The sequence below is a fragment of the Tachysurus fulvidraco genome, chromosome 2 (genome assembly GCF_022655615.1).
Source record: "Tachysurus fulvidraco isolate hzauxx_2018 chromosome 2, HZAU_PFXX_2.0, whole genome shotgun sequence".
NCBI lineage: Eukaryota > Metazoa > Chordata > Actinopteri > Siluriformes > Bagridae > Tachysurus > Tachysurus fulvidraco.
Genome location: NC_062519.1, coordinates 34,365,958 through 34,474,697, shown reverse-complemented (window position 1 = coordinate 34,474,697; position 108,740 = coordinate 34,365,958). Strand labels below are relative to the sequence as shown.

At 37.8% G+C, this 108,740-nt stretch overlaps 4 protein-coding genes and 1 long non-coding RNA gene across 7 annotated transcripts; 2 read left to right on the top strand and 3 right to left on the bottom strand.

The window, feature by feature from the left end:
* Positions 1-33,836: 33,836 nt before the first annotated feature.
* On the bottom strand, positions 33,837-45,171 carry mthfs (5,10-methenyltetrahydrofolate synthetase (5-formyltetrahydrofolate cyclo-ligase)). The gene is made up of 3 exons (XM_027162181.2): positions 44,695-45,171; positions 42,405-42,669; positions 33,837-34,947 (listed from the first exon to the last, which is right to left on the bottom strand). The coding sequence occupies exons 1-3, from the start codon at positions 44,803-44,805 to the stop codon at positions 34,724-34,726; spliced, it is 600 nt and encodes a 199-aa protein (XP_027017982.2). The 5' UTR covers positions 44,806-45,171; the 3' UTR covers positions 33,837-34,723.
* A 548-nt stretch (positions 45,172-45,719) lies between these two features.
* On the top strand, positions 45,720-54,731 carry zfand6 (zinc finger, AN1-type domain 6). 3 transcript variants are annotated; one of them, XM_027162191.2, is made up of 5 exons: positions 45,720-45,964; positions 50,058-50,215; positions 51,549-51,689; positions 52,596-52,700; positions 53,384-54,731. In XM_027162191.2, the coding sequence occupies exons 2-5, from the start codon at positions 50,065-50,067 to the stop codon at positions 53,530-53,532; spliced, it is 546 nt and encodes a 181-aa protein (XP_027017992.1). In that variant the 5' UTR covers positions 45,720-45,964; positions 50,058-50,064; the 3' UTR covers positions 53,533-54,731. The 3 variants fall into 3 exon arrangements, with proteins under 3 accessions (XP_027017992.1, XP_027018011.1, XP_027018001.1); XM_027162210.2 differs by lacking the exon at positions 45,720-45,964 and adding an exon at positions 46,006-46,438; XM_027162200.2 differs by lacking the exon at positions 45,720-45,964 and adding an exon at positions 49,790-49,933.
* A 271-nt stretch (positions 54,732-55,002) lies between these two features.
* Positions 55,003-77,293, top strand: fah (fumarylacetoacetate hydrolase (fumarylacetoacetase)). The gene is made up of 14 exons (XM_047804304.1): positions 55,003-55,349; positions 55,441-55,551; positions 56,433-56,554; positions 57,754-57,803; positions 58,690-58,780; positions 65,639-65,736; positions 66,928-66,980; positions 67,162-67,261; positions 68,531-68,661; positions 69,405-69,480; positions 69,584-69,630; positions 74,851-74,952; positions 75,490-75,607; positions 75,855-77,293. Exons 1-14 carry the CDS (start codon positions 55,185-55,187, stop codon positions 75,929-75,931), a joined length of 1,341 nt encoding a protein of 446 aa, XP_047660260.1. The 5' UTR covers positions 55,003-55,184; the 3' UTR covers positions 75,932-77,293.
* Positions 77,294-78,319: 1,026 nt separating this feature from the next.
* Positions 78,320-89,648, bottom strand: LOC125139651. The gene is made up of 2 exons (XR_007138710.1): positions 89,617-89,648; positions 78,320-78,399 (listed from the first exon to the last, which is right to left on the bottom strand). It is a non-coding gene; the product is annotated as an uncharacterized LOC125139651 (long non-coding RNA).
* On the bottom strand, positions 79,180-103,266 carry LOC113653297 (cortexin domain-containing 1). The gene is made up of 3 exons (XM_027162812.2): positions 103,102-103,266; positions 87,208-87,459; positions 79,180-84,783 (listed from the first exon to the last, which is right to left on the bottom strand). The coding sequence occupies exon 2, from the start codon at positions 87,397-87,399 to the stop codon at positions 87,220-87,222; it is 180 nt and encodes a 59-aa protein (XP_027018613.1). The 5' UTR covers positions 87,400-87,459; positions 103,102-103,266; the 3' UTR covers positions 79,180-84,783; positions 87,208-87,219.
* Between the last annotated feature and the right edge of the window lie 5,474 nt (positions 103,267-108,740).

Below are 108,740 nucleotides of genomic sequence, written 5' to 3'. Positions count from 1 at the left end.
ATACTGGCTTCCTATTAGAGGTGAATTCTAAAGCCTTGAGACAATTATTCCTGGCATAGTGTCCGAATTTGACATGACCCTGAGTAACATTACACAGACAACAAAGATTAATAATAATAATAAATGAATACATGATAAAAAAGAATAAATGATTGTAATCTAGATATGATTAAATAAATACATGTTGAAGCAGATTTTATTTGTCACATATACATTACAGCACAGTGAAATTCTTCCTTCATATATCCCAATGTTGGAGGCTGGGGTCAGAGTACCAGGTCTGGTAGTGAGGGCTGGGGGCCTTGCTCAAGGGCCCAACAGTGGCAGCTTTGTAGCACTGGAGCTTGAACATCCATCCACAACCTTAACCACCTGAACCACCACTGCCACCTGAGAAATACAGTGTATATTCTTCTGCATAGCACTTTTTTTCTGAGAGATTACTCAATGTATATAGGCATATATAGGATTACTCGATGTATGGTATATGCTGCTGTGAAAAGGTTCAACTCAAACAATCAGTAAGTGTGGACAGGATTGGTCAGAATTCCTTCTGAAATGGGATTAAAAACAAACAATCAAACAAAATCAGATGCACACATCCAGATCCAGACTGGATATAGTCCTCTATTTGGCACTAATGTGATCCACTGTACATTTATTATCTGGGTTGCCCTAAGCCAAACCAGCAAGTCTGTGTGTAAACTGAAAGCATTTTGAGGCAGATACAGTATTTTAGAGGTTTTTTTTTGTGGTACAGTACATTACTTGTCACCCTCCAGGTAAACTATTAGCTCAAGTGCAAACAAGAAGCAAACATTAGACTCCAGGACTGCTGAGTACATTTAAAATAAGAGGAAAATTGTAAACATTTTCATTTCTAGCTGAAGTATTTCATACGGCTCAAGGAAATTCTGCATGCAAAATTGTGGAACCGATGGTGATATTAGTAGCCAAAGAAATATCAAAACCCAGAGTGTACACCATTGTTTACAAAGTCCCATTAATAACTACATCTATTCTTGAGTCTAAACTGCCTTATCTGCTTTCCAATTCTATTTTGACACTTTGGATTTGAGATTATTGCCACTGTAATTTATCTGGATAAATTTACTGCCGTCCTAGATCAGCCCCCTGAGCTTTAATAGCAAAGCAAAGCCCTGGTTCAGATGCCGAAATGGCTGCATTCATTTACAGTGAAATTATATCTTATTTGCAGCTGTGCTCCATATTGGGACTGGTGTCCAAATGGATTAAAGCACTCAGCTACCGAACATTAAGGAGTTATTTTTATAAGGGAATGTTTGCTACCTGACAGAGGATGAGCACAACAAGATGTCATCTCAACGTCAAGAAATTGTTTGTCACCCTCTGGATTAATAACATCCTTGAAGTGTGATTTATATGGGTATTGCTTATAAGGCACATTTATTCTCATTTACATGTGACACTTTTATGACGTTTGGATCATTTTTTGCAGAACATTTTGAAATAACTTTTGAGTTAAGTACATGTACAGCATTTAGACGTTGAATTTTACAGTCTAAGTGCTTGTGATCAAAAGAGCTTTTAAAATGGCCATTAACCTTCACTAATATCCAAATTAGCACAAATGTACTGACAATAAATCAAGTGGGCAAGACAGTGATTTCAAAGCAAAGAGGTTAGAGCAAATTCCTAATGAGCCGTTTATACAGCTTTACCAAACTCATTCCTAAAATCTTGGCTCATGCTTCATTAAAAGTGTTCAATAAATAATGTGTTCAGTACAACTCTGAAATAACCCTAATTGCCTTGCAGTCTGTCTCAGAATGATGTTGTAAGACTGATTTCAATTTGTTGCTTGGTTCAGAGCAGATTTTTAGTGGATGCCAGCAGATCATTTAGCACCCAGATACGGTGGGTAAAAAACAAACAGAAGCCCATGCTGGATAAAGAAGATCAACTTGGGAAAGGAAATGCAATGAACAGAAAATCTACTATCTAACAGAAAAGACGATTGAAAAGTCAAGTGAGAGTCATGGTCTTTTTTTTATTAAACTGGGCAGACTTGATAATGCAAGGTCTGGAAATGATACTGATGCTAAAACCTTGAGTATAATTTGATATCCAATTAATATTCCTTTTCTTTGCTAATCTTAAAAATATTTTTAAGACAAATTATTTCAAAATACAGGAAAAATACATAGTAAAAACAAACTCAAGAACCTGACTCACAGAAATTTGAGGCACCATATATGGTATACCTAATATATACATGGTCAGGTAACATGGAGGGGAGCTCCATGCAGACTCTACACTGATGTCCCACAGGGCTCAGTACTTGGTCCTCTCCTTTTCTCCCTGTATACTCACTCTCTTGCTAAAGTTATTTGCTCACATGGGTTCTCTTACCACTGCTATGCTGATTATACTCAACTTATCTTCTCTTTCGCAACCTCAGATACCACAGCTTCTGTTCAGGTTTCAGCATGTCTGGAAGACATCATTGTGGATGACGGCTCATCGTTGAAGCTCAATTCTAGCAAAACTGTACTGCTGATCATCCCAGGTGATTCATCCCTAGGTCACGATCTTGAAAAATCCCTGCATAATGGTCTGATTCAGCCAAGATTCAGGTTTTTTGTCCACACAGACTGCTCGGGTACTTGTTCCGTCTCTTGTCATCTCAAGACTGGATTACTGCAACTCACTGCTGGCAGGTCTACCTATGAACGCAATTCGTCATCTGCAAATGATCCAAAATGCAGCTGCATGACTTGTTTTCAACTCATACCACACCACTGCGTGCTCCCCCCTCTGGATTCTGGTAACTGCAGGCATCAGATTCAATACAATGATTCTTGCATGCAAAGCAAAAAATGGACCAGCTCCCTCTTAACTCAAAGCCTTCATCACTACAGCACTGCACCTTGCACCCTCAGAGCTACCAGCACTGCTCGAATGGTCCCACCATCACTCAGGGTAAGAGGTAAGTATACAACAAGACTCTTTTCTGTTCTGGCACCGAGGTGGTGGAATGAACTTCCCCTAGGGGTCCAGACAGCTGAGTCACTGGCTATCTTCAAACGATGGTTGAAGACCTACATCTTTATGAAATACTTGAACAAGCATTTTCTCCCCTGTTTGTTGTGTGTGTGTATTTAAAAAAAAAAACTTTGAACAATGATTTAGGTCCATGGTATCTTAAGTCTGTAACCTAGTGAACCAGAGTTAATGTATTAAATGATAGAGACTTAAAAGCACTTTTGTACATCGCTCTGGATAAGGGTGTCTGTCAAATGCTGTAAATGTAAATGTAAATGCAATTAAGAAAAAGACGTTTCTGTGGAAAGAAACACCTAGTTGATGAGAGAGGTCGGAAAGGCTACAGTAACTCACATAATCACTCTGTGCAGCATCTCACAATGCAAAAAGCCTTGAACTTTTCAAAATATTTAAACAGAATTTGTTTTTTTATATGTTTCGCTGGTATTAAGCAACATACTGTACTGAAACTGGGTATAAGATCAGAGTCATCTTTAGTTCAAGGATGTGGTGTGTCAATTAATTCTGAATTGCTAAATGATTTTTGTGATGTTCTATAGTCAGTAACTAGGTCACATTAAATTTTATTATGTAATTTATAAAACAATATATGAACACCATCATTGACTTTCCCAAGTGGTCTGTAGTGGAGAACCAAATGAACTGAGTAATTTCTAGCTAATTATCTGGCATGCTATTTAGTTATTTTACTTACTTACTTACTTATGATCAGATAAAATAGCTGCAAAGCTATTTTTAATTATTAGAAATGATTAAAAGTCTCAAATACTTTTTCAAAATAAGAAATTCTAGTTCCATCATCATTTGTATACTATGATTAAATGTGTGATTAGTTTATCTCATTTCAATTTCTCCTTTGAATGCATTTTGATTGAGTAAATGGTTGACATCCTTTACACCCTTTGTGTTATGGAAGCACCAGTGAAGGAGGCTGAAAATAAAATGACATTCAGCCAAATGGAAATCAAATCTAGGCAGTGTTTCTAGGCACTCCTGACACCTGACACCACTGCACAAATGTACAGTTTGGGATAGAAAGAGAAAAAATCAGGCACAGGCTCTACTACATACCAACCATTTTCCATATCGCTTATCCTACGCAGGGTCTCAGGGAACCTGGAGTGTGGGGACTCAGGGCACAACACAGAGTACATACTGGATGGGGTGGTAACCTATAACATTGCACAATTACGCACACCCATTAACACACAATTGACAGTTTAGAGATGCCATTCATCCTACAAAGCATGTCTTTGGATTGGGGGAGGAAACCAGAGTACCGAAGCACGGGGAAAAAAATAAAGGTGTACAGGCATCAGGAACAAATCCCCCAAAGAACAGAGATACGGGGTAAATAACCACTAAGCTACAATACCTAAAGTTTATAAAAAATCAAACCAATCCACTTTCAGACATTTGTTAACAGCAAATAATCTGATGTGGATGCTTGATAGATAAGAGAACTTAATCTGCTGTGTAGATTTATAAACAATGTTTTGTTCATTTCACATAAAATACGTATCAGATTGCAATACCTTTTGGGTACATTCTGCACTGCAATTACCCTCTGTTGTTGACTCAATCCTCCAGACTTCACTTGAGCTGATAAACGATTGGAGGTATTGGAGGTATTCAAGAGGAATATTGGAACAGGGCCTAAATCAGAATAAAGTAGGGCAGAGTTAATTAAATGATGGATTAGAAGTCCCAAGGCTTTCTTGAATCTGTTTGAGCGTCTGCTGTTTCATATGCTCTTAACTCTTGGTGAGACTTCTCTGAGAAATCTGGCAAAAGAAAAGACTGGAGACACGACTGGATCTTTAGATCTTCCTTTGTTTTGCATTCACAGAAGATCAATACAGCATCAGTAGTTAGTCATCAGTCTGCTTATGCACAGTATGCTGTTTGGAGAGAAAAAATAGAGTAGATCAGGAGGAGTGATGTGAGCATTCTGCTGAGTGTGGATGTCCTTGATTTACTGTAGATCTCCCACACACATATTTCTTGTCCAGAGCAGATACAGTGGAATACACACAGACATAAGCCAAAAAAATCTTAAAAGAGTTGTTTAAAAAAAGCAAAAACTATAATGACCGAAAAGTGCTGAATAATTACTACCTTTTCACAGAATACAATTTAATACAGAACATTCTTAATCACGGCCTGTCAGAATCTAATACTGAACCTGAAAATGTTCTTGTTATTGTATTTAAGTTTGACTCACAAACTCTGTTTCATATATCTGTGAAATGTGGTGTTTCCTTTAATACAATATACTTGCTGCAAATTACATCTTCTACAGCAACTTAAAAGTCTTTCATATGAAAATTCGTTCATATTCGAACTGCGAAAAGAGAAAGTCTAACTACGGCCTCAATTATCCAGATTTATTTCAGATTTTTTTTGTCTCTGTGACAAGTATACAGCTCCCTCATGTACAATACTGTGCTCATAAGAGGCTGATATAAATATTATCTTTTCTTTCAAGCACTGATCAAATTGTGTGGGGAAGAGAAATCTAAAAATCCAGCAGCTGTGTGCTTAAAGCTGTGTGCTTAAAGGAGTGAATGATGATGATGATGAAGATGATGATGAAAATGATGATGATAGTGATGATGATCGTCATTATAACCTATATAGTCCTGAATAATGGGTTTAAACATAAAGACAGATGTGGTAGTGTAGTTTATAGTAATGAATCCCATTTATCAACATGAGCTAGAGAATAACATTTTAAATGTGTTAATCCTCAATGAGCTTTTGTGTGTTTTGTGTGTGCTTCTGTTTCACGTGTGCCAACAATTCAACAAGACATCTCCTAGAGCACCTGCTTTTGGAGAAAGTGGGTCAAAAATCATGACAGATGAAAGAGAGGAAAGGGAAACTTGGACTCGACTGCCTGTAAAGGATTCAAATATACGATCACATCAAAGCTCCTGCTCTTTTTCCCTCTAGCAGTGAGAAGAGCTTACATATCATCAACAGAGCCGAGTTGTGTAGTAAAACCCAGAATCTTTCAACTCTATGGAACATGATGAGTGTACTTTGATTAAAAAAAAAGTTTTAACTGGTAATGCAGCTGTATTTCTTCAAATGTCGCTTGTTTCTTATTTTGTCTTTAACCATTTTAAGGCTTTGATGCTTATAGAAAATTGAGCAGGTTTTCTGCAATCTGAAGACAGTCTTTTGGAAATTACATTTCTTGGTACCCAATTCAGCCATGGGGGCACGGTGGCTTAGTGGTTAGCACGTTTGCCTCACACCTCCAGGGTTGGGGGTTCGATTCCCGACTCTGCCTTGTGTTTGTGGAGTTTGCATGTTCTCCCCGTTCCTCGGGGGTTTCCTCTGGGTACTCTGGTTTCCTCCCCTGGTCCAAAGACATGCATGGTAGGTTGATTGGCATCTCTGGAAAATTGTCTGTAGTGCGTGATTGCGTGAGTGAATGAGAGTGTGTGGGGTCCAGGGTGTATCCTGCCTCGATGCCCAATGACGCCTAAGCACAGGCTCCCCGTGACCTGAGAAGTTCGGATAAGCAGTAGAAAATGAATGAATAATTCAGCCACATAAAAATGTGTGCTGATTGCTGATGTGTATATATATATATATATTTGATTATTAAAATATAGAGCTCATAATATATAACTCTTAAGCAGTCGTTTTATGGCCATGGGTATAATGAGTATATATGGGGTATATATTCAATTCTGTTTTATTTGTATAGCACTTTTAACAATGGACATTGTCTCAAAGCAGCTTTACTGAAGATAAGAAACAGAGTAAAAAAATATTTAACAATATTGATATTATACAAAATTTCAAGATTAATAGTAGACTAATTTAAATGTGTTTGTATTCATCCCCAATGAGCAAGCCTGAGGTGACTGGGGTGACTGTGGTGAGGAAAAACTAAGATGGAAAAAGAAGAAACCTTGAGAGGAACCAGACTCATCTTATCCTCCTTTGGGTGACACTGGAGCATTCTGCTCCAATATATAGTTGTTGTCCTAATAGGCATCTTCTCTAAGACTGTTCAAAATCTTTATGAACATGAATTCAATTGGAGCTGGAACATCTCTAGATGCCCCACACACTGAAATGCTTTACCGGCTTTAGTAGATTTTTATATTCTGGAAACTACCAGATGTCCTGAGTTTTGTGAGCTCAGAGAGCGTCACTGTATATATGATATGGAAAAATTCGATATAAAAGAATACACAAATGAAATCAGACAAAGGTGTGCTGACCTTCCTATATTAGGCAACGGCTATAAAAGTTTGCTACACATCTAAATTACCCATATCTACTGTTAGGGTAATGATTAAGAAGTTTAAATTATCCAGAGTGGTAATGAATCTGCCTGGGAGTGGATTTATATGTGTGATAACATACATGGTGAGCTAATTAAAGAGGCAAAAAATGATTCATGAAACATGTTTTGAGAAATTCTTTAAAGGATGATAAAATTTGGGATCACAAAGTATCTAAATCGATAATTAGACATCGTCTCTTTGGCGACTCTGAGGACAAATCACTCAGTGGGTTTGGTGTAAAATAAAAAATCGTTCTGAAAAAAAAAACATAGTTCTCACTGTTAAGCATGATGGAAGATCTGTGAGAAGATGGAAGATGATGTGAGGCTATTTTCACTCCAGGACATAAAGAGCTCCATGAAGTATCAGAAGGTTTCAAATTCAAATCTGTCTGTTCTTTCTGAAGTATTATGAAATAAAAGATTTGTAAGTAAAAATTTTTTTTACAAAATGGTTATACTACCTGAGTGAAGCTTTTGACATGCCATTCCAGTCAATTTACCAAGTCCTTACTCAAAACCTACTCGCTCAAACCCACAGAGAGTCTGGAGAGATTCTATATTAAAATTAAGGAGCGTTCTCATATTCCTTGCTCCAATCTATTAATAATATAGAAGATGAAGTGTAGTGTAGTGTAGTGTAGTGTAGTTTAGTCTAGTGTAAAGATAATTGGGATACCATCTTTTGTGGTCTAGTAAGAGCTGAGTCTTATATCATATCATGACATGAACAGAACATCAAAATTTTCTTTGCCTTATCTTAAGCAAAATCTATTAGTATTATCATGTCTTATGATAGGTGTGTTATTTTAGTTTGTCACCAAGAGCACAGATGGCAAAGCAAGCAGTAAATGACAAATACACTTTCTTTTCACAGCATCTCACTACATCTTTCACAAAAAGACATGTGGATGTGACAGGGTTTCAATTAGATTTGACAAAGGGTCAAACTCTCATGGAGCAAATATATTTTAATGTATAATGCCAGGTTCTATTTTTTATACCCAGGCATGGAAAACATGGCAGATAAACAGAGCCATCTGTAACAGGGAAAAAGTGCTGTTTAAACATATTTACTTGCATATGACTATGACTATGAAAATAAACTCCAGTACAGTACTTTATTGGCACATTTTATTTTTTTAGTTTTATATTTTAAATACCCTGCTGATTGACATGTTTCATACAAAGCTTATAACAAAACATTGAAGGTCATTTCATTTGAAAATGACAAGCCTCCACTTTTCTGTTCTTATTTTATTTTTTCACTTTTTTCACTCTTCACTGTTTTTTTTTTTTTTGACACTTGGCGTAACAGCACTCCTCTTTTCCAGTCAGCTAACCATGGCAGTGTTCGGGAGTTTGGACTGCCTTTTGATGAGCCCAGGGATATGGGATATGCTAAATCAGGAGTGTCAGACTGCAGTCCAGGAACGCAGCAGTGCAGAGTTTGGCATTGTACCTCATTTAATACAACTTATTCAGCTCGTCTGCTAATTACCAAGGCCAACGTGGGCTGAATTTGATGTACACCAAGAGGGTAAAAAAAAACACAAAACACCTCAGAGCTAATAATCAAGCACTGAATTTTGCTAACAGTGCACAGCTGAGCATACTATGACCTTCACTTTTGGTTTGATGTAATGATCTGTATGTAATATTCAGCTGAACTTCAAGACAACAGCAAAGGAACTGGGGAAGAAGGCATCAGGTACCAAAGTATTTACATCCAGCTCTAAGTGTGTCCTTCATTATAATGGCCTAAGAGACCATGCAAGGAAGAAGCCCCAATTCCAAGTCCAGCAGGTTTGCCAGCTCTTTGCAGGAGTGTTAACCTCACAATACTCCAGCAGTGCCCGACTGATCCAATATCTCTCAGGGTACAAGGAATACATGTGTCAAGACTCTTCTCTGTAATGGCAACTAGGTGGTGGAATCAATTTTTTTCTTGATGTCTGAACATCCGAGTCATTGGCTGTCTTCATACACGTCTCTCAGAACTGAAACACTTTGTTTTAACAGTGGAAAATGTGACTAGTCAACTACTGTTTTTCTTTTTTTAAATTTACTGGTCAGCTAAATAAAAAGGTGTCCATGTAAATAGAAATTCTCTTTGCATTGTTAATTTTATTTTCTTAAAGACACAACTAAAACCATAATGTGACAAAACATTTACTCTATTTAATTGTCGATGTTCTGTGCACGTCACTAGGCAGAGTAATTGAACATGACACTAGAAGGTGCTAATGATGTAGTAGCGGCTGTGATAATATAGTGAGACCGGAGATGGCTCATTAGACCTAGCTTGTCTAGTCTGGTATAGAAAAGAGCACAGATAAGCCGAAGAGGCGGCATTTTGTATCTTGCCCTCCTTTTTTGCTTGTAGTGCACCGAATCAGACTCAATAAACTAATAAAGTTGCAGCTGATAAGATATATCAGCTGCCGCAGTGGCTGTTTGATATTTTAATCAAATGAACTAGAAGGCCAACTGTTGTGGTGCTAATCAGATGACAGCTCACATTTTAGCATGTTACTAGTGCTTTTTTGTACACTGATCTTGCTTGGTTATTTGTAATACACACAGGCCTCTCAAGTTTTGAAGACAGGCAAGCGTGTAGCGTGTGGACTCCTTTATCATTTGTAATGTTGGCTCCCATTTAAAACAGTTCGGCTCAAGCCCAGCCATTTTTAGGGTCATGATTGAGGACAATGTCCCATCCAGAGACAAACTGTTTCGTGCTGAAGTTTTGTTCAAACCGACCATTGAAAATACTCTCTCTAATGAATGTTTTTTTCATTGGTTGCTGCATTAAATTTTTACCCAGATAGTGCTATTTTCTGATTGGCTATTGTGTAGCCTCTTTTTTTTGATTGGCTGATAAGTGTCAGGCTCGACTACGAACTCCAGGGGAGACACGCTTGATTGTGCGGTGCGGAATGATACATTTTGGGGGCTGCAGCATATTAAATATGATGATAAATAGTGAAAAAGTTTTTCTGCGTGAGAAATACGATGTGTGGCGGGAGAGCGTGACAAAAGACCCAAATGCGTGACTGTCACTCTCAATGCGTGACACTTGACAGCCCTGTGCACAGCACAGACCTCAGCAACAGTTTGCTCAAATTATACAGAATAATTTTTGAAACAGGAGACAAATGGAGTGAGATTAGTGAAAGAGATTCATCCACGCTAATCATACGTTCACATATGGATCCTTGCACACAGAGTATGGTATTATACAGGAGGTTTTTTTATTAAATTAAGCTGCTCTTTAAGAAAAAGGCATGAAGGAGATACAAGGAATATCATATCACATATGGCCATAGATGAGTTTGAATAAATAGCCTTCCAGAGAGTTAAAGGAAAAAGATGCCCTAAATTATTCAGTGTGGTGGCCTAGATAGAAATTTTGTCTCCCTCTCAGAGGGTTAGGGAAATATTCCTGTGCAAAGTGTGAATCTGATGTGCTAATGAGATTTTGGGCTAGATCTCTACTACGCCATCTTTGATTAATATTATAGTTAGATTAGTATTAGAATGAGGTTATGGAATAAGCTGTAAATGTAATAGTGTAAAATACCAACATGTCAACATTCAAGTATGAAAACTGACATCTTGGTTTTAACATGGCTTTTTTTCCACATGGACTTTAAGGGAAAATAAACGGAATTATGGGAGATGGAGATGGATGCACCACTTCTTATCCATCACACTGACCTGCACACTGAACTGTTCATCATAGTGGGAGTAGATGGATTAAACAGAGTGCTCTCTTTCCCCTTCATCTGTACCTTTCACTGTTTCCTTAATCTGTCTTTTCATCTGTCTTGTTCCTCCACCTCCATTTTCTATGCCTCTTGCACATCCATTTTTTTTCTCTTGTCTCCATAAAATTTATAAGACCAGACAAATCTTTTGTGATCCCCATTGTTTATTGAGAGCACTCAAGTCTCAAGTATCAAGTCACTGGTTCATGGCCCCCGTTTACCTGATAAATTGGTATAGGCAACATTGATTCACACTGATCAACCATAACATTAAAGGCACCTGCCTAATATTGTGTATGTCCTCCTTGTGCTAACAGAATGGTTCTGACTTGTGGTATGAACTCCCCAAGACCTCTGAAGGTGTGCTGTGGTATTTAGCACCAAAATGTTAGCTGCAAATCCTTTAAGTCCTGTAAATTGTGAGGTGGAGCCTCCATGGATTGAACTTGTCTATCACAACCCACACATACTTTATTAAATGGAAATTGAGATTTGGAGGCCAAGTCAACACCAAAGACACGTTGTCATGTTCCTCAAACCATTTCTGAACAATTTTTGGGCAAATTATTCTGTTGAAAGCTATCATTGTCATTAAGAAATACTCGCATGGATAGGTGTATAATATTATGCACTATGTAAATTTTGTATGAATGAACCATTATTTCATTGTCAATGTGGTATACTTACTTTATTTAGAAATTAGGGAGGTAAAGACAGTTACAGACAAATACTCAAGTATTATTTCAATCTGCCATGATACATACAGTATACTGTACATACAAAGACACATACATCCTAATTGGGGTGGAATTGGTCCAATTTTGCACCAATATATCATGCTTTAACATGGGTAGGCCGGTAAATGCAATTGAACTGTAACATAACTGTAGCATCATCAACATACCTAGCAATAATATTAGTGTTTAAAGTGCACCACTATTCCTATATTAAAGATAAAGTGTTTCTTTGACCGTCCTAGATTCTTAACACACTTGTTGCATCATCATTCGGGACATCATCAGTTTAGTAAATATAAAACATGGCAATTAGTGCTGTTAAAGGAAAATAACTCACACTTGGTATTCTGCATTATCACCACAAATTTTATTATTTTCCTCTAACAGCACATCCCGTAATGTTTTATTCACCTTATACTACTGCAATTTGTCAACACATTGCTGACAAATGGTAGATAAAATTTCTAAAAGTACGTTCCTGTTACACATTATATTATAGCATCAGTTATAATACCTCTTTTCTGCAGGCTCTCCCAAGGCAGGAAATTCACTAAGCATTACAGAGTGCTGACACTGGAAATTCCTTTCATAAATGTTAAATTAAAGACTTCTTTCAGAAAGTTTCACACTATCAATGAATATTTTTTTTAAAGTTTTGTTAAAGCTCCATATTTTTTTTTTTTTCCTATATTACATTAAATATGTGTTTCTGTACTCAGTCACTCTGCCTCACACACATACTCAATAATAGTATGCGAAATGTGGAGGCCTGAGTTCAAGAGAAGGTATTATTATGCTCTTTCTCTGCTTTCTAAGTAACATAATTTCAATTTTCTCTGATTGCCCCAAAAAACTGGAATCAGAGTACTGTGAGGCTTCTGAGATTCAGTGTGTTCATGCTGGGTTCAGCTCAAGTATAGACTTGGTACTGCAATTGATATCTCTTTCCCAGCCCTTACAGAATTAATGGATTGTACATTCAGGGATTCTGCCAGGTCACAATAGACAAAACACAACTCTGCCTAAGTCAATCTATTATGTTGCGTAACAATAAATTTACATGTCTGCATTTTCAAAGACGACAATATATTCAATTCAAAGACTCAACCATGGAATTGAACACAAAAACTGACTACTGTATGTGTTCTAAATAAATATATACACAAATACAAATACTGTGTGTGCTACTCGATAGTTTGTGCACATTTTGTCCAAATTTTCACTTGAATTATATAAAATGAACACAATCAAGTCAAGTCAAGAAGCCTTTTTTCTGATTCATTTGTAAAGCTTCAAATTTATATAGCTTTCTCAGACCACATACTGTATATAGGGAAGCACGGCTTTGCTGGGTCTTTAGAAAAGTTTAATTAATTTTAAATATATGAACTTTTTTCAAATCATGCAGTTATTTGGATGAAATGGAGTAAAATTTATCCCAGTATGACTTGCAGCAGCACTGTGTTCCAACTTCACAGATACTTATGAGTGTCCAACGAACATTTTACTGGATTATCTGAAAAGTACTAATACTAACATACTAACTATAATATTAGCCTAAATTGGGAAAGACCAATTTGCTTTGAAACTTAGCACTCTTAGTTACTGTAAGTTTGGCAGAAAGTTTCATATGGTACTGTATCTAGTTCAATTTTTGTAATTTGTAAATAAAGGTTATTTTACACCTTTGCACTTGTGTTCTTGTGGTTTAGTCATTTCACCTTAAAAATCATGCCTGGATTATATTACTGCTAAAAATTTAAGTACAACGTTTTATGGTGCATTAAAGATTTATGAAAATTGTTTATATTCCTGAAAATCTCAATTCTGTGGGTGCAATGCAAGCCTGTCAGCTGTATGTGTTTTAGTCAGGTTTCAATTCCTCTGAAAAATGATGCTGCTATCTCTTCCGAGTCTCACCCGAGGAAATTGATTGACAGAGCTACTTTGTGGACAGGGGGAAAAAAAAATGGGACTGCAGAGGTGTTTTATTTTTGGCCAAGTTGGGATTTGAGGATAAGAAAAACATAGCAGTTTAAACCTTTAAAAAAAGATCAAGCAGAATTTGAATTTGGAGTCACATTATGACACATACGGGAGTAAATTTACAAAAAGAAACAAATCGTTATTTTAAAATAAATTGTTTGCATTCAAATGGTACAAATACTTGCTTGAATTGCCATTTTTACCAGTTCACCATTGAATGTTAAAAAAATGTTGGAAAATGTTGCTGTGCTATTCAGTTAGCCAAAGAATTTTCAGACTGTCCCTCTAAAAAGGCTTTCTGATCATTCATCTGCTTGCTAAATTTGAAATTTTGAAATACATATAAAAAGACCTCCCTTTGACATTCACCCTCCCTTTGACATTTACAAATCAAAAAAGGGAAAACTTTTAGCGGAAATGTGACAAATGTAAAAATTACATATGTATGTAACATGAGTATGCACACCCTTAAACTAATATATTTTAAGCAACTTTTACATCACTCACTCTTTTTTGGGTAAGAGTCAATCAACATGGCATATTTTGACGTCTTGCCAATATTTCTTACTTTTTTTTTTTTTGCAAAAACCTTCTATATCCATCAAATTGTAAGGGCATGCATCCACTTTTGGATCCAAGTTTTCTAATTAAAAAAAAAAACTGTAACTTTCATGTTTTTGGCCTTACTATCAATTTAGGCTCAGATGCAGACGAAAGAAGAAGAAACCCTAAAAACTAATTTTCCCTTTTTGTAATTCTTTACAGCATATTTACAAGTTGGCCTTGATGTCAGTATTTAGAGAGCTGAGGTGGCTGAGATCCCTGTGGTACTTTACCCAGGGAGATAAATAGTATGTTTAGCAGCTTCAACCAAGGGTTTGGATTTTATACAAACAATAAAAGACAAAAAAGCATGCTGTTATAGGAAAATAATATGTGATAGAATGGTGTGATACAGTGTCATGTGAACCATTTTTACCGACTATTTTCTTAAAATGTGTGCCAGAGTGGTTTTCATTTAAATGACACTTTGTAGTTTTTTTTTTTTACTATTTTACCTACATTTAATGTTGTGGAACATCCACATGGCAAGTAATCACTGTTATCACTTACATTTAAGCAGCTATAAAAAGCTGTGGCCTAACCAGCCTGCCTTTGCCGCTTATTGTGTTACAAAGAAACCTGAATGTGCAATTTCCTGAGCACCTTGTGGTGGAGAAAAAATTAACTGTTATCGCAAAGCACTAAAACCTGAGTTTCCTTTGACAAACATTGACAATAGCAATGGTTAGATTTTTATTTTGTTAAATGCTGTTTTATTGATCTATTTATAAATAGACATTGATTATGTGGACAATTTCACCTTACAAGTCTTGGTGAAATAATAATTATGCTAGAAAAGATGAGGTATTTGAATTAGCACATTAGTATAAAAATATCATTTGATTTGCAGCCCGATGTACTGTGAAAACCGTGCTGTTAAAACCATATAGATAATTAATCAACACCTTCAGATTAGGGTATTCAACAGAGCTGTGGCATAAGGAGTAAATAATACATGTCATATGAAGTATTGGGATCTAATCAAAACAATGATCGTTTATCTCTGTCTTTCTTTTTGAGATGAGTGTTTCCTTGCTGGTTTATGATGTGTCAACATTTACAACATATTAAAACGCTGCTGTCAACAGACGTCGTTTGCCTGTTGGGTACTACTTTATCACTGCTGCTGCACAACAGTGAACTTGATGAACTGAGTTGTGCTGCAGTGAGCTCATGTCCCAAAACTATGTAATGAATAAAGCATACTGTATATACAGGCAAGAGGGCATGAAAAACGTGCCCTGCATTCCAAACATAGGGCAGCTAACCAGATAGACAGTATTTGTACTGATATTTGTTCTGATAAAGTTTATCTGCTCCACAAGACAAAATGCCATTTTTAGGTTCCATATTTTCACCAAATTTATGAGAAGTATTGAAAATGTCATTCTCACCGTAAGCAATTTCACAGTTCTATTTTTAATGTCTTTATTGCAGTAAAAAGCTGTTGCAAAGGATAGGTGACTTTCCATTTAGTGACCTGACAGTGAGCTTTATGTTTTTTAAACCTTCACAATATAAAAGATATACATACAGTATGGTAATAATGTAATTATTGATATGCTCTTTATTTTAATGAACCCACATTCTCAATAAAAATGGAATCATTAGTCTAATGCTAGTGGCTGGTCTCTAATGATAATGAACATTTTGATACCATTATGAGACGCTTTCTTTGCAGCAATGATAATTAAACCATCTGTTGTAACAGCTTCATGTGTCAAAGCAGCACAAGAGGTATTAGACCGTCCAGATCACACCACATCAAAAATCCATTTGATGCAAAGGCTATAGTTCTTATCTTCTTATCACTAGTTAAAATCTGGACAGTTACATTCATAAAATATACACACTGATTAGTCATAAGAATAAAACCACCTGCCTAATATTGTGTATGCCCATCTTGTGCTGACAAAACAGCTATGACCCATCAATGCATGGACTGAACATGACTTCTGAATGTGTGCTGGGTATCTGGCACTAAATTTCCTGTAAGTTGTGAGGTGCGGGCTTTATAAGTCTGACGTCTTGTCCAGCACGTATACTCCATCTGACAGATCTGGGGATTTTGCAGATTAGTCAACACTTTAAACTCTTGTCATGTTCCTCAAACCATTCCTGAACAATTGGAATGGTGTTGCTATAAAGGGGGATACTTGGTCTGCAAACAATGCTTACGTAGGTAGTTTGTGTAAAAAATGACATCTACATGAATGCCAGGACACAAGGTTTCCCAAAAGAACATTGCTCATAGCATCACAGTGTCACCATGCTTGCCATGTTCCCATAGTGCCTGTGGTGCTATCACGTCTCCAGTTAAGCAACGAAAACACAAACCTGTGTGCTCAAAAATGTAAAAATTTCTAAATAAAATTTCTTCCCTTGCTATATGGTCCAGTTCTAATACTCACATGCTCGTTGAGACATCCAGCCTATAGATTATACTGATTACATCCACTATTTAGTGTCCAGTCTCTTTGAGATTACAGCTGAGCATCCCTTTTCCCTTCAACCAAACATATATTTGATTTTAACTAGTTAATATCAAATGTTATTTTATTCAGTTGTTATATGCTACATATTATATAGTAAAACAAGCACATTTACACCACAGAAGGTTGCAAAGCACAGGCAAGTTACAGGTAAAACAATCTGGCTGATATTTAAGTTATGCTTTTATATCTGTTGCTTGGTACTTATAACAATAAAATTCTAAAGTTTATACGTAACTTATAACACTTCTGTAATGCTGAGTAACTGCAAGTAATGAAGACTTGAGAAGCATTTTATTATCAAGCACTATGTCACGATAAAGCACTGAATTAACACATACAGTAAAATAACATTGAAGCAAAACCTATATTATAAAACAATATAAACTGTGTATAGTGATCAGACAATGACTCTTTTTACTGTAACATTTACAAAAATGATATAAGAGGTGAAGGCATGTGGACTCTATTTGTTATATGCTGGTATTTATTTTTCAGCTTATGATGTGGTTAAAATTCGTTCTTATGCTCAGCTTAACCAGCTACCTGACTTTATAGCAAACCCTAACAAATTTATTTTAAAATTATATGTACTGTATAATTTACTGGCAGCAGTAAAATGATCCATTTGTACAGTACAGTAAATTTCATTAAAGTTTTATACACCATATAAAGTAAGTGCTGTAATGTATTTTATAGTTAATTACTGTACTTTATTATATCACTGTATGTTTCCAGTAATTTACTGTAAAAAATCCAGATGTTTTTATTTTTTTCAGCAATTTACTGCCAATTAATGTAAACATTTGGTACAGAATAAAACAAACTATAATCTACATTTGCTCAATGGGATGAAACTGTTATCAATATGGACTTACAATTTAGGCAGGATACAAAATAACATTTGATGGTTATGTGTCTTAGACAATCTGTAGTTATATGGCTTACCTGCTGAGCTACTGCTTCCCTCATCTAGCTTGAATTGATTTATTCTTCTCTAATGTTGAATTAAATATGTATTAAAGCATGAATTTCAGTGCTTAACTGAAAGTGAAGTTTTTACAGTCTTATAAACTTACATCTTAATATAGTGACTCAAATAAGTGGCACAAAAGGATTCAGTTTGCAAATGCTGTCACAAAGAGGAACTTTTAGTCTCATTTCACCTAAAACGGTAGATTTCCCAATATGCTTTGCAATTATTTTATTTTTTTTGGTACTTTACTGTAAACTAATGCTCTGTTTGTCTGGTCATTTATATACCAATCATATAAAAGTAATAGTAATACAAATAAAGTATATAAAAAATAATAATAAAACAGTATATTTTAAAATTAATAGTGTAAATCTACAAACTATATATAGTTATTTAAATAGTTCAGTGGTTTAGATATTAAAAATATAGCAAATCCAATCCAATTCCCATCCAGTTTTGCAGAATAATATCAATGTAATACAGATACACAGTACTTGCTCATTTATACTTTTTTAAAAAATCTTTTTTACTTTTTTTTATCTAAATATATGACAAAATGTTATCACACTGTGCTGTGCTCTTTTATTAGCCAAATAAAACCCACAGCTTGTTAGAGAAAGAAGAGACACAGATCAGTGCTATCAAAGGCAAACAATGTTCTTTGCCTGGAATATGAAGGAAGAGAAATGGATGTTGTAAGGAAATTGGTCATCACACTGCACATTCCACCAGTAAACGTCAGTGATATTTTTAGATGAAGCTATCAGGAGGGGTCTTCCCAGTTCAGCAAGCACCAAACAGACCACAAAAACGAGAGGAGGACAGAGCGAGGAAGAGGCGGAATGATAAAACAATTCATTTCTTTGCACCTGCATTTAATAGCGCTGTAAACTAGAAATGTCTAGAAAGTTCTAATATTAATAATCATATTTGTCCTTGGAAGGTCTGACTTGCAAGTATCACATGCAATGGTCAATTTAATAATGGGTCTATAATGGCCCTTAAAGTAGATGAAAATGATTGAATACATGATGACTATTTTGACATACCTGTTTCATGTTCATCATGCTAGAAAAGAGAAATAAAAATAAATATTTGAGTCAAGTTTTCTAAACTCTACCTGTCAATCTATAGTTGTTGACTGATAGTGAGCCGGAATGAAGTTATACTCACCCCGGCAATGGCTTTCGGCCCTGTGCACTCACATTGCTTCTACGCTCACAAATGAGCCTCACTGCCAAGTCTAATTTGAAATTCTCCACCGAAGGGCAAGACGTACGCGTTTAATTAAATTCGTCAGGCACTGGAGCAGTAGAGTGCCCCACTGAGCATTTGTCTATTTCATGCAGTGTCGAAATGGGATAAGTACAGCTGAAGGGTGAGGATTTGATTTTTCACAAGGACTTTGTGAAGAGAGAGACAATCTTGAGTGATGACTTATCACTCAGAGAGAGCATTAGATAATCAGCCCTCCCTTGAGTGTTGCAGGATACCTGCTCCAAGAGGGATGACTTGCAAAAAGTAAATATGAGTCAAATGTATTTAGGCTACATATGATAGCTGTTTATTATTATTATTATTATTATTATTATTATTATTATTACATTTCTGACTTGTGAAAGAATTGTCACTAAAGATTGTCACAAGTTGTCTTGATCAGAATTACAGATTACAGATAATATTTTAATTCGCTGCAATTCAACAACTCAAGCCCATAAGACCCAAAGCCCATACTTACAGTACTACTGTGTTTTCTGTAGTTTTTCACTTGTGAACATCCATCCATCCATCCATCCATCCATCCATCCATTTTCAATACTGTTTATTCTACACAGGGAGACTGGAGCCTATCCCAGGGGATTCAAGGAACAAGGTTGGGGACACCCTGGATGGCAAAATCACACAAAAAACACACACGCACGCACAATTATAATATTATGTACACAGATATTTCACATTATGTTGTTTCTAAATGTTTTAGCTAAGTAAAACTCTTAAGTTTGTAAATGCAAGTTGGAAGGAATTGAAAGGTGACCAAATTGATGAAACGTGTGAAAAAAGTGAGTTTAAAATTTGCTTGATGTATTACCTGGCTTGTGATTTTTGTAAAGCTTAAACTGATGAAACTGAATATATCTTCCCCTTTCATATTTTACATTACATCGTTTTTATATATGTTTATTGTAGATGTTGGTTGTTAAACGTGCACCATCTATTCCAGTCTAACAAGCTGCTCATGCTCATGTTACTTATCTAATTGCTTTAGCCAAAGTAAAATAAATGATTACATTCAGGGGCAGGCACTCATGGGATGCAGTGTCTAGACACGTTTAGTCTGAGACGACCAGATGCAATACAACACACAGTGACAAACAAACAATCTTGAATCAGTGAGTCAGTCAAGTCATCTCCACCCACCCATCACACACACACACACACACACACACACACACACACACACACACACACACACACACACACACACACACACACACACACACACACACATCACACACATCTTACTATCTTTTGTGAGGACCGTCCTACATTAATCCAGTTACTTATTGCTACACTATATTTAAATCTAGCAATTACCTTAACTTTATCTTTATCAAAAAGTCCCAAGAAAGTTAAGACTGCCAGATATTCTTATCTTTCTTCAGGGGACATGGGTGCACACATGAACACACACACACACACACACACACACACACACACACACACACACACACACACACACACACACACACACACACACACACACACACACACACACACACACACACAGACATCCACCATTTTCTAACAACTCTATCATCATCTTTCCACACCCCTGTCCTTCACAGCCCATGGAACAGACATTCAGCACAGCCTGATGAGACCTCAGTCAAAACAACACAGAAACCCTTGCGTGAGAGGCTCTAAAAGTATGTAATACACCTTTTGGTTTCCTGACCAGTTTTATGTAGTGTGGGTTTGTGAAGATTCCCAGAATGACAAAAGTCGAAGACTGGATTCATTCAGAAACATACTTTACTGGGCGGGAACACATAAATAGGCTTTCAGGGCTGAGATTTAAACATTTTCATTTTTAGCACCCTCGGAAGAAAGCGATATGCACCCCATCTGCATGTATGTGCACACAGACACCCATAATTGTATAGTTTCACTGAGATATTCTGAGTAGACTACATATTTTAGATTAGATTAGATTAGATTAGATTAGATTAGATTAGATTAGATTAGATTAGATTAGATTCAACTTTGTTGTCATTACACATGTACAAGTAAAGGCAACAAAATGCAGAATGAACAGGATAATATACAGAGGAATATGCTATGGATATACAAGATATACAAGTTGGGTGCTATATATACAGGTGATATTGACAAAATATACAGAGGTAGGTGGTCACCGGAAGGCAGAGTTCAGTAAGGTGACAGCTCTATGGAAAAAGCTGTTCCTTAGTCTACTGTTTTTTGTCCAGAGGCTTCTGAAGCACCTACCGGAGGGAAGGAGGACAAACATCAATGCGCATTGTGGGGGGAGACTTTAAGAATGCTATGTCCTCAATGGCTGGAAGTAAACTTCCAGTAATGTGCTGAGCGGTTTTCACCACCCGTTGCAGTGCCTTGCAGTTTGTGGCTGTGCAGTTCTCATACCAGACTGTTACACAGTTGGGTCAGGATGCTCCCAATCATACAGCAATAAAAGTTTGGTGGACCTGGGATTGAACTCACAACCTTCCGATTGGTAGCCCAACACCTTAACCACTAGGCTACCACATGCCACAAGCCTATAGCAGTGCTTTGTCTTTTTTGATGCCCCTCCTCAGGTTTGCTCTGCTGTAGCATGTCCCCTTTTATTTTTCAAATTAGTAGACCTGTGTTTTGGATTATTCTTTAGATTACTGTTTTGGCCTTGAAGTGTTGGATAAAGATTTGTGTTTCAGCCCTTGCATGCACTGACATTAATTCTGATTGCATTTTGGAATTGTTAATAAACCTCAGGCACCTGGATCTGGAAAACTCTTCCAAGAACTGACCGTTATATTTATACACCTTAACTCTAGGCAAATATGAGGTAATGTCTTAAAATGCTTAAAGCTTAGAGCTATGGGAACAAAATAACAGGTTACATTTACTGCATCTGAAAGACCCTTATCTAGTGCAATAGATATTTACCTCATTAATCCAAGTGTGCAGTTGCTCAGTGGCCCAGAACTGAAAGCTTGGGGGTTCAGGGATTTGAACTCATAGCCTTCTGAGCAGTAGGTTAACACCCTAACCACTGGGCTGCCACTTTCCCCGGGTCCTAATCATGAACCAGTCCTGTAGAACTAAACCCATGGATGTAAGGGTGCAGCTTTTTCCGTCTTATCTCACATTATCAGTTTGTAAATGTTAATAGTAACATTGCTATTCATCCAGTGTTCTGCTCCACATCCTTCGGCAACGGCACACTCATTTCATCGTGCAGATTTAATAGTACCAAAAATAGTGATAATAGCAAGAAACAATGCAGTATATTTTAGGTTCATTGATTGCAACTTCCAGCAAAATGAGATTGGAAAAGAGATTGAATATGATGTAGTGGGGAATTTTTATATTCTGACTATATAAATTCACTGACTTTCAGGAAAAACTAAAAACTGTGCAGTGAAGTCTTTCACCTAGGAATATAAACACATTATGCTTGAATAATTAAATGCATATACACAACTGATTTTAAAAATTACATGACTTCTATGTGATGCATTGGAAACATTCTTCTTCTTCTTCTCCTTCTTCTTCTTCTTCTTCTTCTTCTTCTTCTTATTATTATTATTATTATTGTTGTTATTATTGATATTAATAGTACTATTACTATTAATATTAATATTGATATTAAAATTAACCACTGGCCTTTTTGAATTGAATTAATGATTTAATGATTTAATGATTTAACGATTTAACGATTTATTTATTTATTTATTTATTTATTTATTTATTTTTGCAATCTGCACCGCTGAAGGAAAGAATAAAAAGGTGTGTGTGTGTGTGTGTGTGTGTGTGTGTGTGTGTGTGTGTGTGTGTGTGTGTGTGTGTGTGTGTGTGTGTGTGTGTGTGTGTGTGTGTAGTTCAGTAATTACAAGGACTGAATATGCGGTTATGAAAAACTGAAGTGTTTTTCTTCAGTTATGTTATGAAAAACTTCCTTCTCTCAAGGAAGAAAATTACATAAAAAAAAGCATTTTTTGTGCTCATTTTGTGCAATGTACTCATTCAGGCAAAGACAACAAGCATGAGAAACAGAAAGGAGGAGGGTTTGGGGAGGAAAGGATTGGTGTGTAGGTGCTAATGAGACATGCTGTTCGGAAATGACATGCACCCCAGGTGTGTACTTCTACACCCAGGAAAACAGTGATCTGACCTTGTCTGAATCTCGAAAGATTGAAAGTGAAAAACAAACCCTGATGCGAATTCAAAGATGGTTCTTATGTGTAGTGTGTTCAAGTGAAGTATATAACTACTTCCTGTTAGGTGAAAATGCATGTAGAAAAGCAGAGGATTATTAATAACGGCAAATTTTCCTTTTTTTTTTTTTTACAAATATGATGCCATGTTGGTATTGATATTCGGTACAACAAGGCTGTGGTGTTATAAAGTGTTATCTGAATATACTGTGATTATAACATGATTAGTCATTAATAAAATATTTTTTTGATTTGAAAATAAATTTCTGTCATAGTTTTAGTTTGTGATTAAGCTTTTTTTTTTTTTTTTGCTGTTGTTTTCATTTCTAGCACATATTTGAAGTGATAGCTCAGTGTGTAAGGCATTGAGCTGAATTCCCTGCATTATCAAGCCACCACTGCTAAGCCCTGGACGCTCAATTGTTCAGATCTGTAAATGAGATAAATGTAAGTCGTGCTGGATAATGGCATCTGGCAACTGCTGTAAATGTAATTTGCTGGGAATGTAGTAGCCTAGTGGTTAAAGTGTTTCACTACCAATTGTAAGGTTGCAAGCTCAAATTCTAGGTTCACCAAGTTCACCACTTCTGGGAAGCTGAACAAGGCCCTTAACTCACAATTGCTCAGTTGTATAAAAGGTAAGTCGTTCTGGGTAAGGGTATCTGCCAAATGCTGTAAATGTAAATTTTCCAAACCATTTTTATTCGTAATTCTGGCAGTGGCTGTGTCAAAAATGAACAGGACAGGCTATACTGCTTTATGAGCAGATAAAAGATAAGATAAAATGTAGTTAATTTTTGTGAAATGAGTTTTGGATTCTGTACATTGCTTAATAATGAATAAAGGACAAGCTGAAAAGAAGCATGACAGCACTGTATTTGACTTTCAACAGTCTGGAGGTGTACAGGATCAACTTCCCTGCTCTCGGAGGCAGAGAGAGAGAGAAAAAGAGGGAGAGAAGCAGATGCATAATGATCTCAGGAATCCTTCTATAACCAGGCATGATTGACATTGTACTGTGAAAATGTTTTCTCCCCAATTTTATGTCACATTCTTTAAAAGCCCAATCCTAACATGGCACATGCTTTTAAAATCGACTTCAGTACAAGTCTAATCTTTGTCTCAGTTGTTGTTGTTTTTTTTGAATGGAATCCACAATTGTACCCACTGCTCTACACCTGCCCCAGGGGTTTAGTTGTTAGATTAACTGAAGAGTGCATCGTTTCTCTCACTCTGCCCCTCTGAGACACACGGTACTCTTGCTGTCTCACACACTAAACACACTGAGTTTGCACTCCTCCCTTCTTTTCTCCTCGTACTTGTTGTGATTTACATTCCAATCCCAAGGGAACTGCCTGCATCTGTCATAGGCCTTCTACACTTGCGCTCTCTCTCACATCTTTCTGACAGTAAAGATTTATCGTCTGACGTATATATACTGACGTGTGTATGTGTGTGTGTGTTATCTCTTCCCTTCAAGCAATATAACTAAAAATATGAACCTGTATATTACAAAGACTGGCTATATTTTCTGAGCTGGATCACTAATAAAGAGCAGCTAATGGCTAGGAATAATACACTCTATTAGTCCATTGGAAAAGTATTTTGTGAAAGACAGTGAGCAATTTGTTCTTTAATTTTAATGCTGCATGAACAATTACTGTAATGACTAAAGTGTGTATATATTAACATTTAGGACACAAAGGCAATACCTTGACATTTGACTTTACATTTGCTCTATCAGTGCATTTACATTATATTGCAACAAATTTAGCTAGTAATCAATATCTCCCCTATTCAATTAATTTCAGTTCTATTCGATTTATCTGTATAGCACTTTTAACAATTGACATTGTCTCAAAAAAAATCCATGACTCGGCTTTTCTCTGAGTTTCTGTGCTTTCCTCACATGCTCTATGGTGTAGATGTCCTGAAAGCTCTCTGCTGAGCTTTGTGGTTGAGGGTGGTGCTGTTTCCATACCAGGTGGTGATGCAACCAGTCAGGGGCATGTGTAGAATAATCTGAAGATGAGGGTGAGGAAGAAGTATCATTAGTGATTTGTCTTGAGTACTGCGTCTGTGTGAGTGGACCACGTGGTCCATAGATATATGAACACTGAGGAACTTGAAGATGCTCCACTGGCGTCCTGTCGATGGTTATAGAGGTGTCCTGTCTCCTAAAGTCCACTACAAGTTCTTTGTTTTTAAATGTAGTTTTAGCCTTTATAAACAGACTTGTACAAACATCTTGAGAGATTTTTTTTGTTGTTCAAAGTTTTACTTTGGCTCTTAATGCTTTGAAACCAATTCTAAACAAGAGCTAAACAAATTCTTGCTAGACCAGTTGTTTCTTATCCGCAAAAGGCCGGTGTGGGTGCAGGTTTTCCTTCCAATCAAGCAGAAGCCACACATTTAATCAGTTGACCGTGGCTTTCAAAATACTATGAGATGTGGCATCTGCATGGATGAAATGAAAACATGAAAACTGGTTTAGATTAGACATCCCTGTCTTAGACTATGCTTCAAACTGTGCATTTAGAAAGGTTGTGCATTTACAAATTTTGAGGAAAAAATTAGCAACATGACATGTTTCACTGAAGTGGCAACCCATGCATGAAAAGGAAGCAAGAAAACCAAAGATTAAAAAAAAAAAAAACTCTTCACAGCTACTTTGTAAATGTTCGCTCTGCAATCTCAGCATTTCATCAATTCTTTTTCCATCTCTGGTATTTCAAGTCAGCTTTGACAATACACCATCTGCAGGCTGCATTATGTGTCTCTTTATGTGGGTCTGTACTGGTGTAGGATCTGGACCACCATTTTACTCTGCTGGCAGCAAGGAATCTGCTGCATGCCAGTGTGAAGCCCATGAAAGCCCCATACTAAGTGCCACAAAACCCACGCTGGGCTTCTCTCATCACCTGGCACTGGACTCTTACCTTCTGGGCATCCATAATGGCACAGCACAATGCTTTCTTTTTATGTGGCTTTCTCTTGTTAGCTTCATGCCTGCAATGTTTCAAAACCTGACTAAGTAATCATCTGTAATCCTTAAATTGACTACACAAGAGCCCAGTCTGGTCTAAAAGGATATGGATAGCTGTAATGCTAATTGAAATTGAGACGTCAGATAAGTAGATTAATGTCTGCTTAGCAAAAAAAGAGCTAAGAGCATGGGCATAGGTAAGGGGTGGCCATCACAAGACTGGTATGAAGTATAGTAGTTTTATTGTAGTAGTAATTATGTTTAATAATATTATACCAAGCAAAAACTGAACAACTTGGAAAACTGCAAGTTGGAGTAGAAACAGGACACACACCACAAACATCTACAGACATTTTGAAAGTTTTTTTTTTCACTGTTGTCCTGTCCTGTTCAGAATTGTCAACATGTCATGGTTATGACAGAATAGATCCTGAACTACATCACCCATCAGCCCCAGCATGTCAGATGTCATGCCACATGTCCCTAATGATCAGTCAAATCCGTTGTGTTACCCCTGATCAGCATCCCTATATAAACCTATACTGCATTTAAGTGTGTGTTTGTCAAGCTGTCATCACTGTCGGCACGTTATATTCGACATGTATACAACACTCGCATATAGCCTTTTTTTATTTTAGCTTGAGGTAATTTTTTTTAATACAATTTTGGTTGTTTGTTTCTTTTGCACTTTATAAAATAAATCATCTGCACTTGCAACAGCCTCTACTCACCACTTGGGTCACAAGTGTAATGTCATGCAGTAACAAGCAAGTTTAGCTAGCTAACGAAAAAGTAAATTCTTTCCTGACCACAACAAACAATAACACTGGATATCTTCAGTTCATAACTAGCTATTGTTAGCAAATGAATTTGTAATGCTAGCATGCTTCATAAAATGTAGCCCAATGTTATGTTGGCTATGAATTTCATTTTGAAGCTTGCTAGACAAACATATGTCGGTTTCATATCCAATGGTAATCCTGTTTAAGCCATATACAGATAGGTGCAGCTACTTTGTCAATTTCTATAGAAGTGGATTAGCATTTTAGTATTTTGCCCTGCCTTGGACAGTCAGCCCAGAAAAGTCATCAGGTCTAGCCTGGCCATGCTATTGTCCACTGGCCCTCAGCTGTCGCATGAAACATCCAGCCTATCTAAGACCACCCCTTAACTCCAAAGTAATAAATAGCTCCTCTAGCACTCAATTAAAAATCTTAAATAGTAGCACTACTTTATAATCCTCTACTTAATTTGTAAGTCATTTCGGATAAAAGAGACCTTTCGAAGTCTACGATTTCAATCCTCAACCTGGTGCCATACAGTGTCATTAACAAAGACATGGTTGATGTGTTTCAAAATTTACTGCAAGGTGATGTCTTTTGGCCTGAGGTAGATGGATGGTAGAGAACAATGCTATTTGAAAGCTAGGGAGGTGCTTTATTTTACTTCTCATAGTCAGTAGAATAAGGAAGCTTGTTTACAAGTGACAAAACAAATGGCTGTGTCGAGCAAGAGGCCATTGCCCGCGTGGTCCTCAATGCCATTCCAGAGTACTGCCCTGAATCCTTCATTACTCACCTTTACAAGCACGATTCACTTTAAACTCCAGTTATTACACTATTACTCATGGCTCGATCCAGTCACACCATCGCTTTGTGTCTGTCTTTACTGTGATGAAACTGGATTTAGTCCTGCATTGGGATAAAAAGGGGAAGAATTTGTAATAAAAAAAGCAATTAATGGACCACACTTTCACAACAGGGCTGCTTTTTTTCTCAAGCAGATGCAACATCATGTTCTTTTTCATGTAGAGCTGCTAGTACATAGAGTAAACATGGCCATATTTTGTTCATTGGTCCTGTAGACAAGATTATCAGAAGACATTCTTGCAAGAGTCAAAATCTGCTGTGCTATAAAGTGCTCCAAACTTCTCACTTCTCTCTTTGATAAACCAAACTTAGATGTGTTGCTCTATTATATAGAAAGCCTCAGTTTTTGTTTTACATTTATATCTGACTCTCTGTGCATGTTCATTATTGACGCCATTTTTGACATTCAGAAATGTCAGATTAGTTTCCTCCACTGTTGAAAATCTAAGGAGAGCACTTGAGAGCTGCCTTCTACGCAAATGCAAATGCTGAATGGCACTTGCCATCTGGAGAGTCACTCCTCAGGAGTTCACTTTGGCAGGAAGTGAGAATAACACCTAGGTTACTCAAACAACTGGTGCAGCCAATAGTCTAGTCAATAATTAACTCCTTCAATAATTAATTAAGTAGGAGTAAAAACTGAAAATCCAGCACGAAAGCCTCAGAGTCAAACTCTAATGGGTAATCAGAATTGAAATTATTACTAGAAAGCATGTTGTGTGGACATCTGGGAGGAAAAATACCAGCCTAATTCTCAATAAAGGCTTGGGGAAGTGATAAATAAGAGGGTTATTATAGGAGAGAACCCGCCTTATTGCTGCTCAGGCAAAGCCTGCGTCATCTGACTCCACCTGTCACATCCTGCATGCGGTAGTGCATCTCCTTATTAATGCCTTATAATGAGCGCCCGTGCTGGGAGTTGGCACCCCGAGCAGTTTTTCCCTAATTAATCATTTCTAGGTTCCTACTGGTTCTGATGTAGCAAGAAACAGCTGAAATGATCAACGGAGGGCCGAGTGGAGGAAACCTTCTGCTGTGCTGTCTCAACATTGAGTGGGAGGCAACTTAATTTAAATCCTAATGGCTTTCTTACTCTGTTTTAAATAACTGAGGCCTAAAAATAGTCTGCATTTTAACAAGTATGATGCAAAAATGAAGTTTCTCTAATAGTATTATCATTTCTTTGTGGTTTTTGGAGTGTAAAGGACTATTTAGATGGATTTCTGGAGAAGCATGAGGGCATCTATAATAATTATGATTTATTAACAGGGGATATGCAACATATGTTTAAATCATAGAGATGGTCACAATACCAAACATTCCAAGTGTAATATGTACAATTTGTATTTTTTTTTTTAACAGAAGCTCATTGTTTTATAGTTTTATTATAACCACTTGTTATAAGGCTTGGGCATTAAAAACTTTATTTATTAAATACTTAAACCAGCCTAATTTAACAGTTTGTGATGCTACTAAATGCTTGGCCAATAAATGCATGAATGGGAAGGTAAACATGCATTATTGTATATATTCATACAGCTCCTGTTTTGTGTTCGGTATTATTAAAAAAATATTAGACAAAGGACGGCACTGTATGCAGAGTTTGTATGGAACTAAAATTACAGTGAAACAATAGAAATAATTTAGTCACTCTACTTTTTTTTTTTATTCAATTCAATTCAATTCAATTCAATTTTATTTGTATAGCGCTTTTTACAATAGACATTGTCTCAAAGCAGCTTTACATAAACACAGAGCAGAAGGTAAACATAATTAATGATAAAGGAATTATTCATTCATTCATTCATTCATTTTCTACCGCTTTATCCGAACTACCTCGGGTCACGGGGAGCCTGTGCCTATCTCAGGCGTCATCGGGCATCAAGGCAGGATACACCCTGGATGGAGTGCCAACCCATCGCAGGGCACACACACTCTCATTCACTCACGCAATCACACACTACGGACAATTTTTCCAGAGATGCCAATCAACCTACCATGCATGTCTTTGGACCGAGGGAGGAAACCGGAGTACCCGGAGGAAACCCCCGAGGCACGGGGAGAACATGCAAACTCCGCACACACAAGGCGGAGGCGGGAATCGAACCCCGACCCTGGAGGTGTGAGGCGAACGTGCTACCCACTAAGCCACCGTGCCCCCCATAAAGGAATTAACGAATAATAAAAGAAATAAGAATTAACAGAATAAAAATTCTAGATTATTATTAGATGTATACAGTTCACAGTGTGTATGTATTTATTCCCCTATGAGCAAGTCTGAGATGACTCAGGCAGCTGCATATAATTATTATTTATAATGTTGCCCACAACATTATAAATGTTGTGGGCAAAAATGCTTTGCTGTTAATGTTTTCAAAAATGTGGACAATTTTCAATACAATTTATATACTACCAATAGGTACGCATATGTAATTACTTTCTTTTGTCACATACATTATAGCAAAGTGAAATTCTGTTCATCAGTTATACCAGCCATGATACAGCACCTCTGTTGCAGAGATGGTTAGGGGTCAAGAGCCCAACAGCTGCAGCTTAGCAGTACTGAGGCTTGAACCCCAACCTTCTGAGCAACAGCCAAGAGCCTTAATTACTTCAGAGACCGTTGTTTCTATTCTAACTATACTCATGTTCGACATACGAATGGGCTGAATGTGCGCCGTGATGATGATACATGACACCCTTTAGCACAAAATTGCACAAAACCTGCTGTTATTTGGAAAAAAAATTGCAAGTGCCTCCAGATATTGGTTTGACTTTGTGTTCATTTCTGTGATCAGAATATCATGAAATCACCAACCACATGTAAATGTAATCCAATCCATCCAGTGCTTAAAGTATGGCCAAAAAAAAAAAAAAAAAAAAAAAAAAGAATATATATATATATATATATATATATATATATATATAAATATATATATATATATATATATATATATAAAATGAACTGCAGGCATACATTATATGTATGCTGCACTGTAAAGATACCAAGTCTAACTCATTATATGTCCATTTTTGTTGTACAGTTTTTTTTGTGAGCTTTACTGCAGAAATTCATTTTATAATCAGGATTATTTTTCTCATGACCAAGCTACAATAGTGTTAATTCCTGCCAGAAGAAATACTGTAAGATTATTTTAGTGCCAACTTATGGTAGAGCGAGTTCACCACATGGGTCACATGCAGATTACTGTAATTGTTGGACTAGCAACAATACACTAAAATGAATACACTGAATACACTAAACTACTATTTTATAATTACAATTAGGCAGAAATTCTGATAATATTTTTTCTTACACTGTATAAGAATAATCATGAAAATATAATGGTATTATATTTAATTGCTATGTGACTTTTTATATCTTCTCACTTTTACTGATGGTACCTCAGCCGCTGGGATTTAAAAATAAAAAATCAGACGCTCAAAAGAAAAACAGTCAATGCTCAAAAAATGCAGATGATGCGAACTTGTTACAAAGTGCAATCACAATAAAGCAGCATCTTTTTCTTTTTTTTCCATCAAGCGTCGCAGTCAGGAACAAGTGAAAGCAGAGAAAAATGCAATGAAGCAATTTTTCCTCACTCCCCTTAGAAATAAAAAATTAAACACAATGTTTGCTAAATAAATAAATAAATAAATAAATAAATAAATAAATAAATAAATAAAAACATTATTTCTTATCTATTTTTATATATTTTATATATTTCTTTTAGTCATTAATCCTGTTTTCTCTGTACAGTCTGATTTTAATTGCTCGTCTGGCACCACCGGAAACAATCTGCATGGCTCAGGGTGAAATTATGAGCAGAACCAACCCACTCCATGCATTGTATGCTTCTGCATGGAAGCATGTATGGTGTTTAAATTACTCTTCTCGTCCTTTAATTCCTTTATATGACTACAATTAGCTCCAGAATGATTTGTATGCTTGATGAAGATGGGTGAAAAGGTTATGCAGAAAATGTCTGTAGCTAATAAAGGAAAAAAAAAAAGAATGTTTATTCATACATTCATTCATTCATCTTCAGTAACTACTTTGTCCTCTCTAACCTTTTATGTAAATGCAATTACAGTAAAGTGACATTATAATTATTGGCACCCCTAAATTTATTACTTAATGTAACCTTATTGTAGTATTATCTTATAAGGGTTAACGAGAGCAAGGAATCGGGAAAATATTCACAATACAGAAACCTCTCCATATTCATAGTCCCAAGTTGTCTGCAGCTCAGCCCATAGGTTCCCCGTGTAAGGTTATGTCAGAAAAGCTTGTAACTTTCCTTAAAAAGGGTGAGGCAAATAAAAATATAAAGTGTGACATAAATTAGAGAAACATTTGACTATGTTAAATCTGTAGATGCAAAAAAGAAATTTGACCATGCAACCCGATTTTAGGTTGTGTTAGTATTAACTAGCTTAAGATTGTGATTAGACTTCTTCCATGTCTTTCAGTGTTTGTTGGTGTGGACAGGGTGACAAAATATACATTTGGAAAACTGATGACCCTAAATAATAATAATAATAATAATAATAATAATAATAATAATAATAATCTCTAAACCTGAATGTTGGAGAAATACTTGCCCTCTAAGCATCTTCTTACTGTGTATTTAGACAAAATCCATTTGTCCTTTTCCTCTTTCAGGCATGCATGAAGATCCGACGAAGAGCCGATACATACGGTATATCAAGGAGCAGGCACTTTGTTAAAACGACACCAGCCAGTGTTTTTTACAGAACCTAGATATACTTGGAACAATAATAGTCTGAAATGCAGCCACACAAATGAGATTCAATGCAGAAATATAAATCAGCCCTAAGCAGGGAGGGAGTGATGTAGTGGTGGAGGCTTAGTGATATTTGGGACAAAGCCATTGGCTTGTTTTTTTACAGCAGATCTGGTGACACTGCACTAATCATACCCACAGCTCTTGTGCTGTTTTGTCAAGGCTGTCATTTGTTTGGCAAGTCACAGCCTGTCTGTCACTAGAACACACAGTCTGATTAAATAGACATAAAAATGCAGTAATGTTTCTGGCGTTGGTGTTGTTCTCTGAAAGTAGTCCATTTAAACAAAGAATTAGCTGATAATCCAAACACGACTGTTTACTTCAAGACAAATCTTCCCTTTAACTGTTATGTGTTATGCAAAAAAATGACTAATTTCACATTATACCAGTGATAAAATGATAAAACTCTTAAATTACTTTGTGTGATCTACTCACTTTCATATATGGATTAACAGAGTAAGATTTCCACTGGACTATAGTACGGTTTAATCGGTGTAAATGTGAATCAAATTAATGTTAACATATTTTGTACATTCCTCCACTAGCTCGTGCGCGCACACACACACACGTTTGTCTTACTAACCTTGTGAGGACCTTCTATACACATAATTATCAAAGAAGCTAAACTTAAGTCCAAACTTAAATCTAATCATAACCGGAATAACCAAAAGGAAACCTGTGGCCTCTATGTTTTAAACATTTTTGTATTAAAAAAAATTAGGTTTTTTTCCTATTCATTTGTTTAATTTTTTTTCTATTTGTTTATTTTATAAACATAAAAAATAAATACAAAATGGGATCTAATTTTGTTAATGAATGACTAAAAGGTTAAGATAAAAGGCTCATCAGAGTATCAAGGAGACCTTAAAAGATAATTAATTACCTGATAAAACACAAGCACAAATCATTTAATCAACAGAAACAGCATTTACAGCATTTGGCAGATGCCCTTATCCAGAACGACAGCTTCCATGAACAGTTAAAGATGACCAAAGAACTCAACAACGTCATAATCAATTTACAGAAGTGTTTATTTCACTTTGACGCGTCTAGCTTACAAGGATAATCACAGTATTTGACATTAGCACAGCCTTTAAACCATCACTTTCACCACTTTGTAGTGGTTAGTTATAAGATGATGTCCTGAAAGACTTTTATTCACCACATTCTTGTCCTGATCTCCTGTCTGATGCACTCAAGCTTCTTATTGTGAATGCAAAACATGGATGTAATTATACTTTGGCTAAATATGAGGACATGTGCACATTTTTTTTTTGTCTAAGGTAGGACATTGAATCTATAGACGAGTCACCAGAATTCTGATATGGGAACAGAATTTAAAGCAAAAAACTGACGCACGGGGAGTAAAGCGTCTCCACAAACGCAATGCATGTCCGTCATCACGGTCAAATGCACAGATCTTTACATTAATGGCGTTTTTAACTTTAAATAATTACTGTTGTTTAAAAATGTTGCAGTGCATGTTTCACTACTTCTCTCCTGTCCCTCTGCTATCTATCAATCCCAGGGAATCAGGCATTTCTTCACTCCTCAAAGCTAAACTAGTCCATTTGTAATACATTTAAACAAATTGAAACAGCACTAAATCGAAACGTGCTGAATTACCATCAGCTTTAAATGTAGCTTTTATCCGCAATTTTCTTGAATCTATTAAGATTTAGATTGAGAGGAAGATTTTTCCGCTTCAGAACATATAACGTGTTCCGTCAGTTAATTATTCCGACTTAACCGAGAGCAGTTTTATTAGATTCCATTTGACTGAAGTCATGGAAAGAGCTCTAATTTCTTAACCCACTTATCTTTGTAGCTCTCTGTGAATCATACTCAGTAAACTCTTTTGACAGAGTTTTTTTTTTGCTGTTGTCGACATGGCTCCCTCTCAAGCGCTCTCGAACAGAATTTCATCAATAAGCATGTCGCTGTCGTCCACAGGAACCTGTTCACACAGCTGCTCATTAAAGGCCAGTGCGATGGTGTAGGGTTTGCCTTTAGGATGCTTCATACAGCGCTGAAGGTACGAGTCATAGAAGCCTTTTCCTCGTCCCAAACGATTGCCATTTTTATCAAAGCCCAGTCCGGGCATCAGGATCAGGTCTAAGCCACCTATATATGAGGATTAGAGAGAAAAGAAAAAGCTTTAACATTCATCTTTTGTAGAAATGAGATATGTAGATTTTATAGATGTAGATGTTTTTATACTATTGCGAAGTAAATGGCTTCTAGTTAGTAAAACAAAAATACTACCATGACTGCCAAAAAACATTTGTGGCTCTGTGTTTAAAATGCACAGAAAGACATGACTTTGGAGAAGAAAGAGTTTTGCGATTTTGAAAACTCTCTGCTGTTTGTAAAACATATTGTGTCTTGCCAATATTCTTATCGGCTCTCAGGAATGACAACTTGACCAGTGATAAACAAATGTCAGGAAACTTTAGTGAGGTAATAATGTAAACACTCCATGTCAAAATTCCAGCATGAAATATGAATAAACACAATAACTTACACATGATACAAAGAACTCTCATAAAATTGTGTCAGAGATCATGATTTTGGGATAAACCTAGTGCCAAAAAGTAAATTATAAAGTATTAAAGTTTTTATTCTTCTTGAATTTTTTTATTTTAGTTTAAACGCCACTTTCAAATTCACTTTTTGCTTTCGGTTGGATTTAGTAACATTTCAGACGGATTCCCTCGCTCGCATCCAAGGTGTTGTCTTCTGTTCAAACTCTGCCAATGTTTACACATAATGAGCACGATATTAAAAGTATACGTGTTAACTGGTTGAAAGTCATAAGAAGTTGTTGAGATACTATGGGCTTTATTACATTTGGGGCTCTATAAGAACCTGAACATAATAGAATTATTACACTTTAAGACTTATATCCTGCCAGTGATGAAAGTTATTGCATTTTGGCCTTTTGTGACCACACCATAATGTAATAAAGTGATTGTAATGCAATATGTTCTGAACCTCTGCCTGCACAGGAGCATGTTATAACACATTTGGGGAGCTAAACAAAACCTGTTATAATCTGCTCACAATGGATGAAGTCATTATAAGTCTAACTGCATTTTAAGTAAGACATCCATCCATCCATTTTCTTAACTGGGTCTTAATCTTCCAGGGAAGTTGTTTCAAAGCAGGAGACACCATGTACAGGGTACCAACTAATCACAATCAGTGTTAACAGACAGTATTCAAAGAGGAGTTAATTATTACTATAAAAGGACTAAAACGTACAAAATACTCCTTACTGAGGTCATCTAAAATCATGGAGGTGCCTAATAGATTGTTTTGATGCTGCCTTGCAAATATTTAAATGGACTGCTTTACAACCAGCTCTTACAATTCAAGAACTTATCATTGTCTCTCCTTTTTAATTTGTGTAAAAGGATAATGTATGATATTGGGTTTTTTTTAGGTGTAAACCAGATACCAACATTGTATGCAAAAAGTTCAAATTAAGATACGTAAATGGGTGGTATTTGTGTATCATAATACACAAGTGTCTGTTATGCTTGGGGAGCTTACGGCAATGACTGACTGTACAATTTGTACAGATGTTTCACAGGCTTTCACAGATGTTCTCATCCACAGGGCACAAGGGTTCACTGAATGGTACGACGAGGATGAAATGGATCTAAAAATCATATGCTACACACGGTCACAGTCGCCAGGTCTCAACACCTAAGAAGATGAAAGATTCTGGACCAACACGTTAAGACAAGTTCTTTCAAGCACCATCGTCTACAAACTTGGAAGAAAGGTGTTCATGTTCCAGTGTAGATCCAGGGTTTGATTTCTTTAAATCTATGACAAGGTGTTAAATGTAGGGGTGTTTGTGTTGTCAAAAAGGAGACACGTCAGAAACGTAGCATGAAGTCTGGTGTCTTCTAAAGCTTCTTATCCTGGAATCGTTTATATACTGTACGTGTCCTTCACAGAGAAGACAATATCACCATTAAATTCACTGGATAAATCGATAAGGGTAAAAATATCACACCATGGTGATGTGGTATACAGTAAGGTTTCTGTTTAAGCAGTGTATTCTAAAATGATATTCCGAATGTTGTGCGATCATAAATGATAAAAGGCCAGATGACTTGATATTGAAGACAATTTAATATCTGTGTTTCCTGAAATGCATATATGCTGTGTGTACGTATGAGAACGTCTGATTGAAGGCATTCATTTGCTCACATCTTCCATACCCTGACAATGAAAAATGTGCGTCAACATAATTCGCTATGCAGTCAGACTAATTCATCGGTCTCCATCAAACAGTGGGATGACATACGAGTCAAGATTTCAAAGCAACACAACCTCATTAAATTTTGATAAACACAAGATCGCCATAAAAGGTGGTGATAATGATCAGCAGATGCCCTCACTGGCCCCTCGGTGTATTAATACACTCCACTGTGACATCCATTTTTAATGTATAAAACGGTGGTGGCAGAACCGTTATGTATACGATTTTGCCTCAAACCAAATCAGAGGACTATAGCAACTACCTTCCTAGACACATTCTGAACAAAAACATTACTTATAAGGCAAGTTGTGAAATGTTTTGAGTTCATTATGTGCTATAGGGGAAATGAGAGAAAGCAGAACAAGTGATAGTCACATTTACAGCATTTAGTAGATGCCCTTGTTCAAAGTCACTTACATTTATCTAAATTATACCGCTGACTAGTTGAGGGTTAAGGGCCTTGCTCAAGGGCCCGGCAGTGACGTCTTGGCCGTACTGGGATTTGAACTCACAACTTTGTGTTTAGTAATCTAACATCTTCACCCTGAGCAAGTAATTCTTCCCTTCTTCCTGCAATAAGCAAATAGGGTGTAATTCATTTACAACGAAACCCAATGAAATCACTAGTATTTGCCATTATGATCATAATTTAAAGCAACAGTACAGTCCGCTCACTAATTAGCTTAAAGTCATGCAATGTTCCTTATATAAACCAAATCTAATCCTACTCTATCAAGAGTCTTTGCTAGTACTGCTCATGTCTAGTGTAGTCTCCTGAGGGCATGTAGCATTAGCTAAGGTCACTTTGTAGGCAGTTTTATAGAAAAAATGTTTATTGACATATTACAAAATTGATCATTCAAGTAGCTATATGAAGATATTTATGAAAAACATTTATACGAACATATATTTATTTTCTTTATACTTAAGCCATATATATACATATTTTTTTTTATAATTTCTGCAAAACTGTTCCTTTAACCAACTCTATGCATTTACAACATTCAGTCCTATCTTTAGTCCTCAGTCCTATCTTTCTTAATCATAGCAAAAGCATCTACCCAGGGCTATTTTCTCGAACAAAATATCGGCGCAGATTTTATTTAAGTCTGTCTCAATCAAAAATTTAATCCGTCCTCCTTGAACATCATCTTGTCTTTCTGTGGAGGCGGTTCTCCTGCTTTCTATTGTAAGGTGATGAAGAACAGAAGGCAGCCAGGAACCACTTTGTGGAGCTCACGGCAGGTTGCTGAACCAGGATGTGTGTAAAATCGCAGACACAGTAGGACAGGTGAACACTTTCACTGCTAACTGTATCTCTACGTTAAGGCCTTTGCTGCACTGCACAGTATGAGAAAGGAATCACTGGTGTCGTGTAGCACTAGTCGCCATGGGTACTAAATCTGAAATCTGATGCATCTTGGATATACTGAAACATTTTCTAATACTGGTAAAAACTAAAAAATTGAATGTTAAAGTTTTACATCCTGGGGATAAAGCAGATATCAGATTCATCCATTCCTAGTTAACTGCATTTTTTTAAAACAGCTAACAAGCCGTGTGTGTGTGTGTGTGTGTGTGTGAGAGAGAGAGAGATCAAATGTACAAAAGAGGTTATGTTATAATAACCAATTATCACAGTTTCAGTATTAATTGCACACTTAACACACAGTTCAAGATTCTTTGCATGTTGTTGTAAATTTAAGAAAAGACAAAAGCAAAAAGACTTGTCGAATTATTGTTCATTTTCAGACAGACGTGGAGAACAACCTTTCCATAAAATGTTATTTTACTAAATCCCCTATACATGAATGCTACTAGAGCAGCAAACAGTGACCTGGGGTGAGTATGTGATTGATGAAAATGTAGAAAAATATCATACCTCAAAAAAAAGCTAAGCAATAAATTGCACCACGAAATATACACCATACATTCAAAAGGTTTGCTGAACATCACTGCCACATGTGGCTCTTCACCAATCTGAGTGTGTACAATTGTGTAGAATGTGTTTGTGTCCACAACCTTTTGCCATACAGTGTAACTGGGCCTAATGGTAACATTTTGTGGTAAGTGATAAAAATGTGTATATAAAATTTTAGTGGACTGCAGGTGCTCATTTGTACTTCTTTTCATTTGTTTATTGATAGTAACTACATTATCCTGGTAGGGGCTGGGGACGATCCATAGTCCATCCTAGAAACACTGAACTGTAATGGGGCAGGTGTGTGTGTATGTTTTTGGGTGGTGGGAGGACATGTGAAACTCATATACTCAACCAGGACCTGTGGACCTGTGAAGCTGTCCCGTAACGCCACCCCAGGTCGTGTCATCTTTGACTGGACTGACAGCCATAGAATATGTGTGATATTTTGAAACCGTTTTATGCAGGCACTTGTATGAACGCATGTTTAGAAAATGCTAAAGTTGTGTTGAAATACATCCACATGCAGAGCAGATGTTGGTATGTGATGAGTCATATCAGCACCCTGCTGGAAGTCCTGTCTGTTTTAATACAGAACAGAGTCTTCTCATTGGGTTACAGCTCTGAAGAGGTAATTACAGTTCTTTACTTTCAGAGTGTTTGGTGTTTGTGTGGGGAACAGCTTTCCTCGCTTACGGCTTGCTTACATGGCTAATCACACGTGTCCATTTAGTGAAATGACAAATTGAGCTTGTCCTGTTTCTTTGAATCGGCTCTATGAAGAAAGTCTTCGGGTCACTATTAAATCAAAATGGAGTCCATTTTGATCCGGATATTGAAATTGAGAAGGTGGGATTGCTGCATCAGTACATCCCTAGGATACACACTTCGTGTTTGGGATTCGATCCGGACACAGAAAGAATTAAGTAAATACACCTTCACTCTCTTACACACGATTAGGCAAAGACCTGCATTCACACACTCATACAAACACACATAACCTGTACTATACTTTTATTTCACTAGTCTTGTCAAAGTCTGGCTTTTATCAGTGGGAATACTTAAAGGCAAACTGTTTCATGGCATTGAAGCAGATAAACAAGTCAAGCTCAGTGTGAATGTCACACTCGGTGTGTTCGATGTGAACGCCATAGATGTAGTGTCTTACAAATTCCTTCATGGTTACACTTGCTTTCCTTACATCCTTTGGAGTCTGGTAGAGTAAAACTAGCTCATAAGTCAAGTTTTGGTTCATTTAATCTTGTGTCTGTTTCTCGTTGTCCTTGACTGTCCTCTGCAACAACAGTTCTTCTCTAAAGTAGTATATTCGAGTTTAAGTCTGAGCCATCGTTATCGATGAAGGCCACCCATCCCTCAATGAAATGTTTTATTAAACTATTTGGCAAAACAGCAGTAAGGCACGGATAACAGATAATGGTATATGGCTACCACAAGGATAAAGATTTCAGCGGTTTGAAAGAAGAGGTGGAAATACCTAAAAATGACACCATACAACAAGGCCAAACAAACTCAGAATTCCAACTTGTAATGTTTTTTTGGGACTGATAAGGGAAAAAAACTTTTCTGTACAAGAAGACTTTTCTGTACAAAAGCTACAAAATTGTCGGGGGGGGGGGGGGGGTCCAGAAGGGGACGTCAACATCCTTTTGGGTAGCACAGTTAATAAAGTAGTGGTCAGCAAGAAAGGAAATCTAGCTGGACTCCTTTAAGTGTGGATATAAAAGGACGGTTTAACACGGTGGGTGACCCGCTGGTGAAGATCAGGTGGGACCTTGAATCTCTGGGTGGTCAATGAGATGGTAGAACTATTTTCTACATTGGATCATATGTCTGTAACTTATAGATTATGGAGCAGAATCAGGGTGTAAACATCAGGGATACTATATATGGATATGTTGGAGGTAGATAGTGAGATCTGAAAGAGAGAGTCATAGCGGTAGATCATAGTGCAGGGGGAAGAGATCCAGTACTGCAAATCTGGCTATATGGAGGTTTGGATAATTATGGAAAGGGTTGTAATGAATGCAACAGTAAGAGATGTGTGAAGGATGGGGAAGGTATGTGTGGAAAAATGGAAATGTTCCACTGAGTCTCTTACATCGTTATGCGCACACGTACTTTTATCACGTCTCAACCTGCAGGGAAAATTTTTAAAAAATGCAAAACACAAATAGTACACCTATCAGGTGGAACATCGCTTTGTTTTTAAGAAGGGCGCATTAAACATCTGTTGAATCGCGTTGTTGAGCAAGACAGTGCTTTTGTGATCCGTCACAGAAAGGGAGAGAAAACGTGAATGCGACCCTTCGAAATGGGGACATCTGTGGTTCTTCAGAAAGAGAGCAAGCGTACATCTGAAATCCTTCAAAATAAGAAGGGCGGCAGGCACCGAGAGACTGGAGGAGCTGGAATTAATGAGCGAGACTGAAGGGGCTCCAAGCACTTCGAGAACAGGAAGACCTGTAGTACCAATACAGAGGGGCACGGAGAAGGACGGGGCTGCAAGCACCAAAAGACAAAAGGGGCAGCAAGAACAGAGAGGAAGGGCAAAGAGATGGTGAGGGCTTTGGGCACCAAGAGACAAAGCAGCTACTAACACCAAGAGAACAGATAATAAAGAAATGAGAAATGTGAGAGTTTGGGGAGGAAAAGGACAGGTTTCCAGCACCAAGAAAGTGAGAAATGAAAGAAAGGATGGCTTCAAGCACATAGAAACTGGAGGGTGCTGTGACCATTTAACGGAGGGCAGTGAAATCATTGCGAATCCTGTTGTAGCATTTTGCTTATGCAAAATTAAACAAATCACAATAAACTGCATGCTTATTATTATTTATTATTATTATTTCTCTTCCTTGCACCATTTTCTAGTCTTACATAATAGGTCTGCACCACACCACTATCTGGTATTAGCTTGAATAGAAAGTAACACGACAGCGCCATCTGGTGGTCTAAGCTATTACATAATATACTGGGAAAAGTAGTTCACATATTCAATTTTGGAAGGGGAACAAAAACAACACTTTTTCAGCTTCCATTAAATTAAAGTTTGAGATTTCACATGGTTTCAGTAGAACTGAAATAGGCATATAGGTCACAGATGTCTAGCTCCACTCACAAATGTCGTTCTACATCTACATGCATTTTAATTTGCCTAGTATCGTAATGGATCTCATTTTATAGTCGAATGAATTAAAAAACACATAACATTTTCCTTTCAGTTTTAACAAAAGACAAATTAATAGAAGTATCATATTATTTCTTATTTACATCCCGAGTTATTCACAATAAACAAACAAATTTAAAAAAAATGAATGAATGAATGAATTCCTCACACCCTATTTTATACACTTTATGTGAAAGTACCTGTTGCGAGAGCTTCCTCTCTCGCCGTGTCACTGTCAGCGGGCTGCCGGATGTTCCAGCTGGTGATGGGTAGTGAGTTCAAGTCCTCCATGCTGTTCAGCCGCAGCATGTCCATGTGGTTGCTGTTGCTCTGGTACCTGGGGATAAAACAGACCTTGCCGCTGCTGAAAACGTGCCGAAGGATGTCCTCGGTGCAAACTTCATCCTGCATGCTCAGAAACACAGCAACACGATGGCTGCTTGTATAATTGGGATGTTTGAACAGCTGCAAAAACACAAAAAAATGCTGGCTTAATGGATTTTTAAAAAAATACAATGCAATGCTAAATTGCCATTTATTCTTTATACAGTTAGTTCCTTATTTTCTGGATCTGTAACCGTCCGTCCTAGATTAGGAACTGTGACCTCTTCACCTTTTGGTCCTAGAAAAGGACATGAGGCTTTTGCACCTGTCAGTCCAAATGAAGGAGGTACACGTCTCTTAAGCATGAGCCAATCCTAGTGAAGGAGTCATGGCACTTCTACTTCTTCCTACACAGCAAAAAGCTGACGGTGCAGCAAAAAGTATTTGGCAAATCTATAAGGATAATGACCTGAAAAACTAAAGACAAATGCTAGTCTGTATTTGTTTACTAAAGGGGCCAATTTCTCAAGTAAGGACCCTTGGATTTGCCCAGACAACTAATGCCAGTGCAGTTAAGTGCAGCATTATCCTACTATAATATTGGCAAAAACACAGAAAAAAAGAATACATAAAAAATTTTTAAAGTATAGCACATTAAATATTTGTATATAGCAGCTTGCTCACTATGTATATAGCAGCTTGCTCACTATGATAGTGATACTTATGATAACTTGTTTTCTTATATGAGAAGAATGAATAGAGCAGGAGTGAGTTTTAAAATCAGGGTTTTGCTATGTTTTATGTTAGTCACACACACAGCAAAATAATTACTTTTTTTTATTTTATATTATTCTTATTTGTGGCATTATTTACAGAAGACTACAATTATGAAATTGTTGCAAATTTCTTGGTGAAGCCATCAAAATCAACTATACAACAAACTTAACATCTTGCTTAACAAAGCAGCAATCTTGCTGTGATGTGTGTGTGTGTGTAGATACATTATATATATATATATATAAATAAAATAAATACACATACACACACACACACACACACGTATGCTTTTTTTCTGTGAGACGTGGTTCAGAAATGCTTTCTCTGCACATCAGCCTGGTCTCTAACTGAGTTTAAAAGGTTTTAGCCCATTCTGAAGATCTGTCAACTGATTTAATCAGAATGGTAGAGAATATGAACTAAAGGAAGGATTGAATCACTAATGGAGGATCCCTAAGGATGTAAACTGTAAGCTTACATGCAATGTTAAAACTTAGAGAAAAATGTCAGTGAGGCTGAAGTGGAAGTCTTGAGTTGACATAAAAATGCATTAAAACTTTAGCCATTATAAATTGATGCTTCATTTGTGTGGCTTCAAATAGCACTCACATTGTTCTGCACCCATTGACACCCTATTCATATTTCTTAATGCATGTCTCATTCATTTATCTTTTTATATACCGGGTTGTTTTTGAGGGGAAAAAAAAAACATTTTCAGTACAAACACATAACTCAGTCAATGTATTAAGAAGTGATGGTGTTGACAAATCGTAACTAATTCAGTTTCATGTGTGGAAGAAACTGAAGAACCCAAAAGAAACCCACATAGTAAAACATGCAAAACTCCACAGAGACAACAGCCTGAGCTCAGGATCAACAAAGCAAGAAAGAGTTGTTTTGAAAGATTGTGCAAACATTTGAAACAATGCATTTCACAGCTTTTTTATTTATTTATTTAAAGGGATCACTGGCCTATAATTATAAATATCTATACGTGGATATAGCATGTGGGCTATTTAAAGTATAGTCACATGTGTGTAAGTAATGTGTATAAGGGGTGTGTGTATGTGTGTATGTATGTATATGTGTATGTATGTGTGTGTATGAGAGAGAGAGTATGTATGTATGTATGTGTGTCAGAGAGAGAGAGAGAGAGATAGAGAGAAAGAGAGAGAGAGTGTGTGTATGTGTATGAGAGAGTATGTACGTATGTATGTATGTGTGTCTGAGAGTGAGAGAGAGAGAGAGTGAGTGAGTGAGTGAGTGAGTGAGTGTGTGTGTGTGTGTGTGTGTGTGTGTGTGTGTGATTCTACATACACTTTGCCGTTGTTTACAGACTTTGCGGCAGTGTAAACTCTGAATTCTAAACTATACCACAGTTGCATTTACCTTTTGGGAAACAATCTGTGACTGACGCCGTTTGTCCTCGTCACTCAGAGCAGCCAGTCGCTTCTTTATCTCCCTCCTGAGCGCCTGTTTAGCTGCTCGCAGGGCTGCCATAGTGCTGACGTGTCTCACGTACACAAATAAAACATAGCTGTTTATGCAGAACCTTTTATCATTAACTGATGTTCACTTTCTCGTGCCAACACGTCAGCGACTACACACATGCGCAGTCGTACGTCAAATAGTACGCGAGGAAGCTAACTTATATGGACTGCATTTCCCAGCATGCACAGCTGAACGTAAGCACTTCCGGTGTTTCCGGAAATTGTTCAAATAAAACACATTTAAAGCTAATAAAAAAGCTTTTTTTTTTTAAAACTAAATCTAACATTCGTCCAGAATCGTTTAGTTATGCGCATTTAAAAAAACAATTTTAGTGTCCAAAAATACATTTACGAAAGGATGTTACATGAATTTTCGTATCGGTTAAAAGAATCTTAACTGAAGGAACTAGAGCGCTGAAACTGTTTGTATTTAAATGCCGGGAGTGGGCGTGTCCTACTGACAGCGAATAAACCAGTTAGGAACCAGTGGGCGTGGTTTAGCAAAAAATAAAAAATAAACATCTGTTGTTTTTAATAATAATAAAAATGGCCGAATTGTTAGGAGTTTAGAACGCTTGAACATGGATATTATCCATTTTGCCGTTTGTTGCTTTAAAATAAAAAATTAAATGAGGTTACAAACAAAATAAAAGTGGGAATTAAATGAATAGTACATGATATTATTGCAGAAACGTCACATTAGTCATGGAAATTCGAGTAAATAAATAATCATGCCAATACTGTTAATACTGTTTTTTGTCTCGTATAGTCCAAGCTAAAGGTATAGCGTTATTTATATCTGTAATTTTGAGAGTCACAAACAGCTAGAACTAAATTCCTTGTGCGCGTCAACAGACTCGATTCTGATAAAGACGTCATTGTCGTAAAGCGTGTTATTACATCACGACAGTGAAAGGAAGGAGTGACGTCACGTTGGGGGATGGAGAGTGACGAAAATAACAAACAGGCTGTTTCTGGGTGTGGGGGTTGATAACAGAAGGGCGAGCTTCGACTCTTACTACATTTATTTATCTATTTATTTATTTATTTAATTAACTAACTCGTGTCCTGTTATTTTCTGGCGTCAAGTTATTATTTCGTGCCTGTTGACGCTGGAAAAGAAAGTTGTCCTGTAATTTCTAGCAACAGAGCTGTGAAGTCGGGGGACGGTAAGTTTTTTCCCCTATAGAGTTAACAGCAAACTAGCCAGTTTTGCTAAGCTAACCAAGTTATATCTCGGGAAAGAAACAACCAAAAAATCTTTTTGTCTCGGTTTAAAGTCCTCCAAGTGGTAATAATTTGACGGTAATATCCACTAGCCATGAGCTAACTACGGCAGGAAAACAACTAGTTAGTTAACTAACAGTTAGCTTGCTAGCTTGTCGTTTTCATGTACATGGTGGTGTTTTTTTACTTCTTTTTCTGACAACCTAATAACTCATTTATGTTTTTCTAACTATGCAGGGTTAGGTTTGTGAGCAAAGAATCGAGCAAATTAGCTAAATGGGAAAACATTGTGTAGTATATTCTGCTTTAAAACTTCTCCAGTACATTTTAGACTATTCGCATTTAACCTTGATTGATCCGGAATATGTCCAAATTTGGACATGAATGTCTACAGGATTTCAGACATAATGACTCAGGTATGACACTATGATCTGTACTTCCCATGTATTATTATTATTACTATTGTGTATTTTTAGTTGCAGAAGAGAAAGGCAGTATTGTAGGACCTTGACTCATTGAGACCTTTTGGCATTTTGTAATTCTTATCAATCTTATTGACCAAGCGAAAGGTGTTTGGTGATTCAATCACAATATTGTTGTTGTCACAATATGGTGCCATTCTATGCTCTATCAGGAACTGAAATGAGTTGTTACACTCTTATTTGTTGAAGAATTTGTGTAGGAAACACTTCTTAAACCTTGTACTTTTGAGAGGCATAAACAGCTGGTACCAAAGTCTTTGTGTGTGTCAACATACTTGGCCAATAATTCTGATACAAACACCAAATATTTAAAGAAGAGTTTGCACTAAAAATAATGAGTATAGTTGCCCTAGATGTTAGACCAATAGGTTGGCTGTCGGTCATATTGTATAGGCTGTTATTTAAAATGGAGACAATTTGCTGACAAAAACTGTACAAACCTCCCTGTAGGAAGGAAGGAATCCAGTCAAATGTAGGGGCATGAGACCACAGGATTGTTCAACACTGACAGACTATTAGAACATGCAGAGGACATACAAATATTCAGGATTTTTAGGATCAGATGTTAGATGTGCAAGTGTAAAAACTGTAACTACTATTACACGACAGCTGCCTGAAAAGAATTTACGTAATAGTAATAGGTCATTAATCTAGCCTACCAACAACCTATCTTTCGATCTATCTAATAGCTCATTCATGTGACCATCTAACCATCCAGTTGGTCATCCCACCTGACCGTTTGTCCATCCACCTAGCCAGCTGACCATCTGGCCCACCATCCAACCAGCTCACTGTCCACCCATCCCTCCATTTCATCATTCTTACTTCTGTCTATCTATCCATCTTTCCAAGCACCCATCTATGCATATCACCTTGCCATTCATTCATCCTTACAATCCCTGTATCCATATCTTACAGTTCATATAACTGCCCATCCATCTGACTATATAACCATCCATCATTCACCACTCAGACTTTCCAGCCATCCACATAGTCAAACATCCATTCATTTCTTGCATCAGAACACCCACTGAACCATCCATCCACTCATCTAACATGCCATCCATCTGACTACACAAACATCTGTGCGTTAATACATCAGACAATCCAAAGCAACATTCTAACGATTACTAGTAGATTTCTGTAGCCTTTGTTTTGTTTTCCTAGCACTCACACTGTAGTGTGTGAACATACAGTTCTCGTGCACACAGTCATCCATTACTGAGTTGGTGGACCAAGAGCTTGTTGTGTTGGTCTGTAATCCTTCTTTAACTCCATTCACAGCCAGTGTCCATCTGTGTGTGCGCACCAAGACATTGGTCTTCCCTAAGCCGGTCACAGGACTGCCATGTGAGAGTTTATAAATTACCTAGGTTACCTCCATACAGGAATAGGGTATGACATGGCATAGGGCCACACTAGTGATTGTAGGAAGGATGGGCTTTGTAGCTTGCTGTTTTTCTAACAGGGTTTTTTATTATTATTTTTTTTTTTTTTAAATATAAATATTTTTTGTGTTATTGGCCAATAGGCATGCAGTTCCATTAGTGTGGCTGGTTGTAACATTGTAGTTTAGCTTCAACATTGACCAAGCTGCACTAATATTGTTTGTGTAAAAATTACTTTTTAAATTTTATAGGCTGACTACATACTAGACATTTTTCAAGGCTTCACTGATTTTAAAATCATAGGAGACCACAGATATGAGGACAGTTTTAAAAAAAATTTAACATTATTATCCTCCGAACACATACAATTGATGATTCTCCCAGACCTGGAGACTACACACCTGTCGTTTGTAGAAATGATTTCACATTGGTGACTCCACGCCTTTTTTTTGTCAGTCCTTTTGTGGTATGGTGGTATGTCTTGCACAATATTTTAAAAAGACACTCATTTTGGTTCCATATTTCAACAAAAATGTCTACTTTTTCATTGCTGCATTGGCTCAGGTTGTTTTTTTATGCACAGCCATGTTTGTGAGCTGTAAAAGTAGGCAACATCTGGTTGGTGATGCTTCCTGTGCTGCTTTCTCTCATTGGCCATTGTGGGAATTTCGTCTGAGCGTTTTTGATATTTACGATTCCTGATTGGAGAGACTCAGTCTTGAACAGGAGCAGTAAATAATTGTATTGATACCCCATACTTTAGGATTATTTGGACAGATAACATATTATTTGGCCATGCTCCCACAATCACTGGAGGGAGCGAATCGGGACCAAAATTAGGCATAACAGTGTCTAGTGTGTAGCCCAGCTCTCACATTCTACAGATTCTATAAATTAAGTCTAGTTCTAATGGTTACGCAATACTTTTGATAAAATGCAGGAAACAACACTCCTTTCTGATTCAAACTATATTTGTTTGAGTTTAGAAGTTTTTTGCTGATGTGTGAACCTGTTTATTCCAGCAATACAGCAGTACATCCTCACTGTGTCAATACATTACTATATAACCAGAGTGTTGTCTGTATATAAAGTGGAAAATGTGCCTTTGTGCTGTAGCCATAACATTTTACAAGCAGTCCTGTCTGTGTTTGTAGCTTACATTACATTAGCACACAACCAGACAGTGAATATGACCTCTAAACACATGCCTTTGTGCTTTGGGGTACATGGGCCAACTGAAAAATAAGTTTTACAGGAATTACAATTATAAATGTTGGGCAAAATCAGCAGTTTTGCCTTTTCAGATTTCTGGTCTTACTTCAAAAACACTTCCAGCAATCATGAGATTGTTGATTATTGTGAACTCATTGGTAATTCCTCATGACTACAACTGCCATGTTTCTCTGAAGGAATGGTTTAGATGGCTTTTTACTGAAATGGCTTTTTACTGCAGTCCAAATGTACCTTAAGGCATGCTAATTAAAATAAAATAATAAATACATATAAATGTATTTATACTTTTATTTTAATTTATTAAGGTTATGTTTCAACAAAAAAATTGCAGAAGAACATTCAGTGTTTGCGAAAGTAAACTGTGAACTGTTGGGATCTGTTCCCCCCATTATGCAATAACGATGTGCAATAATCATTTATTTGTTACCACCTCCACCCTAGTACATCTCTGCATCTCATTCTATTCCATTCTATTCCATATTCCATTCTGTTCTATTCCATTCTATCACCTATAGCATGACTGTACATACAATTTATTTATTTTTAAAAAAAAAATTTGTCTATTTGTATTTAAATGTTTGTTTTTATATATATATATATATAAACATGTACATACAAAATAAAAAAATAAATAAATTGTATGTGTATACTATAATCATATGACACTAAAACAAATTCCTTGTACGTGCAAGCCTACTTGGCAATAAAGCAGATTCTGATTCTGATTCTGTTCTATATAAGATTGTGTTGGAAGTCAGTTCATAGTAACTTAACAAAAAATACAACTTGAGTGCTTCTTTATTAAAAAGCAAGTAACAGTATCTGATGTTTATTATTTATTGCAATTATTTATTACCTATTTTACAACAACTTTATTAAACTAACTGGACTATTGGTCTGTCTGTCTTTCTTTTTTTTTCTTTTCTTTTCAGGAGCGGTATGGCTCAGGAGACAAAACAGACACAGGTTCCCCGGCTGTGCTCCACTGGCTGTGGTTTCTATGGAGACCCACGCACCAATGGCATGTGCTCCATCTGCTACAAAGACTTCCTGCAGATGACAAACACCAGCGGCAGGGTCAATGAGACAGGTGTGTGTGTGTGTGTGTGTGTGTGTGTGTGTGTGTGTGTGTGTGTGTGTGTGTGTGTGTGTGTGTGTGTGTGTACATACACACACAGTCATGGGGATAAGAAAGTGCACCCTCCTTTAATTCTATGCTTTTATTTTTCAGAACCTAATTATCACTATTGTGTTTCTTAATAACTTGAAAAACAACCACAACTATTTCAATATAATTGCTTCCCCAAATCGTAAATCATCATATAGAAACCAGTTGGTGAAAATAAGTGCATCTTTTTTTAGTACAACCCTTTGCCTAATATTGTGTAGATCTCCCCTGTGCTCTGAGGCATGGACTCCACAATACATCTATGTATGCTGTGGCATCTGACAGATCCTGGCACATCCCACATATACTTGATTGGATTGAGGTCTGGGGAATTTGGAGGCCTAGGCAATACCCTGATCTCTTTTTGACTTTTTGACTCTCTATCTGCATTAATCACTCTTAGGAGCCCATGGTTTTGAGCATTAACTGTCTGACCTTGGACTCAATTTGCTGGGATGCTTCTGCCCTGCAAGACTGGCAGCTGTCTTGAAGCCTCTCCATTTGTAAACAGTCCTTGTTGTCGATTGGTGAATTTTAAATTGTTAGAAGGGTTAGAAGGAGCTGGCCTTCTAACCCTTCCCAGATTGATAAACAAAAACAGTTGCTTCTCTTAGGTCATGACTGATGTCCTTTCTTTTTGTCTTGATTGACATACACGAGTACTCCATAAAACCAAACTGTCAAAAGTTCGGCTTTTATGTAAACTTCTCGCTAAGTGAGTAATCTAAACACATTTCAGTAGTATCCATTTAAATTAAATTCAAATTTATTTGTATAGCACTTTTTACAATTGACATCACCTAGAAGCAGCTTTACAGAAACAGAAACATAGAACAAAAGGTAAAAAGAAAGGATAATATAAAGACTAATCTATAATTTATATTAATATAATACAAAATTCAAGATATGTATATACACACCTGCCTGCTAATTACACACCTAATGATGGAAATAGAAAGGTTGTACTTATTCCCCCATACTTGTTTTTTGAAAGTTTGTTTACTTATTTGGAGAAAAATGACTACATATTGAAATCTGCTGTTTTGTTTTTTGTTTTTTGTTTTTTGTTACCTGAGATTTTTTGTTTGTTTATAGTTAAGCTCTTCTTTCTTATCATTCATTCATTTATTTATTTATTTATTTATTTATTTATTTATTTATTTTGTGCTTTAGTGGTTGGCAGTGCTATTGGTGGTTTCACAAGTAAAATTAGCTAATGTTAACATCATTTTTTGTTTGTTTTTTCTTTTCCTAGTGTCAGTGCCTGAAGTGTCGTCCAGCCTGAGCAGTTTAGAGGAATCTCTGTCTGCATCATCCACCTCCGTTACTCCCGCAGGAGTCACAGAAGAGGTTGAAACTTTAGAAAAAGCAGAGACAAAAACTCAAGAAGTAACAGGTACACCCCCTTTTTATCCCTTCACTTATTTTGTACTAAGGAGAATGGAACAGTGTTTGCAGCAGTTTGGCGCGCGCGCACACACACACACACACACACACACACACACAGAAGGCAAGAGACTGATGAAATCAATAATAAAAATGCCCCACTGTTTCCTGTACCCGTTGTCACTCACAGTCTTCTGTCTGTTTGTTTGCCTTTGTTTGGGGTGAGGGCAGTCCAACAACATGCACAAAGTCCACTGACAAGCCTCAGAATCTCTCTTTTAACGTTCTGCTAAAATTTCCTAGAATTATTGGACCTAAAAGCACTCAACGCAAAGCACAGTAAATATATCAGTCAAATGTTAGAAGGTGATTTTGACTAAATAGTTCTGATGAAATCCGTTGTCACACTCGGACACCACTGTTTCTGTCAATCTTAGACTCTTATTCAAGATTTAAAACCATGCCAGGTAAATGCGTTTCTCACTGCTATCTAGAGCTTTGTGGTAAATTGAGTGTCGACTGCACATTAGGACAAATCAGTATTAGAAATAGGCTTATCTCAGCTTTATGTCTCATTTTACCATGACTCACGACCTCCCAGAATTAAGACTGAGTTTTTAAGAATAGATGTTAACACTGAATAGATTTACAATTATGAGTGATGTGATATTACATTAACATTTTGCTCTATATTAATGTCCCTGTTGTTCAGATAGCGCAACCGTCTTCATAAACTATCGTTTAAAAAAGAACAATGTGTGCTAAAGTCAATACTGGCACGTCTCCATTTAAGGTCTGCCCTTATTCTCAGTCTGTTTAATGAAGATCCATGCATTTTGTACAAGTTATGCTATATCCCTCAAGATAAGTGTACGTAGACAAAAAATGTTTCTAACTCTTTTATTCTGGTCCTCAGCCTCGGGATCAGACGCATCCACTTCATCAGCCACCACAGAGCCGGGCAAATCCAAACCCAAAAAGAACCGCTGCTTCATCTGCCGCAAGAAATTGGGCCTGACGGGTAAGTGACATTTACTGTAGCAGCTTGTTAAAGCAAACAAAATTCTCTGTGTTTCTCTATCCATATAGGAAATTCATATTGTGTACATCTCTCAGTTCTCTCTGGGAAATAATTGATTCATGGAGGCTAGAGGATGAAGTGAAGCCATTTAGCATACTGCCATGATGGCTTTTATTTACAGTTTTTATTCATCATTAGCTAGCAACATTATGACAAATTCATAGTAGCCATAAAACACAAAAATAAATCAAAAACTGTAGAGGCATAATAAGGATTTAATTATTTCTATCTAACCAAATAATTCTTTGGTATCTACCTCCTTTCGCAGAGAAAAAAAATAAACATATTATTTGGCCATATAGTATCTGAAATGTAACTTATCAACATATAATTTTTTATTTATAAAACTGTTGTATCAAAGCAATATCACACTCGTTATGATGATACACTGGATATCACTACCTGTGGCCTCATGCCTATGGGTGAATCACAGCCATGAAAGTATTTTTATAACCGCACTCTTATTGTATGGCATTAATGGTTCCAGATTTCATGTTAGACGTGAATGGTGACTCACATGGCTGCAAGAGAGCTGTTTTTGGGTCCTTGAGCAAAGTTCTAGCTGGATTCAGACTCAGAAATCTTTATTAATCAGAGCATTCCTTTGTCTATGTGTATTGCAGGTTTTGACTGCCGCTGTGGAAATGTGTTCTGTAGTGTTCACCGATACACTGATGTCCATAACTGCGCCTTCGACTATAAAGCTGATGGTGCTGAGAAAATTAGGAAAGAAAACCCGGTCATCGTTTGTGAAAAAGTCACAAAGATCTGAAACAGCTCATGGACAACCCTTTCGTGTCATTTTTTTCCCCCTCTTACCATTACACGCCACATTGCACAGTGGAACTCTGAACAATACCAGCACAGACCCCTGAATCGTACATACTACACAGTACTTTTTTCTTTTTTTAAACAAATATGTTTTCATTATTGTTTGTGTGATAAAGTTACAGAAATCTAGATTTATACGATTGTATTATATTTTAATTTCAATGACTAACAGGGCTATGGTGAGACTACTTGAGGGGCGGGTCTTTTCTCAAGTCTATAAACAAAGATTGCATGTTAAACAAGCAAGGATATTTTTCTTTAGATAAAGAATATAAACACGAGTGGCAGATCTAGTTTGACATCAATGGCTTAAAAGCATGCGAGGAACATTTTATCAGCTGGTTTGCCCTCTAAATTTTGTTAAAACAATTAAGAATTTATAATCAATAATATAGAACGTGGCATGAGTGTGTAAGCATGTGTACATGTATACTGAGTTGCCTTTACAGATATAGAGTTAGAGGCTGTATCACATCTGTCAGTTGTGACAGTTACTCAGTTCCTCGATGACAAGGAACGCCTCAGGACCACATCTGTTCAGATGCCATTTTGGGTAGTGGATCATTCTCAGCACAGTACTCACACTGGCACACTGGCACAGCATGTTACAGTCATACTGGTATGACTGTTTTAGATCAGCCCCATTGTTGGGGTTTTGAACACTGTTTACACTGATTTTGTCAGTCCTTCATTTAGAGACTGAAGCTAATCTTGTTTTCAGTTCAGCAGGAGTATTGAACAATGCTGCTGCACCTGATACACTCGCATATATAAACACACTGATCTGATCAGCAGTGGTCCTGCAGTGGTTTGTTTCCTTTGATAGACAAGACTCAGGGGGCCTGTACAAACTGCTTACTAACAGATCGGGTACAATCTGACTTGTATGGTAGATAAGATAGTAACTCATTGTGCATGAGAGTGTGTGATTTTGGTATTCTGATGCTGGAGGTGTTAATTAATCTGCATTTACTTAATTGCTGACTGATTGTTTTTCCTTAAAGACTAACTAATTCATTTATTATTAAAATTGATTGTATTGTGACCACTGATTATGACAATGATGATGCTTGTGTGTTATTTTATTTTCACTTTCTTCCTCTGATCTGAATAAAGCAATAAAAAATATATAATCTTGAATTATTTGTGCTGAGTCATTTGCAATGGTTTGAAATAGAGGCTGAATCCCAAACGGCTCAGGTTTGTGTACATGGTTCACTACATAGGGTGCACAAGGCATTATGTCACACTTCATGGAGCGCCCTTGTGTATGCAGTCTGGAGTCATTTGGTTTCATCCAATCAATGAGCGCAATTGGAGTAGGGAGGATGCGCGAGGGAGGCTGTGATTGGCCTTTCACTCTCAGTACGCTCTGGGTTGCCAGATTGCTGGACACTACAGCTTCCTACGTATTTTTGCTCAACACCTTCTGGATATTAAAATATCCTTGGGCTGGTGTGTGTATATTTGATTATTCTATATTTCTTTCACGGTTTAATTTGCATCGTATATGCGTTTTCAATTGTGGCTAGTCTGAAAAATTGTAAAAATCAAACCTGGCAACCTTTGCGTTTGAGGAGGCGGAATGTTCATATGGCATCTGGTAACATCTGGATATATTTATTAACGTTGCTGCTTACTTCGAAAAGTCCTCACGAGCTGAACTGTAGATCCAGTATGTCTTTCATTAAAGTAGATGAAAACTCTGACTTTTCTTTCCACAACCTCCCTTACGGAGTTTTCTCAACCCTGGACAATGTAAGTAATCAATAAATATTTATATTCTTAAGTTCTGCATTTCTGCATCTGCTCCGTGTTGTTTAACTGATGCTGGATGTTGGATGTTGAGGCTCGGCGGAGAGTCGGAGTTGCTATTGGAGATCAGATCCTGGACTTGAGCGTCATTAAACATCTCTTCACTGGACCAGAACTCTCTCAGCACCAGCATGTTTTTGATCAGGTGGGATTTATTTTACTGTTTTGACCGCGCATGTTGGATGTAATGTCAAAGTGTACTAAAGCTGTTCTTTATGTGTGTGTGTCAAAGTGTACTAAATCTGTCCTTTATGTGTGTGTGTCAAAGTGTACTAAAGCTGTTCTTTATGTGTGTGTGTCAAAGTGTACTAAATCTGTTCTTTATGTGTGTGTGTCAAAGTGTACTAAATCTGTTCTTTATGTGTGTGTGTCAAAGTGTACTAAAGCTGTTCTTTATGTGTGTGTGTGTCAAAGTGTACTAAAGCTGTTCTTTATGTGTGTGTGTCAAAGTGTACTAAAGCTGTTCTTTATGTGTGTGTGTCAAAGTGTACTAAATCTGTCCTTTATGTGTGTGTGTCAAAGTGTACTAAAGCTGTTCTTTATGTGTGTGTGTCAAAGTGTACTAAATCTGTTCTTTATGTGTGTGTGTCAAAGTGTACTAAATCTGTTCTTTATGTGTGTGTGTCAAAGTGTACTAAAGCTGTTCTTTATGTGTGTGTGTGTCAAAGTGTACTAAAGCTGTTCTTTATGTGTGTGTGTCAAAGTGTACTAAAGCTGTTCTTTATGTGTGTGTGTCAAAGTGTACTAAAGCTGTTCTTTATGTGTGTGTGTCAAAGTGTACTAAAGCTGTTCTTTATGTGTGTGTGTCAAAGTGTACTAAAGCTGTTCTTTATGTGTGTGTGTGTCAAAGTGTACTAAAGCTGTTCTTTATGTGTGTGTGTCAAAGTGTACTAAAGCTGTTCTTTATGTGTGTGTGTCAAAGTGTACTAAAGCTGTTCTTTATGTGTGTGTGTGTGCGTGCGTGTGTATGTATGTATTTGTGTGTGTGTGTGTGTGTGTGTGTGTGTGTGTGTGTGTGTGTGTTAGCCTTCTCTTAATGCGTTCATGGCCCTGGGTTCGGGTGCATGGAGAGAGACTCGCGCGCTCTTACAGACACTGCTGCGCGCGGACGTGCCGACACTGAAAGACAATCACGACCTCAGGGGCAGGTAAAAAACACACACACTCACAAATACACACTTTTGCATTAATTCAATTCAATTCAAATTTGTTTGTATAGCGCTTCTTACAATTGACGTTGTCTCAAAGCAGCTTTATAGAACATAAACATAGAAGAAAAGGTTAATATAAAGAATAATAAGAATAATAGAGTACAAAATTCAAGATTAATATTAGATAGGTGACTGCGGCAACTGTGGCAAGTAAAAACCACATGAATGGTAAAGGAAGAAACCTTGAGAGGAACCAGACTCAAAGGGGAAACCCATCCTCATTTGGGTGACACTGGAGGGTGTGATTATAAACATACAGTCTGGCTTAATATCTTATGAGGACCGTCCATGTGCATGTTCCATACCTGAGGGACAATTGTTAACTGGAGAAACTGGGTGAATCCAACAAGTAACTACAGTGAATAATAATTCAGAAAAGATATATTTAAAAATCTATATTTAATAGATAGATAGATAGATAGATAGATAGATAGATAGATAGATAGATAGATAGATAGATAGACACACCAGCCATTTTCTATGTGTGCATACATAAGTCAGAGTAGTCAAGATGTTCATGCTTAAAGTTCTTTATTTTGGCTAGAATTGTGCAAAAAAAAACATTTTAATGAATGCAAATAATGAGATTTGATGTTAATAAAAAAGTGATGCATCCCTGGTGTAGTTACATTTGGGGCCATAATTATAATTGTAATATTAGGAAAAATCTATAGGATATTTAGGGGGGGCACGGTGGCTTAGTGGGTAGCACGTTCGCCTCACACCTCCAGGGTCGGGGTTCGATTCCCGCCTCCGCCTTGTGTGTGCGGAGTTTGCATGTTCTCCCCCTGCCTCGGGGGTTTCCTCCGGGTACTCCGGTTTCCTCCCTCGGTCCAAAGACATGCATGGTAGGTTGATTGGCATCTCTGGAAAATTGTCTGTAGTGTGTGATTGCGTGAGTGAATGAGAGTGTGTGTGCCCTGCGATGGGTTGGCACTCCATCCAGGGTGTATCCTGCCTCGATGCCCGATGACGCCTGAGATAGGCACAGGCTCCCCGTGACCCGAGGTAGTTCGGATAAAGCGGTAGAAAATGAATGAATGAATATAGGATATTTAGTGTTATTTAGGTGATCTATTAACATGTTTTTGTGTACATGACCACAGAACCTTTAATTCTTTGCTTCTTCTTTCCAGAGCTTTTGTTGATCAGAGCACGGCAATGATGCATCTTCCTGCTGAGATTGGTGAGTGCTAAGCAAAATCTCTGTGTCTCTGAGACAGCTAGACTGCATAACACTGTCTCTCCTGCCTTCGTTTAATCACCTTTTGATCCTTTCAGCAAAGTTGTCAATGATGTTTGTACTTTTATTCCCATAACTGGGACAACAATCTCTTCACCGCGGGTCACGTGTGCCTTACTGTCTTCACTCCCACTGGTAGTCACTGCGCCAAGACGCTTGACTGGCTCTATATGCTACATATACTGTAACATTGCATGATAGCAGAAAATAAGTCACTTTAATTTATGTGGTTGGATCAAAGGGGAACTCAGTCTGATTTGTAGCCTTGACACTACCATAAAATACAGTCCTGCCTAACCTGAATTGGCCAGATGGCAAAAAAAAAGGAAATTCAGAACTGGTGATAAAACAACAGCAAATCCCACCTAATTTATTGTTATTTATTTTTTATTTTTTGCAGTTGGTGTTAAATTTGCCAAAGCGTGATTAAAATGAGATGATGGGAGCTTTAGCACAAAATTCTGACACCATCAGATACAATAACAAGACTTTGTTATTCTGTTGTAATTAGGTGAAATTTTAAATACAAGGCTGGTGTCTATGTGATGTGTGAATGTACAACCATATCACAGCCATCAGTTCACCACACGGGGGCACTATACCCAGACCTCATTTTCAGTATGTGTCCTTTCCTTATGTGACTTCCTTCTTACATAAGACAAATTGGGTTGATTTCATGTCAACTTTTAACATTTGGCTGTGCAAGTGTAAGTCACTCTGAATAAGGGTGTCTGTTAAATACCAGAAAAGTCAACCATGTCACATTTTTTGTTTAAACTTGAGTAGTTCAGTCAACATTCCTTTTTTTCCATCTTTTTTTATTTCTCAGGTGATTACACTGACTTCTACTCATCCAGAGACCATGCCACTAATGTTGGGATCATGTTCCGGGGCAAAGAGAACGCACTGATGCCAAACTGGTGTGTAACATGCTGATAACATTTACGTCATTTAGCAGACACCCTTATCCAGAGTGACTTACAACTGAGCAACTGAAGGTTAAGGACCTTGCTCAGGGGCCCAGCAGTGGTAGCTTGGTGGACCTGGGGTTTGAACCCATGACCTTCTGATCAGTAGCCCAACCTTAACCACTGAGCTACCACATACCACATGACCACCATAGATAGATAAATAGACAAGCAAACACAGACACATCAACTTTATTGATCCCATGAGGAAACTTTTTATGTTTTTATGTTACAGCAGGTGAACTCTTCACACTAAAAGCAAATACAGACCTCCAAAAACATGTTGGATATTAAATGAATATATGGAAGTATTCAAAAATAGTAAATAAAAACTCAACTTTCCCTTTAAAAACGACAGCAAATGAGGAAAAATTCAGTGGATAAAAAAATATGTCAGTGAGGTGTACAACATGGATCAACTTTTTTCTCATTACTTTTATTATGAAACGAAAAGATTTGGCTGAACTGAGCATTACATTTGTTTACGTTGTCTTTTTGAGTAATGTATTTATACATGCATACTTACAAAACTAATATATTGTAAAATGTAGCAGTAACCTGATGGCCCTGTTATGTCCCGTAGTTCTGTCTACACCTGCTTAACATCCAGGACTACGTTGGCAATGTTAATCAAGCATGGCTACTAAGCAAACAAGAAAGACTTCTAAGAAACAACTCATTAACTTAGATGCAAACAAATTTGTACCCACTGAAAATTTTCAGCACGGATGTTGGAGTTTAAAGCATTTCTGGCACAGCAACCCTGACCAAATAAAAGCCAGATAAGTTACTTAGATGTTTGATCTTCATACTGTATGATGTGCTTCCCTTTCAGCAATGTCACTGATTAATTCCAGATCTAGCACATTGATGCATTCAGTACTGTATCGCCAATCCATTTCATCTCTCCGGAGACATGCTGCTCCTTCTTAATAAGCACTTTAATGTTGACCTGCACTCACACTGTCAGACATGAATAACTTCAAAAAGCAATGTCTGATCATTTAAACCCTCTTAATTATCTGATGATATGTAATGCATCCTATTGGATATACTGTACATATGGCTGATCAGCCACAGCAATGAAACCACTGATGAGTGAATGAGTGAATGACATTGATTATCTCATTAAATTACAATACATTATGCAGATGCTCTTATCCAGAGTGATTAACATTTATCTCATACAGCTGAGCATTAAGGGCCTTGCTCAGGGGCCCAGGAATGGCAGCTTGGTGGCCCTGGGGTGACCCTCCTGATAAGTACTCAATAACTTTAACCACTACCACATCCCTCCCCAGTAAATCAAATGTAATGTAAATGTAATGTATCTCATTGGCAATATATATAAATTTTAGGCAGCAAGCAAATAGACAGTTCTCAAAGTTGAAGCGCTGGAAGCAGGAAAAATTGGCAAGTGTACGGATCGGAGAGGCATGAACCAAACTGAGGTCATAGCGCCTCTAGAACAGCAGGTGGGTTGTTTCTGGTATGCAGTGGTTAGTACCTAGGTCCAAGAAAAGTGGCCACACTTCACTTACAGGTCTTAAAGAGTCTTCTGCTAATCCATTGCCACCATATACTACAGCACACCTTCAGATATCTTGTGGTCTAGGAAAAAAAATCACCAGGTCTTCTTCCAGTTTTAAACTGTTTTATGTAGCAAATCCCAAATTGCTGGGAAAAAAAGGAATCGGATTAATGACAATTTGCAATGTCCTACCTCATCCAACCTCTAGATGGGACCAGAGACATTTCAGGCTTTTATCTGCTTTAACGTCATTCACACACAGTCCCAGATATAGGAAAGTAACAGTTAATTAACAAACAAACAAACAAAAAAATGAATCACATATTTTATAAATATTTATATCTGAAAAGAATAGCTAAGTTCTATCATTTTGTTACAGATGCCAACACCGCAAGGTGTCAACGGGTTTATCATTACTCTGATTTAAACTTGTTATTTTAAGATGTTGTTTTGATGAAAAATCTGTAAGATAGCAAATTATTAGTTATTCATAATATCTTGTTTTATCTTTATTTTAGATATGTCCTCATTATTTCACAATGTTATTTTGTTTCTTCATAAGAAAAAAAAGAAATTTTGATTTAAGTCAAAATTTTAAGTAAGTTAAAATCTTATTTGATTTATTATCTCAGTGTTTGGGTAGAGAATCTTATTATGCTGACTTAACATCTGAGCTTTAGATAGCTGTTGCTGTTGTTGGTTTTGCAGAATTTATGTTACCATAATGAATTCAGATATTATGCTGATGCTCACACTCATAAGTTGCTCAGAGGTCCTGGTGATACAATTGCACTCTATTATATATCATATACACTATATAGTGTACAGTTACAAAAGGAAACTGATTTATAATCACACTATCGCCTTTCACCCAAATGATGATGATGATGAGTTCCAATAAGTCTGGTTTCTTCCTCGTATCATCTCATATCACCTCAGGTTTTCCCTCGTCATGGTTGGCTCTGGCTTCCTCCTTAGGGATAAATCTAAATTGAAATGTGAAACTTTATTATCTTTATTCTTTATTGTAATATTCTTTTAAACCTGCTTTGTGCTAATAACCATTGCAAAAAGCGCTATACAGATACATAATTTATTGTATTCTTATTTAATATTCTTATATTTATTTAAAATTTATATATCCATCCATCCATCCATCCATCCATTTTCTACCGCTTATCCGGGGCCGGGTCGCGGGGGCAGCAGTCTAAGCAGGGACACCCAGACTCCCCTCTCCCCAGACACTTCCTCCAGCTCTTCCGGGGGAATACCGAGGCGTTCCCAGGCCAGCCGAGAGACATAGTCCCTCCAGCGTGTCCTAGCTCTTCCCTGGGGCCTCCTCCCGGTTGGACATGCCCGGAACACCTCCCCAGGGAGGCGTCCAGGAGGCATCTGAAACAGATGCCCGAGCCACCTCAGCTGACCCCTCTCGATGTGGAGGAGCAGCGGCTCTACTCTGAGCTCCTCCCGAGTGACTGAGCTCCTCACCCTATCTCTAAGGGAGCGCCCAGCCACCCTACGGAGGAAACTCATTTCGGCCGCCTGTATCCGGGATCTTGTCCTTTCAGTCATGACGCAAAGCTCATGACCATAGGTGAGGGTAGGAGCGTAGATTGACTGGTAAATAGCGAGCTTCGCCTTACGGCTCAGCTCTTTCTTCACCACAACAGATCAGTATATTTACCGCATCACAGCAGAAGATACACCGATCCGCCTGTCGATCTCCCGCTCCATCCTTCCATCACTCGTGAACAGGACCCCAAGATACTTAAACTCCTCCACTTGAGGCAGGAACTCTCCACCAACCTCAAGGGGGCAAGCCACCCTTTTCCGGCTGAGAACCATGGCCTCGGACTTGGAGGTGACAAAGGGCTCACTCAGACCGTCCCAGTGCATGCTGAAGGTCCTGATTTGAAGAAGCCAACAGGACAACATCATCTGCAAAAAGCAGAGACGAAATCCTGTGGTCCCCAAACCGGACTCTCTCCGGCCCCCGACTGCACCTAGAAATCCTGTCCATATAAATAATGAACAGGACCAGTGACAAAGGGCAGCCCTTCCCCCTCCTGAGATGCCGGACGGTTTGCCAGAATTTTTTCGAGGCCAACCGATAGTCCTTCTCCATGGCCTCACCGAACTCCTCCCAGGCACTAGTTTTTGCCTCTGCAACCACCCGGGCTGAAGCTCGCTTGGCCCTCCGGTACCTATCAGCTGCCTCCGGAGTCCCCCGAGCCAACCAGGCTCGATAGGACTCCTTCTTCAGCTTGACGGCATCCCTTACTTCCAGGGTCCACCACTGGGTTCGGGGATTGCCACCACAACAGGCACCGGAGACCTTACGGCCACAGTTCCGTGCGGCTGCATCGACAATGGAGGTGGAGAACATGGTCCACTCAAACTCAATGTCTCCCGCCTCCCTCGGGATCTGGTTGAAGCTCTGCCGGAGGTGAGAGTTGAAGATCTCTCTGACAGGAGACTCTGCCAAACGTTCCCAGCGGACCCTCACAGTACGTTTGGGTCTGCCAAGTCTGTCGAACTGCCATCGAACCCAACTCACCACCAGGTGGTGATCAGTTGACAGCTCCGCCCCTCTCTTTACCCGAGTGTCCAAGACATACGGCCGGAGGTCAGATGAAACAACCACAAAGTCGATCATTGACTTCCGACCTAGGGTGTCCTTGTGCCATGTGTACTGATGGACACCCTTATGCTTGAACATGGTGTTCGTTATGGACAAACTGTGACTAGCACAGAAGTCCAATAACAGAACACCACTCGGGTTCAGGTTGGGGGGGCCGTTCCTCCCAATCACGCCCCTCCAGGTGTCACTGTCGCTGCCCACGTGAGCATTGAAGTCCCCCAGTAGAACGACGGAGTCCCCAGTCGGGGCACTTTCTAGCACCCCTCCCAGAGATGCTAAGAAGGCCGGGTACTCCACACTGCCATTTGGCCCATAAGCACAAATAACAGTGAGAGACCTCTCCCCGACCCGAAGACGCAGGGAAACGACCCTCTCGTTCACCGGGGTAAACTCCAACACATGGCTGCTGAGCTGGGGGGCTATGAGCAAGCCCACACCAGCCCGCCGCCTCTCACCGTGGGCAACTCCAGAGTAGTAGAGAGTCCAGCCTCTCTCGAGGAGTTGGGTTCCAGAGCCCAAGCTGTGTGAGGAGGTGAGCCCAACTATCTCTAGTCGGTATCTCTCAACCTCCCGCACCAGCTCAGGCTCCTTCCCCCCCAGCGTGGTGACATTCCATGTCCCTAGAGTCAGATTCCGTGTCCAGAGATTGGGTCGCCAAGGCTCCCGCCTTCGACTGCCACCCAATCCACATTGCACCCGCCCCTTACGGTTTCTCCTGCAGGTGGTGGGCCCCACGTCGCTCCTTCGGGCTGAGCCCGGCCGGGCCCCGTGGGGTAAGACCTGGCCACCAGGCGCTCGCATGCGAGCCCCAACCCCGGGCCTGGCTCCAGGGTGGGGCCCCGGTTGCGGCATGCGACGTCACGGACCTTGCTTTAATATTCTTCATAAGAGGTTTTTTTATATTTATATAAATTTATATATTTCTGTACAGCTGCTTTATGGCAAAGTGACTATTGTTAAAAGCCATAAACAAAAAATGGAACTGAATTGAATTGACTGCAACGGATGATTTTTGGGCCAGAAAAATCCCACCTCTCTGCATTTGGCATGCTCCTGAGCACGGCAGTTAATGCTTTGTTTTGAGTTCCTGTTAATGTTTTGTTCATATTGTGTTATGCCATGTGTTTTATTGCTTTCATTCCATCTTTGTCTCTGCCTCTGTCTTGTCACGGGTTTATCTCACTGTTGTATCACGATTCTCACCTGTTCTATCTTTAGTTTGCTTAGTTTTACTATTTATACGCTTTGCTTTATTGTCTTTAGTGTCTTTGCTTTATTGTAAATACTCGTCGATTCAACTCCTCTGTTTCTAGAACTTCCTGTTTCCCCTGTTTCCTAGTTACTTCCTGGCTTTGAGCATGGCGTCTCTGATCATAGATTCCTCTGGTTGTGGTGTTGCCTTTATGTGCTTTAACTCTGCAATGGATTTGACAGTGATCCATGGATTGCTCTTAATAACAAGCAGTTGATCTTCCACAGCACATCCTGCCTTTACATATCACCACATGTAACAGCTTCAACTGAATCATGCAGAATAATAATTATTGTTACTATTGTTAAGCTTTAAATAATGATTTTTTTTCCTCATAACATTTGGGGCTACTATAGTATTGGGCTTTGTAAGAAAATGTCTAACTTTTGAGAGTTGTTTTCATGACACTTCAAAGATTTCAAACATCCTTGCAGCCTTGTGTGTGTGTGTGTGTGTGTGTGTGTGTGTGTGTGTGTGTGTGTGTGTGTGTGTGTGTGTGTGTGTGTGTTCCAAATAATTTACTCTCACATTTTCACTGCTGTGACAAACTGTCACCCTGCTGTGACTCATACCCAGGAAAAGTGCTACACATTTTGCTGTTATTTACATGCCCCAGAGCTCTTTTGCAGTTATTTGATGTAAACAGAGCAGAATTATAGAGTGATGCGGGAACAAAGGTTATTGAACTAATTTTGGTCTTTTCAGCATCCACTGTGGCACCCTCAGGTACAGTGCAGTGTTTCATTAGGTTGGAAAAAGGCAAGGTGTTTCTCAGTATGCCGATAGATATTTGTTCTTTTTGTGTACTTGCTTTTACACTGTCCAGGTTCAATCATGTACAAGTGGCCATGACACTCCAGTATAACAGTGACAGGTGGGACACGCTATGCTTTCAGTGCTTTATATGATCAGTTTGAAATATTTCCACATTTACAGCAAAGCTTAACTGGTATTTATTCTTAGATTCTTCTATATTATGTTATCTAGCTATAAATAAGTAGCAATAACCTGCTGTCACAAATTTAGCTAGCTAAATAATTCGTATTGTCATATCTGTGTTCCTGGTTCATGAAGCTGGAAATTGCTAGTGCTTAAGCAAGTACAGAGAATATCTCATACTCTTACTTTCTGTTTTCGAGTCCTCGTGGGTTTGTTCTTACTAGGTAACTTGCGATCATTTGCGATCACTGATGACGCCTGTAATCCGTTTTGTCTTCTCATAATCTCTGGAAGTCCAGTCACATTGCACTCCTTCCTTCACTGTTGATAGTGTTCTTAGATATTCTGGCAAATCCCTACAGCCTCTGGCAATTGAAACAGATAAAGAGAGAAGGAATATTGGAAGGATGGATGGAAGGATTCAGTGATGCTGTTTCTGCTCCTCAGGTTAAAGCTGCCGGTTGGCTATCATGGCAGAGCTTCGTCTGTGGTTGTCTCAGGAACACCAATCAGAAGACCTCAAGGCCAGATGAGGCCAGACCCAGGTAACCACCACCACACACACACACACACACACACACACACACATAAACATGCAGTATGCTGCCCAGTATATCATATATCATAACCATCATGTATCACGATATTCATAGAATTTGGCAATACTATAAAACTAGTATTTTCCAGACAAATTTTAACAAAATCTGTGGATGACTACAAGAAACAAATCCTTCTAGTCTCAAACACCTGAAAGTTATCTGGCCGACCGGGACGATCTTTTATGAGCATGAGGACAATCAAAGTGTACCACAGTATGTGTAGCACATTTCTGTAAAGCATTTCCTCCAGATCGTACAGTACAGTTCTAACACACACTCACTCACTTTCAAATATTAGGCTATTTTTCAGTTAATTCTAAGGTAAGGTAAGCTAATTAATATTCATCACAGACTGTCGTCATGAAGTTTATACTTTGGCATAGAAACCGATGCAGTAATGATATTTTAATGTAATAACAGTCCGAGATGTAGTAGTATATAGGCAGAATAAACTATAAACCTATGACATACAACATCTGTTTCTTCTTCACATTTTCTTCACATATATATATATATATATATGTGTTTGTTTAAGAGTATACAGACTGTTCAGGGTAAATCTTTGCCTCTGCTCATTTTAAGAAAATATGAAGAAGAAATATATATATATATATAATACAGTATTTGCATGTGTTTGCCAGGTGTTTTGATCAGTTGAGTGGCTCTTAAACAGCTTTATATTTAAAAATGCATTCTTAAGATTTGATTGCCATTTAACTGGATGCGATGAAGTGCTAATGAATAAAGGTGACTGTAGTAATGATAACTCATCTGATTTTAGCTTCTCTGATGCAGCACGGTTGAGCAGCAGCTACATCAATAGATATTAATTGCAATTGTCACAGTGTAGTCAGACTGCAGCCCAGAGACACTGACTGTTCTCAAAAGTCAAAAGGAAATGTACTCTTTCTGATAGTATTTGATTCATTACATATCATAATACTTGCTTTTGATCATTTTTGTTATCCTGTCCATTGTGCTGGTCAGAGGAATACTGACCCTTCAGGGTGATTGAGCGGAGCACCGAGATCCAGCGATAACCTTTAATGCACAGGAGATTTACTCAACCAAGCTAACAACTGAGGGAAATGTTACAGTTTTTTCTTTCTCTTTCTATTTTTCTTGTCTGTTTTTCAGCCAAGCCGCCGGTGTTTGGGCCATCAAAGCAGCTAGACATTGAGCTGGAAATGGTGAGAGTTCTTTTGCTCCAGGTTGCTCCGGTTTGACTTGGGTACTTAGTGAATAATACATGACTAATTTTTCTGTCGGGATGACACTCTTACAATTTGGTATAGTAATCAAAAAGACTAAGCATCAACACTTTTTAAAGCAACACTACTCTGTGTGTGTTTGTGTGTGTGTGTTTCGTAGGCTTTCTTTGTGGGTCCTGGGAACAAACTGGGAGAGCCGATTCCTATAGACAAAGCACATGAACACATCTTTGGTATGGTGCTGATGAACGACTGGAGTGGTGAGTAGCAAATTTCAGCATCTTCCTCACTATAATAACATCCCCAGGTTATTAAGCACACCTATCCTGTCCCTTTCCATTAACTTGCATCATTGTATTAGTAACAGATGGGCAACAACACGACCTGTATACATACACAGTGACCTACATTGTAGCTGTACATGGGCTAAAAGACCAATAAGTGTAGCTACAAGGTAGTATACACCTTGTATACTTGAGAGGTCAGAGAAGAATGATCAAACTAGTTCATGCTGACAGGAAGGCTACAGTGGCTCAGATACCCACTCATGGTGAGCACAGTAGCAGGAGTGGAACCTGATGTGGTTTGCAAGTGTTCCTATTAAAGTGGCTAGTTCACACCAGAATAGTATTTTTTATTTTTTTTTTTTGCCTTCATTAATCCTCTTGCCTTCAGGTGAACCACACAGAAGAGGAAACTGAATGTCACCTCAAGTTGGCACCTGGAGTATAGACATGGTCTCCTTCTTTTGTAAAAGTTAGAGACCATCTAAGTTGGCACTGACATGGGCTTGATTTAGCGGTGTTTCCTGGTCATGGCAAAACAGCCATCTAGAGTAAACACTGCTATCAATTTCCTTTATTATTCTGTCACACTGTTAGCCGCTGAGTCGACCGAGGTACCTTCTACAGCATACAGCAACCCATATTGCTTTTTTATGAGACAGACACCAGGCTCTATGGAGCATCACATTTCTGATTGCTTGGCTTCTGTCCACAGCAGACTGAATAAAGCTGAGTCCAAACATTCACACAATGTTAGTTCATTTAGATGTTTGGATGCTTTAGAGGATACCTACAGTCTTGCTCCATTAGCCTCCCTGCACAGCACACGGTAACATATTTCATGCTTTAACACACCAGACTCAATTAATCTCATACAAGGATATGGCACAGGATACTAGTGGCCTAAAAATGTTGTTTCTTTTTGTCCTCATTTAAGAGTTACGTTCTTCCCTTTTCTTTTTCTTTGTCATTCTTCTGTCCATGTCGGGTTTCTCAGCATTCTAATTGTCTTTATAGTTATTTTATTAATTTTCTTCCTAAAATCATTTTGTCCATTCATCTATCCATCTAAATTCCGTATTTAGCTATAACTATATCCATGACTATATTCCATAGTTTTCCTTCCTACTTCTGATGCTCACTGCCTCCATATATTTATGGACTGACCATCTCTCTCTCTCTCTCTCTCTCTCTCTCTCTCTCTCTCTCTCTCTCTCTCTCTGTCTCTCTCTCTCTCACACACAGCGAGAGATATCCAAGCATGGGAGTATGTGCCATTAGGTCCTTTTCTGGGGAAAAATTTTGGGACCACCATCTCACCCTGGGTTGTTCCTATGGAGGCTCTGCTGCCCTTTGTGGAGCCTAACACAGTGCAGGTAAGTTGGATTGAGCTGGATATGTCTAGTCACACCCTGCTTGTGTTATTTGTGTTATTAGTCACACACTGCTTGTGTTATACAGTTTTTGCTTATGCAGTGTTTTCTTATTAAGTTTGATAAAGTGTAGCATCTATCATATGCATTGAATTTATACATTTACATTTACATTCCCAGTATTTAGCAGAAGCCTGGGATTGAACTCACAACCTTCCAATTGATAGCCCAACACCTTAACCACTAAGCTACCACATGCCCATACAAACATATCAGTCATTTATCCATATCTCCATTAACTCTGCTTAATTTCTTAACTATTCCCTTCTAAACAAGCTTCCTTGCCTCCACCACACTGTTTATTCACATATTTTATCCTATGCTCCTTCTTTCTATACATCTCTCCATGTCTATCCATCTCTTCCCTATCCTTCTCTTTTTCCGATCTTCTGTCCAAAATATTTTTTCTACTCCTTTATTTGCTGTAGTCCATGTTTCCATGTTTCCTGTCTTCTGTCATATTTTTGTCCTCTCATCTGTCTGTTTCCCTTTCTTCTTTTTCCCCACTTTAATTTGAAATCTATATTGAACAGTAGCTTTGTATAATATAACTGTATAATAATATATACATTTCTGAGATATAGATCCTGTTACACTTACATTTGAATAAGCTGAAATGTTTCCTTTAATAAGTGTTTGCTGTTTGATTGTGCTGTATCTCACTGTAGTACATACGCTTGTTTTAGGACCCAGAGCCACTACCGTACCTTTGCCAACCGGACCCATACACATTCAACATTAACCTCTTTGTCTCCATTAAAGGTGAGCAATAAAAGTTTATTCAGGACAACAAACCATTCATGATAAATAAACCTGGGCAAGTACCATAATGTTTCCATGCTAAATTTTACTAACCTATTATCAGGTGAGGGCATGAGTGAGGCAGCCACCATCTGCAAGTCTAACTTTAAGGTAAAGTTATTCTTTTTTTATTACTCTGTTTATATGCTTTTTTAATAAAAAAAAAATATTTAAAACCCTTTTTGGCCCTTGGACCATTTGCACTAAGAGCATAAGGCTCAAGTGTTTGCTAGAGAGCCCAAAAATATTATCAAGAGAGATATTACCTAGGCAAAGTACCAGAGGTCTTAACCTTCTAAGAACTGACCACCAACTTGTAGCAAGGCTGACACAAGACTGAGCACTGACTAAGTAAAGAGCTCTACTTAAATAGACCTGTCAGGAGAAAGACTCCGAGACAGATGTGCAGGTTTGGACAGTTTAATGAACACACAGCACAGATCCAAATCATCAGGCAAACGAAATTGTCAGGACTCAGCCTGGACTGTTGGACATGTGCCTTTTGTTTACGTTCCTCGTCACGTGTTCCTGCCCCGCCTTCGTCTGTCCCTCCCTGTCTTCACACCTGTTCCCAATCGTGTCTCATTGTCTTTTTGTATTTAACTGTGCAGCACGGAATCAACTGTTGTCTTTGTTTGGTCTAGTCTGCGTTATGTGTCATGTTTTTTCGTTATTAAACCCTGTTATTTTTGCCATCCTGCGTTTGGGTCCGTTTTATTCTCACATCATGACAGCAATAAACAAAACATGTTTTCTTCTGGGATTTGATTTCCTTCATCCTGTGTACAGAGTTTGCATGTTTTCTCCACACTTCAGGTGTTTGCTCTAGTTACACTGTTGCCTCGACTAGTACAAAGATATGCATTGTAGGCATCTCTAAATTGTCCATAGTGTGAGAGTGTGTTCGTTTTTGCCCTGCAGTGGACTGGTATCTTATCCCATGTGTCCCTGCCCTGTGCCCCATGTTCCCTGGGAAAAGCTCCAGGCTCCCTGTGACACCGCTTAGAACGAACAATTCTTCAAATGGATGGATTGGGACAAATTTTGGGCCAAGGAAAAAGTCTTAAGAATTTTTTAAAGATATATTTCTATATCAGTTCTTTCAAGTGTCTTTTCTAGATCTAGAATATAAAAGTTATAGAAAAGGTATATAAAAGTGTTTGTCTACACAAAGCCTTAAAAATTGGAGGCGTATGGGATGCAATACGGTTGCCAAGACTATTTTCAGGAAGTTTGGGATCTAAAATCCCAGATCTCCTGAGACTCACCAACAGCCCACCTATTGTTCAGTTGAAAAAAGAGCCAGAGCCAGAAACCTTTGTAATACTCGACTGTCGGTCCCTTTGGTCCTGGTTATTTAGCAAGAGATTGTTTTTGAGATGGGGTTGTGAGTTTAAAACGGATACAAACTCTGTAATACAGTCCTGATAAGCACAGTAGATGGTCTGCTGTTGCTTAGTCAGGGTGTTCTGCTGTGAAGGCTTTTATTTAATAACTGTGAGTCGTGGCAACAGGGCTGCCTTTGCCCCAAATACACTTCAATTTGGAAATACATTCTACTAAATAATATACAGGATCATGATTAAATTGTAGGAGTTCACTAAAATATAAACTTCCACATACTATATATATATATATATATATATATATATATATATATATATATATATATATATATATATATATATATATATAGCCAGATTTTGCAAATTATTTTTTAGTAATTTATTAAGCCTCCTGGTGGCATGCTCATTGTCATGGGCCAGGTTCAAATCCCGGCCAGGAAGCTAACCCAACCCCTGAAGGGTTAACTCTCAGTCCCAGTCCCAAGCCAGGATAAAATAGGAGGGTTGTGTCAAAAAAGTCTTCAAAATCTAATATGCCGTTCCACGTGATCTGCTATGGTGACCACAAACAGGGAGCAGCTGAAAGACAGACAACAATGACAATTATTCAAATTATTCCCCTTTTTCTTTGTTATTCTTTATCTTTTGCTACTGGTCTTTTATGATCAATATCTGTATTTTCAACTTTGTTATATTAACCTATAATTAATCTTATATAATCTATTATTAACCTTAACCTGTGAACTGACAGTCATTCCAATAAATCATTGTCGAACTGATTTGAAAGACAGACAGAGAGAGAGAGAGAGAGAGAGAGAGAGAGAGAGAGAGAGAGAGAGAGAGAGAGAGAGAGAGGAGAGCTCACCAAGATTTCATGCTACAGGAGTAAGAAAGAAGAAAGAAAGGCATGAGTGCACTGGAAAAGCGGATGTGCTGCACATGAAAAACAGACAGACAGTGTGCATGCCATTCACCCATACCACATTATATCCCAGCACGCAACACAGTCTAAAAACAACTATAACCTCATCAGAAACAGATCATGTTCCATTCTGGAACCATAAATGATCCCAAAAACAATCCTTTTAGGTCAGCAAGACATTTTGTTGTTCTTGTTGTTGTTCTTCTTCTTCTAGGATCTTTCAGTCATGTTCGGCCCGTGTTTAAAGAATACATTTATGTAACACATTTAAACATTGCTATAATGTTGACACAAAATTCTCAGTTCTATGGAAATGTTTGTAGAATGTTAGATTTGATCTGATTTTGAACATTTAACCACATGGGTGCATTTTCTGCACAGGACTAAATATATATTTATAGATCACAATGTACACAATGACTGTGCAGTAATCACATAACACAATATACACAGTGTACCTGTAAGACTCAGTACACAGTGTGCAGTAATGCAAGTGGAATGTCATGGAGTGTAGAATAGTGACGATAGTTCAGTCAGCATTGTCGGAACATACTGTATGCCTGTGCTGCGCAGCACATAAGGCACATAAGAAATTACAGCCCAAGCTTAAATATCATATCCCCCAAGTGATTTAACTAGTATAATATAATGCAGCTGTTTCAGGACAGCATTAACAACTGTTTTCTCCAACCTTTAACACGTAGTGATTTATCACCTAGATTGATTATAGTATGGGAAGAGCAGTGGGTCATTGGAACCGTCACAGAAAAAGTAGTTTCAGACTCTCATTAACATAAAGAGTGTAACCTCATTTACATTAAAAGCTTGATGTCATGATTCAAACAGAATTTCAGATTTAATTTTTTAATGTTTGGGATGCACTGACCCAAAGGTACTTCTACAACTGTAATACTGCAAATAAAAACCTCTCCATCTTGACACCAAGAACAACCAGAATCCTTATTTTTCTTACAAGTCTGATATCAGTTTGTGTCTCAACCACAGTCTCGGGTTATTTATGGATATTTCTGTCTGTGTACTGTGTAGACTTTTGGAACTCCCTTTGAGCAAAGCTATTTGAGCAGGTCTTGAAATGTTTGCTCAGTGAAAAGGGTATATCTGGAATTTAGCTTTGTGAAGGCCATGTGATTATTCTTTGTCATTATATCCTGGTTTCTAAGTGACAGTATGTGTGTTGCAGTTCAGTCTGACACACAGAGTGTGTGCTGCATTTGTGTGTATGTGCATTTGTTGTTACTTGTTTTCTATGGTGACAGCCACGGTTCTTGTCAGTTCTACTGAAGGAGGTGTGGCCTCTGCTTGTCAGTTCTACTGAAGGAGGTGTGTCTTCTGTGCTTGTCAGGTCTACTGATGGAGGTGTGGTCTCTGCTTGTCAGTTCTACTGAAGGAGGTGTGGCTTCTGTGCTTGTCAGTTCTACTGAAGGAGGTGTGGCCTCTGCTTGTCAGTTCTACTGAAGGAGGTGTGGCCTCTGTGTTTGTCAGGTCTACTGATGGAGGTGTGGCCTCTGCTTGTCAGTTCTACTGAAGGAGGTGTGGCCTCTGCTTGTCAGTTCTACTGAAGGAGGTGTGGCCTCTGTGTTTGTCAGGTCTACTGATGGAGGTGTGGTCTCTGCTTGTCAGTTCTACTGAAGGAGGTGTGGCCTCTGTGCTTGTCAGTTCTACTGAAGGAGGTGTGGCTTCTGTGCTTGTCAGTTCTACTGAAGGAAGTGTGGCTTCTGTGCTTGTCAGTTCTACTGAAGGAGGTGTGGCCTCTGCTTGTCAGTTCTACTGAAGGAGGTGTGGCTTCTGTGCTTGTCAGGTGTACTGATGGAGGTGTGGCCTCTGTGCTTGTCAGTTCAACTGAAAGAGGTATTAGACTCTTTGTCAGGCTCAGTAAGGTTTTTGTGGACATATCCTTGTCCAAATGTTGGAGGTGTGGCCATTGTGCCTGTCAGTCTTATTATATATATATATATATATATATATATATATATATATATATATATATATATATATATATATATATATATATGATCTCTATGTTAAATCAAACTGTTTCCACATATTGAACTGTGCTGTACATTTTTGGCATTTGGCAGACACCCTTTTCCAAACAGGCTTACATTTATCTCATTTACACAGTTGAGCAGTTAAGAGTTAAGGGCCTTGCTAAGAGGCCCATCAGTGGCAGCTTGGTGGTTTTGAACTCACAATCTTCAGAGCAATGTGCCAACAGCTGAGCTACCACTTCCCAAAGCTGTGCATTGTAATGCAGCTACAAGTGGATTGATGTTCAATTACAGGCTGTTTCAAAAGTACTGTCAAATGCAACATGACTACTGTGAGGTGTCTTATAAGAATGGATAGAATTGTTTTTCATTAAATTGCTTTTCTCTGTGGTGTAAATATTAGGTTGTACTCATGTCAGCAACAAAAAAAGGTGATAATTATTCTGTGCAATTCAAAATCTGTGCCTCCTGCAGTTTTAAAGTCAATATCTTCAGTTACCTGAAAGTGCCACATTAACAAACAAAAAAAAAAAACAAAAAAAAAATTCTGGTATGGAAATGGAAAATGATAAAAAGTATCATGAATATTAACTTAAAATGGAAAGGATACTAAAAATCATGTTCTCGTTGCTGATATGTTGGGCTTTAGTCTGAGAGCTTACAGAAATTCAGTGCAAGGGTACAATTAAGAGGATGTATAAATGAATCTACCAATGCTTTTGTCTGTGCTTATCTTTGCCCAGCATTAATGAGTATGAGAACGCTGCAAATCGGCCTAAAGGAAGGTTATTAAGAAAGGTGAATGAGAAGAAATAGCTAAACATATAAAGGTTATTCAGAAGAAATAATCATTCCTCACTGTGATCATACAAGTACATTCTCATTAAGTCCTTAACTAGATAACAGACTGAGAAATGTGCAGTTCTTTTTCTTTGTGATAATCACGGGCATTGTTTTAGTCAGATTTTACGCTTGAAAAAAAATATTGTGTTAAAATGAAATGATTTTTAAATAACTATCATATGTTTAAGGTATGTATTGTTTATATTCTCAGTACATGTACTGGACCATGAAGCAGCAGTTAGCGCATCACACGGTGAACGGCTGTAACGTCAGACCTGGAGACCTGCTGGCATCAGGCACCATAAGCGGACCGGTCAGTGTTTTGTGTGTGTGTGTGTGTGTGTGTGTGTGTGTGTGTGTGTGTGTGTGTGTGTGTGTGTGTGTGTGTGTGTTTGTGTGTGTGTGTGTTACTTTTGATTTCTGTAGTTCTGTTATTTCCTGTTTGTTAGAAGTTTTTGGATGTTAGTAACAATATAGGACATAATTAAAACAGGGAGGAGTCAAACACACTGTGATTGACAGGCTGCATCCAAAACCATATACTTTACAATTCTACCAAAATAAACAGAGAATAATCTGTCAGTTTAGTTTATTAGCATGGAGATTGGAGGCTAGCTAACTTATTCACCAGGGTACTGAGGTATGCTGTTATGCTTCTCATGAGACGGCTCAAAAGCCAATATATTGATCGTTCTTAGAGGTTATCTATTGTTTTCAGATCGCTCTCTCTCTCTCTTTCTCTCTCTCTCTCTCTCTCTCTCTCTCTCTCTCTCTCTTATGGCTCTCATCTCTCAGCTACACACCTGCTTATCTCAGAATACGCCCCACTTAACAGGACTTGTGTTTGTAGGATCCGGCAAGCTTTGGCTCAATGTTGGAACTTTCATGGAGAGGGTCAAAGGTCATTGATCTGGGCGGAGGAGAGACGAGGACATTCCTTAAGGACGGAGATGAGGTCATGCTCACAGGTAGGACTGAAAAGTCTGTTTTGTGTATCTGTGTATGTTTTTATCCCCTTATGAGGACTCCATAGGCACATAATGAGAGGAATATTTAACCTACACTATATGGCTGAAGGTATGTGGGCACCTGACCATCACACCATTATGTGGTTCTTCTTCAACCTGTTGCTACAAAGATGGATGCACACAATTGGCTAGAATGTCTTTGCATGCTTGTAGCATTATGATCTTTTCTTATTTTTTCTTTCTTTAGGCTACTGTGAGGGTCAAGGATACCGTGTTGGTTTCGGATTATGCCAGGGGAAGATCATTCCTGCCCTACAGCAGTGATTTCACATTCTTCTCCTTCCCTCCCAAAACTAGCTGGGATCTTTACGCACCACATAATGCCTTATCAGTCATGTATAATTATTCATGACCTTTTCACTGACAACTAATGAAGTACATGAAGCTGTTTTTATTAGCTCATTGGAGTTTCACTTAGCCAAAGTTCTTCTCTGGGCAGAAAGGATTATGATTGATCGTGTGTGACAGCCAGGGAAATGGAAAGAGATTGGATTAGGAGCATTGACTTTTGTTTAATTATAGGAGCATGACCAGAAGCATTCCATTTTATCTTTTTTTTTTTTTTTTTTTTTAAGGGAAAAAATACATAAGCAAAATGTGATATTAATTGATTTTTGTTTATTACAGAAAATCCAGAAAGGCAAATTCATATCTATGAACCAGTGTAAAATTGAATTAAGTTTTGAGTCTGTTAAAGTGTTAGTGTTTCAGGTGTGGACCTTTGCTTTAATTAGTTCAGTAAGTAATTAATTAGAGAGTAAAATTAAAGGTTAAAGAGTTTGTTATGGGAAATGCGGTACAACCTATTTTTTTCAACATTTAATTAAAGAAAAAAGTAAGCTCCAGTTTGCTTTATAGCTAAATATTATTCTGCAGGAACTAACAGAAGGTTTTATGTCTTGAGAGCAATAACACTTTCTCCATTTCAGCAGGTTGTAATTGAAGCTAAAAGCTTTTTGATTAATAATTGATAGCAGAGCACAGAGTCTAACACCTCTGTGTTTTTTCTTAGTTTCACCATGTAACAATAAAGACCCAGATAATATCACATAAATGTGTGCAAATTACATCTCAGTCACACCGCAACAACCTCAACTGCAAATTAGGAAGATGTCAAGACAGCTTTCTTTTAATAATTATTTGCTTTTTTCAGTTAGTCTAATGTGTCATTTAAATCGCAGTATTGTGAGACAGTATTATAGTTCTGGGGCTTAGCTTTTTAATCTCCACACTCTCACCCATTGATCAGTAAATTTGGTTCATGCTCTTGATTGATTAATAACGACTCAGCTTGTCTTTTGAAACAGGTAGTTGGTCAGACCTATCTGGATTTTTTCAGCATGGCAGGAACACAAATATATGCAATAAATATTCCATGTTGTGCAACACGTTGGCTAAATGTGCATGTGCTCTCTGGTTATACCTTTTCTGCCTTTAGGAAAAGTTTGATTAAGTAAAACTCCAGAGTTTTTCAAAATAGTCTCTCATGCATACGTTCTTTAAAGATTTACTTTTGCAAAGGAATTACATGTCTCTCAATGTGAAGTCTAATTGCCAAAGACAGTGTTTTGTTTATTTCTTTTTGTTACGCACAAACTAGTAATTAAAGTTACTGATGCCTGTTAACGTTGTATGCGTGTGTTTAATCCATCAGCATGCACGGCGTAAAAGAGCTGTGTCATTTGATAAATTACCCTGTCTGCACTCTGAATTCACCTGCTGTGGTTTAATGACTTGTAATGATCTAGCGATCGCAGTTTCATCTCAGCGCAGGGCTGCATTTAAAACACACCATCATTTTATTCCTCTCATTGCATCTTTTAACTGTGGTTTAGTTTCTGCTCCCACTGCACAAAAGGCCATACAGGTTAGAAAGCCTTGTTTAATAAGGAATTAAAGAGAGTGGCTTGTAAGCATGTCCGACTTTAAATAATATATAGTGCTATATTTCCTTCCAACAGAGCTTTTAGACTGTTTCGTTATTTTGTGTCCTAGTGGAGCAGTATTGATGTATTTGTTGGTGGAGACTTCCTCACTTTAGATAAGGGTATCTCCCAAATGCCGTGAATTTACAGGAAAAAATAAGTAAGATAAGTTAGTGCTAGTTTAAGTATTTTAGAAAGAGGTATGTTAAACAAACGTTGTTTGAAGATGTGACTCAGCTGTTTAAGGGAAGTTTATTTAACCACCTAGATGCCAAAACAGAGAAGAGCCTCGTTGAGTGCCAACCTTGTACCCTGAGAGATGGTGGGATCAGTCAAGCAATGCTAGAAGAATATATGCTAATTTCACTATAGAGCCCTGTACTTTGATGACACACACATGATCCATCATTTTACACCACCACATTTTGTCTTTAGCTACAGCTCTCATTTTAAAGCTTTTTATGGTGACATGGTATAATAATACTGTCACAATAATTCACATGTCCCGAATAAGAAAAAGATAAAACAAAAATGCAAGGGCATAATAGACATTCAATGTGTCCTTTTATTCAAACATCATTTCACTTCGGAGTTAAACAAAGGTTAGAGCTTGTAAAGCTGTGTACATTTATATTGTATAGTATGCTGACTGTGAGATCTTAGTAGGGGCTCGGCCTGTAATCTGGTCAACAGATGGTACTGACCTTGAGGTGGTGATGATTATAAGGTCATAGGGTGCACTGTGGTTGTGCTCTCTCTCTCTCTCTCTCTCTCTCTCTCTCTCTCTCTCTCTCTCTCTCTCTCTCTCTGAGTCAGCGCATGTGGAGAGCTCACAGCGGGTTTAACCTTAAACACACCACAGACAAAGAGAAGGATGAACTACAACCACTAGTAGGACCCATAAACTAGACACACACTAGAACATGCACAAATATGCATTCACCAAACATATAGAAGTTTGTGGATACTGGAATTTGGGATGAATTATCTAGCTAGCTAGCTAGCTAGCTAGCTAGCTGCCTGCCTGCCTGCCTGCCTGCCTGCCTACCTAAAAATACCACTGAAAATTCTGATGTAATATTAAATATTGTGACAGATGTGAGCTTTGCACATATGGATCCTGACATTTTTCCCATGCTTCTTGGCTAAATTGTTCAAGCTCTGTCTTGATTTGAAAGAGTCCACATTTGACACCATTCATCCAAAGATATTCCTGCAATCTGTAAATCTCCTGACAATTATTTAGGTACTCTGGAATATCCAGTATTCATTGTTAATGATATTTAAACAGGGCTCTCGAGTTTTGAAGACAGGCAAGCGCGACATTTCCACCCCATCGACCATCGAAAATACTCTCTCTAATGATTTTTTTTTTTTCCATTGGTTGTTGCGTTAAATCTTACCCAGATTGTGTTATTTTCTGATTGGCTATTGTGTAGCCTCTTTTTTTTTTTGATTGGCTGATAAGTGTCATGGCTCGACTAAGAATTCCAAGTGACGCGCTTGATTTCTGACCGGTTCCATAGAGACAGGGCTGTGGACTGATACATTTTGGGTGCTGCGGCTTATTAAATATATTATAAATAGTCAAAAAGTTTTTCTGCGTGAGAAATACGATGTGTGGCAGGAGAGCGTGAGAAAAGACCCAAATGAGTGACTGTCACTCTCAATGCATGACACTTGACAGCCCTGCTTAAATATTCTTTCATAAGATGTTCTAATGTCATATTTAGGCAGAAAATGTGCACAGGACTACAAAGCTACCCATCAGTCCCTGCGTGTCACAAGGGCCCCAAACACCCTCACTTATGTTCTTTTTCACTAAGTTTCTGTGTTTTAGTGATTCTTTGTCTAGTTCCTGTTGTTGAGTCTGTTTGTTGCTGTGTTTGATATAGTCTTGGTCCTAGCCTGTATGGCTCTGTTGATTGCTTATGCTCATAGTTTTAGATGTGTTTTTCACTGAATATTAGTAAAGTCTGCACTTTATTAATAAACACTGACTTTGCAATCACATGACAGCGAATAATATTACAATTGACAATATATACACACTTGTATTTGTTCAAAAAATGACAGAATTAAATAATCTTGGGCAATCAGCAATAAAAATGTAATAATATTCACTATTACACACTACATTTCTTCTTCTTTTGAGCATGTTAAAGGGTAAACACTACCAATATGCTTTTTTTATGCCTCTTTGGCACAATAACTCACATGCTAGCGGCTGGTTAACTATAAATAAAATTAACACCATGAGACAGAAGGCTTTTCTGTTATTGATTGAAAACCTTGAGTTGTGCATTGTGAAGAACATAGCGGACAAAACTGAAGCCTCTGCGCTTTCTGAAATCCAGCTAATGAATTATGTGACACAGATGGCATATTTCATTAGTTTTATACCAAGAGGCATGAAAGAAATCCATAACTGTGTACAACCCTGAGCATGCATAAGGCACTGCTGCTGCAGGCTTAAGGCTTATTGTAAAGGTTAGTAAAGAATTTATTCTTATGAATATAAGCAAATTTACAGAAATAATTAAAAGGGAAAACATTATAGAGTCTTAGAAACGTGTTTGGGCCACTACGAATGTCAGGAACTTGTTCAATGCACCGTAGATGGAGATACAGGCCTTTAATTAGATGGTAATTTGGGGCCTTTCCATAGCATATGATTTACATCATTTACATATTCAGTTGTTCAGTGAGCCCTCAAGCTTTGTGGATTGAGGGCAGGGTCATTCTAGAAGACACCGCTTCCAGATGGACGTGGATGGAAATGTTTCACCATAGAATAGATGGTCAAGCAAAAAAACTTCACATCAATTTGCAGGAATTAATTTTCCTTTAATTTGACACCCTATTTGTTTTTCTTCATAGAGCTAGATATAATAAAGGAATGAGTTACTGTCTTCAGAAAGTATGACTTTTTTCTCGGATATGTTTAATAAAAGATTCTGGTAAAAAGAAGACTTAGAACGAATTATTCCCTCCTACTGAACTGTATCATTACATCTCCGATATTTCAGTCTTCAAAGAGTATCAAACTTAAGAAATATTTAGGATTCTCCATTATGGCTCAAAACATGTATTTCTATTCTTTTGTCCCAGTGCTCCTTATTGCTACAAATGCCCATTTTGTTTAAACCCATTGGAAATATTACCTTTTAAAGGAAAAAAAAAGCTGTACATCTGATCATTGAGGCAGTTATGTTAAAAATGATGAAAAAAGATAGAGCGTAAAAAGGCATATGTTTTCCAGTATGACTCCATAACACAATTTATAGTCCAAACATTTCATTTGCCAAGAAACTAACATATGGCAGCTAAATGAATTTAACAGAGGACAAAAATGAAGCTCTTAACTTGATTAACTGCTGGACTGAACATGGACTCAAGTACATTCATTGACAGAGCAGCTGGCAAAAATTAAAGTGTGTACACATGGCCCTAATAACATAAACCACAAAAAGAACTTTGGATTCATTTTATCACCGGAGTTGAAGTCTTGAGTAATTTTGCAATTTCAGTACTGGTTCAGAATTATTATTTTAGCACATGATAGTACACTTCGTTCTCTACACACAAGGACCACAGACAATCACTTGACTTTTAATCCAGCAAAGAAAATACCATTGCCAACAGATAGGTAATAACTGCTTTCGTACAGTCCCTCCAAAAGTCTTGAAGCAGCAAAGCCAATTCTGTTGGGTTTTTTTTTTTTTTTTTGGCTATAAACTGGAAAGATTTTGGATTGAAATGAGACAAATATGGGATGATGGATCTGAATTTCAGCCTTGGTTTCCTGATATTTACATCTAGCTTTGTTAACCAACTTATAACATGACTTCAGTGGTGTACAAAGAACCAGACATCAAACAGGTACAGGTCATCCAAAAGCTGTTGATGACAGAAACATTGTGAGAGCTGTGAATAAAAGCACTGAAGAAGACTTTGGGAGCAGAAATGTAGCACAAGCTGCAAACCATTCATTAGCACTAGGAATCTGAAAACCAGACTGGAATTCATAAAGAAATACAGACAGGAGCCAGAAACCAGGATTAACCTCTACTAATGTGATAGAAAGGTATCATGAAAGTGTGGCGATCGAAAGGATCTGCTCATGATCTGAAAAATACAAGCTCATCAGTCAAGCGTGGAAATGGTGGTGTCATGGCTTGGGCTTGCACGGCTGCTTCTGGAACGGGTTCATTAATCTTTATCGATGGTAGCAGCAGAATGAATTCAGAAGTCTACAGAAACATTCTCTCTGCCAATTTACAGAGAAATGCATCAAGTCGAATTGAAAGAAAACTTCATTATACAGCAAATTGATCCAAATCACACTGCAAACACAAGACAGGACTTCATCAGGGGAAGTGGAAGGTTTTAGACTTTGATGTCTAGCTGACATCAATTAGCACACAACAACCCAACCGAGAAAACACATCACTTCCTGAAGAGTAGACTGGAGAAGAAGCTTCCAAAAACAAACAACTGAAATAAGCTGCAGTACAAACCTTAGAAAAGCGCCACAAAACAATAATGCAAAGGTTTTGTGATGTCAGTCGGTCGCAGGCTCGATGCAGTTATTGCAAGCAATAGATATGAAACCAAATAATAAGTGTTCAAAAATGGGTGTTCTGACACCAATAGGGTCAGGTTCTATGTTGTTTATCACAGCTATATGGAAATATCTGGAAATGAAATGCAAAATTTGAATAATCTCATAATCTCATTTTGATCACAATGTCTTTAGTGTATAGCAAAAACTTTAAATCTGCCTTGCTGTTCCAATACCTTCGAAGGGAAATGGATAATTCTCTGGTCTTAGATATAAAGAAGGATTTACTCAGAAATTGCCAGCTGTTCTTTTTCATTTTATGAGTCCACATTGTGACAGGACCACCTACAACTTCAAATAATCAACTACTTTTTCAACTAATAGACTCCAAAGTCTAGTATTTCCACTAATTACGCTAGAGATTTTTTTTTATCTGATTTTTTTATGTCAGATTGAAAAGGAAAACAGGCCTCAGTTAATTTCAGCAAGTAAATTCTCACTGGAGCTTTGGGTTCAGATGCTACATAAGGTGAGAGTCTTGATTAGATTAGGGAGCGAGGTTCACCGACATTGCTCCCAATCGCATATCATGCCATAGGCCTGATGCTTTATTTAAACCTGTGCTCATATATCCTGGAAAGAGGGTGAAATGTGAGAATCCCTGTGGAGCTGTGCAAATTAACTTTCTACTTTTTGCCATGGGATTGAGGACTCCTGAGTGTGACAGACCTTGAGTGTTATATCCTGTTGAAGAAGGTTGCCTTTGAAGTTTGCCTCTGCTACAGAACACCAAATGTGTGCAAAGGGATGATTTGAGAAATGAGGCGAAATACAGAAAGTGAGGGGTGAAAACTGCACTAAAGCAGAGAATGTGAAAATCACAGCTTCTTAAATGGCACTGTGTGCATTACATTTGTCATAGAACTGTACAGCCTCATAGCCTTGCATAGAGTTAGTATCCACCAATCTTGTACTTCACTACATTTTGTAGTATTACAACCTTGGATTTTCTTTTCATATAAATTTTCCATATAGTAGAGAAAATGATTTGTGATTGTGTAAGTATTCAGCATAATCTTGTAGTTCTGCTGTAACACAGTTGCCATGAGAAGTTGCATTAATTTGAATGGAGTTTGTTAGCAAACATCAAAACAAGTTCAGGACAATGTTTTGAGAAAGTATCACTCAGGGTTTGGTTACAGGAATAATGCATTTTGATCATCCCATGGACCTTTAATTCTATAATTGAAAGGATTTAACATGGGGTGTGAATACTTTAGCAACCAACAAATTAGATTGGATTACATTCAACTTTATTGTCACTGAGCAAAGTACAAAGGCTATAAATGGAGTCCAAAAGTCTGTGTATTGAAGATTCTAATTTGTTGTAAAAAAAAAATGATAATAAGGTGTTTTTTGTTTTTTTGTTTGTATTTTTTTTTTTTGCACAAGTTATTTAGGTAAGGTGCTCTAGATTGTGTGAACATGACCTAACATAAAGACAGCAAAAACCTTTAAAATAATCATTATCTTTATTATGCATAAGAAGATGCAGGCTGAACATAGCACAGTTGCGGTTTCAATTAGTCAAGACATAATTGTTTTGTTCTGCTACACATTATTCTTGATTGTGTGCTGATTCAAAACAATCTTTGTGATTTTCGCTGAGGCACTTGATAACATGCAGATGGTTATAATTTTCTGTGGATAGATATTCTTAACTGACATGTGCTCAAGACAACAGAGGAGCAAAAGAAATGGACTTTAAGTAGTGGTCAAAGGCAGTCACATTTAGGAATAAAGGGAATTCTACTGAACCTCAGCTAAATGGCTTAATCTGGGGTTGAGTATCCTAAACAAGCATGTGCCGAAAGTACATTTTCAACATTTGCTTACACTTAATGACATTAACACAGTGTATAAAAATGACTTAATGTTTAGCAGCCTTTTCTTATCAAATAGCATTCTAATCAAAAAGCCACTTCAGAGCTACAGATTTTTGATTTTTCAATTTGTACTGTTTTCAAGAAGAAGGATATGGTGCTGCATTAAAATGTTAACACATCTCTCCCAGAAAGACAGACAGACAATTCACAAATGCTGCATGGCCTGACAGCCTCCTCTTAATGGAAGAGTAATGATGTTGTGCACGTTGATTATCATGATATGCTGTAAAAGCTGATTATCAGCACAAGCCTCATCCTGAATCGCATTCAAAAGAGCACATTTGTATTTGTCGCTTTATTGTAAACGGATATAAATTATTATCATGTCATTGTTAAGTAGTCTTTATGAGCAGCTTTGTCAGCATGCCTCCAAGCCTAGCTTCATTTGACCAAACAGCATTCATTAAATTCACACACCCATTAATCATGATTATTAGAAAAAATGTACAAAGCCTAAAAGGTTCTCTCAAAAATATAACTTACACAGGCTCATTTTTAAAGACTCATCAGTGATTATTGTCTTCATCTATTTGATATGTTGCTCTGAGAACAGCTCTGTGCAGTGTTGGGTTGTTCTGCCAGGTCCCGGGGCTGTAGGTAGTTTCCGAGTCTCTTGTTGCTGTGCTTCAATATTGGACTAAGTCCATGTAACCTGACCTTGTATCCTAGATAGGAGTTTATCTAAAAGACAAAAGAAAAAGCATATTGAGGCATTCTTAAACATATTTCCTCAAAGACATAAAGTCGGTGTCTGTGTCTTTTTACACAGCTGAGGTACAGTAGTGGTAAGTGCAGTATTGAATTAGTCTCATTCCTGCACTCTTCTGCAGACCCTCTTGACCAATACCAAATATTCTCTCCTACTCCTGCAATCATCCCTGCTTCTACTCCTACTTTGCCAATCATCCCTTTTCCTGCTGAAAATTTTTACCAATTTCACTCATGCCCAGAGACCTCCTTGACCACCTGCGCCCATCGAAATCTTGACTACCCCTATCTGTTTCCTCAGAAAGTTTTGACCTGTTATTTTCACTCCCACAAAGATTTATCAATCCTGTCTGCTCCCCAAAACACACTTCACCAATGCTGCCTGCATCTACAGAAAGCTTGACCAAATCCATTCCACTCCCACAGCCCCTCGGGACCAATCCTGCTTACTCCTGATGAAATTTTTTTCTTTTTCCTGACCAAAGAAATCTTGACCAATCTGTTCTACTCCTGCTGGACCTCAGAACCAATCCCACCTACTCCAATAAAAGGTTTGACCAATCTTTCCTGCTTCCACAGAAAGCTTGATTTACATTTACATTTATGGTATATGGCAGACACAGAGAGTTTGACCAATCCCATCCACTCACACAGAAGGTTTATCCAATTCCTACTGTTCCCGCAGACTTGACCAATTTCTGCTGCTACTGCAAAAAGTGGAACTAACCCTGCCTGTTATGTACCTACCCGAGAACCTTTCTAATAATCTAGTTTACAAAATAAAAACAGAATAATAATTTGTCCAGACACGGATCAGATAAAGCATTTACTGAAAATTGATTGGATTTCAGACAGACCCCTATAAATAAATAAATACATTTTGCTTTGGATTCCTGGGGCACAGTGGCTTAGTGGTTAGCACGATTGCCTCACACCTCCAGGGTTGGTGGTTCGATTCCCGCCTCCGCCTTGTGTGTGTGGAGTTTGAATGTTCTCCCCGTGCCTCGGGGGTTTCCTCCGGGTACTTCGTTTTCCTCCCCCGGTCCAAAGACATGCATGGTAGGTTGATTGGTATCTCTGGAAGATTGTCCGTAGTGTGTGAGTGTGTGAGTGAATGAGAGTGTGTTTGTGTGCCCTGCGATGGGTTGGCACTCCGTCCAGTGTATATCCTGCCTTGATGCCCAAAGACACCTGAGATAGGCACAGGCTCCCAGTGACTCGAAAAGTTCGGATAAAGCGGTAGAAAATGAATGAATGAATGAATGCTTTGGATTCCAAATAACAATCTCAAACAAACCAACACTTAGATAAAAGTGAGAACTGCACCATTCAGGTGTCTAAGAGTGAGGTCCACTAGATACTACCGTCCATTGGGAAAATCACTACTGACCCTTCACACCCTGGACACAACCTCTTTCAGCTCCTCCCTTCGTGCAGGCGCTACAGAGCTTTGTTTACCAAAACTGTCAGACACAGGAACAGTTTCTTTCCCCATTCAATCACCCTGATTAACAACTCACCATAATTATATTCCCTGCTTCATATCTATAAGTACTGCATTATCAGAACTGTCAGTCATCACATCATCCGTATACGTTACACACACTACTGCTGCATATTGTACAAAAAGCATACATAATATTGGACGATACCGTTATTTGCACTACAATACACTTCTCATACTTTATGTACATAACCGATCAGTCATATATTCTGTATTCACATTTAATACTCGTACTGCCTATATTGTATCTCATCGTCTGCATTGTATTGTATAGTCTGTATTGTCTGGTCTTGTATAGTATGGGGTTATTTATGTTTGTACTTTTGAGTGTCACAAACAGCTGGAACCAAATTCCTTGTGTGTGTCAAAACACTTGGTCAATAAACCTAATTCTGATACTGACATCAGCTAATGTTGTGTGCTTTGGGCCAATATTCCTTAAAGGAATTTGCTATTTAAATAAGTCTGATGGAAAAATTGCCTTTAACGAATATTGGCCCAAAACACACAACATTAGCTGATGTCAGTATCAGAATCAGAACTGAAGGTTGAAACCTTTCACTTCCCTTTGTGTAATGTTAGGGTGAAGGGTGGGGTTAACATTTGTGGCGGTCCTATTATTTCAGTTAGCAATAAAAAAATTTTTTTTTCATAATTCTTACATTTCTGTAATCTTTAGTTGCACTTCTAGCTTTCTTCAAATTTTTAGTAAAAAGTAAAAAATTATTAAGCTAGTCCTGAAGCAAAGTAAGCTAGTGCTCTTGTTTTCTTGTCTGTTTCTTTAAGTCTTTGTGTTTTAATTTGGATGAATAATCTTTTATTATAACTAATAATAAATAACCTTGTGTGAATTCCATTTACTTAAAGTACAATTGATGCTTATGTGTGCAGACCTGCAAATCGTGCTAGTCGTCTAAATGCTGCTCCTCCCAGGTAGATGTGGGGATGGCACTGTATGGGTCCATGATGACTTTAGCACACCGGATAATCATGGCCACCAGCAGCAGGCAGAGGAAGGCAATGCATGCAAGAGTCAAGCCCTGGTCCACATCCACATACGCTGGGTCTGGCGTTGTCTCCTCCATCGCTTTTGCTTCGAACTGTCCACATCGAGCTGGACCAGTGCTACCATCCTGATCATTTATCTGAGAGAGGATAAGAGTAAGAAAATAGTTCAAATGACATACATTTCTTTCACAGTATATAGTGCCCAAATTACCTGCTATACTTCCAGATTTTGGTAATATAAAAATAGCTATTACTCAACTAATTATGAGCAAGTGCAGATCAGTGTGCTCTTATTTGCCAATATTTATTGCCCCTATTTTATTTAGCTATATGCTATATGTTCTGTTCACTATTAGAAATGAGTTGGTCAACTTTTTAGATTTTATAGCAATATGAGTGGGGATCCTGTGTGCATGGATTTATAGAGGTGGATGGAAGATGCCACTAAACAAACATTTTTAGTTCAGTTTTACACATTAAATCACTGTAATATGGCAAGTACATAGTACACTGTATTTCCCGTTGAGAAAAAATAACACTTAATATCGTTCCAATTTAAATAACAAAATGAAAAGGTGTGGTTATATTCCAACAGTACAGAGGGACTGCTTTGGCTCAAACAGCAACAGCTCCTAGCAGAGTTTTGGAACTCAATGTAGAATTTATTGGCAGGGAAACACAGGAGTGGTGTATTATTAACCAGAGTGCTCTCTGACTGCTATATACCCTACAGGACCACCATAGTTCAGGGTCAACACTGTAAAGAGTACAGGGTCAATGACGCATGGCTCAAGCCATAAAAATTCAGTAAAGTTGAAGAGATGCTGGACAAGGTTGAAAAATAAGGTATGTGTGTGGCTAGTACAGGCTAGTATTCATCACAGTAGTGTAGATTTGAGATTTGAGTGTGCTTACCTGATTCACAAAACGTCCATCACATTAAAATAAAAAATATATATGAATGCAGTTAAAAAACCTGCTTTAGCAGTGTGGACACAAGCTTCTGTAAAAGCTCTTGTCACACTTTACATCCACATGCATCTAGAGTGTTTTAGGGTGGTGTTATGATAGTAAGCCAATAAAAGAAAAGCACTCAGCAGACTAGTTATTAAAGATTTGAGGAAATAAGAGAAGAAACACAATGAACATTGCATAACAGATTTTAAGTGAAATATCAGAAGCATTTTGGATGCTGAGCGGTCAAAACCAATTCTGTTTCATGCTCTACTGGCTGATGTGAGTGGTTGGTGTAGACAAAATACATGCATACAATACATATATTACACACGTACAAAATACTCATAGTATCATAGAGTAACTAATGTTACTGTCACTGACACAATACTAGTATTACTGCTGCCTAACAACCTGAGCTCTATAGCATAATTGCTAGTGACACACTTGCTATGTTAGCTTATCATTAATGTTGCTACCTAACACTGCTGACTTTGTTGTGGGATCATACGACCCAGTTTTCTGTTGGGTGACAGATAACTGAAGCTATGTGTGAGACCACATTGTTTTCACGAGTGGACCACAAACACAATATACTCAGACAAACTTTGGTTGTGGTCTTAGTAAGGCTTGCCTGTGGAGCACTTTCAAGGGGTCTGAGTTCATTTGTCGTGTTCACATACATGCAAAAAATTGGTGTCATGGTTCTGAGGTCACTCGGAGCACTGAAACAGTGTGAAAAAAACATTTATATAGACCATGGAAGATAAGATTTTTTCAAGATGCTTAGTCTTAGACTGCTTGTGCGAAGAGTATGTATTTGTACACAGTGTTATGATACTGGGCTAATACAGAGACAGATGCTAAATACATAAACACTATTCATTTGACTTTAAAATCTCTTTCTGAATTAGGAGCCAAGTGTGCTCAGATACTTCTGCAAACCTTCTTTCTAAATGGAGAGAGATCAATCAACAGAGGGATCATGAGCAAAATACAAAATGGCCCAGTAAATCCTGACTGCTTTCTGAAACCACTCTAAACACAGCAATGTTTGAAATTGCCACTGTTTCAATTGGCATCCATATTTTATATGCTTGCTGTTACTCTATTAGGGTCCTTCACTTAGCTAACAGAGAATTTGTTTATCACTTTTGAACCAGCCATCCATAATGATGAAAGGAAAAGAAGAGAGACAGTCTGACTTGATTCAAGAGTCATTTCTGGTAATGCCTATACCGGAAGTCCTCACTAATGTGATACAGTATCTACGCTCTTACAAGACGCATTCAAAAACATAAGCTTTGACAGAAACATAAAAGGAAATCTACACCCTGAACCTCTCTCTCTCTCTCTCTCTCTCTCTCTCTCTCTCTCTCTCTCTCTCTCTCTCTCTCTCTCTCTCTCCCTCTCTCTCTCTAATTTTCTACCGCTTATCCGAACTTCTCAGGTCACGGGGAGCCTGTGCCTGTCTCAGGCGTCATCGGGCATCAAGGCAGGATACACCCTGGACGGATTGCCAACCGATAGCAGGGCACACACACACACTCTCATTCACTCATGCAATCACACACTACGGACAATTTTCCATAGATTCCAATCAACCTATCATGCATGTCTTTGGACCAGGGGAGGAAACCCCCGAGGCATGGGGAGAACATGCAAACTCCACACACACAAGGCGGAGGCGGCAATCGAACCCCAACCCTGGAGATGTGAGGCGAAAGTGCTAACCACTAAGCCACCGTGCTGCCCCCACCCTGAACCTAAAACCATTAAATAATTTTCTGTTGAAATATGTAATGGGTTTAGTGATTCTGCCGGTAATTGTGGCTGTGTATTCATTGTGGTTTTCTGCCTCATTGCTCTCTCAGGGCAACATTGTTGGTGTGTTTAACATGAAAGGATTCTTTGATGGCATTTTATTTCCATTTGTTACTTCCTGGTGAAAATGATCTAAAACTCTAAGCTGTCCAAAGCTGCTGTCCAAAAAGCTGCTGTCCTAAAGCTGCTGTCCAAAAATGCTATCGATATGAATAAATGAAACACACACAAAAAAAACACATTTCCTTCACCATTTCTTATTAGAGGAAAGCAAATGTTGATCTAAACATATTTTACAAATATAGTATAAAACATTGTTAAAAGATCTTATACAACCAGTGTGTAGATAAAAAAAAAAACCTCTTGTACAGTTGTGCTTGTAGTAGAATAATCTATGTGAGACCAGATACAGTACAGCTTTTGTTAGCCCAATCCTACAATACTCCACTGTCCAGCAGATTTTTTCTTATTTAATCAGTCTGTCTTTGTTTTTTTGTTTTTTTACACCTTGGGGATCCTAGCAACCTTTTCCCCTTAAATGAACACTGCCATTGGCACTTGTGTCCTTATTTCTTCTCCACTAGGCATACTGTCGCAGCTGAATTGTTTAAGCCTGGCCCTCAGGGCTAGTAACGAATCATTCAGCTTCAATAAGACGTCAGTTCTTGTCTTTTAAAAGCCTCTTCGGAATACAGGATGCTTTCTTGTCAGCAAGTTCGGGGATTTTCCTCACTCTGTCTTTTGAGAAAGGTCATAAACCTAAGTGCTCATGGCAACAGTATCCTTGGTGATGCAATTAGCATTTTAATGAAGAGTTGACCAAAAACACAAAGGAAGAAACATTTATTCTCTGAAGCAACTAGAGAAATTGAGAAAGGGATTAAGGAAAACTTGATGACATTCAAAAGTCAATTTTGTTATGTGTGTATATTACTACTACTGCTACTACTACTACTACTACTACTACTACTACTACTACTACTACTACTACTACTAATAATAATAATAATAATAATAATAATAATAATAATAATAATAATAATTATAATGACAGATGACTATTAAGAAATTCAGGGTTTACTTATACTTTTAAATGTTTTTTGTTTGTTTGTTTGTTTGTTTGTTGTTTTTTTAAATAAAATATTCAAATTGTATAAAGCACATATCATTTAAATAAATAAATAAATAAATCATTTAATTCTAGGAGAATGTCAGATTGTGTAAAAATTAAAACCCAGTGTGCACAAAGCTTAAATAATTTTGTTTCAAGACCTCAGAATAAAGGTCACAAAATACTTTGTCAGCAGCAGCAATATCTGAGACAGAAGAGATAGATGAGCAGCCATTCATTTTCTGAACTGCATGTCCTATGCAGGGTTGTAGGGAACCTGGAGCTTATCCAGAGCACAATCTCACACACATTCATTCTCACACTACAGACAATTTAGAGATGCCGGTCAGCATCATACATGTTTTTGGACTTGCTTTGGATGGAACATTGGATGGTAATCGAACCCCTAACACAGAGATGTAAGGCAAAAATGCTAACCACACTTTATGGACACCCGACCAGCTCACACACCCCCCCCCACCCCCCTTTGTGGCTTTTCTGTCAAGGCTTGAGCAATCCACCCCAAATCTTCCACACCAACTTTGGCACTAGCTAGCCAGATGTGTATTGAATTTAAAAAGCCACTTTGACATTCGGTAACAATTCTTACTTTATTAAAATAATCGAGTGCTGCTAGCACTTAAAAGTAACATTCATGCCTCATCACTAATGTCTCACATCTAATTCTTCAGATATATAATTCATTTTATGATTAGTTGCATCAAATCAAAAAATATGAACAAAAAAGTCATTTGAAAAGAAAATAATCAGGTTGTTTTTCATCATATGACTTATTTACTCTTACTTGAGAAAAGTTTTTTTACTTAGATTTTGTATTACAATAGTAGCAGTACATTTACTAAAGTCGGTATATTTTCTAGTCTTTCCACTTTTGCTGAATTTATATCAACTATTAAACGTTTTAGTGACCATTTAACACTTTATTTATTAGTTCTATTAAGTGTAAGTGAAGTCTTGATAGATTATTGAAAGGTGCTTTTTGTGATTACTGCCAACGTTGGTCAAATGAACAGTGTATTGTTGTTGCAAAGACTTCCTTATAAGACAGACGATAAGCTCCATTTCTTAACTCCAAGAGACTATTGTTTGTATTTTAAAGATGTTTGTAAGGTTACAGCACAGTTTGCCCGCGGTATATTATATGAAGCTGTCCTTTCATCAGTTAAGCCTTTCTATATACTAGCACATAGTACATAGTGGACTACAAAAATAACTGCAAAGTAAATAGTTCAAAAAAATCTATTCTGATCATGTTCTTTTTAATCTTAACTCATTTATAATGCTACAAAACTACAGACCTCTCAAAACTACATACTGTTGTCATAACTGCATTCGAAAAACTGGTTCTGGCTTATCTGAAAGACATTGCTAGACAGTTACTGGACCCCTGCAGTTTGTTTATCGAGCAAACCCAGTGTGAGGATAATGCAGTAAACTTGGGACTGCATTTCATCCTGCAACAAATAATCAGTGAATTATCCGAGGATCCTGTTTGTAGATTTCAGTTCCACCAACACTGGGGACCCTCAAGGTTGTGTTCCCCACTGCTTTTCTCCCTGTAGACCAATGACTGCACCACTAATGACTAATCGGCCTCATCAAAGACGGAGACAAGTCTGCCTACAGACAGGAGGTTAAAGAACTGTCTGTCTGGTGCAGTCACAACAACTTGGAGCTCAACTCAATATGCTGAATACGGCGAATACCCTCAAAACAGTGGAGATGATTGTGGACTTCAGGGAAAACGCTGTGGCAAGGCTGAATAAAGGATGTACTTCCTTAGCTAGTTAGGGTTCTGTTCATATAAATAACTGTCTGGTTTGGCTCAGCAACACAATCAGACATCAGAAGACTACAGAGACTGCTGAAGGATTATTGGTGCTCCTCTACCCACGCTTCAAGCACCAGAGTGAGAAAAAGGGCTCAGAAAATCACTCTGGATCCCTCACATCCAAGTCATCCACTTTTTTAATTTTTACCATCTGGTTGGTGCTACAGAGCCCAAAATACCAGCACAACCAGGCACAAGAACAGTTTCTTCCCCCAGGCAATCTACCTCGTGAACAGTTAAATGTTCCCTCCATTATGCAATAACAATGTGCAATAATCTTATATTTAATTGTTACCATCTCAATCTTAGTACATCCCTGCATCTCATTCCATTCTATACCATTCTACCATCAACAGCAAAAAAAAATTTATTTTAAAATGTATTTTTTTATTTTTTTACATACGTGTATTTTTTTGGTAATCTCATCTTGTTGTCTCTGTGTACTGGAGGCGTATGACACTAAAACAAATTCCTTGTATGCATGTTTATTTTTCAAAATGAAGCTCTTTATGTGTTCAACTCAGTTTCTCTAATAAACTAGAAATAATTTTTACATTTTTCATTCATATTTCAGACATGCTTTGTAGGGTTACATAAAACTGTAAATCTAAAATTCCTCCATATTTACACATACCAGAAGATTGCTATGCAAAGGAAAGGATCATGAAGATTCGTTTCGGTCAATTATGTTTATATTAATCATCAAGATGAAGAAAATTCTTCAGATTTTAAAATAACATTTGTACTTGTATGACCTAAGACATAGCGCTAAATATCCAGCTTAATCCAGCTTTTGTAAATACAAAATATGTACAGTATCCAAATAAAAATCCAATATGTTATTAGCTGGATGGTATTTTGAGCTGTCTCTGTCATAGCACAGCAGTTATGGCTAACATTTAAAGGAATAGGAGTCCAAATCCTAGCTTTAAAAGTTGCTAACCACTCCAAAAGGTCACCAGAATTACCATTTGTTATGAGAGATGCTGGGAAAGAAAGTCATATTTACTTTAATTACTTGATATCTAACTTGATTCAGCAGCTAAAGATGACTCTGGCTAAACTGGCTAACGTCCGTTCACCATCCCTTATTCAGGCGGTGCTTGATCAGCAGCTAAGGTTCTGGCCGAGTGAGCAAGTTCACTACTGAGCCCTTAAGAAAGGTCTTATTTCAAAAATGTGCAATATTACCCATGTGCAATATGTAACCACTACTCTTTTTATACATATTTGTTTGTGTATATACTGTATATTATGTCTTTATTCTTTATTCTTTTTATATATTTTTGCTGCTGTAACAGAGAAATTTCCCCACTGTGGGACGAATAAAGGTATATCTTATCTTATCTTATCTTATCTTATCTTATCTTATCTTATCTTATCTTATCTTAAATCGTCAACTGTTCTTTTCCTTTGTTTTTTTTTCACTGGAGCACATTTTTAGCTCCATACCTCCATTTTAAACACACTGATATTAACTATCATTTTGCACATTCTATTTGCTACTGAAATGATAAGTGCACAAACCTTACATGACATGAGACTCATGAAACTCATCCCACAGTATTTAGAAGTAAATAAATAAGAAACCACTTCTAAATATATTCAGTATTGTTTAGATATTATTATTTCTAATGGATGATAAGGTAACATTAAATATTAGACAAAAAAAGCTGTATAGAGTTTAACCACCACCTTTTCTAACCGGGACAGAAAAAAAGAATGATTCAGCAGTTCTACAGTACTTTCACATTTCTCCTACCTCTTATCATTTAAGCCGTATTACTGCGCGACACCGTTTTCGTAATTGCCTCTGGTGATTAAAGGCCCAATCACAGATGGCGTTCAGGAAGGGTCAGGGCTGGCTCAAAAGATAAGTGTGTCGTTGTGTGTTTGGGAAAAGAGAGAGAGAGCGCTCTGGGTGGGGGGCTGGGGGTGTCAGAGGAAATGTTTCTGTGGTAAGAAAGTGAAGAAAGAAGCAAAGAGGGAGTTATGAGGGAGAGAGGTAAACGTGGTACAGCAGAGAAAGAGAGAGAGACAGAGAGAGAGAGAGAGAGAGAGAGAGAGAGAGAGAGAGAGAGAGAGAGAGTAGGTTAGGATGTGTGAATAGTCAAAACAACAAGAAGAACAAGAAGTTCTTAATTGAGGAGGGTTAACACACTTTCTGTATTCTCCAGTTTAAAATAAAGACAAATATTAATGATTGTGTGAGAGACCGTAACCCTATGACCATAACCCTAACGCTAACCCAAGTGATATATGGAAAATGAGCATGCATTATATTTAAAAACGTCCCAACTTTAGGCACATATGACAGTTATGACTGGTCCCTGTGGAAAAAAAGGACCTACTTTTTAACAAAATGTGAACCAAAGAACCAAAATGTCTTCTTTTGGTTACTGAGGTTAATCGCGTGTGTGTGTGTGTGTGAGCGTGTGTGTGTGTGTGTGTGTGAGCGTGTGTGTCTGTGTGTGTGTCTGTGTGCGTGCGTGTGTGTGCGTGTGTGTGTGTGTCTGTGTGTGTGCGTGCGTGCGTGCGTGTGTGAGCTGTAGCTTTTCATTTCTTTCATTATAGCCCATCTGTCAGCAATGGAGTCTGAGCACACAGGCTTAAACCACTTCAGGACAATCTTCAGGACTTACACCCTCTCTCTCTCTCTCTCTCTCTAACACACATACACACACTACTTCCAGATGGAATTCAGAGACCTACAAGGGTCGCCTTGAATCCAGATCCATTTGTTTGTTGTGTTTGTGTTTCACTCGAGGGGGCTTTATCTCTTGCGGCCCTTCCACAAATCCTCCCATTCTGAATTTTCTTTCTCTCTACCCTCAGAATCTTTCTCCTTTCTCTTCTTCTAAAAAGAGAACACACACCCTGACAAGTAGCCCACAAATCCCAGACAGCAAGAATACACTGACACAATGTTAAGAGAGCTCTCTTCTCTATGATCATGGCTGCACTTACAAATTATACAAATGACCACCAAGCAAATTAAAGCATGTCAGAGCTCTGTGTGTGTGTGTGTGTGTGTGTGTGTGTGTGTGTGTGTGTGTGTGTGTGTGTGTGTGTGTGTGTGTGTGTGTGTGTGTGTGTGTGTGTGTGTGTGTGTGTCAGGGTTACACTAGAGAGAATTTTGTCACAACATAAGCATTGCATCTGCATTGTGGGAATGTTGGGTCATATTTGTTTAAGAACAAATCTGTGCCTTGCAAATGGCACACAAATATTTTACTACCCAGGATTTGCACACATAAATTAGTGTGTGTCACGAGGTGACACGGTGAAACAAAAGCGGGTGAGGATCCAAACGCAGTTTTAAGGTTTTTAATAAACAAAACACGAACAAACAGGCAGGCAACCAACAACGACCAACAACATTGAAGTGAACAGACAGAGTATATATGGTGAACGAGAACCAATCACAAAACAGAGACAGACAAGGACTAAGACAAAACACCTGAGGAAGAGATTGAATGTAATTAGTGTCCATGGTAACAGATAGGTGGGCGGGGTCAACAATTAACATCAGGGAGAGACGGCAGACAGAAACAAGGGGAAACAGGCAGACACGTTACAGTGTGAGTGTGAAACATGTAAACGTCCAAGAAGACACATGCTGTCAAATATAGTTCTTTTCCTTCACATTCAACAATTTTGCATGCTAGATTCATAAAATGTCAAAAGAAAACTGATTCCAAGACTAACAAGTTATTAAAGCAGTACAGCTCTACTGTGGTCTGTTTGGAAGTGTGCCTGGTTTTACTTTATCTTCCTAAAGATGGGAACAACCTACAGCTGTAACAAATTAGTTTAATAAGATGTGATTGTACAATGGATACTCAGGACTCATTCACAAGGATATGGATATTTTCAAAAATGTACTTTGCAGCCTTTAGTTGTCAAATAAATAAAAATCCTTTCCACATGAACAGCATTTTTAAAATATCTCTGTCATCATGTAAATACCAAAAACATTCATCTTTATCCTAGACAGGATTGCGGTTATCCTGCAAATGTTCAAAAAAAAACCAACAAAACTACAAGGAATCATATGTGAGGCTTATTGTTATGCGTATTGTTAATCTTGATACTTGTCATATTCTGTCACCTCTGCAAAGAAGCTGTAATAATAAAACGAAATAAAATTTAATTGACAAAACATGTCATCAAATTATAATCAAATTAGAAATGTTCTGCATGTTATTATACTCAGGCTTCGAATAAATTTAAGTCATTTTATTATTTTGCGTAAAAGTTCTAGTCGCCTTTTGAGAGGAAGTTTCTTACATCCTAGAATGCAGAGGTCATGATAGAATTGGAAAGACTGAGCAATCTAAATCAGTTCTACCTTTTTTAATTTTTGAGTGAAATTCATGGATTTGATCTCATTGTCACTATGAGTAAGAGTGCTGAACATGCAGAGTTGAAAATTGAGGCAGCATTGCACTTATTTCCAGTGATTTGTTTTAATCCATATTCCTGAGCTGTGTTCCTTTGTTGTGTAAATCTTTTTTTTTATTATTGATTAAGTTCCACTTTCTATTTTTCTAAGATTGTTGCTTATAATGACTTGGTTGTGAACTTGTTTTCATTGTGATCTAAATTTGAGTGAAATTTTGTGATATCATGATTAGAGTTTTGATGAATTGTTCCCACAACTCTCATACTGTATATGACTTCTGAGTAATTTCACTTGCAATGGCCAGTCAACAGAAAAGTCCACACTCCCTACAATCCTAATATACTATTCCTACTAATTATTTGTTATAATATCATATTTATATATTACAGGGTGGTATGAAGGTGCAGTGGGTACCATTCTCGCCTCTCAGCTTCAGGTTCCCTGCTTCAGTCCAGAGAGCTTGTGTTCTCTCGGCCTTACATATTTTCTTCATGTCCATGTGGGTTTCCTCCAGTTTGTCTGGTTACCTTATGCCTCTTTTTGAAGAAGGAATTGCTCCTGCTTGATTGGATTGAAAACCTGCACCCACACAACCACAGCCCAAGACTGGACACCCCTGATCTACGGTTTATTCTCAGCTCCAAGTGCACCAAGTGTTCCTGTTATAGCTCCAGTGTAACTCTGACTAAGATAAAGCAGCTAATGAACATGAATAAATGAATGAATGAATGAATGAATGAATGAATGAATGAATGAATGAAAACTAACTCATAACATATAGGCTTCAAACTCAGGAAGACTATATGGATTTGACTGTATATCGCTATACAAATCTAAACTGTAGCTATCCGGTGTTAGCCTGTAAACACAGGTATCCGGTGTTAGCCTGTAAACACAGTATGATTTTGTTTGTATGCTAAGCTTTTCATATCCATTTTAGAGCAAGTTTGCAGATCTTTGGTCTGGTGAAAACCCATCACAATAGACTATTAGCCTCATTCGCCATTGGGACAGAAAAGTGGAGGAAAGTATTATTCACGTTTTGATTGGATGTGATTGCTCATGCTAAATTCTTCTCTGTACTTACTGTACTGTTCTGTCTTTTTTTTTTTTTTTTTTGTAGAACGTTTAGATAAGACAAGGTCTTTCTGTTTCTTACTGGCTTCTTTACTGTATATCAGCCTAAATCAACAGAACAGCAGGAAGAGTAGGATGCGTCAGCATTATTATCTAATGATGGCTCCTTTAACATGCCTTAAAGTTGCTCAAAATCCCCCCTAAGTGTTTCTTAAAATAGTCACCTCGCACTTGACATGTTTTAAAAATCAGCAGTGAATTTAAAAGTCAGATGGTAGCTCAGCAGCAGTTAGGGTTTTATGCCAGTGTACAGTGTTGTGTACTGTAGTATTTCCTGGCAACATGGGTGATTGCGAGGGAAGCGTCTCACCACACATGGCCTTGGAACACTGTGTATTATAAAGGCACATTATAATTTTTGCAGTTTTTTTTAGTGCCTTCACTTGTTATTCTGCCTCCTAGTTGCTTTATACATACCACACAACCATTCAGATTCAATCCTCAACACAAGGCAATGCATCAACAAATATAAAAAACACATTAGAGAGATGTTCTTGTTCTTTTTTATATAACTATAAATAAATTAGATTAACTCCAAAGCATGTAGATAATGCGCAGTAATTGTGTTGTTGGGATGGTTAAAGTTGAGCTGCATTGATGCAGTCTGATTAAGAAGGTAAAACTTTGCTTTGAGTGCCAGATAGTTCAAGGCTATACAACTGGTGACAAATGAAGCTTGAAATGAACTGCTGCTCATGCAGCATCAGAGCTCAGTCTGCTCCCGTCTACAGACTAGACTAGAATAGTGTCAGTCTGACCGAGTGTGGAAAGAGCCATGCCAAGCTGTGTCATCATCGAGATTCAAACCGCTGATCTGGCTGTGATTTTTATTACTCAACAGTATGCATATGCTTTACAGACCAGTGGGAATATTCAATTCTGTGGACACTGGTGTCGGGAAGGTACAAACAAACAGAGCTTGTGCAGTATTTGTGTAAAGCATGTGCAGGTGCAGGTGCTGCTTTCTTCTGGGATTTAGGACAAAGCTGCAGGGACTGAAATAATAAACGTCTTTATTACACGTCTTTTTCTGTCTTCAGAGGAACAGGACAGCCTTTGATACTTCAGTGATAAGGCACTCAGACTCAAAATTCCATTCGGCACTTTATCACGATACACCCAAAGCCAATTACCAGCCTGTTATTCTGTTTATTGGCAAAGTTATATTTAATTTAAGGCTTAGAACGGCAGCGCAGTTCAGAGTTAATGGCTAGACCGGATTGAACCGGGCCCTCATCCAAATTGCCTTTGGTGTCATATTCTCTACCGTGTAGTGACCTGGCAGTCGAGTGAGTAATGATACTGTGCTTTATCATTATCGTCAACATTAACTAGTCAGAAGAGTTTTGAAATAATTTGAAAACACCATAGGGTGATAGAACATACAATCTTTTACCAGAAAATAAGACTGGATATTAGTAAATAAAATTAAATAAATGTGTGCCATTGCCATCCTAGGTCGAGTTGAGCTGGGTCTTCATCACTTCATTCCGGCTCGACCGGTTTACTTCTGCCATCAAATGGGATGAGAGTGAGTCGCATATTTTATGAAACTAGGAGGCGGTGAAAACGATGCGTTGGCATTTTTCTCTTTCAGTGGTAGTACACATTTTCCATTTTCTTGATGAGTAAAGGTAATAGTGAAAGCTTCAAAGTGGTGACCCAGAAACGGGTTGTCAGAGGAAATGGGTTGTCAGACTTCTTTGTATTATTTGATAAATATATGTAGTTGCAGCTGAGTTACAGCAGAGTGTTTGTTCAAATTCTAAGAGATGATGGGGTCACGGTGACTTAGTAACTTCCACCCTGTCTGTATAGCGTCTGCAGGTTCTAGCTCTGCTTCAGGGGTACTCCGGTGTCCTCCAGCAGTACAAAGAAATGTGTTGTTGTCTGATTGTCTGTAGTATGTAAATGTTTGTGTGTCTTGTGCTTGTCTCTCTCTCTCTCTCTCTCTCTCTCTCTCTCTCTCTCTCTCTCTCTCTCTCTCTCTCTCTCACTGTTACTCTGTGTTCATTTTTGCAATAAAAGTTTTCTTTTTTAAATTCATCCACCGTATCATCACCCGTTTCCTCTACTGCCTTTTTTATCTCTTTAAGTACTACTGCTGAAAGGCAGGTGGACATCAAGATCTCAGTGGGGAAGAAAAAAGCAACAACTTAAAAAAGCGAAAGGAAAGAAGAGAAAAGAAGAGAAAATTTGCTTAATTGCTACATAGTTGAACATGAACATACATTATGTTCAATTGTCTGGCAAAATAAAAAAAAAAGAAATTTAGAAGATCAAGCTTTAAAAACTACTTTATTTATTGAAAGTCGTCTGTATCGAGAAAATCTGATTAAATCGTTCCCACACTCAGTGCTATCAACTGCCAAAGCAAGACATTTGTCACAGAAGAGACGTTGTTCAGAATACAAATGACTGTATTAACCTGTCCAAGTCAGACTGATAGGAGAAATACGGGTTTAAATCTTCTATATTAGTTTGTCAGGAAAGTGTCACCCCTGAAGGGAGTCATGTCATTTAGTAATTGATAGAACAGTTTTTTCTTTAAAGACTCTTCTTAGGATTTCTATCACACACTCATAGCTTAATAATGAACAGGCCTCTGTATATTAAATAGCAGTACAAAGAATTAAGGGTTGTTTTACCTCCCAAAAAAGCCTCATAAGCCATCATAATTATCACATTGTGTCTCTATTTTGGAATATTTATCGCATTATATCATGTTAAATAAAGACCAGCTGATAAAAGAGAGCTTGTGAGTATTGTGAGTATTGTGAGTAAAAGAGGCAGTATTTTAAATTGGATCCAACTAGCTAACTTTAACTGGCTAACTTCACTGTTTGCTAATGAATATTGTAATGAGTAGAGACTGTTTTATTATGTAGAATTACACTGAATGTGAACATTACACTCTATGTTTATTTTGTAGCCCCAGATTCTTGTGCTTGGATAGTAAGGGTGATACCTGGTATAGTCTACTGCTTCAAGCCTATGTGCACTGGGGGTTATTGTGTTTTGAGATGCTTTTCTGCTCATCATGGTTGTAAAAAGTAGTTATGTGAGTTACTGAAGCCTTCCAGTGTAAAGATTTTGCTTCGAGTGAAAATCCAACAAGATTGACAGTTTTTCTGAAATTCTCTTATCAGCCCATCCGAGACCAAAAAAAAAAACATTCCTGGGATAAGATTTTTACATTTTCACATTTTTACATAATTGAATAATGGATATCCGATAATTATATCAAATGCTTTGCTGATCGCATCATTGTAATTAAAATAGGAGCAGGTGTATAATTGGTCCTGTTAAAGTGAGTTACACTTTTTTCCATTTGTGTTGCTATTCTGCTATAATATTTTTCAATAACAAAGAAAAAAAGAATATATATATATATATATAGCTGTCGAGTTAACCAATTTGTTTGTTTGTCTGTTCAGAACAACATGTGATGGTTTTCTGATCCTTCTAAGCCATGATATAAATCCTTTGTTTACTGTAATCATATGTCAGCAATCTTACAATAATATACAACAAGATGCTTTAATTCTGTAGAATGGAATGACTTAGAGAAACGTCTAAAATTGATCCTCATTACAGATTTTAAGCTGTCAGAAAAGAACAGTTTCTGGATGATTTTAATTGTTTTGCAGTGATGTCATGTCCTGTGAAGTAAAGTAGAATCCAGCAGTACTGACAGATTGGTATTGAAAGTGTTTAAAATGTATTAGCACTGACAAATACTGAAACAAATCCTGAAAACAAAACTGAACAATACATAAACAAAGACCAACAAATACATTTGCTTTTTATAAAAAAAACAAACAAACATGGAATCTCATCCGATTTGTCAAATTCATTCACCCATAAATGAATCTCTGGAGCATCCTTCTGCTCACGTCTCTGAACTGTAACTCTTGAATATTCTGTCAACCTAATAACGCACACAATAACACTTAGAACCGCACCTTCATTTATAATTCTGTCATAAGTGTACGCTTTAATAATAAATCAACCCTTAAGCCACTAGTTTAGTGCATTTACACTATGCTGTAAATAAAATATATATAAAAGCCCTCGAGGAACCTCAGAATGCTGGATTATGAATAACACAATAAATGTTAGTACAAACCTGACAATAGTGACATGTTCGGTGTAGCTTATCATCATGTCTTTTGAATTGAATTGAGTTTTTAAAACCGGAGTAGAGGTTTATCCAGTGAATTCAAATGACGAAGCAACCTGGTTTGAACTTTTGTCAAACATCAAAACAAATCTATCTTAACTTGTACGATTTCCATGCAGTCCTGAAGGTTTGAATTGTAGCACAGATTTGAGATAAGAGATAAAACACCTCACAACGCAAGGCAAAAACTGTTCCAATTTCATTTTGGACATGCATGATTACAACGCATAGAGTGTGTGGATCCATACTCTATATTTCACAGAGCCATGAAGTGTCAGGATCCCACAGCGAGGAGAGGAACGGATTGTCCTACCTGTTCTCACATCCTGTGGAGTGGAAAGTGAGGAGAGAGGGAGTCCCTGCTGCTGCTGCACGCCGGCTATACGATCGGGAGGCTTACGCTTCTGCAGCATCCAGCTCTGTCTCACTGCATCAGCCAGAGACAAACTGTGTGTGTGTGTGTGTGTGTGTGTGTGTGTGTGTGTGTGTGTGTGTGTGTGTGTGTGTGTGTGTGTGTGTGTGTGTGTGTGTGAGTGAGTGAGTAAGTGAGTGTATGTGTGTGTGAGAGAGAGAGAGAGAGAGAGAGAGAGAGAGAGAGAGAGAGAGAGAGAGAGAGAGAGAGAGAGAGAGAGAGAGAGAGAGAGAGCAAGGGGGTGAGGTTGTGTGAGTATGAGTGGTGAGGAGAAGGCAGAAAGTCCACACAAAGACACACACACAAACACACAAAGTAATGGTACTGTACATGTAAAGTAATGGTAAAGTATGTGTAAAAGCCTCACATATATTCTTATTCACATACAGTATAGACAGTCTTTCATCATTTTCTTGATATTGGTATTATTTTCATTTGTTTACACTCATTCTCATAGGTTATTTATACATATCTGAATTGTACACAGTGTACTGCATGTGTCATAAAGGTATATTAATATTAGTAAATTGATATTTATTAGATTTACTATTTTTTACTTTTTTTTTTTTATGTCACTCTTGAAAGTAGAAAACATCCTAATTCATGCTCTTGTGATATGCAGCGATGTCCGTCCATCCATTTTATTTACCACTTATCATAAGCAGGTTCATGGAGAGACTGGAGCCTATTCCATAGGACTTGGGCATGATGTTCATCGCAAGGCACACTCTTACACACAGTATCAAGAATTTAGAGATGTCTGTCAGTTTATGGACTGAGGAGGAAACCAGAGTACCTGGAGGAAACCCCAAAGTACAGGGAGTGTGTGCAGCACAGAAGCAGGAAGGGATGTGGTAGTTTAGTGGTTAAGGTATTGGTCTACTGATCAGAATATTGAGAGTTTAAATCCCAATTATACCAAGCTGCCACTACTGGGTCCCTGAGTAAGACCCTTAACCCCCAATTGTAGAGATGTATTAAAAAAAGAGAGAGAATTTATTGAACGCTCTGTATAAAGGTGTAAGATAAATGCCAGACATGTACAGTAAATGAATCAAACCCACAACCCTAGAGTTGGTAGGCAAAGCTACAATGCTCATCCCACTTGCAATGACATTTTCAATGCAAATGGAACTTTCATTAATTTTCTACCGCTTATACATTTACATTTACATTTATCCAGAGCGACTTACATTTTTATCTCATTTTTATACAACTGAGCAATTGAGGTTTGAGGGCCTTGCTCATGGGCCCAGCAGTGGGAACTCACAACCTTCTGATTGGTAGCCCAACACCTTAAGCTCTAGGCTACCACATCCCCACAGCCCTTATCAGAACTATCAGGTCACGGGGAGCCTGTGCCTATCTCAGGCGTCATCGGGCATTAAGGCAGGATACACCCTGGACGGAGTGCCAACCCGTCGTAGGGAACACACATACTCTCATTCACTCACGCATTCACACACTACGGACAATTTTCCAGAGATGCCAATCAACCTACCACCGGGGGAGGAAACCAGAGTACCCGGAGGAAACCCCCGAGGCACAGGGAGAACATGCAAACTCCACACACACAGAGGGAGAACATGCAAACTCCACACACACAGAGGGAGAACATGCAAACTCCACACACACAGAGGGAGAACATGCAAACTCCACACACACAAGGCGGAGGCGGGAATCAAACCCCCAAAACTGGAGGTGTGAGGCGAACGTGCTAATCACTAAGCCACCGTGCCCCCCAAATAGAACATACTTTACTATTTATGTGTGTGTATATAGTAGCAGTATCCAGTGCTGTCCACAAGCAGACAAAGATACTCTTGTGCACTCACTTGATTTTTAGATTCTCTACACGGCGCTGCTATCAGACGTCTGAGAATCGACCGGTACATGTTAACTGATTTAATGTTTCTGCACTCTGTTAATTGCAGAATAATACTGATAGCAGATTGGATTATTCCTTCTTAAAGTCTATCGAGTCTATATACACAAGCTCATGGTTTTTGAAACTGATGTTCTTCAAATAATGACATTTAGGAGCCAGTATAAGTCACTTTAATAGGAATATCTGTACAATGTATAGCACAATGCATAAAAGCATACAGGTTCACATGCATTACTTCAGTATAACAGCTGTAAATATATGGATATACAGTAGTGGGAAAATTAGCAGGCTGCATTGCTCCAATCCTTAAGTGTTCAGGGTGAGCCTGTGTTGACTGTAGTCTCAGATTCCTGTTTTTGGCAAATAAGCCCATTTGCCTTAAGGCTTATTGTGATATTTGTTCAGAGGTCACATTTGTTACCAAATTCTGGTGTTTAATGTGAATATTAATGAATATGCAAAGTATATAATTCCACTAATGATGTGTAAAAAACGCTATTCGTGTCTGACGTAAGAAATTAACTAACTGGTCATTTTAAGTCAGTATATAAAGATTTGGACACGTTAGGTTTATATGGTAAATATTTGGGGTTTTTATGATAAATATGTTGGTGAGACAGAAGTAGGTTTTGCTGATTGAAAGATTTTGATAGAATTTGAATATATTGTCTAACAGAAGAAATCTGTAAATTAGATTTTCCTCTAAAGGTGTGTTTCCACTAGCCAGAGTTTATGATGTTTTGGAAATGTATTACATTTACTAAATATTCAGTACATGCAGGGCTGTCAAGTATCACGCATTGAGCATGACAGTCACGCATTTCGGTCTTTTGTCATGCTTTCCTGCCACACATTGTATTTCTCACGCAGAAAACTTGTTCACACCGCTGTCTCTATGGAACCGGGCAGGAATCAAGCGCGTCTCCCCTGGAGTTCTTAGTCGAGCATGTCACTTTTCAGCCAATCAAAAAAAAAGAGGCTACACAACAGCCAATCAGAAAATAGCACTATTGTATCTGGATAAGATTTAACGCAACAACCGTTGAAAAAAACATATTCCTTAGCGGGGGTATTTTTGAAGAAAACCTCAAACTTGAGAGCCCTGTACATGTATAGTGCATTAAACAATTAACATGGTCTCAAAGCAGCTTTACAGAAGTATACAAACAGAATAACGTTTTAAAGGTTGAAATTAAGTTTTTATTTATCTATAAAATCTATGCCTAATGAGCAAGGCTGAGGCTACGGTGGCAAGGAAATCTCCCTGAGATGGTATGAGGAAAAACCTTGAGAGGAAGGAGGCTCAGAAGGAGACCCATCCTTATTTGGGTGACACTGGACAATAAATTATGTAAATGTAAATAATGTCCTTTCTACAACAGTTTATAGTCAAGTGGAAAATATTACACTATCTTGTAATGTTCATTTATTAAAAACACTTTAACAAACTGTGATATTCCTTTTGAATTCTAGACCACTACAATATCTAGACAAAGCCATAGCTAACTTGCTTAGCATGCTTAGATAGCTAGGATGTAATGTCATTACAGGTGTTGAATATGGAGGTGATGCTAAAGATGCTAAGCTGTAGGACAGACAGCCTGACACTCTCACCTTTCTTTCTGTGTTTTGTTGAGTCGGCACAGATGCTGCATTGTCTGCCACCTATCACCAGACTACAGTAATGTACTGCCTAACAAGGACGGTGGAAAATAACTATTGGAGCAGAGCAACTTTCATTGTGCTCACTGTTTGACCTTCTCCCTCATTTTCTTTTTATTTAATTATCTGAAATGCCTATAATTACAGTTAATTCATTTTCTCCAAGAAAAAAAATAATTATTTTTTATTAATTACTATATTTTCATATTAAGATAAGTTCCATACCTTTCATAACCATTTGTGATAAGTAATGTAACAATAACAAACGTATAGATATTACTATATGTGTATGACCGTGATGCTTTTTATTATTTTTTTTTCTCGCTCTCATCCATTAGGCAGAATTACTGGATTTTCCTTCACTATAAGGACACAACAAATGCTCCTTTAAATCTGTCCAAAATAAGGCCAATGTATGATATCTGTGTTATTCCAAGAGCATAAACTTTGCTGGAATATTCTGCATACTTTTTTGCAGCCTCCTGCAAACTGTAATGCGAAGAGAGTGCCAGTGTCGGTGACAGTGTTCGTATCTTGCCGAGTTCTGGATAACCGGTTACTAGCACACAGAGCGAATGCTGGTTCCAGTGCAACATCAGGGATTCATTAGTGTATCGGTACGTCCATGACTATGCAATGCAATGGTGCAGAAGTGGTAGAAATCCTGCCTGGAAGCAAACTTGGAAAAAAGAGATTCAGACAAACTTTTCCTGGACTGGGTTGTGAAAGACTCAACCTACCCTTAAATTTGTCAAAGCTTTTGTTCTACTAGTTACCAAGACAACAAGTCTGTAAGCTCAATCCTGCTTAGGAACTGCCTTACACAAAAAGGACAAGATTAGGTGGAGAGAAGTGGTGTTGTAAATCTTTCTAGTCAATCAAAAACACTGTCGTTACAGCAGAAGCGAGGTGACCGAGGATCAGGAGACTGAGTCAGGGAATCATTGTGCACAAAGAGACATTCTAAACATAAATAGTAAACAGTCAAACTGTTATACCGAGTTGTACAGTATGTGCAAAAAAAAAAAAAAACTTAAGGTTGAAATAAGAGAAAAAAAACAGTACGGGAAAAACTTAGACTTTGACAGAAAAATCATGAAAAAACATCACAAGTGAAGTTTGTGTAAAGAATGAGTAAAAAAATAACTTTGAGTTAAAGCTAAAATCATATATTTTTCTTTTCTTCTTTCTATTTACTTAAAAATGAATATGCACACAGAAAGCACACACACACACACACACACACACACACACACACACACACACACACACACACACACACACACACACACACACACACACACACACATACACTAAGTCTTCTTAGGGATCAACATTTTTATTCATTTGCATGTGGATATGTGTCTGCTGCCATTGCTACCAACAGCAAAATTGTAAGAGAACTGTGTGATGCATACAAAGTGGGGACCAAAGGTCTGAGTCCATGTTATGTCTGAAAAAAAAATTCAATTTGAAATAATCTGAAGGATTTAGACCTTTAAAATATTTTAAATGAAGAAGATAAATGTTCTTTATATTAAACATACTGTAAACCAGGTCCCAAATTAAATGAAAGCAAACGTTTTATATTGACCATGTGTAATTGCACAAAAGGTCAGACTTTCCTCATGACATGCTGATGGATTTGAACTAAAATGGATCATTAGGTTTGGCACAAACTGGTGGAGTCCATGCCAGCTTGAGTGCACAATGTCAATAAAGCAAAGCGTGGACGTACCAAATCCAAAGAAATCCTACTACAAATATTCTACTTTTCAAAGAATACATTCTTTGCCAATATTTTAATTTGTACTGACAATTCCATCCATTTTCCATCCATTTTCTTATCCGGGGCCAGGTCGCGGGGGCAGCAGTCTAAGCAGGGACACCCAGACTTCCCTCTCCCCAGACACTTCCTCCAGTTCCCAGGCCAGCCGAGAGACATAATCCCTCCAGCGTGTCCTAGGTCTTCCCCGGGGCCTCCTACCGG

Bases quoted from the DNA above. Each gene is read 5' to 3' on its own strand.
- mthfs (XM_027162181.2), bottom strand. From the start codon at position 44,805: ATGGCAGCCCTGCGAGCAGCTAAACAGGCGCTCAGGAGGGAGATAAAG. The intron at 42,670-44,694 runs GTAAATGCAACT...GTGTTTTTGCAG, and splicing joins CACAGATTGTTTCCCAAAAG to CTGTTCAAACATCCCAATTA. The intron at 34,948-42,404 runs GTACTTTCACAT...CCTCATATATAG, and splicing joins AGAGGAAGCTCTCGCAACAG to GTGGCTTAGACCTGATCCTG.
- zfand6 (XM_027162191.2), top strand. From the start codon at position 50,065: ATGGCTCAGGAGACAAAACAGACACAGGTTCCCCGGCTGTGCTCCACT. The intron at 51,690-52,595 runs GTACACCCCCTT...TCTGGTCCTCAG, and splicing joins AAAAACTCAAGAAGTAACAG to CCTCGGGATCAGACGCATCC. The intron at 52,701-53,383 runs GTAAGTGACATT...TGTGTATTGCAG, and splicing joins CAAGAAATTGGGCCTGACGG to GTTTTGACTGCCGCTGTGGA.
- LOC113653297 (XM_027162812.2), bottom strand. From the start codon at position 87,399: ATGGAGGAGACAACGCCAGACCCAGCGTATGTGGATGTGGACCAGGGC.
- fah (XM_047804304.1), top strand. From the start codon at position 55,185: ATGGCATCTGGTAACATCTGGATATATTTATTAACGTTGCTGCTTACT. The intron at 66,981-67,161 runs GTGAGAGTTCTT...TGTGTTTCGTAG, and splicing joins TAGACATTGAGCTGGAAATG to GCTTTCTTTGTGGGTCCTGG. The intron at 69,631-74,850 runs GTAAAGTTATTC...TTATATTCTCAG, and splicing joins TCTGCAAGTCTAACTTTAAG to TACATGTACTGGACCATGAA.